This window comes from Salvelinus fontinalis, chromosome 12 (genome assembly GCF_029448725.1).
Source record: "Salvelinus fontinalis isolate EN_2023a chromosome 12, ASM2944872v1, whole genome shotgun sequence".
In the NCBI taxonomy this organism is placed as follows: Eukaryota; Metazoa; Chordata; class Actinopteri; order Salmoniformes; family Salmonidae; genus Salvelinus; species Salvelinus fontinalis.
This window is the reverse complement of record NC_074676.1, coordinates 11108525-11252703: the sequence shown is the minus strand read 5'-3', so window position 1 is coordinate 11252703 and position 144179 is coordinate 11108525. Positions and strand designations below refer to the sequence as shown.

The following is a 144179-nucleotide window of genomic DNA, read 5'->3' as shown; positions in this document are numbered from 1 at the left end:
GCGTGTGTGAGCAAAGAGGCCTACAAACCTGACTCAGTTACACCAGCTCTGCCAGGAGGAATGGGCCGAAATTCACCCAACTTATTGTGGGAAGCTTGTGGAAGGCTACCCAACACATTTGACCCAGGTTAAACAATTTAAAGGCAATGCTACCAAATACTAATTGAGTGTATGTAAACTTCTGACCCACTGGGAATGAGATGAAAGAAATAAAAGCTGAAATAAATCATTCTCTACTACTATTATTTTGACATTTCACATTCTTAAAATAAACTGGTGATCCTAACTGACCTAAGACAGGGCATTTTTACTAGGATTAAATGTCAGGAATTGTGAAGAGTTTAAATGTATTTGGTGTATGTAACTGTGTATTACCGCTTTAGCATTTTTCTTCCACTTTGACATTACAGAGCATTTAAATCCATTTTAACGCCACAATAAAATGTAAAGAAATCCAAGGGGGAATACTTATGATACACACTGTACATACTACATACAGTAAGTAGTACATCCCTCTTACCTCCTGGTTCTCCTGTCAGCCAGTAGATGGACTAACTCTGAAACTGCGATATAAGTCAACTGTATACCAATGTATTTACTCTATAGAACAACTATTTGCTGCAGCCTAAGCATTCAGTCCCTCTAGGGCATTATGCTTCACAGAGAAATGTAAATGAAAGCAGACATGTCACAGCAGGCTTTTGTATTGTAGTAATGGGAAGATGTCCCCTTGAAAGCAACTAGTGCTGAAATCCATCTATAGACTTTTTGTTCTAGACAGTTCCTTTGCATTGCAGAGAGAAAAGGCCTTTGTATCTGAGTTCGGCCAAAGGGTATTTTACTGAATGATTTAAAAAAACTTTTGGAACAGATGCTTTACCTTGAATGACTTGAGAAAACTACAAGGTGTACTGAAAACGAATTTACTTACATGGCAAACATGTTTAAGGGCACTTCACACAATGGTCAGCTCCACATTAGCTATGATAGATCTTATTATGATCATATCAATATATCTGTAAAACTGACCTAGTCACCTCTTTAGTCACTTCTTACACGCCTCATGCCAAACTGACTTCTTCGTTCTATGATCTGCTTTCATCCCCCTTCTGTGGCTTACAGCATACCTTCCTCCTTAGCGTGTCACTGTCAGTCCATCCACTGCCTGTGAGTCAGAGTAGAGACAAAGCTGGCTATGAGCTAGCCTCCACCCTGTAATGCAGCACTGCCCTTTGTCAAACAAAGACATACCAGGGGTATGTACTGAGTAGGCAGAACAAGACAACCTCAGCTCACAGAGTTTCAAACTCTGGATCCCAATCATTCTATAAAGTACAAAGGAAATATCTAGTAGAAGCATTGAGACCAAAAATAAACCCCAACCATCTGAGAGAAAAGAAAAGCAGATCAGAGGGGCTTTTATGGAAAAGTTATTTCTTAGTCTCTTTTTTTCCCCCGCAGACACTTGCTCCCTGCTCCCTCTCAGTAATGCTCCCTCTCAAGTAACATCTCTGTGGGAAATGACTCGTCGATGCTAACACGACTCCTTCGAGTGAAGGACTTGACACGGAGTCAACTTGAGCAATGGGTACTGCAATTTAGAATTTATTGATTGGCCACTCTGACAACATGACAAAAAGAAGTGCGATATCTCTTTCCCTGAAAACATCTGTTGCCCATTTGATTTGGAATGAGATAATGGGACCTGGAAGGCACAAAGTCATTTATGTTCACTGTCATATGACTAGTGTCGCATGATGGGGGTTGCAACGATTCCTGCTTGTAGTACCTCAACTTATTGATGAACTCACACACCTTGCCGACAGTAGCATGCCCTGTACTCAGTTATCATTTCCATACTGCGAGAGCAATTGGCTGAGTGTGGGTTAAGTGCGACCTGTCATTCCATTCCTCAGTTGGAGAGGCAGGTGAACAGAGTAAATGAACACTGAAGTCCACCTCTTCCTGTCTGCTTTATGACTTTCCCTTACATAGACATAGATGTATCCATGGTCTTGGTTGCCTGATAGCACAAAGGACACATAGGAGCAATGCTCCAGCAGAGCTGTCTTTGACCAGTAAGGCATCTATTTGTCTATGAGCCAGGGGGTCTGTCGGACTCACTTGGGCCGACGATGTCTCATAGTGATTTTCTTGAAGGTCTAGGTCCCTAGAGTTGGTAAATGTGTGATCGCAGTGTAGCAATGGCAGCTTTCTCTGTGTTATCACTCTTTCTTTCATCTGCCATCCCATTCATTTTCCCCATAGGGATTTTACCCTATGACAAACTATGTCAGTTTAAAACAAGTTATTGGTCACGTATAGGCTTTAATCATACATCACTGGAAAGCTTAATTCACAGCTATCAGACACATTTTTGGAATGTTCAGGTAAAAATTAACCTTGACCTTTGACCTCTAGGGTACAAATATTTACCTGTATGAATTTCATAAAAAATATGAAACCTTGATACAGTTTAATCTTTGTTTGACAAGTGTTTTGGAAAGGTCATGAAATTACATTTTAAATGATATATAATATAACCAACTTTGAAAGCACCAACTACAACTATTGTTTAGATATAGCCCATGTCTGTGAATCTAAGCTTACAATGATACAGTGGCGTCGGAAACTATTCACAACCCTTGACTTTGTCCACATTTTGTTGTGCTACAACCTGAATTTAAAATGGATTAAATTGAGCCGTTTTGTCAATGGCCTATACACAATACCCCATAAGGCCAAAGTGTAATTATGTTTAGACATTTTTACCAATTAATTAAAAATGAAAAGCTGAAATGTCTTGAATCAATAAGTATTCAACCCCTTTGTTATGGCAAGCCTAAATATATTGACTAAAATTATGAACACGGGCCTCCTGTGTGGCATAGTGGCCTAAGATACTGCATCGCAGTGCTAGAGGTAACACTACAGACCCGGGTTCGTTCCCGGGCTGTGTTACAACCGGCTGTGATCGGGAGTTCCATAGGGCAGCGCACAATTGGCCCAGCTTCATCCAGGTTAGCAGATTGTTTGGCCAGGGGGGCTTTATTTGTCTCATCGTGCTCTAGCGCCTGCAGGATGACCTTGGTCGTCAGTTGAACGGTGTTTCCTCCGACACATTGGTGAGGTCGGCTTCCGGGTTAAGTGGGCTACATATATAGTACCAGTCAAACGTTTGGACACCTACTCATTCAAGGGTTTCTTTGTTTTTACTATTTTCAACATTGTAAAATAATAATTAAGACATCAAAACTATGAAATAACACATAATGAATCATGTAGTATCCAAAAACGTGTTAAACAAATCAAAATATCTTTTTGATTTTAGATTCTTCAAAGTAGCCACCATTTGCCCTGATGACAGCTTTGCACACTCTTGGCATTCTCTCAACCAGTTTCATGAGGTAGTCACCTGGAATGCATTTCAATTGACAGGTGTGCCTGTATGTGTTTGAGCCAATCAGTTGTGTTGTGACAAGGTAGGGGTGGTATACAGAAGATAGCCCTATTTGGTAAAAGACCAAGTCCATATTATGGCAGCAAGAACAGCTCAAATAAGCAAGGAGAAATGTGCAGTTCATCATTACTTTAAGACATGAAGGTCAGTCAATCCGGAAAATGTCAAGAACTTTGAAAGTGCAGTCGCAAAAACCATCAAGCGCTATGATGAAACTGGTTCTCATGAGGACCGCCACAGGAAAGGAAGACCCAGAGTTACCTTTGCTGCAGAGGATAAGTTCATTAGAGTTAACTGAACCTCAGATTGCAGCCCAAATAAATGCTTTAGAGTTCAAGTAACAGACACATCTCAACATCAACTGTTCAGAGGAGACTGCGGGATTCAGGCCTTCATGGTCAAATTGCTGCAAAGAAACCGCTACTAAAGGACACCAATAAGATGCAGAGACTTGCTTGAGCCAAGAAACACGATCAATGGACGTTAGACCGGTGGGAATCTGTCCTTTGGTCTGATGAGTCCAAATTTGAGATTATTGATTTCAATTGCCGTGTCTTTGTGAGGCACAGAGTAGGGGAAAGGATGATCTCTGCATGTGTGGTTCCCACCGTGAAGCAGGGATGTGGTGTGATGATGCTTTGCTTGCGACACTGTCAGTGATTTATTTAGAATTCAAGGCACACTTAAACAGCATGGCTACCACAGAATTCTGCAGCGATACATCATCCCATCTCATCTGGTTTGTGCTTAGTGGGACTATCGTTTTTCAACAGGACAATGATGCAACACACCTCCAGGCTGTGTAAGGGCTATTTAACCAAGAAGGAGAGTGATGGAGTGCTGCATCAGATGACCTGGCATCCACAATCACCCGACCTGAACCCAATTGAGAAGGTTTGGGATGAGTTGGACCGCAGAGTGAAGGAAAAGCAGCCAACAAGTGCTCAGCATATGTGGGAACTCCTTCAAGACTGTTGGAAAAGCATTCCGGGTGACTACCTCATGAAGCTGGTTGAAAGAATGCCAAGAGTGTGCAAAGCTGTCATCAAGGCAAAGGGTGGCTATTTTGAAGAATCGCAAATATAAAATGTTTTGATTTGTTTAACACTTTTTGGGTTACTACATTATTCCATATGTGCCATTTCATAGTTTTGATGTCTTCATTATTATTCTACAGTGTAGAAAATAGTACAAATAAATAAAAACCCTTGAATGAGAAGGTGTCCAAACTTGACTGGTAGTGTAGATTAGGGCATAATTAATTAATTTACACTAACTCAGTAAAATCGTTGACATTGTTGCATTTTGCGTTTATATTTTAGTTCAGAGGTAAAAATGTTTTTAACAAGTGACATAAGTTGCATGGACTCACTCTGTGTGCAATAGTTTTTAACATTATTTTTGAATGACTACCTCATCTCTGTACCACACATACAATTATCTGTACGGTCCCTCAGTCAAGCAGTGATTCTCAATCAGATTCAACCAAAGACCAGGGAGGTTTTCCGATGCCTCGCAATGGGCACCTACACAATATATACAACTGTATGTTGACACCCCTTCAAATGAGTGAATTTGGCTATGTCAGCCACATCTGTTGCTGACATGTGTATAAAATCGAACACAGCCATGCAATCTCCATAGACAAATATTGGCAGTAGAATGGCCTTACTGATAAGCTCAGTGACTTCCAACGTGGCATCGTCATAGGATGCCACCTTTCCAACAAGTCAGTTAGTCACATTTTTGCCCTGCTAAAGCTTCCCCGGTCAACAGTAAGTGCTGTTATTGTGAAGTGCAAACGTCTAGGAGTAACAACGGCTCAGCCGCGAAGTGGTAGGCCACACAAGCTCACAGAACGAAACTGCTGAATCGCATAGTGGTAAGAATCGTCTGTTGCAACACTCACTACCGAGTTCCAAACTGCCTCTGGAAGCAAAGTCAGCACAATAACTGTTCATCCGGAGCTTCATGAAATGGGTTTCCATGGCCGAACAGCCGCACACAAGCCTAAGATCAGCATGCGCAATGCCAAGCGTCTGCTGGAGTGGTGTATAGCTCGCCACCATTGGACTCTAGAGCAGTGGAAACGTGTTCTCTGGAGTGATGAATCACGCTTCGACATCTGGCAGTCCGACAGACAAATCTTGCTTTGGCGGATGCCAGGAGAACGCTACATGTCCGAATGCATAGTGCCAACTGTAAAGTTTGGTGGATGTGGAATAATGGTCTGGGGCTGTTTTTCATTGGTCAGACTAGGCCCCTTCGTTCTAGTGAAGGGAAATCTTAAAGCATTTAATGACATTCTAGACCATTCTGTGCTTCCAAGAGCCTTTCCTGTTTAGGCATGACAACCTCACTAGTGCTCTTGTGGCTGAATGGACGCAAGTCCCCACAGTAATGTTCCAACATCTAGTGGCACGCCTTCCCAGAAGAGCTGAGGTTGTTATAGCAGCAAAGGGGGGCCAACTCCATATTAATGCCAATGATTTTAGTATAAGATGTTTGACGAGCAGGTGTCCACATACTTTTGGTCATTTAGTGTATTTGTAGACAACAACAAAAAAGTAGATATTGAATACTCCTTTGAGCATGGTAAAGTTATTAATTACACTTTGGATAGTGTAGCAAAAGACCCAGGCACTACAAAGATACAGGCGTCCTTCCTAACTCAGTTGTCGGAGAGGAAGGAAACCGCTCAGGGATTTCTTTATGAGGCCAACGGTGACTTTACAACAGTTAGAGTTTAATGGCTTTGATTGAAGAAAACTGAGGATGGATCAACAACTTTGTAGTTATTCCACAATACTAACCGAATGACAGAGTGAAAAGAAGTAAGCTTGTTCTGAATAAAAAATATTCCAAACATGTATCCTGTTTGCAATAAGGCACTGAAGTCAAACTTACAAAATAGAAAAAGAAATGGACTTTGTCCTTAATACAAAGCGTTATGTTTGTTGAAAATCCAACACGTCACTGAGTACCACTTTTCGTATTTTCAAGCATGGTGGTGGCTGAATCATGTTATGGGTATGCTTGTCATTGGCAAGGACTAGGATGTTTTTGGGGGGATAGAAAGAAACAGAATAGAGCTAAGCCCAGGCAAAATCCTAGAGGAAAATCTGGTTCAATCTGCTTTCCAACAGACACTGGGAGACAAATTCACCTTCCAGCAGGACAATAACCTAAAACACAAGGCCAATTATACTGTACACTGGAGTTGCTTAGCAAGATGACATTGAATGTTCCTGAGTGGCCTAGTTAAAGTTTTTGGCTTCAATCGGCTTGAAAATCTGTGGCAAGACTTAAAAATGGCTGTCTAGCAATGTTAAAACTACCAACCTGACAGAGTTTTAAGACATTTTTAAAGAATGTGCAAATATTGTACAATCCAGTTGTGCAAAGCTCTCAGAAACTTACCCAGAAAGATTCACAGTAATCGCTGCCAAAGGTGATTCTGTGCCTCAACACAATCCTGTCTCAGAGCTCTACGTACAATTCCTTCGACCTCATGGCTTGGTTTTTGCTCTGACTTCCACTGTCAACTGGTGGAACCTTATATAGACAGGTGTGTTCCTTTACAAATTATGTCCAATCAATTGAATTTACCACAAGTGTACTCCAATCAAGTTGTAGAAACATCTCAAGGATGATCAATGGGAACAGGATGCACCTGAGCTCAATTTAGAGTTTCATAGCAAAGGGTCTGAATACTTATATAAATACGGTATCTTTTTTTTTTATATACATTTGCCAAATATTCTAAAAACCTGTTTTCACTTTGTCGTTATAGGGTATTGTGTGTAGATTGATGAGGAATATTTATTTATTTAATCAATTTCAGAATAAGGCTGTAATGTAACAAAATGTGGAAAAAGTGAAGGGGTCTGAATACTTTCCAAATGCACTGTAGATATTAACTATGAGATATCATTGGCCCAAGTGAGCCCACCGGCCCAAATTTGGGGGTCTGGCTCATGGACTAAATGGGCTGACAGTCCATAGCGTTCACTGTCTGATGAGTTGTTGAACGAAAGGCTATTTAGTGAACATCATTTAACATCATCAAATTAGGATAGCAGCTACTCGCCTGTGACATCCCACTGGGCACAGACATCAGTTCAATGTCTAGTTTTGATTTACATTTAATTCCATTTTCAATTAACATAAATTTAATGTGAAATCAGCAAAACATTTCACCATGTCATTGGATTTAGGTTAAAAGTTGGGTGAAAAAAATACAAAAATCCCTTAAGTTGATGACTTTTTGCAAATCCAATAATTTTTTCCACATTGATTCAACGTCATCACATACATTTTGTTGTTTGTTGTTGTTGAAATACTGTTGATTCAACCAGTTTAATGTGGGATGGCGTGCTAACCTTACTTCACGTTACTTATGCTATTCATAAACTCTTACCCAAGGTGAACTGTGTCTCAGTTGGGAAGCCTTTTGAACAGCACACCATCTACTGTGAGGACTTATTTGATGAAACTACTGTCTGTGTGGATCTGTATTGTTCATCCTAAATTTGAATCCCATTGTCTAAAATGCCCGAGGGTAGTTGGAGGCTTACAGACAGAATATAACAAGGAAAAGGACTATTTTGACTTTTTAAATTCTATTTTAGAAAATAATCCTCCCATTTAACATTACAAAATCAATCAACTGCCCTAATGTGTACAGAGGCATTGATGTATTAGTGATGCACTTTAGGAAAAATCCATACCGTTTTGCACAATGACAATTTTATCCTTAATCATTTGAACACTATTATATGTATGAAAATGAATGTAAATTCTACTAACCCCACTGCTTTTATAGAAAAGTAAGGGTTTCTCTAGACCTGGTCGATTGACATATTAAGTATTGTGTTTTTCCTTTCCTCAGTATTGTTACTGCATTTGTGGTCAAAAGTACTATAGCAACTAGCTGTGTCCAGGCTCTCAACATGTCAAATCCTGCATCCAATCTCACATCCATCAAGCATACTCTGGTTTTATAACACTGTTGCCATGGCTACACAGTATTTAAACCCCCTTGTAATAACCTGACCATCACAATTTTCTCCCAGAGGTAATTCCCACCATTTCGAGCTAAAATGATTCCACTACTGTTCTTGTTTTTCTAATTAATTAGCCGTATTAAAGGAAGTTGGCCGGTCAAAGTCAATCTATCATGGGAACTCTAGTGCTTAGTGAAGTATGGACAGACACAACTGAATGTGAGACTGAGAACAGGGTAGTAAATTCAAGCCAGAGCATAATCTGTTTGTTGTTTTTACACATGCGTTTTCTAAAAGGTTGATTTCTTGAATCAGACTGCGAAGGAGTTCCACTGTTAGTTTCCATTCATTGCATTCATCGTGCTGTCCAACATGGGCTGAGCATCGGATGTACGCAAACACGTAGAGGGATTTTGATGCAGTGCTCTTACAAGATATATTGAACAGGACTAGACTTGCATAGGGAGAGGCCTTGTTGTCACGACTTCGACCGAGGCAGGCTCTCCTTCCCGTTCGGGTGGCGTTCGGCGGTCGTCGTCACCGGCCTATTAGCTGCCACTGATCCTTTTCTCCCCCTCCCTATGTGGTTATTGGGTTCACCTGTTTTGTATGAGGGTGTAATTAGTGGGGCTTATTAGTCAGCCGGCCCGCACGTTTCTTTGTGCGGGATTGTTTGTTAGTAAGTAGTGGTGTTTGTTTCGTGCATTGTGTTTGCTGGACTGTGTTCGTTTCCCCCCCGTGTCTGGGGTTGTTTATGGAGTACACCCAGTGGGTTAGTAGGGTGGCCTAGTTTCTCCGTGTTCATTTAAGAACATTTGTTATTGCACCTGCTGTTTCCTGCGCTTGACTTCACACTCCGACACCCAGGCCTTACACTTGTCAGGTGTCCTTGTCTTTAACTAAAAGTAGTCCTTCTCATTCTGGAGATACAATCTAGAAGTCCTTGGAACAGTCATCCTCTTGGCTGGCCTGGAAAATCTATAGACAATCTTTTGTTAATCCCAATTTTGCTATCTGACTGTGTGCCTGTAGGCTCTTCAACCCCCTAAGGACAAATATGGTCCAACTTACTGAAATAAAAATAATTACATTTTCCATTTTTTGTTCAGCTAAGTCCCAGCAGCAGCCCTTCACTTGTGGAGATTTCAGTGCAACAGTTGAAAGCACAAGATAAGTGTCAAGCAGACCAGTGAAAATCCCATGATTAAATAAAGCTGGCCAGAGGAACATGAGTTGATGTTTGTACTCTGAGAGACTACATAATCATGGAGTGTGAATACAGAGCACTGCAAGGCCACTTACTCTTAATTAAAGAGTGGGGAAAGAGGCTCTGTTTTCCACAAGATTCACACAGGAGCAAATTAGGGGCGTATGACAGCCACACAGACACATCCAACTGCCTCATTTCCCCTTCCTGTTACAGTCTGCCCTATGGCCACCTTCTCTCCCATTAGATACGACTTCTTCTCTCATTAACGGGATGGAGTCACTCTCAGAGCTTCCAAATCCAAAATAATTAAATAGAATGCATTAACGACTGATTAAGGGAAAGAGGGATTGCTAGTATAATTTGTCTTTCTTTTGCAAAGTTCTATAGGAAGGAGGTGAAACACACAACAAACACACTCAAAACGGTTGGGTTTATAGTTTGTCTTATAGATTATCTTGTCTTATTCCGGTTTAGATGGATGGAAGCCATCCAAATGTAGATCTATTGTAGCATCTCATCCCCTTCTGACCACTAAGGAGCAACTCTGATTTAGTGTTCCATTACATCAATACATGACTGATAAGTCAAGGGTAACACTCCTGAGGGCTCCCGAGTGGCGCAGCGGTCTAAGACAATGCATCTCAGTGCTAGAGGTGTCACTACAGACACTGGTTTGATCCTGGGCTGTATCACAACCGGCCGTGATCGGGTGTCCCATAGTGCGGCGCACAATTCGCCCAGCGTCGTCCAGGTTAGGGGAGGGTTTGGCTGGGGTAGGACGTCGTTGTAAAATAAGAATTTGTTCTTAATTGACTTGTCTAGTTAAATAAATGTTTAAAAAAACACTTGGTGACTGAGACATCTCAGAATAATAACATTCATATAAATACAAGTTTATGATGAATTGATAGCAGTAAAATGTGACATGAAGAATACACACAGTGCCAGATGCCAGGGGTTGTCCGCTGTGGTTTAGTATCCTTCAAACTGCTTTATTAAATTTCACTCGGAAGAATAATTCTTCCGACATAGTCATTTCTCAGGCTCACTGGCACATTTAGATTTACTACGCCAGAGCCAGCTAGGCAGCCTGATATCATTTCTAACCAGGCAGACTGTAGAGAGGAACAGTATTTACAGCAAAGACTAATCAAACATCTAAAGCATTAGAACACCTTTTGGTGGACATGGTGACCTTTATCAAAAGGGAAATGTCATATATATATATTTTTTTTTACCCAATTGGAAGTTCGTCTTGTCTCATCACTGCGTCTCCCATACAGACTCGGGAGAGGCGAAGGTCGAGAGCCGTGCGTCCCCCAAAACTCAACCAAAGCCACACTGCTTCTTGACACAATGCCCACTTAACCCAGAAGCCAGCCACACCAATGTGTCAGAGGAAACACTGTACCTGTTGACCGTGTCAGCATGCACTGCACCCAGCCTACCACAGGAGTCGCTAGTGCACAATGGGACAACGACATCCCTGCCGGCCAAACCCTCCTAACCCGGACAATTGTGCGCCACCTCATGGGTCTGTAGGTTGCAGCCTGGACTCGAAACCAGAATCTCTAGTGGAACAGCAATGCAGTGTCTTAGACCACTGCGCCACTCAGAAGGCCGCAGTGTCATATATCTAACGCTAACATATTTGTATTTATTATGGCTCCCCATTAGCTACTGCCAAGGCAGCAGCTACTCTTCCTGGAGTCCGGCAAAATTAAGAAAGTTTTACAATTTTAAAAACATTACAATACATTCATTACAGAATTCACAACAGACAAGTGTGTGCCCTCAGGCCCATACTCCACTACCACATATCTACAACGCAAAATCCATGTGTACGTGTGTCTATAGTGTGTATGTCATCATGTGTTTGTATGCATGTGTCCTTGCCTGTTTGTGTTACTTCACATTCCCAGCTCTTCCATAAGGAGTATTTTTACCTGCTTTTTAAATCTGATTATACTGCTTGCATCAGTTGCCTGATGTGGAATAGATTTCCATGTAGTCATGGCTCTATGTAGTACTATGCGTCTCCCATTGTCTGTTCTGGACTTGGGGACTGAAGAGACCTCTGGTGACATGTCTTGTGGGGTATGCATGGGTGTTCGAGTATTTTTAAACAGAGGGCTCGGTACCTTCAGCTTGTTAACACCTCTTACAAAAACAAGTAATGAGGAACTCAATCTCTCTTCCACTTTGAGCCATGAGAGATTGTGGCTCAATCTGTGTACTCCGTGCTGCCCTGTTCTGAGCCAATTGTAATTTTCCCAAGTCCCTCTTTGTGGCACCTGACCACACGACTGAACAGTAGTGCAGGTGCGACAAAACCAGGGCCTGTAGGACCTGCCCCGTTGATAGTGTTGTTAAGAAGGCCGAGCAGCGCTTCATTATGGACAGACTTCTCCCCATTTTAGCTATCAATATGTTTTAACCATGACAGTTTACAGTCCAGGGTTACTCCAAGCAGTTTAGTCACCTCAGCTTGCTCAATTTACACATTATTCATTACGAGATGTAGTTGAGATTTAGGGTTTAGTGAATGATTTAGGGCTAACTTATTCCTTGCCACCCACTGTGAAACTAACTGCAACTCTTTGTTAAGTGTTTCAGTAATTTCAGTTGCTGTAGTAGGTGACGTGTATAGTGTTGAGTCATCCGCATACATAGACACACTGGCCTTACTCAAAGCCAGTGGCATGTTGTTAGTAAAGATTGAAAAAAGTAAGGGGCCTAAACAGCTACACTGGAGAATTCCTGATTCTATCTGGATTATGTTTGATAGGCTTCCATTAAAGAACACCCTCTGTGTTCTGTTAGACAAGTAACTCTTTATCCACATTATAGCAGGGGGTGTAAAGCCATAACATACGTTTTTCCAGCATCAGACTATGATCAATAATGTCAAAAGCTGCACTGAAGTCTAACAAGACAGCCCCCACCATCATTTTATCATAAATTTCTCTCAGTCATTTGTGTAAGTGCTGTGCTTGTTGAGTGTCCTTCCCTATATCCGTGCTGAAAGTCGGTTGTCAATTTGTTTACTGTGAAATAACATTGTATCTGGTCAAGCACCATATTTTCCAGAAGTTTACTAAGGGTTGGTAACAGACTGTTTGGTTGGCTATTTGGGTAGCAGAATGACTTTAGCTTCCCTCCAGGCCTGAGGGCAAACGCTATCTAGTAGGCTTAAATTGAAGATGTGGCAATACCGCCCGCTATTATCCTCAGTAATTTCCATCCAGATTGTCAGATCACGGTGGCTTGTCATTGTTGATAAACAACAATAATCTTTTCAACTCTTCCACACTGACTTTACGAAATTCAAAAGTACAATTCTTCTCTTTCCTAATTTAGTCAGATATACTTGGATGTGTAGTGTCAGCGTTTGATGCTGGCATGTCATCCCTAAATTAGTTTATCTTGCCAATGAAAAAGTCATTAAAGTAGTTTGCAATATCAGTGGGGTTTGTGATGAATGAGCCATCTGATTCAGTGAATGATGGAGCCGAGTTGACTTTTTTCCCAAATTGTCATTTAAGGTGCTCCAAAGCTTTTAACTATCATTCTTTATATCATTTATCTTTGTTTCATAGTATAGTTTCTTACCTTTTATTGAGCTTAGTCACATGATTTCTTAATTTGCAGTACGTTTGCCAATCAGTTGGGCTGCAGTACGTTTGCCTCATCCCTCTCTACCATACAATATTTCAATTCCTCATCAATCCAAGTGGATTTAATCATATTTACAGTCATATTCATGGATTGCTTTACATCAGCATATCACTTAACATGTTAACATATGTTTCCCATCCTGATTGCATGTGTCCATGCAATAATAAAATGTGTATGCTCACCTGTTTGCATATAGATTACAATTTGTATAAAACTATTTGGGGGTGTTCGAACTAGAGGGTTAAATATTAAATTTCCACCTCTTTTTACAACCAGGTATAGAATAGGAATAGGACTCCCAATGCCATTTCCTGGTCTCTGTAGAAATGATTCAGGTATGGGATCTCTTTGGTCTTGAAGTTGAAAGGATCTGATGGTGTGTTGTGATTGACATGTCATCTACCTCTCTGCCTTCTCTCATTATCCTTTGTTTCATGCTTTCCATGAGGGCTGGGGTTGATGAAAGACATGGAAATCTCCTAAAAAACTACAGTTACAGGGAGATATTTCCAGATTGATCTATGTGACAAAGAAGCCAATGTAACAGCACCAATGTATTCACAGTGGTGTAAAGTACTTAAGTTAAAAAAAGTACTACTTAAATTCGTTTTTGGGCACATCTGTACTTTACTACTTATATTTTTGACTACTTTTACTTTTACTTCACTACATTCCTAAAGAAAATTATGTACTTTTTGCTCCATACATTTTTCCTGACTCCCAAAAGTACTCATTGCATTTTGAATGCTTAGCAGAACAGAAAAATGGTCAGATTCACAGCCTTATCAAGAAAACATCTCTGGTCATCCCTACTGCCTCAGATCTGGCAGACTTACTAAACACATTTTTATTTATTTATTTATTTTACCGTTATTTTACCAGGTAAGTTGACTGAGAACACGTTCTCATTTGCAGCAACGACCTGGGGAATAGTTACAGGGGAGAGGAGGGGGATGAATGAGCCAATTGTAAACTGGGGATTATTAGGTGACCATGATGGTTTGAGGGCCAGATTGGGAATTTAGCCAGGACACCGGGGTTAACACCCCTACTCTTACGATAAGTGCCATGGGATCTTTAATGACCTCAGAGAGTCAGGACACCCGTTTAACGTCCCATCCGAAAGACGGCACCCTATACAGGACAGTGTCCCCAATCACTGCCCTGGGGCATTGGGATATTTTTTAGACCAGAGGAAAGAGTGCCTCCTACTGGCCCTCCAACACCACTTCCAGCAGCATCTGGTCTCCCATCCAGGGACTGACCAGGACCAACCCTGCTTAGCTTCAGAAGCAAACCAGCAGTGGTATGCAGGGTGGTATGCTGCTGGCGAAACATGCTTGGTTTGTATATGATATTTGAGTGTTGGAGTGTGGCCCTGGCTATCCGTAAAAAAAAAAAAAATGAACATTGTGCCATATGGTTGGCTTAATATAAGGCATTTGAAATAATTTTTTACTTTTACTCAAGTATTTTTATGTGTGACTTTCACTTTTACTTGAGTCATTTTCTATTAAGGTATCTTTACTTTTACTCAAGTATAACAATTGGGTACATTGCCCACCACTGTGTATTTAGGGAAACTTGAGATGCAAGAATATTTGGCATTTTATCCGAAAACATTTTACAGATTGCTCTGATTGTCCAATGGACAATGTCCATTGATGACCACATCAATGGACACGTGAATCTGGTTAAGGGAATTAAGGGGAACAGTAAAATATGTATGTATTGTGAATTAAAGGAATCCTTGTGTACCACTGTCAGACCTTAAACCCCAATAGAATAAACCCCATAGATTTCATTTAACAGAGTAAAGAACCACCTTGTGCTGACTGTAAGGGTTTGTGAGTGTTAAAGGATGTCCAATACCAAGGTGATAAAGGCTAAAGTTTTGATGTGGCATCATTACCTAGATTATATTACTCATATTATGGAGTTCAGAGAGCGTCAAGGGCAGTATTCTTCTGTCAAATTAGCATCGTAGTTCACTCTGTTCACCTGTCCTAATCCCTCTGTGGGCTTTGGATCACCTCCGTCTGCAGTCAGGGGATGTCTGAGAATTACCCACAAGACCTGTCAGGAGGTGATTGGTTGCCATATATGTTACGATCAGGAATAAAATGTGGCAGATTATTCAATAATCAGATAGGAAACGTGTGGATTTTGGCATTCAAGTGTGTTGTGTATTACCAGGGCTGTTTTGCCAGGGCCATTGCCAATGCCATTGTGGGTTTACTGAGGATTTATTTTGTTATCTGATTTCTGAATCTCCTCTGAAGATGAAACACAAAGAAAATACATGGCTTAGATAGCTAATTTTAGAAGAGCTGCCTCATCATTCACAACACCTGGCAATAATTGTGCTTCATTTGCAATCAACGTTGTTTCAATGTAATCTGTCAACGTATTGTGACGTGGAGTCAACGTGGAAAATACATTGGATTGAAAAATAAAGTAATCAACCAGAACTGTCTTCATTTCAACCAGCGTTGTAAACATTGAAATTAGGGTAAAACTACAACTTAAATACCGGTACACTGACTTAACCTTTCTAACAGGTTGTTACGTCAATCTAATTTCAACATAATCTTTAGAACTATGTATATGTTAAAATTGTTTTGAAAATTCCACATAGAATATAACAACTTTTTCATCATATATTCAATTGAGTGGTTGAAATTATTTTGAATTTCATATTTGATTAGAACTATTTTATGTTAATAGTAAAAAGGTATGTTTGAATCAACATAATTGTTTCAACGTCACGCTATCAACCTAAATGAAGAGGTAAACATTTTTGAAGCCACTGTCCAATGATTTCTGCCTTAACAGTGACTCCTACTGGTATATGAGGGGTAATTCACTTCAGTGAATCCAGATGCCTATCTCTAAAGTGCCTTCAGAAAGCGTTCACACCTCTTGACTTTTTTCACATTTTGTCGTGTTACAGCCTGAATTTAAAATGAATTAAATTGAGATTTTGTGTCACTGGTCTACACACAATACCATATAATGTCAAAGTGGAATTATGTTTTTAGAAATGTTTACAAATTAATATAACATTTAAAGCTGTCTTGAGTCAATAACTATTCAACCCCTCAGTTGACCAGTGAATTTCGAACAGATTCAACCATAAAGACCAGGGAGCTTTTCCAATGCAAGGTATTCTATAGTGTTTGTGGGTGGCCAAGGATCCACAGACTGCCATGGTAATTGGGGGAATAGTCTAAATATAATAAGCATGCCAGAAAGACATGGGTTAAAGGGCCCCTAGGTGATATGTGTGGCAGATGAAACAATAAGCAGAACTATCTGTAATGCCAATTAATTGCCTTCCAGAGGCAAAACTAAAACTGCATGTGTGTGCTCAGCCTCTCTCAATTTATATTTAACTAGGCAAGTCAGTTAAGAACAAATTCTTATTTACAATGACAGCCTAGGAACAGTTGGTTAACTGCCTTGGTCGGGGGCAGAACAACATATTTTTACCTTGTCAGCTCAGGGATTCAATCTAGCAACCTTTCTGTTACTGTCCCAATGCTTTAACCACTAGGCTACCTGCCACCCCGTATGTTTACATTGCCAAAGCAAGTGAACTGGTTTATCCAGCACTCTACACAGGTTCCTTTCTGTTTGCTTTATTCATCTGGAGTTCCATCCCATTGCCCTTTAATTACTACATTCAGCCCAACATTAATCCAGGAGTGAAGATGGACATTATTGCTCTCTGGATAGTTCCACACCGTCTGTGGGAGTGTTCATGACACCAGGAGAAGCACTGTGTTCATTAGATCAGTGACTCCCACTGTTGAATCATCTCCTGCAGGACCACAATGGTCTGCTAGACATCTGCTGGCCAGGAGCATCAAGCGGATCTGGGGGGGACCGAGAGGGACAGAGCTGGAGAGTCATTTTGTTTGTCTGTCTTTTTTCCTCGGGTATACTTCGTTCAGTAGATTCTAATCTCAAATTTGATGTCCTTTCCTCTTTTCATACTTTGACACTTACAGATTATCTGCCTGTAATTCAGACACATGCTCTCCCTATGTTCTCTCTCAAAGGAGGTTGTGCCTTTCTCTCACAGTTTGGCAAAAACTACACTTGTCGTCTTCAATAGGAAGTCATTGTTCCATACATTGTGTGTACGCCTACAATACTTGGGCAGCAAATCTGAGAGATAAAAGATGAATGCAATCAATGCCTTTGTCATATTTACTACTATAGGCTACAGTAACTGACTGCCAGTTACACTAATGTGCCATGAAGAAGAAGACAAGTGATGCTAATGCAACTGATTCGTGGGAATGGGGTCATGTCATAACAGTTCCATTACTCTCCCACGGCCGTTGACATGTTTGGAGTAAGATGAGTTGCGTTGAATTGCCAGCATCTTCATCTGTTATTTCTGCATGATGACCCTAACAGTGTGGTTAGTGCTTGATGAAAGTGTGACCTTATTGCACATGAAGCTTCCAACGGTCCCCTCTGATCCTGAGGGAATTACAAAGTGCTCATAGCTTCATCAGACCCCAGTCTGTAAACTCCTTCCCATTTCATACAACTTATGTTTGTATACAAGTTTCATATTTTCAAACTGATATGTATAGAATTATAAATCTGAATTTCCTTTTACAGGAGATGTCTGGACTGGTATGATGGTTTGGAACAGTTAGGTGTTGCTTTCTTCCTGTTGCCATTTAGAATAAAGCACATCAGGAACCGGTGATGACCTCATTAATATGGATAAGGTGTTGCGTTCACCTTTAACATAGCTCCCTCGGCAATCTGCAGACAGACACTTCTGGGAAAGGGAGATAGTGAGCCCTAATTTATGAGTGTGATGATGGACTGCTTTAACTTTTAAACGTTAGGTACCCTACTGAATAGTACATGTCATTTATCTTATTAAAATTTTATTGGACTATTTTAGTTGTTGGCAGGATGATTAGTACCTAAGTAAAGGTTAAAGCGGCCACTTAGTAATAACTGACAAGGAAGTTCATTTCATGGCCAAAATATCTGAACTAGTGTTTCCCAAGTGTAGGGTCACAGGACTTACTAGCTAGATTTTGGCTTGTTTACATAGTGGGTTACACAAGAAAACCCCAAAAATCTTTAGCTGGGTCACGCAGCCAAAAGCGTTTAGTGAACCGCTGCTCTATGCATCTGAAAGACACTCAGGTTTGGTATGCACAGTATGAAGCAAACTCTGTTCTGACTGGAGAATGGTGGTTCCGATTCTTGAAATTGCAGGGCAGACTTTGGTTGCCTGCTGAGATATGTGAAAAGCATACACGAATCACTGTAATATTTAGGCACAATGTTTGCTCTCTCATGTCATTTAAATTTATCTTTTTTTATTATTACTGAGAGACCTCTGGTGGTTCTACCCAATCTTTAATTAGACTCAGACTGCGTCACAAAAATATATTCATGAGTGCTCTGCTTCGCTCCCTCCCACAATTACTACACTTCTCCATCTAGTGCTTCATTGAGATTTGGATTCTAAAACTTGGATAGTTACTGGCAATCCCCAGCTAACAATTGTAGGGAGAGAACATTTTTGTAATGTTACCAGTAATGTTCTACTAATATTTGAATGTCCAGTTTTTGTTAGTTAGGGGAACACAATCTACTGTATGTTAGCAAAAACTTTATGTGAACCTTTTTAGAATGTTTTAGTGTTAAAGTTAGGAGAACATTCCCTTAATGCCAAGCAGAACCTATTGTATCTAGAACGTGGTTACGATGTTCTCAGAATATACAATATTAATGTTCTAGACACGGTTCACGGGACGTTGCAAGAACATTCAGTTTTCTGAGGGTTAAGAGAATATTCCATCATTGCCACACCAAACATTCACAGAACATGGTTGCCGTGTTCTTAGAATATACTATATTAATGCTCTAGACACGTTTCATGGGAACGTTGCACAAACATTTCTGTGTATCAATTTCTGTGTATTTGTCACGCCCTGTCACGCCCTTTGTTATCTTTGTTTTCTGTAATAGTTTGGTTAGGTCAGGGTGTGACAGGGGGGAAGTTTGTGTGTTTTTGTCTCGTCTTTGGTGGTTGTATGGAATAGGGGGTTTAGGTAGAGTAGATGGGTTTGAGTGTAGGTGTCTAGGTATGTCTATGGTTGCCTGAATGGTTCTCAATCAGAGACAGCTGTCATTCATTGTCTCTGATTGGGAGACATATTTAAGGCAGCCATAGGCAGTAGGCTTTTGTCGGTAGTTGTCTATGTTCTATGTTGCATGTGTGCACTTAGTTCGTTTTAGCTTCACGATCGGTTGTTTTTGTTCGTTTAATAAGTGTTTGTTTTTTCTTCATTAATAGTGTTTGTTTTTTCTTCATTAAAAGAAGATGTCTTTTTTCCACGCTGCGCCTTGGTCCACTCATTCGTCTCATAACGATCGTGACAGTATTAACAGGCACCGCTACGATTATATGCAACGCAGGACAAGCTAGATAAAGTAGTAATATCATCAACCGTGTGTAGTTAACTAGTGATTATGTTAAGATTGTATGTTTTTTATAAGATAAGTTTAATGCTAGCTAGCACCTTACCTTGGCTCCTTGCTGCACTCGCATAACAGGTAGTCAGCCTGTCAAGCAGTCTCCTCGTGGAGTGCGATGTAATCGGCCATAATCGGTGTCCAAAAATGCCGATTACTGATTGTTTTGAAAACTTGAAATCGGCCCTAATTAATCGTCCATTCCGATTAATTGGTCGACCTCTAGAATAAACCCTCCTCAAAGCTGCCCATGTCCCTTAATGTTGACGATGTGGTTGTTACTGACAAGGAGCACATGGCTGAGCTCTTTAATCACCACTTCATTAAGTCAGGATTTCTATTTGTCTCAGCCACGCTATCAGACCTCAGGATAAGACCCAAATGCAGACAGTTCGAAATAACACATGTTTATTTACAAAACAGGGGGCAGGCAAACGCCAGGTCAAGGGCAGGCAGAGGTCAGTAATCCAGGGCAGAGTCCGTAAGGTATAGAATGGCAGGCAGGCTCAGGGCAGGCAGAATGGTCAAAAACCGTGACAACTAGAAAACAGGAACTAACGAGAAACAGGAGTACAGGAAAAAACGCTGGTACGCTTGACGAGACATGACTAACTGGCAACAGACAAACAGAAAACACAGGTATTAATGCAAAGGGAAAAATGGGGGAAATGCACAAGACAGGTGAAACAGATCAGGGTGTGACGCATGCCTCCTTGCCTGTCCAACATCTCCCACCCCTTATAATGCGACTAGCCCCGATGATCCTCCCTCTTTTTCCCCTGCTGCGCTACAAAGTTTCTCCCTGCAGGCGGTCACTGAGTCTGAAGTTCTAAAGGAGCTCCTTAAACTTGACCCCAAAATAACATTTGGGTCAGATGGTTTAGACCCTTTCTTCTTTAAGGTTGCAGCCCCTATTAGCACCAAGCCTATCGCTGACCTTTTTAACCTGTCTCTCCTTTCTGGGGAGGTTCCCATTGCTTAGAAGGCAGCCACGGTATGTCCTTTATTTAAAGGGGGAGATCAAGCTGATCCCAACTGTTATAGGCCAATTTCTATTTTGCCCTGTTTATCAAAAATGTTGGAAAAACTTGTCAATAATCAATTGACTGGCTTTCTTGATGTCTTTCGTATTATCTCTGGTATGCAATCTGGTTTCTGCTCAGGTTATGGATGTGTCACTGCATAAGGGCGGCAGGTAGCCTAGTGGTTAGAGTGTTGGGCCAGTAACTGAAAGGTTGCTGGATTGAATCCCAGAGCTGACAAGGTAAAAATCTGTTGTTCTGCCCCTGAACAAGGCAGATAACCTACTGTTCCCCAGTAGGCCGTCATTGTAAATAACACTTTTAACTGACTTGCCTTGTTAAATAAACCTTAAAACTCCTAAATGATGTCACCATTGCCCTTGATTCTAAGCAATGTTGTGCTGCTATTTTTATTGACTTCTTGTGGGTTCTTCCGGCTAAGGAGTTTTGGTGTCTCTGATGGGTCTTTGGCCTGGTTTGCTAACTATCTCTCTCAATGTGCAGTGTATAAAGTCAGAACATCAGCAGAGTGAGAATAAAGTGAGTGAGAATAAATTTTGAGTGAGAATAAAGACGACTTTCGAGTAGTAAGACATGTATAAAAGCAACCGATAGATACTATTAATAAGAAGGGGCTAGAAGCGTCTTATAGGGTGAGCTACCGAGGCAAGCCCCATACTATTGTGGAGGACTTCATTCTTCCTGCTGCTGCGGATATGGCTGGGACAATGCTGGGGGAAAAGGCTAAAAAAACTATACAGTCAATGACTTCATCAATCAACACTGTTTCACAATGCATCAGTGACATGGCAGGAGATGTTATGAAACAATTACTGTTTCGCATACAAGCCAGTGATTTCTATGCGTTACAGCTGGATGAGTCAACAGACGTGGCGGGCCTGGCACAGCTCCTGGTATATGTCCATTACGTTTATGGGTGGTCAATTAAGGAAGACATCCTCTTACGCAAACCACTGGAAACCAGGACATCAGGAGAGGATATTTTTTAAGTACTGGACAGCTTTGTGACATCAAATGGACTTTGGTGACCAAGATGTGTTGGTATATGTACTGATGGTTCAAAAGCCATGACAGGGAGACATAGTGGAGTGGTAACGCGCGTGCAAGCAGTTGCTCCCGACGCCACTTGGGTACACTGCAGCATCCACCAAGAAGCTCTTGCTGCCAAAGGAATGCTTGACAGCTTGAAAGACATTTGGTGACTACAGTGAAAATGGTAGTGTCCAAAAATGCCCGTGAACTCTCGTGTATTTTCTGCATTATGCAATGATATGGGCAGCGATCATGTAACGCTATTACAACATACAGAAGGAAGTGTGCTGGTTATCAAGGGGAAAAGTATTTGCAAGTATTTTTAATTGAGAGACGAGCTTAGAGTTTTCTTTAATGACCATCATTTTCACTTGTCTGACTGCTTGCATGATGACGAGTTTCTCACACGACTGTTTTTTCTCGCCTGAATGATCTGAATCTAGGATTACAGGGACCCTCTGCAACTATATTCAATTTGCGGGACAAAATTGAGGCTATGATTAAGAAGTTGGGGCTCTTTTCTGTCTGCATTAACAAGGACTACACACAGGTCTCTCCATCATTGTATGACTTTTTTGTGTGCAAATGAATTCAAGCTTACAGTCAATGTTAAATGTGATATAGCGAAGCGCCTGAGTGAGCTGGGTGCACAATTACGCAAGTACTTTCCCGAAACGGACAACACAAACAACTGGATATGTTATCCCTTTCATGCCCTGCCTCCAGTCCACTTAACGATATCTGAACAAGAGAGCCTCATCGAAATTGCAACAAGAAGTTCTGTGAAAATTTAATTTAATCAGAAGCCACTGCCAGATTTCAGGATAGGGCTGCACTCAGAGTTTCTTGCCTTAGCAAATTGCGCTGTTAAAACACTGATGCCCTTTGCAACCATGTACCTATGTGAGAGTGGATTCTCAGCCCTCACTAGCATGAAAGCTAAATACAGGCACAGACTGTGTGTGGAAAATGATTTAAGACTGAGACTCTCCAATACAACCCAACATTGCAGAGTTATGTGCATCCTTTCAAGCACACCCTTCTCATTAACCTGTGGTGAGTTATTCACATTTTTTGATGAACAAATTAAGTTTTGTATGTATGATGGCTAAATAAAGAGAAAAATTATTGATTTTTATTATATTATTAGTTGTACCCTGGTCCTGTAAGAGCTCTTTGTCAATTCCCACAAGCCAGGTTGTGACAAAAACTCACACTCATTCTTATGTTTAATACAGGTGTTGTATAGTGTGTGTGTGGCAGGCTTACAATGATGGCAAAAAACAACATTTGACAGTGCGCTGACCCTGGTGCTAGAAGGGGTACGCAGCTGGAGGAGGAATGTTTGAAGGGGTACGGACTATAAAAAGTTTGGGAACCACTGCTCGTAAGTGATCGCTTTCTCCCGCTCAAACAATGAATGTTGTTGTTACAACTTCCATCTCAAAAAGTTATTTGAATAGCCTAAAAACATATGGTAGCCAAGAGGACTAATAATGAGGGAGAACAAACAATATCAACAGCTTATAGAAAAATCGAATGACAAGTTTAATCAAGTTTAAGCTTATTAAGAATGAAATGATCCATGCAGGCCGAAATGGCCAATAACCTATCCTCCTACTAGGCCTATCATAAAAGCTTTAAGACAAATTTAAAGTTAGAAACAGTAGCTTATTTCCCAAATATTCTAGCCTATGAAGGTGTTGTCCTAAAGTTGTGGCTTTCAAAAATAACAAGAATAAAAGTCTATAGTTTAAGCCTAAGCATAGACTATTCTCAATCATAGCTTTATGAGATGGAACAATATTATTTATTTTTCTATTATTTTATGAGGCAAATAAAGCAATTATTATCCGGTTCTGAAGACAGTAGACTGCTTCTATCCAGCCCATGATGTAGGCCTATAAACTAGCTTACTACGTTAAGATAGCCCGTTCTTCATCAGACAATTCATTCTCCATCATGTGCGCGCCACACAGACAGACACAGACACACACACCCACCTGCTTTGCTCCTCCACCAGAAAGGAATACTAGAATAGATTTGCCTTTGCCTGCACTTAGCCTTTGTGTGGCTTTTAACAGCATTATCTGTCATCATGATTCGTCCAGTTGCATTCGATTATTGGGGTGGCCAATAGGGCGATAGCATGGTATATCTGCCCTTAACCTTGTTCTGAACATCTCCAAAACAAAGGTCATGTGGTTTGGTAAGAAGAATGCCCTTCTCCCCACAGGTGTGATTACTACCTCGGATGGTTTAGGGCTTGGTGTAGTCACCTCATACAAGTACTTGGGAGTAGAGTTAGACAGTACACTGTCCTTCTCTCAGCACATATCAAAGCTGCAGGCGAAAGTTAAATCTAGACTTGTTTTCCTCTATCGTAATCGCTCCTCTTTCGCCCCAGATGCCAAACTAACCCTGAATCAGATGACCATCCTACCCATGCTAGATCACAGAGACGTAATTTATAGATCAGCACGTAAGGGTGCTCTCGAGCGGCTAGATGTTCTTTACCGTTCGGCCATCAGATTTGCCACAATGCTCCTTATAGGACACATCGATGCACTCTATACTCCTCTGTAAACTGGTCATCTTTGTATACCCGTCGCAAGACCCACTCGTTGATGCTTATTTATAAAACCCTCTTAGGCCTCACTCCCCCCTATCTGAGATACCTACTGCAGCCCTCATCCTCCACATACCACACCCGTTCTGCCAGTCACGTTCTGTTAAAGGTCCCCGAAGCACACACATCCCTGGGTCGCTCCTCTTTTCAGTTCGCTGCAGCTAGCTACTGGAACAAGCTGCAACAAACACTCAAACTGGGCAGTGTTATCTCCATCTCTTCATTCAAAGACTTGATCATGAACACTCTAGCTGACAGCTGTGGCTGCTTAGCGTGATGTATTGTTGTCTCTACCTTCTTGCCCTTTGTGCTGTGGTCTGTGCACAATAATGTTTGTACCATGTTTTGTGCTGCTACCATGTTGTGCTGCTGCCATGATGTGTTGCTAAAATGCTGTGTTGTCATGTGGTGCTGCAATGCTATGTTGTTGTCTTAGGTCTCTCTTTATGTAGTGTTGTGGTGTCTATATTGTTGTGATGTGTGTTTTGTCCTATATACAGTATATATATATAATTTATATATATATATATATATAATTTTTTTAAATCCCAGCCCCCATCCCCGCTGGAGGTCTTTTGCCTTTTGGTAGGCCATCATTGTAAATAATAATATGTTCTTAACTGACTTGCCTAGTTAAATAAAGGGGAAATAAAATAAAAAAGTCTGCCAACACAGAGTTCCATCTCCAAGTTTTAATGTGGAAAAATAGACAAATCGCAACAGAATAACTTGGGAGCAGTGTTGGGGGTAATATATTACATACAGGCAGGCTCCCAAGTGGCGCAGCAGTCTAAGGCACTGCATCTCAATGCTAGAGTCGTCACTACAGACCCTGGTTTAATTCCAGGCTGTATCACAACCAGCCGTGATTGGGAGTCCCATAGGGCGGTGCACAATTGGTCCAGCGTCGTCCGAGTTACAGTTTGGCCGGGGTTAGGCCGCCATTGTAAATAAGAATTTGTTCTTAACTGACTTGCCTAGTTAAATGAAATAATAACTTTTAGTAATATATAACTTGTATGAGTAATGGAGTAATATAACTTTACTGTTTGCAAATATTGAAATATTATTACAGTTACTTTTTCAGGTAATCTATATATTACTTTCAAAAGCATATTAATACCGGCGTGTTATAGATCTTTTTTACAGCCTTGTATCATGTAACGGAATTTATGCTGTAGGTTAACTCAATAGTATCACGCCCTGATGTCACGTTCCTGACCTGTTTTCTGTTATTTTTGTATGTGTTTAGTTGGTCAGGGCGTGAGTTGGGGTGGGCATTCTATGTTTTGTGTTTCTATGTTTAGATCATTGGTAATTAGCCTTATATGGTTCTCAATCAGAGACAGGTGTTTGACATTTCCTCTGATTGAGAATCATATATAGGTAGGCTGTTCACACTGTTTGTTTGTGGGTGGTTGTCTTCCGTGTCTGTGCACCACACGGGACTGTTTTGTTCGTTTGTGTCGTCTGTTCCAGTTCATGCGTTCTTCGTGTTATGTAAGTTCGTTTGTTCGGGTCTGTTTGACTTCGTTTATTATTTTGTATATTCTCAAGTATGTTTAGTTTTCGTCTTGTTTAATAAATATTCATGTCGTATCACAACGCTGCGTTTTGGTCAAATCCCTACTCCTCCTCTTCGTCTGTTTGGTCAGGGTGTGATGTGGGTGGGCATTCTATGTTGTATGTCTAGGTTGTCTATTTCTGTGTTTGGCCTAGTATGGTTCCCAATCAGAGGCAAGTGTCAGTCGTTGTCTCTGATTGGGAGCCATATTTAGGTATCCTGTTTTTCTTTGGGTTTTGTGGGTGATTGTATCCTGTGTTAGTGTTTTCACCATACGGGACTGTTTCGGGTTGTTTGTACTTTTGTTATTTTTGTTCAGTGTTCTGTTTGATTTATTAAATATATGTGGACAGATACGTGGACATATCATACGTGAACACATACGTGGACACTTACCACGCTGCGTATTGGTCCAATCCTTGCTACTCCTCGTCAGACGAAGAGGACGAAGCCCGTTACAAATAGGCTATCATAAAGTTGAAAATATAAGAAAGATGGCAGCTGTGTTACCCCGCTTAACCTTTTCCTTGTGGAAATGCTACTATTATTTTGAGTTAATCAAGAAGAAAGAGAACAACATTTTAGTCAACACATGAAACATGAAAAAGCATCTCGAAGCATAGTAGGGGTGCTGCAGACCCCCTGAAAAATCAGAATTTTAACAAATTAAAATTTGCAGACTTTTTCACAAAGTGCTTTTACTAGTCCTGTGTTAGTGGACCAATATATCCAGCCGTCTGTAACCCAGGCAACCCCACCCCCAAACATCTCCCCGTGGCTATGTCTGGAGGTCGTGCACAAGGCACAAAGGTAGCCATAGTTCCAGAAATGTGTGAAAGAGGAGAAATTTATACACATTATGATAATAAACAAAGATGCCTAAATAATTACATTTCCATATAAACAATCAATGTCTGAAATGCAATTCAAAACAGCAATAATGACATTAACATACACTACCGGTCAAAAGTTTTAGAACACCTACTCATTCAAGGGTTTTTATTTTTACTATTTTCTACATTGTAGAATAATAGTGAAGACATCAAAACTATGAAATAGCACATATGGAATCATGTAGTAACCAGAAAAGCCACCCTTTGCCTTTGACAGCTTTGCAAACTCTTGGCATTCATATGCTGAGCACTTGTTGGCTGCTTTTTCTTCATTCTGCGATCCGACTCATCCCAAACCATCTCAATTTGGTAGAGGTCGGGGGATTGTGGATGCCAGGTAATCTGATACAGCACTCCATCACTCTCCTTCTTGGTAAAATAGCCCTTACACAGCCTGGAGGTGTTGAGTCATTGTCCTGTTGAAAAATAAATTATAGTCCGACTAAGCCCAAACCAGATGGGATGGCGTATCGCTGCAGAATGCTGTGGTAGCCATGCTGTTTAAGTGTGCTAACCAGTGTCGTGATAAGGGATAGCTTTAGGGCATGTGCTTATTGGGCTAGTATAGTTAGGCCTTGTCTAGAATAAACCCCAAACCCTACACCCTTGACACTGAAACAACTTGATTGGTGTAAGCAATAGGGCGGCAGGTAGCCTAGTGGTTAGAGCGTTGGACCAGTAACTGAAAAATTGCTGGATTGAATCCCCAAGCTGACAAAGTAAAAATCTGTCATTCTGCCCCTGAGCAAGGCAGATAACCCACTGTTCCACGGGCGCCGAAGATGTCGATGAAGGCAGCCCCCCGCACCTCTCTGATTCAGAGAGGTTGGATTAAATGCGGAAGACACATTTCAGGTGAAGGCATTCAGTAATTGCACTTTGAAGTAAATCTCAGCTCTGTTAAAAGTACACTCAAGAAAATATTTTATTGATCATAATGATTCAGGAGTATACGCCCCACCAACCTTAGACAACAATACAGAAACCCCTTTAATTGCTGAAATAAGTCAATAAAGTCAATGATGAGAGAATAGTCTGATTATAATAATTACTGTATAAATGAATATGCACAATGTGATCATGTGTCAAATAGTGCCTTCAGAAAGTATTCAAACCGCTTGGCTTCTTACACAGCCTGAATTTAAAAACTTTTTTAAATTTTTTTATTGATTTTGTCACACACAATACCCCATAATGTCAAAGTGTAATTATGTAAAAAAATAAAATACAAATTATTAAACCATTGTAATCTAAGGCACTGCATAGCTGTAACGGCAGCCTTCCTCCTCTTCAAGAGAAGAGAAGGTGTAGCAGGGATCGGACCAACACGCAGCGTAGCCAGTGCTCAACATGTTTAATTAACAATAACGTGAACACTTACAATACAAAATAACAAAATGTGGCAAACCGATACAGCCCTATCTGGTGCAGAGAAAACACAAAGACAGGAAACAACCACCCACAAACCAACACAAAACAAGCCACCTATATATGATTCCCAATTAGAGACAACACAAAACACCTGCCTCTGATTGAGAACCATATTAGGCCAAACATAGAAACAGACAAACTAGACACACAACATAGAATGCTCACCCAGCTCACGTCCTGACCAACACTAAAACAAGCAAAACACACAAGAACAATGGTCAGAACGTGACAATAGCATTGCAGTGCTAGCTGTGCCACTAGCAATTCTGGATACCAAATGGATACCATGAAATTGGGGAGAAAAAGGGGCAAAAGTTAAGAATAAAAAAAGACAAAAAAAGACACAAAAAAAAGAAAAGTTGAAATGTCAATGTTCAACCACTTTGTTATGGCAAGCCTAAATACATTCAGGACTACAAATCTGCTTAACAAGTCACATCATAAGTTGCATGGACTCACTCTGTGTGTAATAAGTGTTTAACATTAATTTTTAATGACCACCTCATCTCTGTAACCCACAAACACAATTATCTGTAAGGTCCCTCAGCCAAGCAAGGTCCCACAAAGACCATGGAGGTTTTCCAATGCCTTGCAAAGAGGGGCACCTATTGGTAGATGGATAAAAAAAGCAGACATTGGCTTTGTTTCAAACTCATAAAAGACACACCCTCGTCCACTTACCCTCACCTTATGCCCTTGGGGGAATCCCTGTCACGTTCTTGGACGTCGGTCCAAACGATTAGCCAAACAAGCGAAGTTCGCAACATAAGTCCCCCAGCCCTAGTTTTTGATCGAGTTTGCGAGTGTACAATTATGTTCACTTCGGTGCCTGAAACGCCCCATAATTCAATTTGCGATGATTATACATCCGCTAAGAAGAGTCAGCCGAAACTTAAAACCTCATTGTCAATATGGATATGTCAACATACAAGTGTAAGTAAAATCTAATGTAAAAAGGTTAGAAATTGTGCTACTAATGCATATGACAGTACAAACATCTGGTAAAAGTAATAATGTTTTTGTTTGGTTAGCTTTTGGAAATTGTAGAAATAAAAAAAAATCCTCCCTCAAGTTCCAGCTAGGCAGGCTAACGTTTGTTAGCTAATTCATTTGCTAGCTATCATACGGTAGGCGTATATTAATAATTATATAGTTAATATAAGTAGACATGCAATCATAATTGACTGTAGTGCATATAAAGCACCCACAAGCTACCGGTGGCTGAAATCACAATCATCGCGAGATGAATGAGTGATGAATTTCCAGGCAAAGGCGGTCCATTTAAAAATAATTCCTTCCTCCCTCGCCCTGCAAGTGTATACTCGCCAGACATCATGATACGTCATCAGAAGTATCCACTTAATTTGAGGGCTGAGGGGATAGGGTGTGTCTTTTAAGTGTTTGGAATGCAGCCCTTGAATATCCCTTCGAGCATGGTGACGTTATTAATTACACTTTGGATGGTGTATCAATACACCCAGTCACTACAAAGATGCAGGCGTTGCTGGAGAGGAAGGAAACCGCTCAAGGATTTCACCATGAGACCAATGGTGACTTTAAAATAGTTACAGAGTTTAATCGCTGTGATAGGAGAAAACTGAGGATGGATCAACAACCTTGTAGTTACTCCACAATGCTAACCTAATTTGCAGAGTGTCATGTCTTCTTCCACTCCTCCCCTCCGGTGTTCGACATGGCCGATTTACTAACCACCGGTCCTGGCAACCATCATTACGCGCTCCTGGCATCAATCATTACGTGCACCTGCCCCTCATGATTAGGCTCATCTGGACTCAATTTCCTCTCTCATTACCTCCCCTATATCTGGTACTCCCTTAGGTGTATTCCCCTGGCAGTATTGACTATGTGGTTCATGTCTGTATGCTACTCATTCAGTCTGCTTTCCACCAGACACTGGGAGATAAATTCACCTTTCACCAGGACAATAACCTTAAACACAAGGCCAAATCTACACTGGAGTTGCTTACCAAGAAGACAGTGAATGTTCCTGGGTGGCCGATTTACAGTTTTGACTTAAATCTACTTGACAATCTATATCTAGACCTGAAAATGGTTGTTTAGCAATGATCAACAACCAATTTGACAGAGCTTGACGAATGTTGAAAAGAATAATGGGCAAATGTTGCACAAATCAGGTGTGGAAAGCTCTTAGAGACTTACCCAGAGGACTAATCACTGCCTAAGGTATTTCTACAAAGTATTGACTTAGGGATGTGAATACTTACAGTACCAATCAAAAGTTTGGACACACCTACCCATTCAAGGGTTTTACCTTATGTTTTACTATTTTCTACATTGTAGAATAATAGTGAAGACATTAAAACTATGAAATTACACATGGAATCATGTAGAAATCAAAGTAGCCACCTTTTGCCTTGATGACAGCTTTCCACACGCTTGGCATTCTCTCAAACAGCTTCACCTGGAATGCTTTTACAACAGTCTCGAAGGAGTTCCCACATATGCTGAGCACTTGTTGGCTGCTTTTCCTTTACTCTGTGGTTCAACTAATCCCAAACCGTGTCAATTTGGTTGAGATCAGGTGATCTGATGCGTCACTCTATCACTCTCCATCTTGGTCAAATAGCCCTTACACAGCCAGGAGGTGTGTTGGGTCATTGTTCTGTTGAAAAATAAATGATAGTCCCATTAAGCGCAAACCAGATGGGATGGCGTATTGCTGCAGAATACTGTGGTAGCCATGCTCGTTAAGTGTTCCTTGAATTCTAAAGAAATCACAGACAGTGTCACCAGCAAAGCACCATCACACCTCCTCCTCCATGCTTCACGGGGGGAACCACACATGCGAAGATCATCTGTTCACCTACTCTCCATTTACCAAAAATCTCAAATTTTGACTCATCAGACTAAATGACAGATTTCCACCAGTCTAATGTCCATTGCTTGTGTTTCTCTGGCCAAGCAAGTCTCTTATTTTTATTGGTGTCCTTTAGTGGTGGTTTCTTTGCAGTAATTCAACCATGAAGGCCTAATTCATGCAGTCTCCTCTGAACAGTTGATGTTGAGATGTGTCTGATACTTGAACTCTGAAGCTTTTATTTGGGCTGTAATTTCTGAGGCTGGTAACTCTAATGAACTTATCCTCTGCAGCAGAGGTAACTCTGGGTCTTCCATTCCTGTGGCGGTACTCATGAGAGACAGTTTCATCATAGCACTTGGTGGTTTTTGCAACTGCACTTGAAGAAACTTGCAAAGTTCTTGAAAAATTCTGGATTGATTGACCTTCATGTGTTAAAAGTAATGATGGACTGTTGTTTCTCTTTGCTTATTTGAGCTGTTCTTGCCATAATATGGACTTGGTCTTTTAGCAAATAGGGCTATCTTCTGTATACCACCCCTACCTTGTCACAACACAACTGATTGGCTCGAACTGATTTGCTCAAACGCATTAAGAAGGAAAGAAATTCCACAAATTAACTTTTAAAAATGCACACCTGTTAATTGAAATGTATTCCAGGTGACTACCTTATGAAGCTGGTTGAGAGAATGCCAAGAGTGTGCAAATCTGTCATCAAGGCAAAGGGTGGCTACTTTGAAGAATCTCAAATATAAACTGTTTTGATTTCTTTGACACTTTTTTGGTTACTACATGATTCCAAATGTGTTATTTCGTAGTTTGGATGTTTTCACTATTATTCTACAATGTAGAAAAAAGTAAAAAATAAATAAAAATCCTTGAATGAGTGTGTGTGTCCAAACTTTTGACTGGTACTATATGTAAATTAAATACTTCTTTATTTCATTTTCAAAAAGATTTGTAAAATTTCTAATAACATGTTTTCATTTTGTCATTATGGGGTATTATGTGTAGATGGGTGAGAGCATTTCATTAGATCCATTTTGAATTCACGCTTTAACACAAAATGTGGAATAAGTTAAGGGGTATGAATACTTTCTGAAGGCATTGTATGTAGGTTGAAATCACTGTATGTTAAAAGCACTATGTGTGGGAGTATCCCTAACCTTGCCAACAGACATAGAGCTATGAATGGATTAGTGGTTTACCAAATAGGGCCTTGGTGGGCTCGGCAACATTACTGTGATGTGTAATTAATTTTTTGGGGACACGTAAATGTTCTTGCAACGTTCCAATGAATGTGTCTAGAAAATTAACATCTTATGTTCCCGCCAACCATGTTCTGTGTTTTTTTGGTAGGATGTTGATGGAATATTCTCCTAAACCGCAGATAACTCGGCACATTAATGTATTTTGTGGTTGTGATGGTCAAACCCTAACTTTTAAAAGCATTTTATATGCCCGTCACAGGCATGATGGAAGAGGGGGACTATAAATCTGAGGAGTCGCCTGCTGTTAAATTACACCGGGGTCGCTTTGGGACATTCAGGCTCAATAAGGGAGGATGTGCTGGTAATTGTGAAATGTCCTTGTCCCCTTTAGGAAAGCAGTGCCAAATTCAGAGCAGACTGCAGCACAATGTGTCGTTTTCCTCAGATGACAATTTAATCAGACATTTCAGACAAGCGTGAAAACCGGACTCTGCTATAAATGGATTCTGGGGAAATAAGTCACTCTCAATCTTATTTTAAAAACTGGAGGAAACACTGAGCAAACACTGGTTGAATCAACGTTGTTTCCATGTCATTTCAACGAAATGACACTGAACCAGCGTGGAATAGACATTGAATTGACATCTGTGCCCAATGTCTGGAAACATGCAAAATTCAGATGCCTTGATCTTCTCCTTCTCAGGGAGTGTGGGTTGATGTAAAGAAGAAGTAAGTCTTTACCTTCTGCAATGAATATTATTACAATAATGATTTAATGTGTTCAAAGGATGTCACTCACTCAGCTGTTTGGCAGAGAGACAGCAGTCAGCTTTCATTTCATTAGGTTTTGTAATTTCAATTGATTATTGCAAAGGCACAGTGCAATTTGATTATTGCAAAGGCACAGTGCAATTTGACTGACATTTTGGGGGACTTTTTTGAAAGATTTGCAATTTTACAAAGTTTGACTTTGTGTGATAAGGTTGGTTTGTCATTCCATGGGACATCATAGATTCATTTTAAAGTGCAGAAATAGAAAATGACAGAGATTGTAGTGGAACCAAATTTATCGCAGCTCAGTAAATCTTTCTACTGTATATATCATAATGTAACCACAATGTTTCAATAGAGACATTTCATTTAAAAAGAGTGAGAATGTTAAGGAGAGAACATTTGCAATTGAGTTGTGAATATTGGGGTGTGAGCTTCATGAGCTCTCTGACAACCAACATTTTTTATTTAAACAAGCAATACATTTAATGATGCTTTCACAGTATATATGTCCCCTTACTTGAGTTCGAAGGTCATTGGAAGATCTTTAGATATACTTGAAACTGACAGTGAAACACAAATATTTAGTACTTTTCCTGGTTACTCCACTGTGTTAACGGTAGCATAGCTGGGACATCCCAGATGTCAACAGCAGCCCATTCAAGTTATGGCAGTTTCATTTCATTCCCTGATGTTATGAGTGGCAATGCATTGAGGGAGCCTTTTGCTTGACTCATCCCTGACCAGCAGTCTGTCGGTGTCATCAATTCTCGTTGATTATGTGATAAGATTTCTGAGCAGGACCAGGCTGATGCGCCACTCTGAGTAAACACTTATCAAGACAGAAGGCTTTCAATTGATTCACCCGGCGCTTGATTTAATGAAGGCCTCGCAACAGCAGAGCATGACCTAACATAATAATCTGATATTGTCTGATGGCGGTTAAACCTCTGCAGTTTGGAGATATTCAATCCATTTGGGTGAAATGAGACAACCTTGTGTCTCCAGAGATTATTTTAAATTACAGGGCTTTGTTGGTTCCACCTAAATCATCATATGACAGAGGGTAACGGCTGACACAGTGATAGAGAGGACACAGCTATTGCTCCTCTGGCTGTTGTCAAGGGTGAAGCAAGCTACACCTCAGACAGGGGTGTACATCTAGCCAGTTACTATTCATGATATGATATGTACACTAAAACATAATCAGATATGATATTATAGATCACATCAGGTTCAAGTGTAAGTTCCTTCAATGATGCTGTCGTGTGACTTGTTGTTTGGTTAAATCATCTCTTTCTGCCAAGAGAGAAACAATTGACTTTGTATTGCATTACACATAGTGTTGCCTCTTCAAAAGAGATTAGAATGTTCCGTCATTTCAACATCTGTAATATTTGCTTGAGAAGTTGATCAATGAGATGTCAACCTTTATTCACTTGTTCAAAAATATAGCCAGAAGTTTGTTGAATTCTCAATGTGTTATCACTATACTTTTAACCATTTAAAGGGCACCACCAAATTCCAATGGAAAAACAATGTCTGACGTTTGGTTTAGTTGTCTTCTAAATGTGTTATCACTGAGCTTTCAATCATTTAAAATCACAACAAGGTTAAAATGGGACAATGTCACATATTCTGTATATACAACAATTTAAAGAGATTCTCCGGTACTGTTTTATACTTTTTAGCCAGTAGTTCTAAAGGTAGTACACTGAAAATTGCAGTACTATGTCAGATACTTTATGTGCAGGTATGTGCACCACATCATTGCTCTCTCTCTCACTCTGCTGTGTGTGCATCTGGCTAGCTGTCACACAAATGGCAAGGGGCTGAAGCTCATTGGCTAGAACTTGAATTGCTAGGGGCCAGCCCAGGTGGGGGAAAATGTAAGGAAAATGGCGCAGCACAGCTTTCAGAAAAACTGTTGCTTTCAAACTAGGGATTTCGTGGCTAGTTGAGGTAATACAGTAATTCTGCTCATGAACTCAGCAAAAAAAGAAACGTCCTCTCACTGTCAACTGCGTTTATTTTCAGCAAACTTAACATGTGTTAATATTTGTATGAACATAAGGTTCAACAACTCAGACATAAACTGAACAGGTTCCAAAGACATGTGACTAACAGAAATGGAATAATGTGTCCCTAAACAAAGAGGGGGGGGGGTCAAAATCAAAAGTAACAGTCAGTCAGTATCTGGTGTGGCCACCAGCTGCATTAAATACTGCAGTCCATCTTCTCATGGACTGCACCAGATTTGCCAGTTCTTGCTGTGAGATGTTACCCCACTCTTCCACCAAGGCACCTGCAAGTTCCCGGACATTTCTGGGGGGAATGGCCCTCGCCCTCCGATCCAACAGTTCCCAGACGTGCTCAATGGGATTGAGATCCGGGCTCTTCGCTGGCCATGGCAGAACAATGACATTCCTGTTTTGCAGGAAATCACGCACAGAACGAGCAGTATGGCTGGTGGCATTGTCATTGGGAGGGTCATGTCAGGATGAGCCTGCAGGAAGGGTACCACATGAGGGAGGAGGATGTCTTCCCTGTAGAAACGCACAGCATTGAGATTGCCTGCAATGACAACATGATGCTGTGACACATCGCCCCAGAGCATGACGGACCCTCCACCTCCAAATCGATCCCGCTACAGGCCACGGTGTAACGGTCATTCCTTTGACGATAAACGCAAATCCGACCATCACCCCTGGTGAGACAAAACCGCAACTCATCAGTAAAGAGCACTTTTTGCCAGTCCTGTCTGGTCCAGCGACGGTGGGTTTGTGCCCATAGATGACGTTGTTGCCGGTGATGTCTGGTGAGGACCTGCCTTACAACAGGCCTACAAGCCCTCAGTCCAGCCTCTCTCAGCCTATTGTGGACAGTCTGAGCACTGATGGAGGGATTGTGCGTTCCTGGTGTAACTCGGGCAGTTGTTGTTGCCATCCTGTACCTGTCCCGCAGGTGTGATTTTTGGATGTACCGATCCTGTGCAGGTGTTGTTACACGTGGTCTGCCACTGCGAGGACGATCAGCTGTCTGTCCTGTCTCCCTGTAGTCTTAGGCGTCTCACAGTACGGCCATTGCAATTTATTGCCCTGGCCACATCTGCAGTCCTCATGCCTCCTTGCAGCATGCCTAAGGCACGTTCACGCAGATGAGCAGGGCATCTTTCTTTTGGTGAAGTTATTTGGATTTTTAGGAATTATCTTTGAAAAACAGGGTCCTGAAAATGGATGTTTCTTTTTTTGCTGGGTTTAGATTATGCATATATGAACTACACATTCAGCTCAAAGCAGGAGGTTTAAAAAAGACTAGTTGTCGCCAAAGTTCTGGAACATTTAAAAAAAAAAGTGTTATTACTGTGCCTCAACTAATAGCACAACCAAATGACCTGAGTGGTATACTACGAAGCAAGCTAGATATTTTAAAAGATATGCCGGCTTCAGTTAGCTGGTTCCAGATCAGACTTCATCTGTACTATTACGGTGGATATTGCTCGTCCGCCTGCCACTAACTTTAGCAGGATTGTAACAGTGTGTGCATGCCGTACATGGCTAGTTTAACACCAAACTCTTCATTCAGACAATGCTGAAACATCAATCCATGGGCAAGTCAGTGCCACATTTTCCTTTATGCTGAAATCAAAATGAAAGAAAAGTTGTCTTCTAAATTCAACAGGCTATGGCGTGAAATCGGCTTTTAGAAGTACCGTCTTTATTTAATTAGGCTACTTATCATTTAAGCTGTCTTTTGGTGTGCTTTGTGAAAATACACAAGCAGCTTTTCCCCCACTCCTATCACTCCTTCTTCTATCTGTGGAACAGCTGCATTGTAGCCATAGACATATAATCCATAGAAGGGTTTTGAAACCCGAGCAATTTGACTGTTCAACTCATGGGGACACTAACAATGGCTGCCAGTCTTGACTAAAGTGTAAACTGCCATCTGTCAATTACCCTTTTGCAAATTTCAAAATACAATCGCGCAAAAAACGTACGGTTTGGAAAGGAAATACTTCATTACTAAATGTGTAACGTGATAGGTATTTTAACATTTTAAAACAATTACACAAAGAAAAACATTTGACTACTAAAATATTTAATTCAGTCCTCTTCCTCAAATGAAGGGGATGATGACACAATCTTTGCAAGAGGGAGGGGAAACTGATTTCATTGGTCCTCAACTCGTGGCTCAGACACTTAATTCAGTATAAATGGAGTTAGCAATGAGTTAGCCTGCCCCTGAGCAGGTTAGTTTTGAAGGATTCATTGCCTTAGAAATTGATCTGGCTAAAAGGTGAGCCACTTTCATGGTACCGGTTATCCTGATTTGAACTCAGAGTTAACCAAAGTTACCTCGCTAACTCCTCAAACCTGATTAGTAGTCTAGGGCTCAGGATTGCAGTTGAGATTATATTAAAAGTACATACAGTGCAAGTGATCAATGCTGTTCGAGATTCTGCACAGATTATTATAGCAATTGTGAAGATCTCCACAGACCCAGGGCCGGATAAGGAAATCATAGACTTTGGCTTTTTTAATAAGTCACATTGCCAGGGTAAGAGCTTACAAAACCCTTCTATGAATTATGTCTATGGCCACAATGCAGCAAGCTGTAGCCAATATTTGTCACGCATGCTGCCAAAACTGCGGCCTTCCTGTAGGCATACCGGTAACTGCAAAAACAAAGGAAACACTTGAGTAAACAAGGGATACAAATTACATTTTATGTTGTGGGGTGCATTTTCCTGGCATGGTTTAGGTCCACTTGTAGAATCTATGACAAGGCACATTGAAATTGTTCTGTCAGCTTGTGGTGGTGCAACGTCCTTTTAAGACACTTTATGTTTGTGTTTCCTTAATTTAGGCAGATGTGCTTGTGATAAAACTTAACCCACAGTTATTTTTTATTAACTATTTATCCTCTGTGGCTAAATTATGCTCTCTGATGTATTTTGAACATTGAGAGCGGGCTCCTGTGGTTGGATAAAAGTTTTTTTTTTTTTTTTTTGCCTATTGTGCCCAGCCCCTGACTCACACAATTGACCAGTCACATTTATTTATTTTTATTTTTGATTAATCACTTACCCAATCAAGGCAGGGCCCCCCAGTTAACCATGTGGGCCCCCTACCTCATCTCATCTGATGATTAGCAGAGCAGCAGCAGGCAGTCCACACTCATTGAGCGCGAGCTCCTGAGTCTTGCTGTGGTTGGCGGTTGCAGTGAAAACATATAAAATAATCATATTTTAATAAAAATATTCATTTATTGCTGCCTCTTGAGCCCCCCACGGGCCTGGGGCTTTAGCACCGGTAAGCCCCTGCATTAATCCGCTGTTGCGCCTTCTTCGCCACGCTGTCTGGGTGGACCATTTCAGTTTGTCCATGATGTGTACGCCGAGGAACTTAATTTTCCACCTTCTCCACTACTGTCCTGTCGATGTGGATAGGGGGGTGCTCCCTCTGTTGTTTCCTGAAGTCCACGATCATCTCCTTTGTTTTGTTGACGTTGAGTGTGAGGTTATTTTCCTGACACCACACTCCGAGGGCCCTCAACTCCTCCGTGTAGGCCGTCTTATTGTTGTTGGTAATCAAGCCTACCACTGTAGTGTTGTCTGCAAACTTGATGATTGATGATGATCGCAGTCATGGGTGAACTGGGACTACAGGAGAGGGCTGAGAACGCACCCTTTTGAGGCCTCAGTGTTGAGGATCAGCGGGGTGGAGATGTTGTTTCCTACCCTCACCACCAGGACCCAGTTGCACAGGGCGGGGTCGAGACCCAGGGTCTCGAGCTTAATGATGAGTTTGGAGGGTACTATGGTGTTAAATTCTGAGCTGTAATCGATGAACAGCATTCTTACATAGGTATTCCTCTTGTCCAGATGTGTTAGGGCAGTGTGCAGTGTGATTGCGATTGCTTCGTCTGTGGACCTATTGGGGAGGTAAGCAAATTGGAGTCTAGGGTGTCAGGTAGGGTGGAGGTGATATGATCCTTGACTAGTCTCTCAAAGCATTTCATGATGATAGAAGTGAGTGCTACGGGGCGATAGTTGTTTAGCTCAGTTACCTTAGCTTTCTTGGGAACAGGAACAATGGTGGCCCTCTTGAAGCATGTGGGAACAATACATAATATATTTAGAGTTACAGTAACCTCAAAACGTGGCCATGGAACTGTTACTAATTTTAAGGTTGAATAAATACTATTACATTAGTTTCTAAAATAACCTTAACTTTATGTTAGTAGTGGTATTACAAAAGTAATATTTATTGTGTTTGCTTGACAATGCAACCAAATATCAACATTACAGGAGATGTATCTAATGCTTGGATAGTTTCATCTGAGCCACTGGCTTAATCCCATACTTAAAATTCTATTTTTGGTTTAGTTGGAGACTAAACATAATTTGTTAACAAGTTTATAGGCTATTTACTGTATTGCAAAAGTGATTTTGAATTGTATTTGGTTGTCAACACAACCAAATATCAACATTTGAAGGAAATGTATCTTTTGTGCCACTGACTTAGTCTGACAACTCCAGTTTGTCTAGAAACTAATAACTGATATGTTGGATTCACGTCTCCATATCAACTAAAGTTAAAGAATAGGATTAAATCTATTCAAACATTATTTAAAGTGCATTTCACGTTTGATTTGATTTAGGATTGTCTGTTAAAAATGTGTCATCATGATGACATAATCCTTTTTAGTTTTGAGGGGTTAATGGCTTATTGCAAATCCAATGTATTTCCCACATAGATTCCATGTCACAATACGTTGACAAATGACTTGGAAACAAATTGATAGGTCTTCAGTAGACTTAGCCAACTGCTCCTTTAACACTATTATCACAAGGTATTTCCTTTAAACCTTGAAATAAAATACAAAATATAATTGGCAGTATCTTTGCTGTTTCGTACAAAGACATGCTATTCCAATGGTAACTCCTTCCTACTTTTGCAGCATGAGAAAGTCATGTGAAAGTTTCAATTGGATTAATTTAATATTTCAGTGCTCATATGCATATTTCATCCATCAGCTCTGTCCTTCCAGGCGCTCATCTTGGTGAATGAGGTTTATGGTGAGGCTGTAAAGGTGAAGAAGTAATTTAGTGAACCATCGCATGAAAGACAAAGATCAAAGCTGCTGCCTCAAGGCACTATCTGCGGAATCCATCTGTTGGTGCTCTGATGTTATGTTAGCGCTCCAGCTCTCTGTGTCAGGGAGATGGGGAGGCTCCTGTCACTTCTGTCTCTCATTGGCCATCATAGAAATGATTTGAACCGCTCCTCTCTCACCTGTCTCTGCTGTTGGCAAATGGTCTCAGCTAGCTGTATAGTGGTGGTAGGCTATTCGGAACAAGCCTGCATTATTCAAAATAATGTATGATCCTATGGATGTATTTTACAATTATTGTTATAGAAATCATTTCAATATACATTTTAAATGTGTAACTTTACATAGGATTTGAAAGTCTCAATAATCGGTGAAGTCTTAAACAATATGTGATGTTGGATCATGAATAACTGCTTGGGTAGCCTAACAATAATGTCTATGAAAGGAGGCCCCCTGTGGGCTCATTGAGTACTGCATCATAATTTTCCATTTTACCGATAAGGAGACACAGTAGATCCGGTTTCCTGATACCGATGGTATTTAGGCTTACTAGTGTTGTAAGAAAGATGCATCGTTAAAACTGCCAAATATGTAACGTTCATTTCTCAAAACACTGCGTACAGAACGTTCGTTAAGCTCGTCGTTGAGGCCGATAGGATCGAATAGAAGGCAGCGCTGCTCTCGGCTCAGCTTTCTCCATTCAAATCTTACCATAACATTCAAATTATTCCACAATACTGACCACGGATCAGCTCCTAGGGAGATTATCACCTATGGCTGCAAATATTGAGGTATTTTATTCTAATGCTTAACCTGTAACAATGCACTAAATCAAGATTAGGCACATCTGTCTCAACCTGATCTGTTTCACCTGTCTTTGTGTTTGTCTCCACCCCCCTCCAGGTGTCCCCAAACTTCCCCATTATCCCCTGTGTATTTATATGTGTGTTTTCTGTTTATCTGTTGCCAGATAAATGTTGTTTCATCAGGCCTACCAGCGTTTTCCCCTCTGCTCCTGTCTCTCGATTTGTTCCTGTTTCCTAGTTTTCCCGGTATTGACCATTCTGCCTGCCCTGAGCCTGCCTGCCATCCTGTACCATTGCCTCTACTCTGGATTACCAACCTCTGCCTGACCTGACCCTGAGCCCGCCTGTTGTTCCGGTGCCTTACACCCTCTCTGGATTATTGACCCCTGTCTGCCTTGACCTGTTGTTTGCCTGCCCCATTTGTAATAAACATTGTTACTTAGACAGTCTGCATTTGGGTCTTACCTTAAACGTGATAGTACAAACTGGCCATGACTGACCCAGCAGACTTGGACCAGCTCCGCAACGCCATCTCCTCCCAAGGAGCCACCATTGGTAGGCACGAGGAGTTGCTTCGCAGCCTGATGGAAGGGTTCCAGGCTGTGGCTGAACGTCACGACCTAGCATTGAACACATTGCGGGAGCGATTGCATGGGTTGTCTACTAGGCAGCCTACCGTGACAGTAACCTCCCAGCCCCTCAGTAACCCGGGTGGTAGCAGTGCCGTCACCCCAGTTTCCCGGAAACCCTGCTTACCTCCCCCGGAGCGCTTCGATGGAGAGTCGGGCACCTGTCGGGTGCTTCTCGCTCAGTGTTCCCTGGTCATGGAGCTGCAGCTTTCCTCCTTCCCCTCAGACCGCTCTAAGATAGCGTACCTTATCACGCTGATGTCCGGGAGGGCCCTCGCCTGGGCTACAGACATTTGGGAACAACAGTTGGCCGTATGCTTCAGTCTGGAGGGATTCGTGGTGTAGGTGAAATAGGTTTGAGGCTCTGGTGTCCGGGAGAGGGGCAGCCTGGAAGTTACTCCAGCTGCGGCAGGACTCCCTCAGTGTGGCAGACTATGTAGTGGAATTCCGCACGCTAGCAGCGGAGGGTGCCTGGAGCCTGGAGAAGAGGTCTGATTGTGGTTCCAATCGCTCACTCAAGGATCCCACCTTGCATCTGATGAACTCTGGAAGTCCCCGGTGTCTACGTCCCTGAGGGAATCTGAGTTTACCCGAGTTCCTCCAAAAGCCTACGAAGACTGCCGATTCACCTCTTCCCGAGCCGATGCAGCTCGGTGGGGCTAGGCTGTCTCCAGCCAAACGCATACGCAGACCTGACACCCAGAGTTGTCTGTATTGCGGTACTGCCGGTCATTATGTGTCTACCTGTCCCTTCAAGAGACCTAGATCACTCATTGGAGTGAGTACTCTGGTGGGTCTTAATGATAATTTTTCTTCTCCCCTACTCGTCCTGCTGTAGGGCGACCAGTCCAAGTCTCTCCAGGTACTCATCAACTCAGGGGCCGTTGAGAGTCTTCTATGGATGTTACCCTGGCATCCGAGCTAGGCATCCCAACACAACCCTACTCTATTCCCATGGATGTTAGAGCGCTGGATGGGCGCTCTATAGGCCAGGCCAGGCCACCCACCATACCATCCCCATCAATCTATGAGTGTCAGGGAACCACAGCGAGACAATCCAATTCCTGCTAGTTGAGTCTCCACAGGTCCCCTTGGTATTGGGATTCAATTAACTGGGCTACTGGTGCCATTGTGGGCTGGAGCCCGTCCTGCCACACTCATTGCCTGAAGTCAGTTCTGCCTGCCCCGGAACGTCTTCCTGGGAGCTTGGCAATTGCCCCGGACCTCCGCCAGCCCCGCGGAGTACAAGGACCCCCGGGAGGGGTTCAGTAAGGCCCGGGCCACTTTGCTTCCACAGCACCGACCGGTATCCAAGAAGGTCAAGCCAGATGCGCTGGCACGCCGCTATAGCCACACGGCTACACCCAAGATCATTTGCCCCTCTGCTGTTTGTCCTCTGTTGCCCCGTACCCTCTGTATACTTCCTACCTTTCCTGTGTCTAGAATTAAAACCATGTCTCACAGCCCTTTGTCTCCTGTTTCCAGGAGTTACTTCGACTGTCTGCATGTGGGTCCTACCTTAAACGTGATAACATCATTGCTTACATGTTAAGCTACACATCATTAAATATATTGAGGGCAGAATTTTGACAGTAGCCAAATGGCAAAATAAAACTAAATTGAATGAACATTACATTTATTTGAATATCGTTTAAATATATAGGCCCATACTGTAGGTAGGCTATTTGAATGCAGTAATCTCGGTTTTCATTTGAAGCAAAGAATTTAGTAACTTTGTATTTGTAGTCAACTTTGTTGTGGAAGTTATTGGCGGTCACAGAGAGACTGATAAACACTGTGATTCTATGTTTAGCGGAGTTCTTCTGTGTATAAAGTGACGCGGGATGGGAAAAAGCATCTAACGACGCATTTAGCTGTTCTATGAGTGGTCTGAGGAAGGCGTTAGATTATTCGCGTTTTTAAGTGCAACGTTAATAACGATGGTTTTGGGAAACAGCTCGGAGATTTAATGATGCTCCTACGAAGGTTCTAACGATGAATTTAGCCCTATAGATGCTTTTGGGAAAAGGGGCTCTGGTGAGGAGAATGAGGTTAAGGTTAGCAAAATGGTCCCCTAACCAACGTCAAAATTCTGTCTCATTTGAAGAACGAGAGAATTGTGGAGAACACGCCTCCCATGCTACAATTGGATAGTGTAATGATTGGATATGCACTGTGCATTTCCGGAGGATTTCATTGGCCGCCAGCTCTATGATTACTTTGTAGCAGCGGATTTCAGTTGGTGCCCGGTACGGTATAGTATAGTGCATCTACGAATTTACGTTTCTGTGTTTGCGTTGCTGTCAATCTCAGCAGCTGGAAGGCTATACTCCTGGATTATCTGAAACTACGGTATTGTCATTTAGTTTTGTGAGCTTTTTATATTGCGTTTGTATACGCATTGGACCGTATGGAGGGATGTCGCGATGATGGTCTGCTCTAGGAGAACCAAAACTTTGGTGTCGACATGCGTAATTTTGAGTGGCATGACCAATATTGTCTGTCTTCTCTACGTCGGCTGGATCACTAATTATGTGGCCAATGTGAGCACCAAAGTCTCAGAGCCAGAACCGGAGAGAAAGTTTGAAGATGACAACAAGGGAGAAACTCTGAAGATTATAGAGCGACTGGACCGACTGGAAAATGTGGTCAACCAACACATTCAAGGTAGGCTACATGCTAATTTACCGTTCTAGGGACAATGCATAGGATATGTCCACAGTTCTGTTTTAGCAAGTACCGTTATATATTTAGAATATTATATTAATAAATGCCAAGTAAATTGGAAAATAATGTAGACCTAATATAAAATGTAACCAAAACTCTTCCATGAAATGTGCTTATCAATATCAACCACATTGTGTAGTCCAAGTACCGTAAAACGAACTAAGCAGTGGTTTAAACACCAAGCTGATAGAGGCTTAATATTTTTTCAATAATATGTTACAACAGGGGTAGGTAACTAGATTCAGCCGCAGGCAGATTTGTCAGGGGATGGTTGGGGCCGGAACATAATTAAAATAGTGTGTACACTGCAAATTGACAACAACGAAGCCTAAAAATAGTTTGTTATTTTCCAATACGATCATTTCATACCTTGTATTTGTTGGAATACTTGAACAGATTTCCTAAATCAAACTCATTTGAGATGAATTCTTTGTGGTTTTATTGTAAATATGTTGTATCAAAAACAAAAATCCTGGGGCAAAAAAAAATATCACTTGCGGGCATGTGTTTACAATATGATGGGCAAATAGGAAATATGAATTAGTGCTGTGCACTTCACGCTAGCGGTCAGAATGCAGAGTAGTGCCGATGCTGGGGTGAACTGATGAGTAAATTTAGCACTTGGAGCATGCATTTGGCCAAGTACTCAGTCTCACATAGATGCACTCCTGTAGCTGGTGCCATATTACATTACTGTGGATCTGTTTATGTTGTCAATGAGATCTGTTAGCATGGAGGGAGCTGAGGAGATCACTTGACAAACTGTCAGACCTCAAAAGACCTTTAACACCTAGCCTAATTCTCTCAAATGTCTGTCCAATTTAGCCCTTTTATGATGAAATGAGGGATCGCATGGAGTTTCACATCTTTGCAGTGGACCATAGGGTGTAAGATACTCCTGTGTGAGTGCTGCTTCTTCAAATATAGAATACATGGCAGCAGTTTGTGCTGCACGTGTACAGTAGAAGACATGTCAGGTCTTGTTTGCCATTAGTTACCACCCAGCCCTGCTAACATCAAATACAATTTTATGTGTCACATGCTTCGTAAATAACAGGTGTAGAATAACAGTGAAATTATTACTTACTGGCCTTTCCCAGAAATTCAGAGAAATGAGAACAAGGAATAAATACACAATGCGTAATGATAACTTGGCTATATACACGGGTCACAGAACAGAGTTGATGTGCAGGGGTATGAGAATGGAGGTAGATACGTCTGTGTGTATATACACTGCTCAAAAAAATAAAGGGAACACTTAAACAACACAATGTAACTCCAAGTCAATCACGCTTTTGTGAAATCAAATTGTCCACTTAGGAAGCAACACTGATTGACAATAAATTTCACATGCTGTTGTGCAAATGGAATAGACAAAAGGTGGAAATTATAGGCAATTAGCAAGACACCCCCAAAAAAGGAATGGTTCTGCAGGTGGTGACCACAGACCACTTCTCAGTTCCTATGCTTCCTGGCTGATGTTTTGGTCACTTTTGAATGCTGGCGGTGCTTTCACTCTAGTGGTAGCATGAGACGGAGTCTACAACCCACACAAGTGGCTCAGGTAGTGCAGTTCATCCAGGATGGCACATCAATGCGAGCTGTGGCAAAAAGGTTTGCTGTGTCTGTCAGCGTAGTGTTCAGAGCATGAAGGCCCTACCAGGAGACAGGCCAGTACATCAGGAGACATGGAGGAGGCCGTAGGAGGGCAACAACCCAGCAGCAGGACCGCTACCTCCGCCTTTGTGCAAGGAGGAGCACTGCCAGAGCCCTGCAAAATGACCTCCAGCAGGCCACAAATGTGCATGTGTCTGCTCAGACGGTCAGAAACAGACTCAATGAGGGTGGTATGAGGGCCCGACGTCCACAGGTGGGGGTTGTGCTTACAGCCCAACACCGTGCAGGATGTTTGGCATTTGCCAGAGAACACCAAGATTGGCAAATTCGCCACTGGCACCCTGTGCTCTTCACAGATGAAAGCAGGTTCACACTGAGCACGTGACAGTCTGGAGACGCCGTGGAGAACGTTCTGCTGCCTGCAACATCCTCCAGCATGACCGGTTTGGCGGTGGGTCAGTCGTGGTGTGGGGTGGCATTTCTTTGTGGGGCAGCACAGCCCTCCATGTGCTCGCCAGAGGTAGCCTGACTGCCATTAGGTACCGAGATGAGATCCTCAGACCCCTTGTGAGACCATATGCTGACACATGCACATTTGTGGCCTGCTGGAGGTCATTTTGCAGGGCTCTGGCAGTGCTCCTCCTTGCACAAAGGCGGAGGTAGCGGTCCTGCTGCTGGGTTGTTGCCCTCCTACGGCCTCCTCCACGTCTCCTGATGTACTGGCCTGTCTCCTGGTAGCGCCTCCATGCTCTGGACACTACGCTGACAGACACAGCAAACCTTCTTGCCACAGCTCGCATTGATGTGCCATCCTGGATGAACTGCACTACCTGAGCCAATTGTGTGGGTTGTAGACTCCGTCTCATGCTACCACTAGAGTGAAAGCACTGCCAGCATTCAAAAGTGACCAAAACATCAGCCAGGAAGCATAGGAACTGAGAAGTGGTCTGTGGTCACCACCTGCAGAACCATTCCTTTTTTGGGGGTGTCTTACTAATTGCCTATAATTTCCACCTTTTGTCTATTCCATTTGCACAACAGCATGTGAAATTTATTGTCAATCAGTGTTACTTCCTAAGTGGACAATTTGATTTCAGAGAAGTGTGATTGACTTGGAGTTACATTGTGTTGTTTAAGTCTTCCCTTTATTTTTTTGAGCAGTGTATATATATATACATATACAGACGTATGTGGACACCCCTTCAAATTAGTGGATTTGGCTATTTTAGCCACACCCGTTAACAGGTGTATAAAATTAAGCACACAGCAATGCAATCTCCATAGGGAAACATTGGCAGTGGAATGGCCTTACTGAAGATCTAAGTGACTTTCAAAGTGGCACCGTCATATGATGCCACCTTTCCAACAAATCAGTTCGTCAAATTTCTGCCCAGCTAGACCTGTCCCGGTCAACTGTAAGTGCTGTTATTTTGAAGTGCAAACGTCTAGGAGCAACAACGGCTCAGCCACAAGGTGGTATGCCACACAAGCTCACAGAACAGGAACGCTGAAGTGCATAACAAATGTCTGTCCTCAGTTGCAACACTCACTACCATATTCCAAACTGCCTCTGGAAGCAACATCAGCACAAGAACTGTTCATCGGGAGCTTTGGGAAATGGGTTTCCATGGCCAAGCACAATCCTAAGATCACCATGCGCAATGCCAAGTGTTGGCTGGGGTGGTGTAAAGCTTGCCGACATTGGACTCTGGAGCAGTGGAAACACATTCTCTGGAGTGATGAATCACGCTTCACCGTCTGACAGTCCGACAGACGAATCTTCGGGATAGGCCCTTCAGTTCCAGTGAAGGGAAATCTTAATACTATAGTGTACAATGACATTCTAGACTATTCTGTGCTTCCAACTTTGTGGCAACAGTTTGAGGAAGGCCGTTTCCTGTTTCAGCATGGCGATGCCCCCATGCACAAAGCGAGGTCCATACACAAATGGTTTGTCGAGATCGGCGTGGAAGAACTTGACTGGCCCACATAGAGCCCTGACCTTAACCCCATTGAACAACTTTGGAATGCCGATTGCGAGCCAGGCGTAATCACCCAACATCCGTGCCCGACCTCACTAATGCTCTTGTGGCTGAATGGAAGCAAATCCCTGCAGCAGTGTTCCAGCAACTAGTAGAAAGCCTTCCCAGAAGAGTGGAGGCTGTAATGGCAGCAAAGGTGGGACCAACTCCATATTAAACCGCATGATTTTGGAATGAGATGTTCGACGAGCACGTGTCCACATACTTTTGTTCATGTAGTGTATGTACATATAAGTAGGGACTAGGCAATAGGCTAGATAATAAACAGAAGCAGCAGCATGTGATGAGTCAAAGTTGCAAATAGAGTGAATGCAGATAGTCCAGGTAGATGTTTGGATAACTATTTAGTTGTCTGATGGCTTGGGGGTAGGAGCTGTTCAGGGTCCTGTTGGTTCCAGACTTGGTGCATCGCTACTGCTTGCTGTATGCGGTGGTAGCAGAGAGAACAGTCTATGACTTGGGTGACTGGAGTCTATAACCATTTTTAGGGCCTTCTGACACACCGTCTGCTATAGAGGTCCTGAATGGCAGGGATCTCGGCCCCATTGATATACTGGCCAATACGCACTACCCTCCATAGTGCCTTGTAGTTGGATGCCAAGCAGTTGCCATACCAAGTGGTGACGCAACCAGTCAAATTGCTCTCAATGGTGCAGCTGGAGAACTTTTTGAGGATCTGAAAGCCCATGCCAAATCTTTTCAGCCTCCTGAAGGGGAAGAGGCGTTGTCATGCCTTATTCACGACTATGTTGGTGTGTGTGGACCAGTGACAGTCAATGCTGTTTTAAGATGAGGGAGTACGATTATGTTTTTTATGAGCATGGCCTTATTTTTATTACAGCTTTGGATGACTCATTCATATTCTATTCAACCAGCTCAATGTAACATTGATAGGTTTAGGCTGCTACATGATACTCAATGTCCTTATACCCATCACAAGGTTACTAAAACCTAACCTATGAATGAAAGCTTACAACAGGTGCACAGGTCAATAATTCTTTTTTTTTACCATCTTGCACACTCTTGGCTGTACCTAGCTTATCTAGGGTGTAATCATTAGTCCAGCAGTTGCAAACCAGTTTCTATTGAACAAATTCAGGTATGTTTATCCCTGTTCCGTTTGCTTCCGTTTTAAGAAACGTTTTTCAAAAGAATCGGAGGAATGAATACACAAACACAGTTCATTTTCATAGCAGCCACATACAAACAGCATGATCCATTTGATTGTTGTATAATTACTTATTACATCTATGCACTCTCCTCTCACCTTTTCCCATCGCTTGTGGACTTCAGTGCACAACACGTCAGCTTTCTGTGTCCTGGCAAAAAAATGTATTCCAAGCCAAACCGTCATTTCATGACCGCTAACCGCTACACACAGAGGAGGATGGAAACTAGCTGTCCTCCGGTTACACCATGGTGCTACCCTACAGAGTGCTGCTGAGGCTACTGTAGACATTCATTGCAAAACAGTTGTTTTTAATCAATTAATTGGAGACATGACTATTTAGTATCGTTTTATCTAAAAAGGATAACTTACATTTTTTTTTTGTCTGACTTTTTATTTATATGAAATTCTCTGAGGAGGATGTCCTCCCCTTCCTCTGAGGAGCCTCAACTGGTGTGGACCATGTTCATTCCTTAGTGATGTCGACACTAATGAACTTGAAGCTCTTGACCCGCTCCAATACAGCCCTGTGAAGGGGGGCGTGCTCGGCTTTCCATTTTCTGTAGTCCACGATCAGCGCCTTTGTCTTGCTGACGTTGAGGGAGAGGTTGTCCTGGCACCACACTGCCAGGGTACTGACCACCTCTCTATAGGTGGTCTCGTTGTCGGTGATCAGGCCTACCACCGTTGTCGTCAGCAAACTTAATGATGGTGTTGGAGTCGTGCGAGGCCACACATTCGTGGGTGAACCGGGGGTACAGGAGGGGACTAAGCACGCACCCTGAAGGGCCCCTGTGTTGAGGGTCAGTGTGGCGGATGTGTTGTTCTCACATAGGTGGTCCAGGTGAAAGAGGGCAGTGTGGAGTGCAATATAGATTGCGCCATCGGCCTCCCGGGTGGCGCAGTGGTCTAGGGCACTGCATCACAGTGCTAGCTGCGCCACCAGAGTCTCTGGGTTCACGCCCGGGCTCTGTTGCAGCCGGCCGCAACCGGGAGGTCCGTGGGGCGACGCACAATTGGCATAGCGTCGTCCGGGTTAGGGAGGGTTTGGCCGGTAGGGATATCCTTGTCTCAGTATGTAAAATGTAATAAAATGTATGCACTCTACTGTAAGTCGCTCTGGATAAGAGCGTCTGCTAAATGACTAAAATGTAATGTAAATGTATCTATGGTTCTGTTGGGGGCGGTATGTGAATTGGAGTGGGCCTGGGATAATGGCGTTGATGTGAGCCATGACCAGCCTTTCAAAGCATTTCATGGCTACAGATGTGAATGCTATAGTCATTTAGACTGGTTACCTTGGCGTTCTTGGGCACAGGGACTATGGTGGTCTGCTTGAAACATGAAGGTATTACAGACTGACAGGTAACACAAGCTGACACCCTCTCACACAATTAAAATGCAGAAGGGTGCTCTCTCAGCAGCTCGATCGGCGCTCGCTAGGCCTATAACGCTGAGCTAAAATTAAACATAAGAGGGACTGCCACACTGCAGTCGATCCAAAACCCTCCTCGGGAGGTTCATAATGGACTTAACCTCCATAGGGGACAGTCAGGAGCGGTTTGGAGCTATGACCCGTGCCACACCCACCTCCTCTAGAGCGGTGGAAGGGGAGGTAGTCATGCATAAAGTACACCTGTCTCACTATTACCTAAGCAGTGTCACCAAGTTTGTCAAATAAAATACACTGTGCGTGATGGGTTGCGCTGAGGATCCGTTGACATTTCACACATGATCTGTTTGACTTGGAATCCAATACTGGATGACTCTGTCACTGTCGTTCACTATCATTTGGGACTTTGTCACTACCCTTTTGGTGCTCCCCATAGCAGTGGAGGAAAGGCGTCTGTGCTCCTGCCCTGCGGCTATTTACTTGACTGACAGCCCTTTGGCAAGATAAGAAAAAATATTCTTCCCACTTTCTCTCAGGTCATCTAACCTGCCTCACAGTTAACATGCTTTCTATCATACAGACTACTCTGTAGAATATACAGCTGTGCAGAGTGTACATATTTTTTTCTGGTGTTAGAATCTAACCACTAGTTTTGACAAAATTGCTAGTGATCCGTTTTGGTGGAATATACACTGGCCAGTTTATTAGGTACACCACCCCATTCACAAAAAATGAAAAATGCTGATGTGTTTTGTGTGTCATCTGGAAGAATAGTGCTGCATTGAGCAGAAATAACATAAATTTTCATGCCATATCCTCACTCTGACTCCTAGAAGGGATCAGCAGGGTGTCGAAATAGTATAACAATTTTATCTGGGATTTTTACATTCACCACTTTCAAGTGCACAGCAGTGGCAGTAATTTATTTTGGGTCAGCTCATTATGTTTTTTGCTTGACAATGAATTGCTCCCTTTTTTGCCTGAGGAAGATTTGTGCTACTTTGCCCATGTTTTTGTATGGTTGCTGTATGATGACCCACAGCACCCTTTACATCATAAAGGAAATGTAATATGTCAAAATAGAAAGCTGTGGGACTTTTAATAGTCCCCAATTGACAATGTTATTTTCTTCAATCAGATGTTTTGAAAGGTCTTTATTGGCTGTACAGAAGGTACTTCTTAAAGTTTTGAAAAACGCTCCATATTTAGATCAATGCTGCAAAATCATCATTTTTCATCTGTCTAATCAAAACCCTTGTCTGACGTCTCGAGCTTCACACGTTTGATGATGTCTCTGACTCAATATATACCTGAATCACTATTGAGCTGCGACTCTGATTACCTCATTCACAGCTGTTGATGAGGACACCGGGTTGGTCAGAATGTAAGATTATACTCTATGATATAAAATAGATTATGATGTGAATGCATCCTTCCACAAGTTAGACCCACACGATCCCACTGAATCCAGTGATTACAAACAGCTAGGTGAAATGTTCAATCTAGTCTCAAACAATGTTTTTCTTTCATTACAAATATCAAATACCTTGGGATTTGATATTTCAAGGTTATACTGGGAATGTTCATTTCCTCCATTGATGTGTACATTACAGTACCTTTATCGTTGAGGTCAGTGCTCAAACTAGGATTTCTCGCGTCTGGATATCCTGCTAAATATGCAGAATCAAAGGATCTTAACACAAGTCTCCTTTTTGACCAGCTGGTTTTCACAGTAGAGTGGTGTGATCTGGCCATACGATGTAGATAAGCACAGCAGGGGGGCTTTGCTATAGATGCCCCCAGCCTGTCAACGGTGGAGTTGTTGCTTGAATGAAAGAACACCACACAGCTTTTGACAGTGAACGCCATTGAACCTTTTTGAGGTTCAGAAGCTGATTTCAGTTCTTAGTATATAATACAACTGTGGGGACTTATTTACGCTTACTGTAAATGGCAAATAGACCAGAATTAGGTTTTGATTGGGTGTTCTCTAGTTAAGCTTCTGCTGTAAGCTCTCACAATAATATTTTGAAGATAAATACACAATGGAGCGTTTGAAAGGATGAGAGTACTAAATATAGTACTAATGGTCAATAGTGAACTGTAAATAGGAGTTTGGTTTCAGTTCAACCGCTGTTTAGAATCTGTGGAATGTCACTCCTGAACTGAGCTACTTGTGCTACGTTCTGTACATTGAGTCTGGAGCAGGATACTTGTTATTTGGCCAGTTGTACTGCAAGGACTTCTGATTTGTCAACCCTGGGCTAGGGTGGGTTGGCATCCTGCCATCCTATAAATGGCATCCTGGTCCTTTGTTCAGTGGAGAAAAGCTGAGGACAGGGGAGACTGAACATCTACCTCCCAGCATAACCTCTTGATTTGTCCTTCTCAAATAAACCTATTTTTTTCTCCCCCTGATATGCTTTGGAGTTTGTTATTGAAGAATAACATCAATTGCTAACACTCTCTCTCTCTCTCTCTCTCTAGCTGCTGAGGCTTTTCTCTCTGCTGGGTAGTGGATAAATCTGCCCGTCCACCCATCTGTGCTGTAGTGTACTGATTATTGACCTTAATCTCCCTTGTAGAAAAGGAAAAACATTTCTGGGCCCCAGCCTTCACTTGATATTGATGCTTCACATCCAGAGACAGTAGGTGGTGGTTTGGTCCAAATATATGGAGTTTTCTGAGACATTCTGTAAGTCGTGAAGAATCCAAGTTTCCAGCTCAACAGACCATGTTTATAGCAGTCTTTCTCTCTGCTTAATGAAATAGTTTGTCATTTTCCATTGGCAACGAGGAAGCATTTGTCCATGCCCACAAACTACTGGTGACACCAGAGAGGAAGTATTCACTTGCTTTGCAAGGCAACACATACAATGCAAAGCTAAATTCTGTAACTTAGATTCTCTGACCCTTTTTTAAAGAATGCAGAGGATCGCTTATTTTCATACTGTACACAATACATATTCTACAATTTAACAAGAGAATTGTTTATACAGAAAGGTAATAGCAGGTAAGCATTTACTGTCTAGGACTGGTGACGAGGTTGTCTCATTATCTATTGCCCCATGACCGCTCCTTGACGATAACATTTCCCTGTTCTGAACCTCTCCTCCTGAGGTTCTGAACCGCTCCTCCTGAGGTTCTGAACCGCTCCTCCTGAGGTTCTGAACCGCTCCTCCTGAGGTTCTGAACCGCTCCTCCTGAGGTTCTGAACCGCTCCTCCTGAGGTTCTGAACCGCTCCTCCTGAGGTTCTGAACCGCTCCTCCTGAGGTTCTGAACCGCTCCTCCTGTGGTTCTGAACCGCTCCTCCTGTATGTGTTTTAGGTGTGAATATCCCTCTTTTAAATATGTACCTTTTTTATTGATCTTAGGTGGTCAGTTGTGCCTTCCATATGACACGAGCAATGTTGAATGGTGCTTGCCACTTATTTCTGTTTGTCAGGTCTCTACTGACCTCTGACAAACCAGCCTGTGACTATCAGGCTGTGACAGAGTGACCACACAGGAGGTGGAGAGATCTGTTTTGGCTCACTCAGCATCCCACCATAAGTGAAGTTGAGCGTGGTTGAAAAGAAAATGCGTATTTCATGTCTGTGTAAGAAAAGAAAAAGCCAATTATTCAGAGACCGCCAGATGAATCATCTGAGTCTCACGAACAGACAGTTCTCCTCCTGCTGTCATGAGTACTACCACAGACTGAGGGTGATACTGCTCCAGATGAAGCCCAAGCGGCACAGGGCAATAATAATTACCATCTTCTCTCCTGGATTATGGGATGAATGTTGTAATGAGAGGCAATGGGATGTAACTCCAGATGAATTAGGCAAACAGAGAACCTGCGTGGAGTGCTGGATAAACCAGAGCGAGCGAGTGTGTTCTCATCTCTAAAACTCATCAGAGATAAGTAGCAGCGTACAGACTGGGATAAAGTTAAGAGGATGAGAAACAAAGCAAACAACTACGCGCACGCTCTCGCTCACCCACACGCGGACTCTCTGTCTCTCTCAAACACTCGTACTCACACTCACACACTCTTGTAGGCCAAACGAAACGTGAGCGAGCATTGCTTCGCGTAGATGCGAGAAATGGACTTGCTTTCTAATTTGAAGTGCATGCCGCTTTTGACGGCATTGACGCTGGCGGCCCGTCTGTTTTCAGTCATTCACTACCGTGCATTCTAATTCCAGCGTGTACATGCTCTTTGCTCGTTTGCGATTTTGTTTCATTTGGCCGTGTGTGTTACACACACTCTCTCTCACACACAAGCCTACCAACTCTCTCCCACCATCTTGCTTTGTGACTCCCAAGCATTGCCTGCATACATAAACATGCTCACAGTGCATCATGTCCTACGCTATTTTACCAGGAAATGCATCACTATATGCTTGAACCCCCTTACAGTCTCTTTCCGCCATACTTATCTTTGTCCATGCCCACAATTACCATGGTAACCCATGATTGGTCAGCCGATTACATGACGCTGCCAGGACAGGAAGAAGACGCAGTTCAGTGCCACTCTTGCACATTTCCTTTTCAACCTCGAGTCATGCAGAAATTCCAGCTGCCTGTGTGTGGATAGTTCTTCTTTTATGAACTTAAATTCAATCAATATATTATGAGGCAGCTTTTGAAAGGTAACTGTTTTAGCATGTCGGCGAATTTTTCCGTAACAGATGGAAATGGAACCGGGTTAGTAGAGCAGTCAATCAATAGTCAGAGAGCTACTCTGTTCAACACAGGATATAGCACAGACAGAGAGATGTCCTTGGTCAAGCAGGATGACCTGTACTATAGGCTAGATAGCCTGAGAAGTATTCTTTTGCATTTGACCATTTCGATTTTCAGCAGTGCATCACAAGATTGTGCCGTTTGATTTGTGGAGTGTTGTGCTACAGAGAGAATCCCAAAGGGGAGAGATGTATAGAATAATGATAGCACTTCATAGAAGCAACATGCAGAATATTGTATTCTATACTGCTCCCATGAAAGCATACAGTGTATTGGAAATCATTTGAGCTCAAAATAATTAATTGGAGGTTAATTTAGTTTGTCTTACTCAAATTCAAATCGAATTCTGGAGATTCCTACAAGACACCCTAGTTGCCCAAATTTAAGAAATGATTTCCTTTTGACATGTTTTGAATTGCTGCAAAAGTGTAATTTTTCCCTGGAGTCGCTTGAGTCTGCCTTTTACCATGTCAAGGAAAAGATCCCTCTAACCACAAGAAAATGAATGCTATCTAATTAGCTTTACATTATGCATATGCGAAATATGCTGTAGCAACAGGAGGTGTATTGCAATTTGAGACTTTCGATTCAATGTGCATAAAAGCACCTGTGGCTTCTCTGTAAAGTGTTCAGTAGAAACATGTAGCACCTGCATCCCCCTCTGTCCTCCTCAGGGGTTTGTGAGCTGCCATCTGCCCAGCACAGGCTGCTCTCCGGTGGGCTTATTATAACTCCGGGGCCCCTCCACGGAGCCATGCGATGGAGGTTAATTGGGCAGCCGTTCTGCGAGCACACTTCTCATCGCCATCTGAATGTCGCTGCTTTTTTATCCTGTCTCACTAACGCCGTCGTGTGAACGAAGCAGTGGATTAATCAACGTTATGAATTGGCTGTTAAAGTGAGTACACTGTGCTTTGAAACAGCTGTTGTAGGCTAGAATGTAATATAAATCAACCACAGACAACACCGCCATATACACCCTCCTATGTAAACCACCAGGGTTGTGATTGATTATATTCCAGTAACCTACTGATGCAGGCATATGCACTAATCTGATGAATCACCCTAAACCCCACGTTGACCTACTGTTCCACCCACATACTGGCCTAGATGTGCCAACTGACCTGGGGCATGACTGCAATGGGCTTCGAAGCAGCGGTGGGCATCTGAATGTGTCTGTTTTTCTGAGAGGGTCTGTAGAGTTGGAGTGCCCTTGCCAGTTTTGCCAGATGACTCTCGCTGTCTGCTGGGTTTAGTGAGCTAATAGTTGCGATTTGGCGAGAGAGACCATACATCTTTGTCTCCAACAGATGATTGATGGAATGGGAGCTTTTGGGGATCTTACGCCTCTTATTTTTCGGGTTGTCACTGAGAGGAGTGGAGCACGCTCACAAGTGTGAAGTTCAGATGCATATCCAATCGTCTTTGAAGTGTGGGCGCGTTGCATTTTGATTTCATCAGTGACTTGGTGACACCCGCACATCAGATCTTCCTGGGTTTCAGGCACCTCTTGAATATTCTAGTTAATGGATCTCAAACAGCCTACAAAACAGTAGGGAGGACTAAAGGTCAAGAAGTCCGCTGCACAGTAGGCTCCTCTGCTCTGACCTTCACATAATGTCTATCTATAACCCTCACCTCACACAATGACTTACCTGCATTATTTATTGGCTTTTTTCTTGTGTAGGGGAAAGGTTCAAAATGAAATGGTATTTTGTTCCGAACACTTAAAGTTAAAGCGGGCCCGAAACAGTAGGTAATGGTGCAAGAGATTGCCTCTGTCAGCTGTCCCGACTCTCTTTAAATGAGGTGCCTGATAATGGTGGCTGGGATGTGTTCTTGCCCGCTGCTGTGGGTGGCGCCACCCGGAGGTCAGGGACGTCAGGCAGATACTTAACACCTCTGACTGAGCTGATTTGGATGTGGCTTTCTCTACTCTGTCAGATTTAAGAATCAAGCCACACTGATACTGAAGGCTGTGCATACACTCCAGGGTGACACGCAACTGTGACAGGGATGAGGATGACACTCTGGGTGTATTAGCACATAAAGACTTTAATAGTAGACTCGCGATGACATAGATGCTCGAAGTAAACAACAATAGTGGGTCAATTTCCTCAACCTTTTTAAATAGGTTGTTTTTAAAAGCAGTTAATTGCGTTTTGCTGTGAGTTTTTGAAGTCCTGGGCTCCATTTACATAAATGCATTGTAAACATTGGTTATTGTAGTGCTTAGAGGGCACAAAGAATTAAAACTGCCCACCCATCCCACAGATGTGGGCACTCTGTCACACCTCCCCTGGCTGGTCAGGCAGATGGTCAGCAAGAATCCCATTCAGCCCTACGTCTGAATGGCCCGCGCATAGTCGTCCCCCCCGCCCAGCATACCACAGCCCCGCCCTGCCCAACCCATCCCAGCGTCTCAGTGAAGGGCCCTTTCCCATGTAAAAGCTTCAGTAAATTTGTGTCTGCAAGAAATTAATAAATTTATATTTCCCAGAATATGTGAGTGGGCTGTCTGTTCCTTTTTGCCTCTCTGGCGGGGAGGTGGCAGGGCGAATACGTGCAAATGTTGTATTTAGTCTGTCAGGTCAGGTTTTCCTCAATGGCCTCGGCAGAATAGAAGTTGCCGCCGGCTGCACTCCTTCCGTTTGGCATATTATTGAATGATTTAATATCATTGCAGTTGTCTTGACCTTAGTGTCATTACATTGCAAGGGTAACCGTTGTCCCGAACTGTGCCGCACGTTCAAAACTCAACATGGAGCTTGGGTAGCCCTTGATTTCACTCACATTAGCTCTTACTATTCCCTCAGTCAAGCTCTGTCCCTGATGTGACGGGTAGGACTTGAGAGCGAGGCCTTTTTCTTCTTTCAAACCTTTTCCCTTCAGGCCCACGGGGCCTCGAGACCCTGTCTGTTTTAGTTTGAGGGAGCACACTTAGCATTTTGATTCATTTCATTCACACTTTCTTCGATGTGGACCTGCAGAGGGGAAATTATACGAACTCTACATCAACACACAAACACTTTGTTTGGGAAATGGGATGGGAAATTATTCAAAGCATGCTAAATGTAATGCATGTATTATATAGTAATAATTACTTGCATTGCAAAGTAGCCATTCAAAATGACTGTTACGTTGAAAATAAGCTAAAACAGTAATGGGGACAATTGGGTCTTATTGAGCTGTTTCTTATGATAAGCAGTCTCATTGGCATTTGCTAAGACACTCCACCGCCAGCAACAACAAATGAATTCAGATCACATATTAGGCCTTGTCTATTATCGCAGTTCACTATCTGCTTTGTGCTTGTTGGAATAGTGCCATACTCCGTACAGCACTGGTGCCTCATCACTCGCAGCTAAAAGTACAAATCAGTTTCGCCAGTGTCCGTACAAATCCAGGAGGCAAGACTGCCACTGTTGGAAAAACTATTGGTTCCTCACATTTACAAGGCCATTTGCAAGCTCAGTGTGGCGGAGGGAAATCCGAGTTGCAGTTGTGAACTTTTATCACGTTAATTAGTGGGCTTTGAAAGCTATAATGAAGGAAAAGCTACAGGCTTAGCTATGGTTAGTTTGATCTTTTGAAAATCTGGAGGCTGTAATTTAAGTCTAATGAAAAACATCTTCATTTAGGCATTCTGGTTGTGTTATGCAATGAATATTAATTTCATTTGAGTGAAAGAAATGTAGACTACCTCGCTTTCAAACCAAGCCAAACTAAGTCCATGATTTTTATTATAGTAGATCTTTTTTTGTGATTGGTTTCTAGCTCATTTGACTGTGTTAAATGCAGTGGTGGTAATTGTACAGTAGGAGATGCGATCAGGTGCAGATTTGACTGGGAGTGGTTTGAATAAAGGCATCAGCATTGGCCTCCAGCTGTGGAGTAATTGGTCTTTTGAAGACTTAGTTTTCCTCTCACTCGGGGGCCGTATGCTTCCTAAACTCGGGCCCTGTTTTCCTGATTGGGAGCATAAGTCTATATTGTGGGCAGGCTGAAACTGCCTTGTTCTCAGGAAAACATTTGAAATCTCTATCACTGAATATTTCAACTCCACAACAGTAAGATGAAGGATATAGGTTGGTCCTGACAAGTGAATACCATTTCCATAGACCCTGCATTTCTATCAGAATGACTGTAATGAAAGGTCACGTGACGACGTGCATTAGTCCTATCGTTTTATAAAACCTCTCAACTTGATTGTCTCTCGATCTATTACAGCAGTTTAATCTGTGCAGTCTGGTCTGTATCATCGAGATAATTTTGAATCGTTTTTGTCTTTTTGAAGGATGTTTTTTTTCTGAACTTGTCACTATTCTCCATGCTCCCGTCTGGCAGGCGGTACCAGTGCATCAATGCTCAGACCAACATTCTCCTAAACAGCTTCTATCCCCTGGCCATAAGACTGTTAAATGGCTAACAGCTACTGCTCTCCCTCAGACTGTCCTCGGTCACGCTTACTCACGCGCGCACACACACTCACCACACCCTCAGTCACATACTCATTACTGATGCCACACACTTACACCCCCTCACACCTACGCTGCTGCTAAAATGATTATTGATTAGATTCATTACTACCACTACGCTGCTGTTCATTAAATATTGATTTCCATTGCCATTTAGTATCTATCTATTTATCCTGCTTCTGGTCACTTACTCCTGTTTACATGTATAAATGACCATTAGTATGTTACCATTTTATTGGTAACCATTTTAAGTATTTATATATTCCTGCTACCAGTCAATTTTCAGCCCTGTTTACATGTTTAGTGCCTTCAGAAAGTATTCACACACCTTGACTTTTTCACATTTTGTTGTTAGAGCCTGAATTTAAATTGTATTAAATATAGATTTGTCACTGGCCTACACACAATACCCCATAATGTAAAATGGGAATTGAAATTTGTCCAAGTGTAAAATATATAAGAATGTTTGTGGTTCAGTTGGTAGAGCATGGCGCTTGCAACGCCAGGGTTGTGGGTTCAATTCCCACGGGGGGACCAGGGTTCAATTCCCACGGGGGGACCAGGATGAATATGTATGAACTTTCCAATTTGTAAGTCGCTCTGGATAAGAGCGTCTGCTAAATGACTTAAATGTTTAGTAAATAAGTATTCAACCCCTTTTGTTATGGCAAGCTTAAAAACATTCAGGAATAAAAGTGTGCCACATGGACAATGGACACACTCTGTGCAATAATAGTTTGAATCACTACCTCACCTCTGTACCCAATACATACAATTATCTGTAAGGTCTCTCAGTCAAGCAGTGAATTTCAAACAGATTCAAGTATTCAGACCCTTTGATATGAGACTCGAAATTGAGCTCAGGTGCATCCTGTTTCCATTGATCATCCTTGATGTTTCTACAACTTGATTGGAGTCCACCTGTGGTAAATTCAATTGATTGGACATGATTTGAAAAGGTACACACCTGTCTGTATAAGGTCCCACAGTAGACAGTGCATGTCAGAGCAAAAACCAAGCCGTGAGGTCAAAGGAATTGTCCTTAGATCTCAGCGACAGGATTGTGTCGAGGCACAGATCTGGGGAAAGGTACCAAAATATTCTGCAGCATTCAAGGTCCCAAAGAACACATTGGCCTTCATCATTCTTAAATGGAAGAAGTTTGGAACCACCAAGACTCTTCCTAGAGCTGGCCGCCTGGCCCAACTTAGCAATCGGGGGAGAAGGGCCTTGGTCAGGTAGGTGACCAAGAACCCGATGGTCACTCTGACAGAGCTCCAGAGTTCCTCTGTTGAGATGGGAGAACCTCCCAGGAGTACAACCATCTCTGCAGCACCACCAATCAGGCCTTTGTGGTAGAGTGGCCAGATGGAAGCCACTCCTCCAGTAAAAGGCACATGACCGCCCGCTTGGAGTTTGCCAAAAGGCTCCTAAGAATCTCAGACCATGAGGAACAAGATTGAACTCTTTGGCCTGAATGCCAAGCGTCACGTCTGGAGGGAACCTGGCACTATCCTTACGGTAAAGCATTGTGGTGGCAGCATCATGCAGTGGGGATGTTTTTCAGTGGCAAGGACTGGGAGACTAGTCAGAATTGAGGGAAAGATGAATGGAGCGAAGTACAGAGATCCGTGATGAAAACCTGCTCCAGAACACTCAGGACCTCAGACTGGGGCGACGGTTCACCTTCCAACAGGACAACGACCCTAAGCACACCGCAAAGGTAATGCAGGAAAGTGAATGTCATGGAGTGCCCCAGCAAGAGCCCAGACTTGAACCCAATCGAACATCTCTGGAGAGGACTGAAAATAGCTGTGCAGCGACGCTCCCCATCCAACCTGACAGAGCTTGAGAGGTGCTGCAGAGAAGAATGGTAGAAACTCCCCAAATACAGGTGCACCAAGCTTGTAGCGTCATACCCAAGAAGACTCGAGGCTGTAATCGCTGCCAAAGATGCTTCAACAAATTACTGAGTAATGGGTCTGAAATATGAATTTAAATGTAATACCTGTTTTATATTTTTATACATTTGTGACTCACCATCTGGATTCGGTCTTGTGTAGCAAAATGTCAAATGGTGTTTTTTTTACATTGGATAAAAGTAGAGACTCAGATCTACCAAATGGTCTATCATACAACTGCATTTGAGGAACAATGGGAAAGTAATTCTGCTTTGACAGTTGAGAAAATGGCCTTTTTGAATGTTTTGGTATCTAGTGAGAGAGCTCTTCTTTGTCTACACCCATTCAGCATCGTTCATACCCTCTTAAGCTTTAGCCCCACCCATCTCGTTTCGCGCTCGGAGCACATACTATACCCTCTGGCCGATGATTTGTTTACCTCTGGATAACATGAAAACAGACTAACCAGCTCTGCTAGCAACCATTTTATTATGCTTTTTTGCAGACACCGGCCATATTCAACAGGTGTTGTACACACATCATGTAATGAGCCAGCCAGCTAACGTTAGCTAGTTAAACAACAATGAACAAAGTGTCAACAATTCCACATTGCTGGGAGATAACCAACCAGGCTCTATTTAGAAAATGAAATGGCTTTGGGAAACAATAACGTTAGCTAGCTAGCTAACAGTACAATTGCGCTTGAAATGAAACCACTTTCTGTCAATTAGAAACATGTAATATCTAAAAATGTAGCTAGTTAATGTTACTCTCTGAGCAATTACATTCTCCTGATATCTTGTGTAGGATAAATTAAATCCTAAGTTACAATGCTGTAACTTGAAACTATTTATTTTGAAGTTTTTGTTATACATTTGAATATTTGTAGCTACTTTTTAAGGTAACACCTGCAGTCAACTTGTACAATATGTTAGGAGATAAAGAAGAGATCGTTCTTCATTTCACTTGTCACATAAATGACAACAGACCGGAGCCTTGTGAGCAATGCCACTGAGCAAATTTCAGGACTGCTGAGCTCAAACTTGAATGTTGTGAAAATTCTGTGCAACTTCCCACATGCGTTTACTGTGAACACTGAGGCTGTACCCGCTTTAAGTTATCGTTTTAACAATGGCCAAGTAGGCTACTGTGGTTATTTGATCATAATGTAGGCCTACCGTAGTGGACTATCAAAAACAATGGAGAAAATGTGTCCCTTAACATTGGCAGAACAGCTATTCCCTTCAGCCTACTGTAGCAGCCCGTGTGTGGTGATCAATGTAGGCCTACATTCCATGAGATGTTTGAAAAAAAACATGCAGGGCTTGACATTAACCTATTTATCCACTTGTCCTTCAGACAAGGAGGTGACTGAAAATGTTGTGGTGTTTGATGCAAGGAACCACTTTACACGTTTTTTAAAATGCATTATTATTCCCATACCATTATTACAGAGTATCAAACAAAATGATGGTACCCTCGACATATTGGCTACTTAGCTTATTCAAGCCGGTCTCAAAATACAACACTGCCCCTTTTTTAAGACAAAAAAAAGCTCTTTACCTGACTTTTCAAAGATGTCTAGAAATGTACATGTCTAGTATTAGGTTATCACTCCCATATTAAGTGCAAAGTATCTATAACTGGGCTAATAACTCACTAACTAGCAAAGGATATTAACAAAATGTGCACCTGTGGCTACATGCAGCTCTTGCTTTGATCTCAAACCAAGTGCATCTACTCATGGCCACTCGTGCTGTAAAAAGTCCAGTTCAAAATAAATGGCACATCCATATATGGCAATGTTTTATTTGCATATAGGCCTACTGCAGCTCTGATTGGTTATGCCGCACCGGTCTGTGTAGAGTACTGGCTGAGTAGTGCTATTCCTACCGATGTTTTCTACCTACAACAAAATCTCTTGCTTAGTTAGTTTTGCGTACTAAGTTATGCATAGTTCGTTTTGTTTCGGTATGTTGCATTGAAAGTGGCTAATATTGCATTGATTCGATCACAAATGCCACACTAAAAATGAAACAGTTAACCCTATCAAACAGGGAAAACTCTAGAATGTTGAGTGAAGTTCAATCTCGTGCTTCTCGCAGTGGGCTGATACTGTATTTCTTCTGCACGGCAGTCTCGGGGCTACTGCGTGACGATTAGAGGGACAATGGCTTGTGAGTCACTCACTGTTGTACAGCACACGACAGGTCATCTAGTTACAAGTATGGAATTCACAACTTCATGTTTGCCAGCTTGTAACATTTTATAACCTATTAAGTCAACAGTCTAAAATGTGCTAAATGCTCTGCGGTTGTAGTTAGCTAAGTGGTTAGCTTCTTGCAAAATCGAGCTTCGCTTGGTAACATCAGAGTCCCCTCCTGGATCAAGAGCGTTGCGGTTTTAATATTTTGTTTTGTGTGTGTGTGAGTGTAACCGATGTGAAATGGCTAGCTAGTTAGCGGTGGTCCGCGCTAATAGTGCTTCTATCGGTGACGTCACTCGCTCTGAGACCTTGATGTAGTTGTTTTCCTTGCTCTGCAAGGGCCACGGCTTTTGTGGAGCAATGGTTAACGATGCTTCGAGGGTGGCTGTTGTGTGCAGAGTGTCCTTAGTTCGAGCCCAGTTAGGGGAGAGGAACGGAAGCTATACAGTTACATGTGCAGCAAACTGTGATTAGAATTTTTTTTTTTTTTTAACTACTATAACTTTTGAGTTGATGTCTGTCCTGCAAATGCTTTAGGTCAGACTGTATAAAATGTTCAATGAGCTTGTTGGCATTTTAGTTAAATTCTCTATGGGACTTTGCATGTACTTGTTAACATTGCTAACCTTGGATTTACAAAGGCTCAGTGGAGTTTAAAAATGGCACCCCTTGTGTTCAGTTCCGGTATTACAGAATATTCCATTATGGCACGATGTCATACCTTCGTCTCGACCATCTGGATACCGCCCAAGCCTAGTGTCCGCACGTGCAAGCGACGCGTGTGTGCATGTAAGAGTCTCCCGACAGGCCTTGTGGGTAATCCTCAGACATGATGGATACTGATAGTGCCCTGACTGCGGAGGGAGGTGATCCAAATCCCACAGAGAGGGATTTAGGACAGATGAACAGAGTGAAATACGATGCCCATTTGGACAGATTCAGTAGGCCGTCACACTATGTAAGCACATCAGGATGTGCTACAAATGGTGACTGATAGTTGAAAAGAACAGTTTGGCAAACAAAACTAAAGCTCTTGAAAGAGATGCATTGCAAATGGCTGATCATTATTCACGGTTGAGGAAATAGGTGGGAAGACCATCTGTTTAAATTATGATGAAATTAATCATTTCAGAGCCGAGGCACAGCGCTGCAGGCCCAGCAGCACTTCAGCACCACTGGTCCACAAGCCTTAGTGTAAAAGAGGGAACTTTCTCTGTGTGATTTATTCAAGTTCTGTAAACAAACAGATAAAACAAAGGCTTTGGCGAGAGAGAATTTCAATAGCTTTGAGAGCAAATGAGATTCTCTTTTTAAAAACCAAATTCCATTATTTTAGGGGGAGTGTGTTTGCTTTAGAAGTGCAAAGCCTGCTGGGATACGCTCTACGAGGCCTTAAAGCGACAATCAGCAGTTAAAACAATAACAAAGCGTTTTCCCCGCCACTTTCGCTAAGAAGCTGAGGGATGGCTTTGTACATTTTTTTTTGTTGTAAATTCATAGATGGAGCTATGGATCCAAGGACTGACCATCCATGATATCAAAATTATACACTGCTCAAAAAAATAAAGGGAACACTTAAACAACACCAATGTAACTCCAAGTCAATCACATTTCTGTGAAATCAAACTGTCCACTTAGGAAGCAACACTGACAGTAAATTTCACATGCTGTTGTGCAAATGGAATAGACGAAAGGTGGAAATTATAGGCAATTAGCAAGACACCCCCAATAAAGGAGTGGCCTGTCTTGGTGTTTCAAAACTTCTTCCATTTTAAGAATGATGGAGGCCACTGTGTTCTTTGGGACCTTCAATGCTGCAGGAATGTTTTTGTACTCTTTCCCCAGATTTTGTGCCTCGACACAATCCTGTCTCGGAGCTCTACAGAGAATTCCTTCAACCTCATGGCTTGGGTTTTTGCTCTGACATGCACTGTCAACTGTGGGACCTTTTTTATAGACAGGTGTGTGCCTTTCCAAATCATGCCCAATCAATTGAATTTACCACAGGTGGACTCCAATCAAGTTGTAGAAACATCTCAAGGATGATCAATGGAAACAGGATGCACCTGAGCTCAAATCCGAGTCTCATAGCAAAGGGTCTGAATACTTATGTAAATAATTATTTTGTTTTATACATTTGCAAAAAATTCTAAACCTGTTTTCGCTTTATCATTATGGGGTGTGTGTGATTCATTTTAGAATAAGGCCGTTACAAAATGTGGAAAAAGTCAAGGGGTTTAAATACTTTCCGAATGCACTGTAGATAATTGTAGGGTGCATTTCCATAGACAAGGTCCCATGAGCACCAACGTGTGAAGTTCATAGGCGCTTATCAAATTAAAGATACGATTCTATATTTTGGGGGGAAATGAAGGCATAGGTGAACCATTTTCATCTTAAAAATGAGGCATAAGTAAAGGTTTTGGTTTCTGGATAAACAGATGGAGAAGGAGTCTTATAAAACATCTACCAGAAAATGTCTTAAAAGGTATCAGAAATACATCAAAACAGTGTCGACAAAGACCCCTGCCAACTAATATCAACACTTACAGTACACACTGAGTGTACAAAACATTAGGAACACCAGCTCTTTCCATGACAGACTGACCAGGTAAACGCCATGGTCCCTTATTGATGCCACTTGTTAATGTCACTTGTTAAATCCACTTCAATCAGTGAAGATGTAGGGCAGGAGACCGGTTAATAAGGATTTTTAAGCCTTGAAACAATTGAGACATGGATTGTGTATGTGTGCCATTCAGAGGGTAAATGGGCAAGACAAAAGATTTGTCTTTGAGCGGGGCATGGTAGTAGGTGTCAGGCGCACTGGTTTCAGTGTGTCTCGAACAGCAACCCTGCTGGGTTTTGCACGCTCAACAGTGTCCCTTGTGTAGCAAGAATGGTCCACCAGGCAAAGAGAAGGGGGAGGGGAACGCAACTCAATATTAGGAAGGTGTTTTTAATGTTTTGTACACAGTGTATTTATTTACAGTACACTTATTGCTACAATAGGGAATCAAAATAGTCACCAACCACAGTTGGGTCACCTGCAGTCCTCCATTCCACTGGCATACTGTTATGTTAAGCTCATAACTGATTTCTTTCTCTTTTTGAGTTCTGGACAACCCCTGCCTCTCTTCCCCAGCTCTTACTGACACCTACCCACCCCTGTTCTTTCCATTTACTGTAACCAGAATCCTCACCCACTGAGCACCTGTGGAATTGCCCTAGGCCCATTGACTTGGAAACGTATAGTTATCCCACACAAAATGTGACCTTTTTTAAATCTTTATACTCAAATCTGACAATGTAAGCCTCCAATAAATGTTAACACAAAAGTTGTACTACAATCTGTGACTTTCATCAAATGCAGAAGTGATGTATTTCCTCTGATGTAATGCAGCATGAATTCAACTGTTTAATTCATAGGGGTCATGTTGATTCATACACACACACAAAGACAGACAGACATGCCCTCCAGACTGCTCTGTTGGTCTGTCAGCCAGTGTTGTGTTCTAATGAGAGTGACCTCTTAAAATGACCAACCTGGAACTCACCTCCTACATTTCTCTGGCAACTCAGTTGTCCAAGACCATCAGCATAATGTAGTTTTCTTGTGCTGGATCAAGATATTGGTTATGGTAACAAAATGATGGGAAAAATACTCCCCGCTTGCCATTACAAGCGGCACAAAATTTGATCTGATGATAATCTAAGTCCTTGTGACGTGCTGTGTTCTCATGAATAGATAAAAACATAAATGCTTTTACATTTTTCTGAGTTTCATGATGTTGTAGCTATAACTTCTACCTACACTGATAATATTCATGTTCATCCTCGCTGCTCTCTGTGGGAGGAAGCTCTACAGACTCTGTGTGTCTATATTGTGTTACTCCAGCTGCGCAAACCATTGAAAACAAGCCAGTGTTTTCTCAGCAAGGTCACTTCAGCCTGCTGTTTGCCATGATGACATCAGTGTGGCAGTAGCTCGTTGGGCTGTACCCCGGAGCTCACAAGCCCCCACCACCTCCCAACCCTAAACAAATGACACTATATATGAAAGACTCTAGCCTCTCAGTGATCTAAGGGGGTAAGGGTACTGTACAAGGTTCAGAGGGAGGATACCTACTAGAGCTCGACCGATTATGATTTCTCAGCACCGATACCGATTTATTGGAGGACGAAAAATAGCCGAAAGCGATTAATCGGCCAATAAAATAAATAAATATATATATATATATATATATATATATATATACTGCTCAAAAAAATAAAGGGAACACTTAAACAACACAATGTAACTCCAAGTCAATCACACTTCTGTGAAATCAAACTGTCCACTTAGGAAGCAACACTGATTGACAATAAATTTCACATGCTGTTGTGCAAATGGAATAGACAAAAGGTGGAAATTATAGGCAATTAGCAAGACACCCCCAAAACAGGAGTGATTCTGCAGGTGGTGACCACAGACCACTTCTCAGTTCCTATGCTTCCTGGCTGATGTTTTGGTCACTTTTGAATGCTGGCGGTGCTCTCACTCTAGTGGTAGCATGAGACAGAGTCTACAACCCACACAAGTGGCTCAGGTAGTGCAGTTCATCCAGGATGGCACATCAATGCGAGCTGTGGCAAAAAGGTTTGCTGTGTCTGTCAGCGTAGTGTCCAGAGCATGGAGGCGCTACCAGGAGACAGGCCAGTACATCAGGAGACGTGGAGGAGGCCGTAGGAGGGCAACAACCCAGCAGCAGGACCGCTACCTCCGCCTTTGTGCAAGGAGGTGCACTGCCAGCGCCCTGCAAAATGACCTCCAGCAGGCCACAAATGTGCATGTGTCTGCTCAAACGGTCAGAAACAGACTCCATGAGGGTGGTATGAGGGCCCGACGTCCACAGGTGGGGGTTGTGCTTACAGCCCAACACCGTGCAGGACGTTTTGCATTTGCCAGAGAACACCAAGATTGGCAAATTCGCCACTGGCGCCCTGTGCTCTTCACAGATGAAAGCAGGTTCACACTGAGCACATGAGCACATGTGACAGACGTGACATAGTCTGGAGACGCCGTGGAGAACGTTCTGCTGCCTGCAACATCCTCCAGCATGACCGGTTTGGCGATGGGTCAGTCATGGTGTGGGGTGGCATTTCTTTGTGGGGCCGCACAGCCCTCCATGTGCTCGCCAGAGGTAGCCTGACTGCCATTAGGTACCGAGATGAGATCCTCAGACCCCTTGTGAGACCATATGCTGACACATGCACATTTGTGGCCTGCTGGAGGTCATTTTGCAGGGCGCTGGCAGTGCACCTCCTTGCACAAAGGCGGAGGTAGCGGTCCTGCTGCTGGGTTGTTGCCTTCCTACGGCCTCCTCCACGTCTCCTGATGTACTGGCCTGTCTCCTGGTAGCGCCTGCATGCTCTGGACACTACGCTGACAGACACAGCAAACCTTTTTGCCACAGTTCGCATTGATGTGCCATCCTGGATGAACTGCACTACCTGAGCCACTTGTGTGGGTTGTAGACTCCGTCTCATGCTACCACTAGAGTGAGAGCACCGCCAGCATTCAAAAGTGACCAAAACATCAGCCAGGAAGCATAGGAACTGAGAAGTGGTCTGTGGTCACCACCTGTAGAATCACTCCTGTTTTGGGGGGTGTCTTGCTAATTGCCTATAATTTCCACCTTTTGTCTATTCCATTTGCACAACAGCATGTGAAATTTATTGTCAATCAGTGTTGCTTCCTAAGTGGACAGTTTGATTTCACAGAAGTGTGATTGACTTGGAGTTACATTGTGTTATTTAAGTGTTCCCTTTATTTTTTTGAGCAGTGTGTGTGTAATATATATATAATCTATTTGTAATAATGACAATTACAACAATACTGAAGGAACACTTATGTTTATCTTAATATAATACATCAATAAAAATCTATTTAGCCTCAAATAAATAATGAAACCTGTTCAATTTGGTTTAAATAATGCAAAAACAAAGTGTTGGAGAAGAAAGTAAAAGTGCAATATGTGCCATGTAAAAAAGCTAACGTTTAAGTTCCTTGCTCAGAACATGAGAGCATATGAAACTGGTGGTTCCTTTTAACATGAGTCTTCAATATTCCAAGGTAAGAGGTTTTAGGTTATAGTTAATATAGTTTTTATAGGACTATTTCTCTCTCGACCATTTGTATTCCATATACCTTTGACTATTTGATGTTCTTATAGGCACTTTAGTATTGCCAGTGTAACAGTATAGCTTCCGTCCCTCTCCTCGCTCTTACCTGGGCTCGAACGAGGAACACATCGACAACAGCCACCCTCGAAGCAGTGTTACCCATACAGAGCAAGGGAACAACTACTCCAAGTCTCAGCGCGAGTGACGTTTGAAACGCTATTAGCGCGCACCCCGCTAACTAGCTAGCCATTTCACATCGGTTACACCAGCCTAATCTCGGGAGTTGATAGGCTAGTCATAAACAGCGCAATGCTTGAAGCACAGTGAAGAGCTGCTGGCAAAACGCACAAAAGTGCTGTTTGAAAAAATGCTTACGAGCCTGCTGCTGCCTACCATTGCTCAATCAGATTGCTATATCAAATCATAGACTTAATTATAACATAATAACACACAGAATTTCGAGCCTATGGTCGAATCCGGAAACTATAATTTCGAAAACACAACGTTTATTATTATCGCATATACCCTGACTCTGCGTGCAATGAACGCAAGAGAAGGGACACATTTTCACCTGGTTAATATTGCCTGCTAACCTGGATTTCTTTTAGCTAAATATGCAGGTTTAAAAATATATACTTATGTTTATTGATTTTAAGAAAGGCATTGATGTTTATGGTTAGGTACACGTTGGAGCAACGACAGTCCTTTTTCCGCGAATGCGCACCGCATCGATTATATGCAACGCAGGACTTGCTAGATAAACTAGTAATATCACCAACCATGTGTAGTCAACTAGTGATTATGATTGATTGTTTTTTATAAGGTAATGTTTAATGCTAGCTAGCAACTTACCTTGGCTTCTTACTGCATTCGCGTAACAGGCAGGCTCCTCGTGGAATGCAATGAGAGGCAGGTGGTTAGAGCGTTGGACTAGTTAACTGTAAGGTTGCAAGATTGAATCCCCAAGCTGACAAGGTAAAAATCTGTCGTTCTGCCCCTGAACAAGGCAGTTAACCCACCGTTCCTAGGCCGTCATTGAAAATAAGAACGTGTTCTTAACTGACTTGCCTAGTAAAATAAAGGTGTAAAAAAAGAGCTCAGGGTAAACATTTACCCTGCTATTACAGATGCTAATGAATTTGAGGTGAAAAAGGGACACTGAACTGTGTTCTTTTCCCAAGTACACACTGAATACCATTACCAAAGTGGAGAGGCAGTTACTTTTCCTGAGCTTGACATTATTACACATCTTCTGGAAATAGGATTGTGTCAAATGATTTCATCTCGTAGATTGAGCAGATTGTGTAATTGAATACTGAAACTCATCATGCGGAATGCACACATCTCCTTTACCTTCATTGAGCATTGGAAAGCTACGGAATCTAGTCCATTTCCCATAGACGTACTGTTGTTGACAGTATGGAGAAAAAGACTTGAATGCATGCCATAGAAATATTCAGTTTTTTGATTTCTTGTGGTATTTGTGTTATACACAAGACTAGATGCACATCTTGCACTCACCATTTCACAAAACTACAATCATGTGTTGTGTTGTGGGCAAATATTGTTCGCTGTGCCGCAAGGACTTTACTACACTTATCAATTTTCTGTTTTCAAGAGTCCAGGGTAAACTGCTTATTGCACAAATGGATAATAGGAAATAATTACTATAAGTGTCTGAATATTTTATTTTACCTCAGTTTAAATGTCATGGTGCAATTTCCACAGCATGCTATCGGTAATAATGGTCTCAAATTGAGAAATGGGCTGAAAAATCTTATGTCCCAATCTTTTACTAACAATATTCAATCAAAAATATGGGGATTGGAAATGCAGACAATTACATTGATGGAAGCTACAATCCATCTGCAGTATTAAAGCTGATCTACCCCCTAAAAAAAATATATATATATATATATATATATATATATATTTATTGTACACTACTGTTCAAAAGTTTGGGGTCACTTAGAAATGTCCTTGTTTTTGGAGAGAGAGAAATAACACTTGTTTTTGTCCATTAAAATAACATCAAATTGATCAGAAATACAGTTTAGACATTGTTAATGTTGTAAATGACTATTGTAGCTGGAAATGGCAGAATTTTTTTTTATGGTATATCTAAAGTTGAATTTGGAAGTTTACATACACTTAGGTTGGAGTCAATAACTAACTATTTTTTTCAACCACGCCACAAATTTCTTGTTAACAAACTATAGTTTTGGCAAGTCGGTTAGGACATCTACTTTGTGCATGACAAGTAATTTTTCCGACAATTGTTTACAGACAGTGAATTATGAGTGAAATAATCTATCACAATTCCAGTGGGTCTGAAATTTACATACACTAAGTTGACTGTGCCTTTTAAACAGCTTGGAAAATTCCAGAAAATGATGTCATGGCTTTAGAAGCTTCTGATAGGCTAATTGACATCATTGGAGTCAATTGGAGGTGTAACTGTAAATGTATTTCAAGGCCGACCTTCAAACTCAGTGCCTCTTTGCTTGACATCATGGGAAAATCAAAATAAATCAGCCAAGACCTCAGAATTCTTTGGGGACTTCCACAAGTCTGGTTCATCCTTGGGAGCAATTTCCAAAAGCCTGAAGGTATCACGTTCATCTGTACAAACAATAGTACGCAAGTATAAACACCTTGGGACCACGCAGCAGTCATACCGCTCAGGAAGGAGACGCGTTCTGCCGCGTGGAGATGAATGTACTTTGGTGCGAAAAGTGCAAATCAATCCCAGAACAACAGCAAAGGACCTTGTGAAGATGCTGGAGGAAACGGGTACAAAAGTATCTAAGCCTTTCACTGTAAGGTCTTACACCTGTTGTATTCGGCGCACGTGACAAACTTTCATTGGATATCCACAGTAAAACGAGTCCTATATCGACATAACCCGAGAGGCCGCTCTGCAAGGAAGAAGCCACTGCTCCAAAACTGCCATTAACAAATCCAGACTACGGTTTGCAACTGCACATGGGGACAAAGATCGTACTTTTTGGAGAAATGTTCTCTGGTCTGATGAAACAAAAATAGAACTGTTTGGCCATAATGTCCATCGTTCTGTTTGGAGGAAAAAGGGGGACGCTTGCAAGCCGAAGAACACCATCCCAACCGTGAAGCACGGGGGTGGCAGCATCATGTTGTGGGGGTGCTTTGCTGCAGGATGGACTGGTGCACTTCACAAAATAGATGGCATCATGAGGGAGGAAAATTATGTGGAGATATTGAAGCAACATCTCAAGACATCAGTCGGGAAGTTAAAGTTTGGTCGCAAATGGGTCTTCCAAATGGACAATGACCCTAAGCATACTTACGAAGTTGTGGCAAAATGGCTTAAGGACAACAAGGTCAAGGTATTGGAGTGGCCATCACAAAGCCTTGACCTCAATCCTATAGAAAATTTGTGGGCAGAACTGAAAAAGCGTGTGTGAGCAAGGAGGCCTACAAACCTGACTCCATTACACCAGCTCTGTCATGAGGAATGGGCAAAATTCACCAAATTTATTGTGGGAGCTTGTGGAAGGCTACCAGAAACGTTTGACCCAAGTTAAGCAATTTAAAGGCAATGCTACCAAATACTAATTGCGTGTATGTAAACTTCTGACCCACTGGGAATGTGATGAAAGAAATTAAAGCTGAAATGAATCATTCTCTCTTATTATTCTGACATTTCACATTCTTAAAGTTAAGTGGTGATCATAACTGACCTAAGATAGGGATTTTTTTACCAGGATTAAATGTCAGGAATTGTGAAACCTGAGTTTAAATGTATTTGGCTAAGGTGTATGTAAACTTCTGACTTCAACTGTACAGAGTCCCATTATCAGCAACCATCACTTCTGTGCGCCAATGACATGTTGTTAGCCTTTTAAAATTATTAACTTGTATTAGCTAATTGATCATTTGAAAACCCTTTTGCAATTATGTTAGCACAGCTGAAAACTGTTGATTAGAGGCAATACAACTTGCCTTTAGTCTACTTGAGTATCTGGACCATCAGCATTTGTGGGTTCGATTACAGGATCAAAATGGCCAGAAACGAAGAACTTTCTTCTGAAACTCGTCATTCTATTCTTGTTCTGAGAAATGAAGGCTATTCCATGTGCGAAATTGCCAAGAAAATGTAGATCTCGTACAACTCTGTGCACTACTCCCTTCACAGAATGGCACAAACTGGCTCTAACCAGAATAGGATGAGTGGGAGGCCCCGGTGCACACCTAAGAAAAAGGACATTACATTAGAGTGTCTAGTTTGACAAACAGTCTCAACAGTGAAAAGGCGACTTCGAGATGCTGGCCTTTCTCTGTCCAGTGTCTGTGTTCTTTTGCCCATCTTTAATGCTTTCTTTTTATTGGCCAGTCTGAGAGCTTTTTCTTTGCAACTCTTGATTTTATGTTATCCATAAAGGCTCTATGTAAATTTTGATGATCTGACTCCTTTTAAATTAATTAACACTGTGTGCAAAAGATTGTTGATTCAGGCTCCAATTCTATCAGAGACATTGTTATTGGATATTAAGAAATATACATTTGATCAGGATCTGAGTGTTGGGGTGCTGTGAGGAGCCCCTGTGTAGCCGAGCCCTTCATGTCAACATCCTCCTCCTCAGATGAAGTTGTACCCTCAGAGTAGCAAATGCTGGGATCCCAGTTGTGGCTGAGATAGTTGGTGCTGAGAGAGAGTGCAATGCAGTGGTTATAATTAAATAACCTTGGCCAACAATTAGCATTCAGTAATTACCTGCACCGAGTCCTTCATCATTCGCTGTGGTTTGTGAGGACGTTTCCCGGCATCATAAATAACTTAGGAACGTTCCGTTGCGTTCTTTCTGCTCGCAATACTGGTGTTGAGTGAAGAAATGGTTCTCTTGTCCAGACATTGTAATCTAGTAGGACTAATCGGTTTTCGTTTTGCTGCTTTCAGTAGACCACAGGAAAAGTAGGAATATGCAAGACTGGTATCAGTAGTCCAAGGCTGCAGTAACACATTGCAGCGTTTTAGATGGATCAATTCAAATGCTAATGCATTCCAGGAAGTGTGCCTTCTACAGTATGTGATCGTGCTGAATACAGTGACTTTTTCCCCACTGGTATAAATCTTTTTCATGTAAGCTGCAGTATGCGGCATGAATGTAAACATTTATTATTTCTATAGCCCAGGCACACACCATTTCACCACTCTCATTTCTCTCACTCTCGCCTACAGAGGTGCCCCAGAAGGGTAGTGATGAAAAAGTAGGGGAGTCCCTCTCAGACTCCTCCCTGTTTGTCCGCTGGGGTCATGACCTTGGTCCTGAGAGTCGTCGTGTGGCGCTGCAGAAGTTCCAGTACTACGGCTACAACGGTTACCTCAGTGACCGCCTCTCTCTGGCCAGACCCATCCCAGACCTCAGACCTGATGGGTACGACCTTTGACTCTTTTGTTGGTTCCTTTTTAATTGTCCATAAAAAAACAAAAAACAAGTTTCTTGTTCATATCTTGTCTGTTTGCTGTTTCTTCTCAGGTGCAGAAACATGTCGTACCCCACCAATCTCCCACAAGTAAGTATCATATTTATCTTTGTGAATGAGGCCCTGTCGGTCATCCTGCGTTCCATCCACACAGCCATGAACAGGACTCCCTCCCACCTCCTCAAGGAGATCATCCTGGTCGACGACAACAGCAACAATGGTAACTCCTATATTTTTTATTTAACCTTTATTTAACTAGGCAGGTCAGGTAACTGGTAACTCCTATATTCCTACTAAATGTAGCCTACAAAGTATACACATTGCATTGTATACAGGAATCCATTCAGACTGCTTACCATCTTAAATTAAATAACTTCTAAATCCAGGAAGTAACACAAAATGTGGAAAAAGTCAAGGGGTGTGAATACTTTCTGAAAGCATTGTATATCAATTCATACTTGCACTGTCGGTCCTCAATGTCATCAGGAGTTTCTCTATCTTATTACTGGTAATAAACTCATGAAATGTATCTTACTCCATACACATTTACAATAGCTTTAAAAAATGCACTGGTGTTGCCTGCCAATTTAATGGATTACTTTCACATGGCTCCGAATTAAGTTATTTGTTAGCCTAGCTATTTCAGCAGGACAGACCTGCATGTTGATCAGCTATAGAGCCAGAGGGAAGTGAGATTTTAACCTAGACTGATCTTTTTTTTTTACCTAGATTGATCATTTCATATGAAGGTGTTTTTAGTTGCATACTTTACTGAACATATATGTTGAGATGACAAATGAGGGTCAAAAGAGTCCGGCAGAGATTAAAAAAGACTTTCTTTTGAATGTATATTTTTATTGAGGACTCCTATTTCAGGATGTAAATGTTGAATCATTACATTAGAGGGGCTTCTGTAATGTAAATTGTCTGAAAACGGAGCTGAATAGCTGAGATGCCGGGTATTGTCGAGAGTGGAAATTAAGCTGTAAAAGTTTCCTTTGTGGCCATTGGTATTCTAATGAATTCCTTGGCAGTTGGCTCACTTTGAACAATGTGACTCTTCCCATTCTGTACAGTTTCAGGAGTCTGACTAACGGCTCTCCATCCTGAGTGGGGTGTCTTACTTCCCATGACAATCCCAGTAACCAAATCGACCTTAGTCCTTTTATTTGTCCTTTTCATTTCTTAACAAGTTAAATGACTGTGGGCCTCCCGAGTGGCACAGTGGTCTAAGGTACTGCATCGCAGTGCTAGCTGTGCCTCTAGAGATTCTGGGTTCGAGTCCAGGCTCTGTCGCAGCCGGCCGTGACCGGGAGACCCATGGGGCGGCGCACAATTGGCCCAGCGTCGTCCGGGTTAGGGCAGGGTTCGGCTGGCAGGGATGTCCTTGTCACATCGCGCACTAGCGACTCCTGTGGCGTGCCGAGCACGGTGCACGCTGACGCGGTTGCGGTTGCGGCTGGCTCCTGGTTTAAGTGGGCATTGTGTCAAGAAGCAGTGTTGGTTGTGTTTTGGAGGACGCACGGCTCTCGACCTTCGCCTCTCCCAAGTCTCATCGCTGCTACTCCCATACGGACAAGACTGTAACTACCAATTGGATACCACAAAATTGGAGAGAAAAAGGTGTAAAAAAAAAAAAAGTTAAATCACTGTATTTTTACCACTATCACTGGATATTACTTAATATCCATGGTTGTATGATCAATATTGCTATCCAAAACATGTCTGAAAGCCATTTTCCCATGAACTCCAACACCACTGTAATGAAAACAGACATTGATGTCCGGTCCTCGCCCTTCATGTCCCAATCACTCCATCTGGTTGCCATGGTGAGACACTGCCGACACAACCACCTAGCAAATTAAACTAAACAGGTGGCAGATGGCGCTTGTGGGAAAGCAGAATTGACTTCCTTCAACCAGACAATGCTGATAGACATCAATAATCACAACCGCAATATTATTTGAAATCCCCTTTACACCGTGGAATAAATAGAATTTGGGACTGTAAAGCACTTTTCAATTGTGTGGTTAGAGTCAATAGTCCAAGGTACATGCCTTCAGCAGATTTCACAGGTGCAGGATATTATAAGACATTCTATTCTACTGTATCTTAGTCTGACTCTGACATTGCTTGTCCAAATATTTATATATTCTTAATTCCTTTACTTAGATTTGTGTGTATTGTTGTGAAATGGTTCGATATTACTGCACTGTTGGAGCTAGAAACACAAGCATTTCGCTACACTCGCAATAACATCTGCTAAACACGTGTATGTGACCAATTTGATTTGAAATAATGAGAAATACCTGCACGCTGTTTCAAGGCTTCCCAGTGTTGCATTCAACAATGTTTCAGCCACTGTGGTTCTTTGTTAATGTCAGACAGACAGACTCTGTAAAATGTCTCCCCTTTTTATCTTTCTGTACTGTCTTTGAATGTTTCTATAGCTGAGCTGAAGGAGAACCTGCAGAACTTTGTGAAGGAAACCAACTCCCAGCGGCCAGACTTCATCAAGGTGGTCCGCCACGACAAGCAGGAGGGGCTGATCCGCTCCAGAGTCAGTGGGTGGAGGGCCGCCAGCGCCCCTGTCGTTGCCCTGTTCGATGCCCACGTGGAGTTCAACATTGGATGGTAAGGGACTGGAATGCCACGTGTATGTTCCAATCTATCCAACAGCTTAAAACATTTCATGTCTAGTTATGATCTTTGCTGCATGTGTGGTATAATTGAAATGTGCTGTATTTTCTCAGTAATTACTTAATAGAGCTATTACATAACTGTGATTAGATGAGAGGGTTGTCAGAATAATATATGTGACGGCCCTCAGCGCTGGAGTGCTCAAAGGGTTGACGTACTGCTGACTGGAGTTGAGATGTGTTGTTCATGGCAATGTAGTGACACAGGGCTTTCTGTCGACTGACAGAGTTTATGTGCCTGTTAATCATTCTCTCCACAGCTTGACAGGTCGACCGACCCACACACACACATATATATATATATCTCTGAAGAGCCTGGGCTCAATCCCAAAAAACTCCTGAGGTGCTTTGGCACAGCTCTCAGAACAGACATTTCAGAGTCCTTCTCACTCTTCTGAGCTAACAGATTTTGTGTCTTCGGCTAATGAAATCATTTGGCTCAATGTGACGGCAGTGCTTGAAAAGGAGAGCGCATGAGGCTCACAGCCTGTCTTTTATGCACACAAACATGTTGGCTATTCATTTTAACATTGATCTGAGGCCTTTTATAGCGAACAAGTCTGATGCGATTTGTGCTGTTTGCTGTTGACCTCCATACGTTTTTGTGGAGCTCTAACGTTTTTATTTTGAAAAATGTATTGAAAAATGGCTGTCATTAAACAAGAGAGGGTGACTGACTGCTATATTTATTTATCACATCACTCTATTCTTACATTAAATTATCAGAAACTGTGCACATTTTGTCTAATACCAGTTAAGTGCCAGTCAGCAACAGATTTTCTGTCTAGTCTATAATGGAAAACTCAAAACACCCATGTAGGAGACTTCAATTTACTTTTTAGTGAGTAGAACGACACTGAAAAAAAATATAAACGCAACAGTTTCCAAGATTTTACTGAGTTACAGTTCATATAAGGAAATCAGTCAAAATAAATAAATAAATTAGGCTCGACACTATTGATTTCACATGACTGGGAATAGATATATGCATCTGTTGTTCACAGATTAAATTAGATTTTCAAACTAATAAACATTTTATAGAACATTTTACAAATGAATAAAAAAAAAATGAAATATGTATTGATTGCATATGTCTTCACATCCTAGACTCTCCAGAGTTAATAATTGGTGAAGCACCTTTGGCAGCCATGACCACAACTGTGAATCATTTTGAATACAATTTTACCAACTTTGCACAACTCTTATTAGGGTAACATATATCCATAGATTTTTATCAACATTGCTCAAGCTCAGTAAATTTGATTGGGAATCAGTGATTGGTTCCGTGTGGCTCAGTTGGTTGATATATAGTGCTTGCAACACCAGGGTTGTGGGTTTGATTCCCACAGGGGACCAGCACTATTTTAAAAAAAGTATGAAAATGTATGCACTCACTACTTTGTCACTCTGGATAAAAAGCATCTGTTAAAATGTATGGACAAGAAAATTCAAACCTTTGATTTTCAAGCAGGTTTAAGTCTGGACCATTCAGGAACACTCACCACCTCTTGGAAAGCCATTCTGGTTTGTCTTTGGCGTTAAAATGTGTGTAATTATTAAAACTATTCCAGTGTTAGGTTTTCAGAAGACAATGGTGGGTTTTGTGCGTAACTTTTTACCTTTGCTTCTTTCATATTTCTTTTGATCCTGACACTCCCCAGTCCCTCCCGGTGACAAGCATACCCATAACATGATGCTGCCACCACAATAGATTCCCAACCAAATTTACTGAGCTTGAGCAATTTTGCCAAAAACAATGGATAATACAGTATGTTGCCATAAGTGTTGTGCAAAGTTGGTATAATCTTGGTAGAATATACTGAACAAAAATATAAACTCAACGTAAAGTGTTGGTTTCATGAGCTAAAATAAAAGATCCCAGAAATCTTCTTAATGCACAAAAAGCTTATTTCTCTCAAATTTAGTTCACAAATATGTTTACATCTGTTAGTGAGCATTTCTCCTTTGCCAAGACAATCCATCCACCTGACAGTTGTGGAATATCAAGGAGCTGGTTTTAAACAGCATGATCATTACACAGGTGAACCTTGTGCTGGGGACAATGAAAGGCCACAGATGTCTCAAGTTGTCTTACAAAACTGCACATCTGTGGCATTGTGTTTTGAGGGAGCGTGCAATTGCCATGCTGACTGCAGGAATGTCCACCAGAGCTGTTCCTTTTTCTATCATAAGCCGGCTCCAATGTCGTTTTAGAGAATTTGGCAGTACGTCCAACCGGCCTCACACACAGACCATGTGTAACCATGCCAGCCCAGGACCTCCACTTCCGGCTTCTTTACGGGTGGGGTTGTCTGAAGCCAGCCACCCGGACAGCTGATGAAACTGAGGAATATTTCTGTCTTTAATAAAGGCTTTTGTGTAGAATAACTCATTCTGATTAGCTGGGCCTGGCTCCCCAGTGGCACCGCAGCTGTCCAGTCATGTGAAATCCATAGATTAGGACCTAATGAATTTATTTCAGTTGACTGATTTCCTTTTATATGAACTGTAACTCAGTAAAATCGTTGAAGTTGTTGCGTTTTATTTTTATTCAGTTTAAATTATTCACAGCTGTAATGGCTGCCAAAAGTGCCAAAATACATATGCAATCAGGACATGGGGGGGTGGGGTGTTGTACAATTTTCTTTCACTTTGAAAATATGGAGTAGGTTGTGTAGATCTGTAGGGAAAAAAATCTAATTTAATCACTTCTTTTTTTTCTTAAAAGCAGCCCAAACTTTAACTAGGCACTCAATGTTGTGATAAGTGTATTTCCTTAGCTGTGGCTTTTACTCATGTCTGGATTGTGATCTGACATCCAATACATGGCCATATTTATCCAACCTCATTTGTTTCCCTCGCCAAATCAACACATCTCAAACTCCGAATCGGCTTTATATTCTGTGTGTGGTCCGGGATACTGAAAGCTATAGCCATAGGCCAAGATTCCGTAATGAGCCATTAACAATTAGTGACCAGGATGAAAGACCCTCATTCCCACTGTTTCCCCATATCTCCTGTGATGTTAAGGAAGTGCTCATGTTCACCCTCATATTGTTTTCATTGAAAAAGACACCAAATGTATCTCACCGCAACACAATGTCCCACTATGCCTTGTCTTCCCGACAGGGCCGAGCCCATTCTTCTCAGGATCAAGGAAGACAGAACGCGCATCGTCTCGCCGTCGTTTGACAACATCAAATATGACACGTTTGAGATCGAGGAGTATCCACTGTCTGCTCAGGGCTTCGACTGGGAGCTGTGGTGTCGCTACCTGAACCCACCCAAAGCCTGGTGGGCCCAGTACAACCACACCGCCCCTATCAGGTCACTGTCAGCAAAGACTTAGGAATCAACAGTTGTCTTGTGCTATTTCACGGGCACTGTGTTGCATTGAGAAATCCACACAATGTGTCTGACTTATTTTGTTTTGATAACAGAAAAGCTCTTGTTTTCTTTCTCCTGGTTGTTTTTAGACAGCCGTTACTTAGTAACATGTGGGTAATCCTCATTCTTGACGACAAAAAAAAGAAATAGGCAAACAACCTTGCAGGTTTATTATTGAAAACATATCAAGAAATCAAATGTGGAAGATCTCCAGCTGAGCTCAGAGGTGTTACAAATACGCTAGAAAGTACTAGGAAGTAGTTCATAGAACCACAGTGCATAATTGACTGTTTCTCTCTTTTGAATTCTTTGTACCAGGAGCCCAGCTCTTATTGGCTGTTTTGTGGTGGACAGGAAGTACTTTGAGGAGATTGGCCTATTGGATGAGGGAATGGAGGTCTATGGTGGAGAGAATGTGGAGCTTGGCATCAGGGTGAGTGGAGTGCAAAATAATTATAATCAGCTCAGTAATATGCCAAATCCTAACTTGAGATCGGTCCCCCATTGACATCTATGCTAAGAGTCAATAACAGCAACCAAAACTTAACAGGAAGCAAACCAAAAAGTTGAGCAAAACAGAAACGGAAGAAAATATAAACTATTGTTTTTTTTAGAAATCAAAATAGAGCGAGCCAATTTTAAAGGTGTTAACCCTCTACATCTCTCAGCCAACTGGAGCCATGTGCCACCTGCTCGTAAATATCCCCTGTGCCAGCACAGGTGAAATGCCTTCTGACTAACGAGATGACAAGCCCGCACAGGTGTAACACATACTAATGAGGTGACGCCAATTGGTGCACCCAATGTCCAAATGTCCAACCTCGAAATATAAATGGAAAAACCAAAACCTGTAACAATAATTTACACAACCTGAGTTACGTACAAACCCATAGACTGTATCTTACAGTAGCTTTTCTGATTGGCTAACTTCATCCTGCCGGAGGGAGAAATGTGCTCTCTAGCAACTATATTGCATTAGGGACCTGGCTGAATGGGAAATACTTTTTGTGTGGAAATATGGCAAAAGTTTGAGGAATGTCTATATAATCCTATTGACTGAAATTATGGTATAGAAATCCATTGAATCGGTGGAGCATAAAGATCACAAGTATGCTGGAGTGACTGTTCAATTTTGTACGGCAAAAGTTCAAGGACCGACCCATTTTTAAGGTGAGTGTATGGCCAACTTGAAATTCTCTATGGAATGGCTTTTCTGCGCTCTCTTAACACGATCTATGCGTGCGAGCGCTTACGAAATCACCTCTAATGTTGCAGATAACAGACATCCAGTCATGGATCGTCAGTGTTGTTGTCAGTTATTATGTAAATGAGGCATTTTCTTGACAGAATCAGGAACTGCACATCTGTCCACTGGGCATTGCATCCCCCCTTAATGAAAAGTTGTATTTAGGCCTGCCAAAACAAGGGATGGGATTTTTCTGTTTTTCTACAGATTCTTCCTCCCTGGTACCCAATAACCACATGCTGTGCTTTAATAAATACTTTATTTATAGATCTATCTTCATTATGTTTGTGTTTTTATTTACTGCCATTTGATTATTTTAGCATTTTATCTCAGCAGGCAGACTTTTTGCAATTTTACAACACGTTTGTTAGTTAGGACCCACTCAACATCTCAATTAGCACATTTTTCCTTTGAGCTCCTGACCAGGTTGTGTGTTTAGTTTGACAATGAACGTCCGGGGGGAAACTATTCCGCACTCATAACTGATATATTTCTAGTCTCAGCCACTATTCGTCACACCTTCCACAGCCAGGTGTAATGTTGTCTGCAGATAGTCGTCTCCAGTCCAAAATAGTAGGCATGTGCCCCATTATAATCCCCATAAGAAGGATTTTCCTCTGCGAGAAGAAAAAGGAGAGTTCTTGAGGGCTCTACACAGCAAGAGTACAGTGGGTGGATGAAATAAACATACAAACACACAAAGGCTGATATTACACAGTATACATTGTATGCTAAAGAAAAGCTCCTCATAACTCTGTACAGTAAGTCGCTTTACAAAATATGGTGATTCGTAAAAGCCTTTTGGAGACGGTTGTTCACTTAAAAGCGTTCATACTATGAGTGTGGTAGCACTACAGTTGTCCGATTTGAGTGAGATGTGGCAGACAATCAATATGTCACAGGTAATTGTCTGACAATAGCTAGGTTTCATTCCAGTTGGTGACAGATTTTCAAGCGAATATCTAAAATCCGCATGAAAACAATATGCGTATTTTCCCACCAGACGTGTTTCCATTAAATGAACCTGTTGCGGATAAAAGGCTGTGCGTGTTGACATAGTGCACATAAAAATAACGTTTGCAGTTAAATTCCCATGTATCGAATAAAGAATAAAAGTTAAATGGGTTTCCATCACATTTTCAACTCTACTCAAAATAAATTGCCCACTCTGGTCTTGGCATGTGTGCTCCAGCCAACCGCTCACAGATGCAGTGTGGGTAGGATAGCCTACATGACGAGATTATTATGGACTATTTTTATTTGTAAACATTCTGCCAAGCAATCGATCATCGGGCCTCCAGAATAAGACTCTTGATATTTTTGGGAAAGGTGCACCAATCACCATGTGCACTTTCACCACCCTGTGAAGTTTATCATAACTTATTTCATCTGTAGCCAAATAAACTGCATTCTTTCCCGAGTCGTAGTGGGAGGACTACACAACGTATCATTGCGTGACTCCAAGTTTAGTTTGATATGATGGTTATTATATTAATATTTACATAATACATTTTAATGACACAAAGTTTACTGACAAATTTGCTGTTTCCATCAGGCCTGTCGTAACATATTTTTATCCGACATGTACTTTACTTTCATAAAAAGGATGAAATCTGGTTAGTGACTTCCTCCTTTTATCTAACCCTATGTGTACTACTGAGCTCTGAACACTTCCAGGACTAGAACTCAGCTTCCCACCTATTTTTTAAATATTTTATTTGGACCATTTTTGTGTGTAACGTCAGGTATGGCAGTGTGGAGGCAGTGTGGAGGTCCTGCCCTGTTCTCGGATAGCCCATATCGAGCGTGCTCACAAGCCCTACACTCAAGATCTGACTGCTCATGTGCGACGGAATGCGCTTAGGGTGGCTGAGGTGTGGATGGACGAGTACAAGAACCACGTTTACATGGCCTGGAACATTCCTCCACAGGTAAAGACCATAGCCACCTGAGTTATTCCTGAAAACGTGACCTGACCAGGAAAACTCCAGGCCCGAGTCATTTCAGTCTTAATGTGTATTCCATAAATGTTCTATGTAAAACATATTTTTTTTAAGTTGTCATGTGGTTATCCATGTGTCTCTTTCTAGGACTCAGGGATTGACATAGGGGACCTCACGGAGAGGAAGGCTTTGAGGAGCAGACTGCAGTGTAAATCTTTCAGCTGGTTCTTGGCGAACATCTACTCAGAGATGAGAACCTACAGTGACACTGTTGCTTATGGAGTGGTGAGTATGTTATCTGTGCTCAGCGTTGTGTTTCATTTATTAAAGTCCCTTTTCGTCTTGCGAAATCTCGAGGCATTTTTGTAATTAAAAAAAGTCACGTGAGGACTAGTTTATCACCATAAAACGTAATGCTATAGTGTGCATGTAGTGTGAGGCGTGCATATACTGTACATGCTGAAACAGTCTTTTGCAATATCTAAACGAGAACATAAAACATTACTATCCTAGGAGTCCATTTCAAGCAATACCTGGACAATACCACTGAAGCAAAGAAAGTTTGAAGATGCCTGAAAAAAGTAAATAGGTCTGTTTTTATTGAAACAACGTGCATCCAACCCGGAAGGCAGCCGCACCAATGTGTCAGAGGAAACACTGTACACCTAGCGACCTGGTCAGCGTGCACTGCGCCCGGCCCACCACAGGAGTCGCTAGTGCGCGATGAGACAAGGATATCCCTACCGGCCAAACCCTCCCTAACCTGGACGACGCTGTGCGTCGCCCCATGGACCTCCCGGTCGCGGCCGGCTGCGACAGAGCCTGTGCTCGAACCCAGAGTCTCTGGTGGCACAACTAGCACTGCCTTAGACCACTGCGCCACCCGGGAGGCCAATGTGTTTGAATGATTTGATGCCAAATCATGACACTACTGAGCATGTGTGGGAGTCAAGCAACATATTTGACAAGGATGTAATCACTAAATCTCACATGATTGTTTTCTGAAAACTGAATATGATAATCTGAAGTGCACTGTTGCGAATAATATAAACATAACAAGGACATTATTTCACAATCATTTATTGAAAAATGGCAGAATATAGATGAATAAATAAGGCGTAGTAGAAAAGTGCATTTGTTATTTCTTTTTGTAGCTGTAGCTCTAAACCCTGCTCCAAACTGCAAATTCCTCCTGACTCTCAATTTGTGGTCAAACAGATGCTGCAGGACTATTTCTGTCATAATTATTTAGTGGAAAAACGTATTTCTTCCCTTGTTGATGTGAGGATAATGGAAACCAATTGTTTATACTATTTGTGTTTTGTCTTTCGAGGCAAACAGTAATTAGCCTAAAGTGCTTCCATTTGTCAAACTGTTCGTCACACAAACCAGTTTTGTGCTGTATCATTCTATTGTTAAAGGACTAATTATCCTTTGTTTGCCAGATGAAAGAAGGCCGAGCTTAACGTCTTTTCAGAAACAGATTGTCCATTTAACGAGCTTCTGCGTTCTTAATCCGTCTCAGTCCCTCCTTCCTGCTTATTGCATTATTTTCCTCCTCTCTGTCTGTCTCTTCCAGTTAAAGAACATGCTGAGGAGTGACCTGTGTCTAGACCAGGGGCCTGACTCAGACAACATCCCCATCCTGTACCTCTGTCACGGGATGACACCACAGGTGAGTGCCCTCTAACCCCTCTATCTGTAAGGTCACTCCCAACTCTGTCCTGGTCCTAACACAAACACCACAGCAATTACTACTGGGTCTTTTCCCCACTTACAAAATAAGATCGTTGCTCTAACTCTGACTCAAGCTATATATCCTTGTTTCCTTGTCCGTTGAATGTAAAAGCTCTTGGAAAAGGGTTTGGTGTTTCTCAATGCCTTGTGCTTTTATACTACTTGTCCCTTTTTAAATCTTGGTAATGTGCTGGATTTTAACTCATCATAAACAATGAACGTCTGACCGTCTACATATTCATAATTGCAACAAGACAGTCTACTGCATCTTGAATTTTCTTGAGGACACTATGTTTCACTGTTGTCAGAGAAGTCAATATAATCGACTGGTCTCTGAAATGTTAAACCATAGATAGAAATCAATCTACACAGCTACTGTAGCTCTCCAAACTGCTGCACTTTCACTATTCTGTCTCACTGTCGTTATACATTTTCATTTTTCCCTGAGACGTACATTTGACTCATGATAGATAATTGAATTATTATGCATAACATTTTCACTTGATTTTTTTCTTCTGAAACCCAAGATATGAGATGATCAATTGCAAAGGTGCTGAAGTCCAAAATGCAGTTTAGTTCTATTACAGTAACTCTACAGGAATGACTAGAATACAAACAGAGATTATGTTTTACATTGGGTATTCAGGCTGAATCCTGCCTCTGTACTATGATGGAGTGTTAGGGGTTAGGATAAGATACCATTGCACTCCATCAGTGTGTAAGCCTATACAAACTCTATCAGAGCATTATCTGGGTATGGATGGAGGTGAAAGGTGCTGTTATAGCGTTGACTATCATTAAATGTGAAGACTGTTCAATTATCAAACCGATTCTCTTTGTAATTAAACAAATCACTGAATAGTAATTAACTAGGAAGGGAAAATGTTTTAGTCCAAATTTCCCGAAATATAACTCTTCAGATATTTTATCTTATCGGTTACAGTCTTCTATTAATGTATTATTACCTCATCATTCTCATTCCTGAATGTCGCAAACCCTTTATCTGCAATAACCCTAGCATCAAATCAGGAATCAGCGATATACAAATTGGCTTAGTTACTTATTTACAAGCTAACTAATCAATCGCAGAATTACATAAACACACAATAGGTCATACATTGGTTACTTTAGCCCAAACAACCTGGTTAACTAAAGGTGAAAAAACAACAACAACAAAAAAACTAACATGACACATTCAAGTCCCTAGTGGACGAAACCAATATGACGGCTTGGAAGAAAAAGGAAAGGGGTGGGGACAGCTCAAGAGCGGGAAACTCAGTGGACCCACTGTAATACAGTTGATAGCTACACTCATGAAATGCTAATACTTTTAACATGAACAGCCGCTCATTCAAAAAAATTGCAATTTACAAGTGTATGCCTTTGTTGTCCATCTCTGTGATCGCCAAGCTGTCTGCTGGATAGTCCGTCGACAGAAAACCTCTGGTTTGTCCACCAGAGATCAAAGTCTGTTGTAGGTTGTTATAATGCGTACTTCATAGTATCATTCGGAAATGTTCTTAAGACAGATGCGTTTACCAAAATAAGGTATTTTAACAGCTGAAGCCTGAATAATTGGTTTGTAGATTTCTTCACCATTTCAGCGTGGGAATGATCTCCACCTTTTCTGGTCCTGTCCTTTGGTAGAGTTGCCAACCGTTTCAACATGTAGCGACAGTTTCCATGTTTTCTGGTCTCCAGAGTAGTTTGAACCACTTCACACACCAGCGTCACCCGGCACAGTAGTTAGAGCGTTGGGCCAGTAACCGAAACGTTGCTGGATCGAATCCCCGATCTGACGAGGTAAAAATCTGTCGTTCTTCCCCTGAACAAGGCTGTTAACCCACTGTTCCCCAGTAGGCCATCATTGAAAGTAAGAATTTGTTCTTAACTGACTTGCGTAGTTAAATAAAGGTAAAAAAATGTATGTATGTGTCTCCAGAGTAGAAGCCATTTCAACGTTATCTTGACTAAATGTACATTTTGTCTCACGTCCTTTTATTCTGGAGTAGAAAAGGGGGCGTTCCATGACACCGACGTAAATGTCTGTGGTCACTGACTAGTACTTTATATGAAAACCCATACTCTCATTTAGAAGGCTAACATCACATTTCATCTTTTCAAAAGTATTCCTATACTCAATCATTTATTTTATACAACATCCAGATGCAAACCCCATAATTGAAGTGTATACAAACAAAGGAACAGTAGTGCGTCTCCTGTCCTTCATGAGGTCACCAAATGAAACAAACTCGACATGACTGTTCCTTAAGTGTCCACGGACTGCTCCAACTGCTTGGAATACAGAAATACTGTTCAATTATTCAACCTTTTGATGTCCAAGTGTCTCTCTGTGTTCCACAGTTACATTCCAATCTTCAATACTACTGAGCCCAGAGGCAGTGTGTTTTACGACCGCCATAAAGCGGGAGAGAGAGAGGGCACTGTAGAGCGGACCCACTGCAACCTGATCCTTCAGATCTTCACAGGAGAGTTATGACAGTGGTGAATGTCATTGACCATGAACCAGCAACCAATCAGAGTGATGGCTTGTCTACTATGGAGGAGGTAGAAGAGTATTTCCTTTGGGAACGGATGGACTGCTATGCCACCAGGAAATTCCTCGCCTCCAGTAGCGATGTGTGGGTAAAATCTCTGGGGAAGCCAAGCCAGAAAAAAAGCCATATTACAACCTGTGTTGTGAAAATTGCGTTGTTTGCTTTGTAACCTGTTAGACCTATATCACGGTGGCAAGGCATATGAACTAAGGCCCAGACAATAATACGACGCAGTGGCAGAATAAATTCAACCACACCTTTTTTGTTTCATCACAAAACCAGAAGGCAACCTATGTTCGGTGAAGTCCACAAAGCAATTAGCTTTTAACAAAGTTACTTGACCTTCTGCATGGTCAAGCAAGTTAATGTTACCCCCTAAAATACACCTTTTGATTTTGTTCATTTTAAGACCTATTGTTTGGAACAACGTACTCTACAAGTACATTACATTTCCAGAATGGGCTCTGTGCTAATTCTGAAGTTATGAAAAATGTTATTAGCACTACCAACACAGTGAATGGTAAATGTATTCAAAGGGAAGTCTCTCTGCTGGTGATTTGCTGACTGTGCAATCCTAAAGGAGGCTTGTGATTGGTTAATTACCTAGTATGTACATTTCTATGTATAAAATGGGTTACATCAATAAAAGTACCAGAGAGCTCTCCCAGGAAATGTGGTGTTTGAAGAGTATGTTCCAAATATAATTTCTTTAAGTAAGAAATATCAAAAAGGGTCGTTTTATGATATTCATATTTTTATTGAATAAATTAATGTGAACGTTTTTATTTCAGAATCTAGACAAACTCCATATTTGAGAACATTATAAGGAGTATAATGACACCAAGATGTTGTCTGTATAATGTACGGTTCACGGATCATAAGGTCTTATAGGAGGCATGTATATACAGGAGGTCTAAAAAAAAATACCTAAAATGGCCACTTAAAAAAATCTGATGTATGGTTTGTGATGCAAATGTAAAAAGCATGTCTAACATCCTTCCACCCAATTAAGTTTCTATGTGAGAATTGCTGAAACAACATTCTGAGATACCAAAAATATTTTTTTTGCTCCGGCTGGCATGGAGTCGCCCCATTAGAACTGGTGTTACCTAGGAGACCAGACCCTAGACTGTGTGGAGATATGGAGAAAATCCCAATTGGCACTGCACTGGGTGGGAGAAACCTTTTAGGGATCCATATTTCTTATCAATGAGCACTCTACAGATTACTGCAGAGTGAAGGGGAGACCTAACTGCAGAAAAAACACTGAAAGAAATGTGTAATTCTGTCTTGACTGGTTTGATCTATACTGTAGTACTACCTAAGGTGGTATCAAGGCACAAGGTGAGACCCAAATGCAGAAACAGGAGGCAGATGGTTGGAGTCTTACAATGTTTATTAATCCAAAGGGGTGGTTGTTTTCAGTCATCTGTTACACTTGTTGTAAGTTACTTTGGCATCTTTGCTAATTATTGCATTGATATGATATCTGTGTGAAATCAGTTTCATAATGAAGGATTGAGAGTTGGCTCGGATAATTGACAGCACCATCTCTTCCTTGCCTAGCATATGAACAGAAACGTGACTGTCAGGAGGAGAAAGAGATATATATATATATATATATATATATATATATATATATATATATTGCAATGAAGTCCTTGCTGAGTTAATTGAAGAGGGATTAGTACATGTTGGCTGTGTAATGTACAAATCCTGACAGTTACTGGAGTGCTACAAACACATGTTTTGTTCATCTGTCCTTCTAGGGACCTAAAATTGATTTCCATTCAAAATATTTTTTTCCTTTACCTGAACCATACTGTGGGGTTTTGGCAATTAGACCCTTTGATCTACTTTCCCAGAGTCAGATAAACTTGTGGATACAATTTTTATGTCTGTGTCCAGTAAGAAGGAAGTTAAAGATAGTACTTGCTGGCAAAACTAACTAGCGTTAGCATAATGACTTCCAGTCATTGCGCTTACATTAGTTAGCAATTGCGCTAGCAACTTCCTTCAAACTGCACGCAGAGACATAAAAGTGGTATCCACAAGTTCATCTGACTCTGAGGAAGTAGATTTCCAAAATCCCTTCAACCCAAACCCTAAACCTAACCATAAACCTAACCCCTAAGTTTAAAATAGCCTTTGTCCTTATTGGGATGTGGGAAATGTCCCCATGAGGGAGAATTTTACTTGTTTTACTATCTGTTTGGGGGATTTTCGGTCCCCACAAGGATTAAGGAACCGACACACACAATTTGACATTTAACCTAATGAAGCATCATATGTACAGTAGCTCAGTAATAGAAAGAAGGTGCTCCTGTGCCATCAACTTCATCCTGCTGAAAAACAAAGAGGAACATTAATAAAAAGCTCTCTGCTAACACAAGGGCCTTTTGTTCTAGCCCATCGCTCTGAATTACTTTCCGTCTGTCTGTTATTTCAGAATTGTTACATTTAACAGAAACGATCCATCGGGATTGAGGCTCTTCTCGCAATGAATACGCAATGAGATTTTTATATGTAAGGGATTGACACGCTCCCTTTCTATTCTTCGTACAGAGAGGCCTTTGTTCCACACAGCTCAGTATAAAAAAAATGTAGAAGTTATTTTCAATGAATCTTAGACTGAAATGCTGTGGTATCGGTAACAATATGAGTGTAGGCTAGAATAAGTGTATTGAAATCTTAAAGATAATGGATATCATATGCTTATGTAAATATGTCGTCTCCGTAATAGTGTGCAGTGCATTCGGAAAATGTATTCAGAGCCCTTCACTTTTTCCAAAAATGTTTACGTTACAGCCTTATTCTAAAATGGATTACATTTTTTTTTAAATCTTTATCAATCTACACACAATAGCCCATCATGACAAAGTGAAAAGGGAGAAAAAAATCTCTAATTTGGACTCATCAGACCAAAGGACAGATTTCCACCGGTCTAATGTCCATTGCTCGTGTTTCTTGGCACAAGCAAGTCTCTTCTTATTGGTGTCCTTTAGTAGTGTTTTCTTTGCAGCAATTCGACCATGAAGGCTTGATTCACACAGCCTCTGAACAGTTGATGTTGACATTTGTCTGTTAACTTCTCTGGGATATGTGGGACGGTAGCGTTCCACTTGGCCAAAAGCCAGAAAAAATGTAGCGCGCCAAATTCAAATATATTACTATAAAAATCCATCTTTCATGAAATCACACATGAAAGACACCAACTTAAAGCTACCCATGTTGTGAATCCAGCCAACATGTCTGATTTCAAAAAGGATTTACAGCAAAAGCACACCAAACGATTGTTAGCTCAGTACATAGCCACAGAAAAACACACCCATTTTCCCAACAAAAGATAGTAGTCACAAAAAGCAGAAATAGAGAGAAAATTAATCACTAACCTTTGATCTTCATCAGATGACACTCAGGACATCATGTTACACAATACATTTATGTTTTGTTTTCAATAATGTGCATATTTATATCCACAAATCTCGGTTTACATTGGCGCCATGTTCAGAAATGCCTCAAATGTCCGGAGAAATTGCAGAGAGCCACGTCAAATAACAGATACTCATCATAAACTTTGATGAAAGATACATGTTTTACATATAATTTAAGATACACTTGTTCTTAATGCAATCGCTGTGTCAGATTTCAAAAACTTTACGTAAAAAGCACACCATGCAATAATCTGAGACGGGGCTCAAACATAACATTTCTCCGCTATGTTGGAGTAAACAGAAATACGAAATTACATCATAAATATACTCTTACCTTTGATCATCTTCATCAGAAGCACTCCCAGGAATCCTAGTTCCACAAATCGTTGTTTTGTTCGATAATGTCCATTACTTATGTCTAAGTAGCTACTTTTGCTAGCATGTTTAGTGCACATGTCCAAAAGCTCGCGCAGATGCAGGCGAACTCCGACGAAAACTTCAAAAAGTTATATAACAGGTCGAATAAACTGGTCAAACTAAGTAGAGAATCAATCTTCAGGATGTTGTTATCATATATATCCAATAACGTTCCAACCGGAGCATTCCTTCATGTCTGTAGAAGTTATGGAACGCAAGGCGATATCATGAGGAAAGCGCTTGACCAGGAACTGGCAATCTGCCAGACCACTGACTCATTCCCCTCCCATCCGGCCCCACAACACAGCATAAGCTTCATTCCACTTTCTACAGACTGTTATCTAGTGGAAGGCGTAGGAAGTGCAAACAGATCCATATCTTACAGGGAATTGAATCGGCGATGGTCAATGTCCAACTCAGTCTCAGAATTCTCACTTCCTGTTTGGATTTCTTTCTCAGGTTTTTGCCTGCCATATGAGTTGTTATACTCACAGACATCATTCAAACAGTTTTAGAAACTTCAGAGTGTGTTATATCCAATAGTAATAATAATATGCATATATTACCATCTGGGACAGAGTAGGAGGCAGTTCACTATGGGCACGCAATTCATCCAAAAGTGAAAATGCTGCCCCCTATCATAAAGAAGTTAAGTGAACTCTCTGAAGCATTTATTTGGGCTGCAATTTCTGAGGCTGGTAACTCTAATGAACTTATCCTCTGCAGCAGAGGTAACTCAGTCTTCCTTTCCTGTGGCGGTCCTCATGAGAGCCAGTTATATCAAAGAGCTTGATGGTTTTTGCGACTGCACTTGAAGAAACTTTCAAAGTTCTTAATGTTCTCTATTGACAGACATTCATGCCTTAATTAAAGGAATGATGGACTGTCGTTTCTCTGCTTATTTGAGCTGTTCTTGCCATAATATGGACTTGGTCTTTTACCAAATAGCCCTATCTTCTGTATACCACTCCTACCTTGTCACAACACAACTGATTTGGCTCAAGCGCATTAAGAAGGAAAGAAATTCCACAAATTACCTTTTAACAAGGCACACCTGCTAATTGAAATGTATTCCAGGTGATGTATTCCTCATGAAGCTGGTTGAGAGAATGCCAAGAGTTGGCAAAGCTGTCATCAAGGCAAAGAATGGCTACTTTGAAGAATCTCAAATAAATATATTTAAAACATAACTTTTTGGTTACTACATGATTCCATGTGTTATTTCATAGTTTTGATGTCTTCACCAAAATTATACAATGTAGAAAATCGTAAAAATAAAGAAAAACCCTGGAATGAGTAGGTGTGTCCAAACCTTTGACTTGTACAGTAGGTCAACCATCTGATTGGAAAAACAGTCCGTCTTTGGAGACAGAGAAAATATTTAAGCAGCCCTTGTACTTTAGAAAAACCTCGCTTTTAAAGCACTGAAGACAATGATTTATGTTTTCGTCTGACTTTGGAATATAAATTATTAAAACAAAAATCGGAATTATTTTGCATATTAAAAAAATCGTTATTCTTCCAGAACAACTTCACACGTATTCGAAAAGCAAATAATTTATCACAACTGGGATCAAAATATGAACTTTCTTATTGAAAAATGTCACATTAATCCTAGCGCTCTTTTTTTCCAGAGGCAATAAATTGTATCCCCAAGCAATTTTCATTTAGTTTTCTGCTCAGAAGGAGATGGTGCATCATATCAGAATGTGTGAAAATAACTCCCTGTGGGCGAAATTAAGACATAAATGCTTGTCATTTCATTAAGTCAAGCTCATTTCAAAGACGACTCCATTGAGGCCCATTAAGACAGGGTGTAATCTTATCAACAACAGATTAACATAATCACATGGTCCCCTGAAGCTTGCATTGAGGTATGGAGTTCCTGTATTTCTCCCTAGAATAATCCATTGAAACTCGTGAATGTTTACAGCAAAAAGATCTTACAATCATGTGATGCAGCTGTACAAAATATTCCCATTATTGTGAAAAACGAGATGCAGAGCTTGATCCCTTTTATGCCGCACAGAGTTTAGTTGAAAAGAGAGAAAAATATTCACATCCAACTAAATGCACAGCAAGAGGACTTTTGATATCATTATACTGATCAAATAAATGCATTTTTTTATCACCCAGAGACTGACAAAGAGATATAAAAATCAAAGGCAAAATATCCTGCAACACCACAAATGTCATTTATTTGATCAAGTGTCCATGCAGATTGTCGTATGTGGGAAAGACGCGTAGAGCGCTTAAAACAATAATCACAGAACACAGGAGTTGCATTAGACATGATGATATCAAAAGTCCTCTTGCTCTGCATTTTTCCCAGGCAAAGCACAACTTGTCCTTTCTCCCCTATCTGGGCATTGAACATGTGAAAATGCCATGTGGGGGGGTATTGACAATTTCCTCCTTAGACAAGAGTCCTTTTGGATACATTTCCTCAACACTGTCTCCAAGAGGTCTAAATGAGGAACTAGACATAAAATATTTTCTATAAAATGTGTTCTGCTCATAGGGAGTGCTGTTTTCCCATTTTCTGTATATTGTATTGTATACAAAATGATTAACACATTTCTCTTTTACCTATCTATATTAGCCTACTTGACATGGATAAAAAAAAAAGTACATGTAATTGTTTTTCCATAATGTTTGTGTAATATTTATTGTGAGGTTAATGTATTATATGTATTCAAGTGACTGGATGTTCATGCATCTAGAGGTTATTTAGGTAGGTGTGTTTCACAGTGGTGTATGACCTGACGAAGATCCAACTCGGGTCGAAAGGGTGTCTTTATTGTGCATCTGATTAAATCACCATGGGAGCATACCAGAGTTGCAGACACAGAGTTTAGTTACCATATTATTTAAGGCATGTGTTACAAGATGGGTCACTGTGTGTGTGCCACAAACATATAAACGCAACATGTAAACACTTACTGAAAAAACAGGCTTCTGACAAACAGTTGTGGAAAACCTTAGCCAATTTTCCTCAAATTTGCGACAAGCTCATAGTTTCACATGCAAATTAGTTTTGTGGCAAACTGTTGCTGTAAATTTGCGGCAACTTGTGAACTTCTGGCAAACAATTCTGGGAAACTTGTGGCGAACATTCTGTTGTAAACTCAGTATGAATATGCAAATTAGATCACATTTTTGGTTACATTCCAATGTTGTTTAACACAGTATCTACAGTGCATTCAAAGTATTCAAACCACGTTACTTTTTCCACATTTTGTTACGTTACAGCCTTATTCTAAAATAGATTTTAAAAATCTACACACAATACCCCATAAAGTAAACGCAAAAACAGATTTTTTGAAATTCTTTAAAATGGATAGAAAATGCAAAACTTAAACCATATTTACAGAAGTTGTCAGACCCTTTACTCAGTAATTTGTTGAAGCATCTTTGGCGGAAACTACAGCCTCAAGTCTCCTTGGGTATTATGATGCTACAATCTTGGCACACCTGTATTTGGGGAGTTTCTCCCATTCTTCTCTGCAGCACCTCTCAAGCTCTGTCAGGTTGGATGGGGAGTGTCGCTGCACAGCTATTTTCAGGTCTCTCCAGAGATGTTCGATCTGGTTCAAGTCCGGGCTCTGGCCGGGCCACTCAAGGACATTCAGAGACTTGTCCCGAAGCCACTCCTGGTTTGTCTTGGTTGTGTGCTTAGGGTAATTGTCCTGTTGGAAGGTGAACCTTCATTCCAGTCTGAGGTCCTGAAGGCTCTGGAGCAGGTTTTCATCAAGGATCTCTCTCTACTTTGCTCTGTTAATTTTTCCCTCGATCCTGACTAGTCTAAACATCTCCACAGCATAATGCTGCCACCACCATGCTTCACTGTAGGAATGGTGCTAAGTTTCCTCCAGATGTGATGCTTGGAATTCAGGCCAGAGTTCAATCTTGGTGTCATCAGATCAGAGAATCATGTTTCTCATGGTCTGAGAGTCTTTAGGTGCCTTTTGGCAAACTCCAAGTGGGCTGTCTTGTGCCTTTTACTGAGGAGTGGCTTCTGTCTAGCCACTCTACAATAAAGGCCTGATTGGTGGAGTGCTGCAGAGATGGTTGTCGTTCTGGAAGGTCCTCCCATCTCCACAGAGGAACTCTGGACCAAGGCCCTTCTCCCCCGATTGCTCAGTTTGGCTGGGCGGCCAGCTCTAGGAAGAGTGTTGGTGGTTCCAAACTTCTTCTATTTAATTATGATGGAGGCCACTGTGTTCTTGGATCTTCAATGCTGCAGGAATGTTTTGGTACTCTTCCCCAGATTTGTATCTCGACACAGTCCTATCTCAGAGCTTTACGGACACTTCTTTCAACCTCATGGATTTTGCTCTGACATGCACTGTCAACTGTGGGACTTTATATAGACAGGTGTGTGCCTTTCCAAATCATGTCCAATCAATTGAATTTACCACAAGTGAGCTCCAATCAAATTGTAGAAACAGCTCAAGGATGATCAATGGAAACAGGATACACCTGAGCTCAACTTCGAGTCTCATAGGAAAGGGTCTGAATACTTCTGTAAGTAAGGTATGTAATTTTTAAATTGTCATTCTGGGATATTGTGTGTAGATTGAGGGGAAAATGTATTTAATCAATTTTAGAATAAGGCTGTAATGTAACAAAGTGGAAAAAGTAAAGAGGTCTGAATAATTTCTGAATGCACTGTACATAAACCAAATAATTACTTTATATGAACTTACTTCACAGAGAAAAAAACCAAGCATACATGTATTCAATGTCTCAAATAAATCCAATACAACTTGAAATCATCAGCATGGTAATGAAGAAAATAGCAAAGACTGAATATTTTTTTTACTTGGGAGAAATGTGAACAATATGGGGATGTTGACCTTAATCTGTTTTAAAGGGACAACTACATAACTATTTACATGAGCCAGGTGATAACTGAGCAATGGAAGTTTAAAAGATAATTAACAACATTTGAATAATTAAAACAACTAAATCAAACCCAGTTTAGAACTATTGCCTTTTGTGTGAACTCTGAAGATGGCTGCCCTATGGAAGTCCTTCGTCCAACGCTTGTTGAATGCATGCACTGAAACTATCAGAAAACAAAATTAGGATACCGAAAACAATTTATATGTTGGCATCTTAAAAGGTAGAAATTCAGTTATGCCTAATATGGCAATTCATATTTGACAACCCAGTGCTGGGTCAATATTGGGCTAACACAGCATTGGGTTAATTCAACCCAGTGGGTTTGAGTAGTGCTTCTAACCCAGTCCCTTGGGTTAAGCACTCAACCCAACATTTGGGTAAATTAGTCTATATTGCTTGGTTGTGACAAAACCAGCACATTGGGTTGGGGGGTTGACCCAGCAGCTGGGTAATTTATGTAATCCTAATTTCAATTTTGTTTGAATATTTTTGCCTACACTACCATCCCACCCCCTCACAATCAATATACAATGTTGAATTTCAAATAGTTTATTTATATTTCCTGCATTTCAGAACATGCATTGAAACAAAGCCCTATTGTCTATTTATTACTGAACAAAAATATAAACGCAACATGCAACAATTTCAAAGATTTTACTGAATTACAGTTCATATAAGGAAAACAGTGAATTGAAAAATTCATTAGGACTAAATCGATGGATTTCGCATGACTGGGAATACAGATATGCATCTGTTGGTCACAGATACCTTTTTTTTTTAAAAGGTAGGGGCGTGGATCGGAAAACCAGTCAGTATCTGGTGTGACCACCTCAGGATCTCATCACGGTACTGTATCTCTGTGCATTCAAATTGCCATTGATAAAATGCAATTGTGTTCATTGTCCGTAGCTTATGCCTGCCCATATCATAACCTCACCGCCACCATGGGACACTTTTCACAACATTGACATCAGCAAACTGCTCGTCCACACGACACCATTAACGCTGTCTGCCATTTGCCGGTACAGTTGAAACCGGAACTAATCTGTGAATAGCACACTTCTCCAGCATGCCAGTGGCCATAGAAGGTGAGCATTTGCCCGCTGAAGTCAGTTACGACACCGAACTGCAGTCAGGCCAAGACCCTGGTGAGGACGACAAGCACGCAGATGAGCTTCCATGAGATAGTTTCTAACAGTTTGTGCAGAAATTATTTGGTTGTGCAAACCCACAGTTTCATCAGCTGTCCAGGTGGGTGGCTGTTCTCAGACCATCCCGCAGTTGAAGAAGCCTGATGTGGAGGTCCTGGGCTGACGCGGTTACATGTGGTCTGCGGTTGGGAAGCCAGTTGGACATACTGCCAAATTTTCTAAAATGAAGATTGGAGGTGACTTATGGTAGAGAAATTAATATTCAATTCTCTGACAACAGCTCTGATGGAAATTCCTCCAGTCAGCATACCAATTGCACGTTCCCTCATCTTGAGACATCTGTGGCATTGTGTTATGGGACACAACTACACATTTTAGAGTAGTCTTTTATTGTCACCAGCACAAGGTGCACCTGTGTAATGATCATGCTGTTTAATTAGATTCTTAATATGCCACACCTGTCAGGTGGAATGATTATTTTGGCAAAGGAGAAATGCTTACTAACAGGGATGTAAACAAATTTGTTCACAAAATTTGAGACAAATAAGCTTTTTGTGCAAATGGAACATTTCTGGGATCTTTTATTTCAACTCATGAAACATGGGACCAATACTTTACATGTTGTGTTTCATATTTATGTTCAGTATATTTCACAAGATAATATTTCATAAGCTAGGAATGCTTATTAGAATTGATTCATATTCTTTAATGTCCAAACATCAGACTAACGCCTCAGTTGAACTTGGTGTGCATACTCCGATTGCAATCGGAGAAAAACAAAGCATGCGTGTGTGTGACATTGTCTGTCAGACAGTGCCAGAGCTAATCAATAGATAATCACATTCATTGGCACATCTTAGGTGACACACACCATGCTGTTTTGCCATACAATAATGGTCTACATTGGGATAGAGTTAAAACATTGTTACACAGAACAAGTGTAAAATATTACAATTTGAATGTCACTCTACCAAGGACATGGACTAATGACTCATTACATACTAAGTGTGTTTCATTCATAAAGCACTTTTCACAATCTCCTCCAAGATGTACCATTTGTATTAAAAGTAAATTGGTATGAAAGCATACCAGAATGCGCTTCAGTAATTGAACTGAAGGAAAACGAGCCACATACCGTACTATAGGCAAAAAGCAGGAACAAAGCCATAAAAAAAAGCGAACTATAAATCAAACACATAATAGGACACACCCAGTGCCCCAAGCAGTGTATCCTGCTCCAATGCCAGTCCACTAATGACTGTAAACACCTGTGAGCAGTTCCCAAGAGCCAACACAAATGGGTAGGGTCTGGTCACCTCCACCTTAGTGAAATTGTGATTTTAGAATATTAGGACTTGTGCAAACCATGGAGGCACACTGACAATGCCATCACACAAAATTAATTTTGTATATTTTATAGCCATTTACATCAACACCCAATCCCTGTTTGATGCCTACATCTTTCATTCATTTGAGGCTGGGGCTCGAAGGTTAATTTACACAACACTAACCACGTTTCCAGTCAACCATTTAATGCAGATGAGTTCTGACGCATGAAAAAAGTCACGACCGGGCTGATGGAAACATGAAATCCGGGTACAATTCTATAAATGGCTAAAGACAATTACTTATTTTTTTGACATGGTTGCATATTTTTGTGTAATTTTAAATGAATTGTGCGAGAAATGGCGGTGGAAACTCACGCGATGATATGTTGTGTGGTCCTCCCACTACGACTCGGGAAGCATGCAGTTTATTAGGCTACAGAATTAAGGCTCCCTTAATTGACAGCCACGTCTTTGGCACTCGGGCAGCAGTTGTTATTGTTGGGGGTTAACTGCCTTGCTCAAGGGCAGAATGGCAGATTTTGTCCACCTTGTATGGTCAAGAATTGGCAGGGAGTCATCCGTCAGCCAAAGGTTTACCAGCTACAATATCTCTGGATACTAACTACTGCCGTTGTGCCTTTTAAGCAAGGCTCTTTGTCCCTAAGTGCCCATGAGCTGCTCCCAGCCTGTGATATGTGTGTGTTATGTGTCAGGTTGGTCACTGTGACAGAATAGCTGTGAAATGACCAATAAAGCAAGTATGGTGAAATGAATGCCAGACAATCTATGGTAGCTGTGCATGTACTGTAACTAGCCCCAAAGTGGCTGCATGGTTGTAAGAGGCTCTGGTGAAGTTTACTATTTCATGTTTTCATTAAGGTTGTACTATTGGTTATCAATGACAATGTGGAAGATGTAGATGCTGTTTTTCCACAGGGTCAATGAAAATCAGTGTTTCATTTCTCAAAAAGAAATGTCTCACTTTTACTTACTTTGGAATCAGAGGCCAGGTTCCACTCATTCAGTGTATTTTTACATTGTTGTCCATTCATTGGCCTTGGCCTCTGCATTTAAGTACAGAAATATTAGAAACATAGCTAGCTAGCTAAACTAAAATTTAAGGTAAATTCTAACGTTAGCTAGCTAATAGAATATGCATCCATCTTCCTCAACTTCACAAGTTCGACTAATACTCCCACTGTCAGAAACCATTGAAAACCAGTACAGTAACACTAACGTAAACTCACTTAAACTCGTACATCGCCTTGGTCCATACAATTGCCCCTATTTTAGGCCCCAAAAACGTAATACTTCCAGATCAACTGTAATGTCAATACCATTGTAAAGCACAATTTCTCCCCTTTCCAACAGAATCAATTACATGACCTAAACGCTGCCCGTTTCTGCATAATTCAAGCAGGCAATGAGCCCCGTCGGATCTTTCTAAAAATGGCGGGTGGGGAAGTGAAACTAATGTGTGGGAAAATAGCTTTTTTTCACTCGATCTGTCCAACTTATCGCCTCTAAAATGTAAATAAAACACTATAAAGAGTTTATATAATGTGTCATTACACACCTATTTGAAGGTTTGTGTCGAATTTGAATCTGATTTTTAGGGCGGTGCTAAAGTGATCTTAGAAGTAAACAACGGCTTTGAGAATGATGATCGCATGCAATGATGACGCAAAAAATGACTAGGTATTCCCCCTTACCCCCGTCACTGTCCATTTCTTGTTTTTAAACGTTGAAAGAAATGCTACACCTGGTGGAGAGAGGTTGTAAGACAGAAATAGTTGCTTTATGCGTTCTGTACGTTGCGACATGATACGTCACGATGTAATGGAGGGTCCGTTTTTTTCAACTTTTCTACAATACTATAGACCCATTACCATGTCGATCAACGCTTGAATAGAAACCTAGTTCACACCCCTGATTTTGAAGTCAACACAGTCGCTACAGTACCATTAGTTTTCTTTGTAGCCTCGTTTGAATGTTGCGGTTGCGCACATTTGTACGGAATGGGGTGAGTTTACGTTAGTTACCTCAATCGATCACCATGCAAGCATGAGACAAGCCAGCTTGGTTAAATGAACCCAGATGGAGAACAAGTTAAATCTAACCATGTTAACTTAGCTAGCTAGCCAGCTAACATGTGAAACAATGTCCGAGACAGTCCAGAAGAAGTGTCAGCTATTAGCACAGAAAATGGCTAGCTAGGTAACGCTACCTACCTGATTTAATGATAGGACAACCTATAACCTGAATTACCATCAAATGTATAATTCGTAACATTTTGTTGCATACCGTTTTCATGGATTTCATTCAGCCAAAACACCCTTAGTCTGTCGAAATAACAATTGCCGGTTTCTACTCGTCAGTCACTGAATCGCATTAGAACTAGAATAGTTGCAAGTCCTCTGGTGGACTTCATGCGCTTGTGGCAGGAGAATTAACCCACTGGCTGGGTCAAATATCCATAGCCCAACCTTAATAACCCAGCACCAACAACCCAAACTTGATGTATTTACAGAAAACAACACAACTATTGACCCAATGCCTGCAACCCAGCAATTGGGTTATTCAAACAACCCAACTTACATCTCAAAGCCATGCATGCAAGAAGCCTTGACTTGTCTGGTGCACATATATTTCTCAGTCATCAGTTTGATTGAATGCCTCAATCTGTATTTTTGCCTTGTAACTGATTGCTTCTAGAAAGAGAGAAGGAACAACACACAATGAAGATAAGCTGGCTACTAGTTTAAAGGTCTCTGTGACCAACAGATGCATATCTGTGTTTCTGAGCCATGTTGATAACTATAGTGATGCCCCCTCTCTCTTCACTCCCCATCCCAGCTGCTAGAGTTAACCTCATTGCTCAGCACACACTGAGAAACCTCTTCATCACAAATGCAGACAACATGGCTATTTTATTCAGCACAGCTGTTGTCTCTGTCCTGCCACCACCTCTTCACTGTTAGGACAGGTGGGGCTGCCAAACACCAGCAATTAGGATGTCCCACTACAATTAAGCCTCTGTAAATAATCACTCCACTAGATTCCTCTTTCTTATCGGAAAGCGTTTTAATGTGGCTGGCTGTGTGAAAGATAGCTACTGTCATGGTCAGCGACGATTTTGAATGGTATTTGTCATTTCTGTGCATTAGATTGCACAGCAAACTATATTTAATTGTGGCTAAACCTCCTCTCACCCAGTATATCATAATTATGAATGTATTTGTCAATCCTTGAATGAGTGCATGCCACAAACTGTTGTACAGGAATAACAGGTTTGCTATGCACCAGCATGTACAGTACCTACATTGTAATTTCACTGTACCAATGTAACTACCATGTAATTGGATGATATTAGGGACACTTATTGTAAAGTGAAACCACTATTTGTATAGGAAAAAGGTCCATCAATGTATGCATTTCTATGAATTCATTTCTACTACTTGCTGTTTTGAATTACAATGTTTTTTGTAAAGTGTGTTATCACTTCAAGCTGTGGCTTTATTACAATAGACACCATTAGGACCTATCAAAGGACCTGGCAGGTAACGCAGGACAGAGTCCTCTCTTCACAGGGATTCAGACTAATGAGATTCTGTCACCAGCTCTGAATGGTGAGGAAACACCATTAAGCCTCCTGTTGGAATGGAATGTCAATCTATAGACCGACTCCTATTTAATAACCACTTATCACCGTATCCCACGTCAGCTATACGCTTCCAGGATACGAGATCACAGATTAAAGGCTCAAACGTTGCTTTACATTTGGATAATTGCTTCTCTAAATGTCTTGTTTGTGATAGACAAACATAATCCCTTGTTCCATTCTGTTTGCTTGACACTCATCTGCTACTTGTCCTTTTTTGTATTTTCCTTCTCCAGAACGTGTACTACACAAACTCACATCAGCTTCACCTGGGGGTCTTGAGCCCCACCATCGACGACGATGACAACAAGTGCCTGGTGGATGTGAACAACCGGCCGCGGCTCCTGGAGTGCAGCTACGCCACAGCCAAGCGCATGAAGCTCGCCTGGCTGTTTACTCAGGTAAAGGCTACTCCTGTCTTCTCCTACCATTCCTCTCCTAAATGGATTAAACGAATGGACAACAATACGTAGGCTTCTACTTCCAGTTTATACAGTGCCTTTGAAAGTATTCACAAGTATTTCCACATTTTTGTTACTTTACAGCCTTATTGTAAATTTTATGAAATAGTTTTTTTAGCCTCATCAATCTACACACAATACCCCATAATGACAAAGCAAAAACAGGTTAAGAAATTTTTGCCAATTGATTAAAATGGAAATATCACATTTACATAAGTATTCAGACCCTTTACTCAGTACTGTTGAAGCACCTATGGCAGCGATTACAGCATCAAGTCTTCTCGGGTATGACGCTACAAGCTTGGCACACCTGTATTTGGGAGTTTCTCCCATTCTTTTCTGCAGATCCTCTCAAGCTCTGTCCGGTTGGATGGGGAGTGTCACTGAGCAGCTTTTTTCAGGTCTCCAGAGATGTTCGATCGGGTTCAAGTCTGGGCTCTGGCTGGGCCGCTCAAGGACATTCAGAGACATGTCCCGAAGCCACTTCTGCGTTGTCTTGTCTGTGTGCTTAGGTTGTTGTCCTGTTGGAAGGTGAACCTTCATCCCCAGTCTGAGGTCCAGAGCGCTCTGGAGCAGGTTTTCATCACGGAGCTCTCTGTACTTAGCTTCGTTCATCTTTCCCTCGATTCTGACTAGTCTTCCAGTCCCTGCCGCTGAAAAACATCCCACAGTATGATGCTGCCACCACCATTCTTCACCGTAGGGATGGTGCTAGGTTTCCTCCAGACGTGATGCTTGGCATTCAGGCCAAAGAGTTCAATCTTGGTTTCATCAGACCAGAGAAACGTGTTTCTCATGGTCTGAGTCTTTTGGCAAACTCCAAGATGGCTGTCATGTGCCTTTTTTACTGAGGAGTGGCTTCTGTCTGGCCACTCTACCATAAGGGCCTGATTAGTGGAGTGCTGCAGAGATGGTTGTCCTTCTGGAAGGTTCTCCCATCTCCAGAGGAAGAGCTCGGCCCTTCTAGAGCTCGGCCCTTCTTCCCCGATTGCTCAGTTTGGCCGGGCGACCAGTTCTAGGAAAGATCTTGGTGGTTCCAAACTTCTTCCATTTTTGAAGAATGATGGAGGCCACTGTGTTCTTGGAGACCTTCAATGCTGCAGAAATGTTTTGGTACCCTTCCCCAGATCTGTGCCTCGACACAATCCTGTCTCGTCGCGCTACAGACAATTCCAAAGACCTCATGGCTTGGTTTTTGCTCTGACATGTACTGTCAAGTGTGGGACCTTATATAGACAGGTGCTTGCCTTTCCAAATAATGTCCAATCAATGGAATTTACCACAGGTGGACTCCAATCAAATTGTAAAAATATCTCAAGGATGATCAATAAGAAACTGACTGTTAGACCTGTTAAGGCTCCTTGGATTGATGAGGAGTTGAAAAGGATGGTACAAAAGGAGTGGCTAATAAGTCTGGCTGCACATCTGACTTACTTACTGCAAATTGAGAAATGATGTGACTAAACTCAACAAAAAGAGGAAGAAACTGTATTATGAAGCCAAGATCAATGATATAAAGAATGATGGAAAAAAGCTTGGGAGTACTTATGGGCAGAAAATGTTGAGCAGAAAGACATTCAACTCCATCTTTCATTGAATCAGATGGCTTACTCATCACAACCATTTGATGTTGGCAATTATATTTATGATTATTTCATTGGGAAAGTGTGCAAACTTTGTCAGGAAATGCCCACGACAAACAATGAGCAATTATGTTAATGTATAAAAAAAACAAATAATGAAAGAAAAGCAGTGCAAGTTTGAATTTTGTGAAGTTAGTGTGGGAGATGCAAAAATGATTGTTAACGATCAACAATGACAAACCTCCTGGCATTGACAACTTAGATGGAAAGCTACTGAGGATTGTAGCTGACTCTAGCCACTCCTATCTATCATATTTTAAATCTGAGCCTAGAGGCCTGGAGGGAAGCCAAAGTAATTCCGCTACCCAAGAGTGGTAAAGCAGCCTTTACTGGTTCTAACAGCAGACCTATAAGCTTGCTGCCAGCTCTTAGCAAACTGTTGGACAAAATTGTGTTTGACCAAATACAATGCTATGTCTCTGTAAACAAATTAACCACAGACTTTCAGCATGCTTATAGAGAAGGGCACTCAACATGTACTGCACTGATACAAATGACTGATGATTGGTTGAAAGAAATTGTTAATAAAAAGATTGTGGGAGCTGTACTATTAGATTTCAGTTCAGCCTTTGATATTATTGACCATAACCTGTTGAGAACATGTGTTATGGCTTTTCAACCTCTGCCATATCGTGGATTCAGAGCTATCTACAGTATCTAATAGAACTCAAAGGGTTTTTTAATGGAAGCTTCTCGAATGTAAAAAATGTAAATTGTAGTGTACGGCTCTCTAGGCCCTCTACTCTTTTCTATTTTTACCAATGACCTGCCACTGGCATTAAACAAAGCATGTGTGTCCATGTATGCTGATGATTCAACCATATATGCATCAGCAACCACAGCCAATGAAGTCACTGAAACCCTTAACAAAGTTGCAGTCTGTTTTGAATGGGTGGCCAGTAATAAACTGGTCCTGAACATCTCTAAAACTAAGAGCATTGTATTTGGTACAAATAATTTCTTAAGTGCTAAACCTCAGCTGAATCTGGTAATGAATGGTGTGGCTGTTGAACACGTTGAGGAGACTAAATTACTTGGCGTTACCTTAGATTGTGAACTGTCATGGTCAAGACATATAGATTCAGTGGTTGTAAAGATGGGGAGAGGTCTAGCCGTAATAAAGAGATGCTCTGCTTTTTTGACACCACACTCCAAAAAGCAATTTCTGCATGCTCTAGTAGTGTCTTATCTTGATTATTGTCCAGTCGTGTGGTCCAGTGCTGCAAGTAAAGACCTAGTTAGGCTGCAGCTGGCCCAGAACAGAGCGGCACATTTTCCTCTTAATTGTATCAGAGGGCTAATATCAATACTATGCATGCCAGTCTCTCTTGGCTAAGAGTTGACTGCATCACTTTTGAAAATCCGAAATTGTTTGCATAGTCAACTTACACACAGCTCTGACACACACACTTATGCCACCAGGGGTCTTTTCATAGTCCCCAAATCCAGAACAATAAAAACGTACAGTATTATATAGAGCCATTTATTGCATGGAACTTGTGTAACGGATGTGAAATGGCTAGCTAGTTAGCGGGTACGCGCTAGTAGCATTTCAATCAGTTACGTCACTTGCTCTGAGACTTTAAGTAGAGTTGCCCCTTGCTTTGCAAGGGCCGTGGCTTTTGTGGAGCGATGGGTAACGCTGCTTCGTGGGTGACTGTTGTCGATGTGTGCAGAGGGTCCCTGGTTCGCGCCCGTGTCCGGGCGAGGGGACGGTTTAAAGTTATACTGTTACATTGATTTTGTTGTTAAATGGGAAACAGCACGTTAGTTGTGCAGGGCTTAACAGTGTTGATGGCTGTCGATGAAAAAATCCCTTGCATCACATTTTCATACTGGCCGAACAAAATACAAAAATACAATACAAAATATAACATGTGTAAATACCTGTTGTTAAATGGGAAACAGCACGTTAGTTGTGCAGGGCTTAACAGTGTTGATGGCTGTCGATGACAAAATCTATTGCATGAAGACAACTGTGTTAGCCGTGGCTTATGTGACCATGACATCGGTGTATGCTAGCTAACACAATTATTTACAGCAATCATATGCCAAAGCACATCCCAGAAAGCCCCTCAATCCCTAACAGGTACCATATACCCACACATGTATAAAATCAGTAACGTACAGCAAACTTGTACACATTGTAAAATAGAAAATAGAAAACAGTATTCAGAACGTGACCTACCCCTTGCATCACATTTTCATACTGGGAAGACCTGACGTTCGCGATCTCCCCCTATCTGCAAGTGGGGCCAATCACAACACCCCTTATTGTTATCAGAGTTGAACTAACCAATAAGAATGCTTGAACATCAAATACACATTTCTTTAGAGGCAAGTGGAAACATAACCAACCCTGTTACATTTGCTTCCATCTCATATTTCTCAAATAAACAGCAAACCTGGTTTCAAGAAACAGATAAAGCAACACCTCGCGGCACAACGCCTCTATTTGACCTAGATAGTTTGTGTGTATGTATTGATATGTAGGCTGTGTGCCTTTATGAAGATGAATGTAGTTCTGTCCTTGTTGTTCTTGTCTAATGATGTTCTGCATTCTGTATTATGTTTCATGTTTGGTGTGGACCCCAGGAAGGTTAGCTGCTGCTTTTGCAACAGCTAATGGGGATCCTAATAAAATACCAAATACCAAATAAAAACAGAATGCACCTGAGCTCAATTTTGAGTCTCCTAGCAAAGGGCCTGAATACTTATGTAAATAAGGTATTTGTGTTTAGATTTTTTATACATTTGCAAAAATGACTAAACCTGTTTTCGATTTGTCATTATGGGGTATTGTGTGTAGATTTCTGAGATTTTTTTTCTTTTTTTAATCCATTTTAGAATAAGGCTGTAACGTAACAAAATGTCAAGGGATCAGATTACTTTCCGAAGGCACTGTACATGCTATATATATTTATCGGACACCGTATATTTTACCATAGTCATCTTTTTTAAAATTTGTTTTTAGTACCACCCAGCTACCGTCAACCCAGCACAAATATTTATTTGGATCAATAACTTTCATTAGATTAGGAAGGGAATGAAAACAAAGTAATGAAATGACTACATATCTTTGATCCGTAACTGTAATACTATTACTCAAATTGGAACAGTACTCTATTATAGAACTTATTAGAGCAAAAAGTAATACTACTGTAAAGCGTTACGTTGTAACGTGTTACCTCCAACACTCGTCACTAGCAGAGTTACAATTGTGGTAGATGAACCAGGCTAATAAGACCCTGCATTGGGCTGTTGAGCATTTCAAGAAGAGGAGCAGATGTGAAGAGATTGGCCTGTTAGTGGGTTAAAAGTGTGGTTCACCGGCCTGCATTCAAGTGGCCTTGATTCTCATTACGGAGTGTTGCCAAAAAGCGTCAGCGCCATATGAAAAGCCATAGTAGGTCATTGAAACCGGTCTCATTAAACACGTTAGGTGGCGAAAAATGAACATCGCCTAACGACTCTCCTTGTTCTCCACTGCAGACGCTGGCATTAAATCTCTGTAGTTAGTCCTAATGTCACCCTCGTGATCACACTGAAAATGTACTTCTTTGGCCTTTTGTAATGTTGAGAGCATCACCATTAGGTGTTCCTCAAGGTTCAAATAAGGGCCCCTCATTTTTAATAGTGAGAGGAAAGTTTAGATTCAAAGACAGTCAAATGAGTAACGCGTTATCGTGGTAGGAACATCTGGATTAATACAGTAGGAGGACTTAAATAAAAAAGTGTCATTAAACTTTATAGAAATATTTGAAGGTGCAATATTTGAAGGTGCAATACCTTCAAGTCCCGCAGCATAATCACAAAACTTTTAGTGGAGCAACCACTATTGCTACCACTGTATCACCAAAGGTATTCTAAGTGAGTTTCAGAGATCGTACAAATATGAATGTCATCTGTTACTAGCAAATGATTGATTTCATGAACATTGTTTCTTAACTACAGGATCGGCGTCCCCCCGACAGGACAGTTAAGCTAATGTGATTAGCATGAGGTTGTAAGTAACATGAACCTTTCCCAGGACATAGACATATCTGATATGGGCAGAAAGCTTAAATTCTTGTTAATCTAACTGCACTGTCCAATTGACAGTAGCTATTACAGTGAAAGAATGAGATGCTATTGTTTGAGGAAAGTGCACAATTATGAAATTAAATGTATTAATAAACCAATTAGGAACATTTTGGGTGGTCTTGATACAATATTTTATATTGGATCAGTCTAAAACTTTGCACATACACTACTGCTAACTAGCTAGTGGCCGAAATCTAAATTGCGCCTGGCCTGGAATAATGCATTATAGCCTTTCTCTTGCATTTCAAAGATGATGGTACAAAAAAAGCAGGCTTATCTTTTTAATCAAATCTAATGTGTTATATTCTCCTAAATTAATTTCACATTTCCACAGATGTACAAGTGTTTATTTTCAAATGCATATCCTTGCTTCAGGTCCTGAGCTACATGCAGTTAGATTTGGGTATGTCATTTTAGGCAATAATTTTAAAAAGGGGGCAGATCCTTAAGAGGTTTTAAACTACATATTTTAATGTGGGCTATTTTTAGCACTTTTCTGGGATGCTTGATTATTTCAATTTCTTTACTAGGAAGCTTAGAAGAAGTAGACATGCTCTTGTTATTTATGTTAGTGCAGGGTGAGCTGCACAAAGTGGACTTCCTACTAGGGCACACCACCTCAGTGCTAAGAGTATAACTCTTGCTCATATGCACATGATTACTGCATACAATAGCTGTAGGATCAGCAGAGACCTTCAGGGCAGTTAGAGGGACATAAACTAGGTTACTTACATTGTGTCTCCCAACGCCCCTGGGATAATGTACATTTTGTTGAAGCATCATGACAACTTGGGGACATAATGGTAGGGATTAACTGAGCTGGGCTTGGATCATTGATAAGTCATTGTCTCAACGCAGCCTTATAATGCTGTGAAAGGATCCAGGAACCCAAATAATGATCTACCAAGCTTTGTTTCCAGAAGGTAGGGATGTTAACTGAAGAACAGAGAGTGGTTAGTAAGTATTCAACCTACAATCCCATGAATAACTGTCACTGTGGAGCAGTGGACCACCATTCTACAGTAATGCTGCTGGTGGCTGTTTTGATCAAAAGTTGTGGGACTGCCTCTTGGGAGGGCACAAGGACTCCTGCTTTAACATCCAGTGGAAGGCTTAGTGTGTCTTTTTGAAGCCAGAGGTCCTTTATGACGAGAGAGAGGGAAAGAGATTTAATCTGAAACGGACAGTCAGGAGTTGAGAATTATTAATAAGGGATCTTTTCAGATATTGAACTGTGTTTGACCCTGAGGGAAGTGTTGCGTCGTAAATCTATGAGAACCCACATCGATTTTTATCAGCTTATTTTATTGGTCCATTTGATTTGCCCCTTTACAGACACCACTTCAAATCCGCAATAAAACGTGAATTACAGAAATGTTAAGCACAATAACCAAGGCATGATGCGCACTTGCTGTAAACACATGTTTAATTCAGTTGGGAGGGTGGAGTGAATATTACCGGGAAGATGCCCCTAGGGAGGTGGGACAGGCAACCCGGAGTGTGAGCTGTTCTGTCAGGTTAGAGTGCTTGTCCTTACTACAGCACACTGAGCCAGGCCTCACATGCCAGAGCTGCTTAGCTGGAGACAAGTCAGCAAGGATACTCAGCTATACATAATAATTTACTAGCACAGCTGCTCAAGCCTCCGTCTACCCTACACAGACGGTTCAAAAACAGATGTTTTTAGAAGAATGTTGAAATGATCAATCCTATCTAAAAGGTTTCCCACTTTGTTGTAATGTGAAATAAATCGCTATTTCATTAAAAACAGTGTGTGGACAATATTGATACTTGTGACTTTGGGAAAGTTTTGATTCTACTTTCAAACCAGCAGCAGGTAATGCATATTGTGAAAGCTCCCTGATGCACCTTTACAGAATCCGAGCACAGGTCACATAGGCCTCACAGCCAGCTCTCCCCTGGTACCAGGGAAAGAGCACACTCCTGAGCACACTGCACAAAGGCAAAAATATGTGTGCAGGGTAAACAGTCTGCAATAAATCATTCCTATTTGAGTGAAAAGATTAATTAACAAATTAAATTAATTATTTAATGGATTTAGGTTTAGGGCCCTATGGTATTGGAGTTCAATAGTTCCTGTCTGGGCACAATGGTTTGTAGCAACATAAATTACGAGATGCACTGCTGAGAGATGAAAATCTAATGTAATTTGTTTGAGACTTATAGCAATATGCAATCATTGGACTGTTTTGCATTTGATCAATTGTTAAAAGGGGCTAACCCAGTGTTTCCCAAACTCGGTCCTCGGGACCCCAAGGGGTGCTCAGATGAATCAACTAATCATCAAGATTGAATTATTTGAATCAGCTGTGTAGTGCTAGGGCAAAATACAAAATATGCACCCCTTGGGGTCCGAGGACCAAGTTTGGGAAACTGTGGGTTAACCGTTGTGAACTTGCCTTATGTTTTGCAGATGACAACTTGATCATCAATGGGTTATGTATAGAAACCCTTCCCATAACACATTGAAAAAAGACATAGAAACAGTATACTATAGTATTCTAGTAAGATGATCACAACAAAAATCTGTTTTATTTGGTATCTCATTAAGGAAACTTTAGCGGATCAATCTTTTCACATTCAAGTTGAAAACACTTAGCCAGCGTTAGCATCGCTACTAGTGGAAAAATGGGAGTGGTAGGGCCCATGGCAGGATGCTTCAATAATCAGGCCCAATGTCACTTCAAACCAAATGTTATAGCAACCAAAATACCATCATAAGTTGCACATACAAAAAATTGGAGGGTATTATACGAATTCTGGTATTTATATAACATTTTCCGTAGAATAACCATTTTTGGGAGAATACACACCAATACAATCTTTGACAAGCTATATCTCTGCAGAGGATCTGATAAACACAGCTCAAGAACAGTTTTAAAGTTTGTTCCAGGTCTGTGAAATCATCGATGTCATTATGTCAAAGATGATGTAATAGTAGGGACAACCAACTAACAAACTAGCCTGATTGCCTTGAACAGAAATGAAGCACAGGGAAGGATGGATGAAGCTAAGAGGGGTTACTTTGCTGAGAAAATAACTGAGAACAAAAATGACCCTAAAAAGCTTTGGAATCATTTAAGGAACAAGGCTGTGGTAGTACTACCAAAAACAAACTAAACAGTATTGGACTGAACATCAGGGGGGAGATGGCATATGAAAAGTAGAGGTTGCCAATGAATTCAACTCTTTTAAAAACATTTTTTTTTAAACTTCTGTTGCCTGCAAGCTGGTTAGCAAGCTGCCCACCAGTTCTGGTTTGTATGGAAGCAACCAATTCCAGAAGTATTATGTAGAGTTAGGGGTTCAGCCAAACTCTCTTTTGCAAAGGTAGCAACAGCCAAAACAGTCAGTATGCTGGCAGAGCTTAAATGCTCCAAAGCCACAGGCCTGGATAATAGTCCTGCAAGGTTTCTAATAGATTCTGCTGAGCAAATTGGCCCTTGTATTACGCATATCGTTAATCTCTCTCTTGAACAAGGCACCTTTCCCAGGGACATGAAACGAGCTAATGTTATACCTCTGTATAAGAAGGGGATAAAGTTTGACCCTGGGAATTATAGGCCTGTATCTATCCTCTGTGTAACATCAACGATCCTGGAGAGAGTTGTACATGAGCAAATGTATGAATATGTTAACAAACAGGGCCTAATGTATGATTTTTAGTCGGGTTTTAGAAAAACATACTCCACTGATTCATGTCTACTTTACTTGACTGACTTCATCAGGAAAGAGATTGATGAGGGAAATCTCTGTGGAATGGTACTGCTTGACCTACAGAAGGCCTTTGATACAGTTAACCACTGTCTCCTAATCTCCAAACTGGAGGCACTGGGGTTAAGCAGTATCCCTCTAGGCTGGGTAAAGTCCTATTTATCAGGAAGGGAGCAAGTAGTAGAGGTTAATGGTTCGCTGTCTCAGGCAAAACCAATGAGTTGTAGCGTTCCGCAGGGGAGGGTGCTTAGGCCTCTGCTGTTTTTATTGTATATTAATGATATGAAAGATGCTTGTTCTTGCCATCTTTTTCTTTATGCGGATGACTCTACACTTCTGGTGTCTCACAAAAGGTAAACTATGTTGGGGAGCATACTTAGCTTATTATCTCTAAGCCATTTGCTAATGTTAGTAAGCTCTGTGCTATCTCTCTCTCACTTAGGGAAAACTGAATCAATTCTTTTTGGATCCAGACCTAAATTGTGTAGGTTGTCTGAAATCAGTGTGGAGTTAAGGGGAGAGGTGCTGACTACTAAAACCTCTGTTAGGTACTTGGGATGTATCCTTGATGGAAGCTTGAGGTGTGAGCATGGCTAATAAAGTGCTAGGGAAGGTTAATGCCAGGATTAAGTTTTTGGCTAGAAAGTCCAAGCTGCTTGATAAGGACTCCATGAATGTGCTAGCTACTGCCCTCATTCAATGCCATTTTGCCTGCTAGTACTTCCTGGTTTGGGGGCTTATCTAAACTTATGAAGGGGAAGGTCCAGATGGCCCGGAATAAGCTGATCAGGGTAGTATTGAAGGCGAGTCCGCGTACTCACATTGGCGGGAGCTTGTTTCAGGAACTAAACTGTCTGCCTGTTGAGGCTTGGGTGTCCCAGATTAGACTGGGTTTGGTTTACAGGAATATTTATGGTCCTGCGCCCAGATACCTAACTGATTACTTTCCTCGTGTTAGGGATGCACACAATCATAGCACCAGATCAGGTGTTGCTGATGTGTGCTTATACAGGTTCAGGAGTAATGCTGGGAAAGGTACTTTCTTGTATACTGGAGCCTCAGAATGAAATGAGTTGCCTCTGCCTATAAAAACAATGTCATCTCTGGGCAGCTTTAACAATATGTTTGATGTCTTCTGTGCCATATGAATAACCCCTATGATGTAACTAGATTGATGATGTTTTTCTTCACTGCAATACTGTGTTGGATCTTGTCTAGCCATCTTGTCTCAAGAGGACCACAATGGAAATAATTCCCAGACTGTATTGTGTTATCCTCAATGATTTTACTCATGTGCATGTATGGCTTTTTCAAGTTTTATGTGTGCTTGTTTTTTTAAATGGTCGAATTAATAAACTAAACTAGAATAGCCACAGAATATGGGATATTATACAAATATCGATACCTCATACCTAGTGCCGGTTAATAATTGGAAACAAATCATTTGATCAATGCAATTTCCCCTCCTGCAAATAAAATGTTTTGTTTCTGTTAAGCTTTCACTTGGGGCTAATCAACATCTGAGGACTGTGGAAACTCAAAACCTTGCTAGATCAATAGGGGCTAGTTAGGTACCAAAAACATTTCTGCAGCATTGAAGGTTCCCAAGAACACAGTGGCCTCCATCATTCTTAAATGGAAGAAGTTTGGAACCACCAAGACTCTTCCTAGAGCTGGTCGCCCAGCCAACTGAGCAATCGGGAGAGAAGGGCCTTGTTCAGGAAGGTAACCAAGAGCCTGATGGTCACTCTGACAGAGCCCCAGAGTTCATCTGTGGAGATGGGAGAACCTTCCAGAAGGACATCCATCTCTGCAGCACTCCACCAATCATGCCTTGGTAGAGTTTTTCGGCCTGCTGGAGGTCATTTTGCAGGGCGCTGGCAGTGCACCTCCTTGCACAAAGGCAGAGGTAGCGGTCCTGCTGCTGGGTTGTTGCCTTCCTACGGCCTCCTCCATGTCTCCTGATGTACTGGCCTGTCTCCTGGTAGCGCCTGCATGCTCTGGACACTACGCTGACAGACACAGCAAACCTTTTTGCCACAGTTCGCATTGATGTGCCATCCTGGATGAACTGCACTACCTGAGCCACTTGTGTGGGTTGTAGACTCCGTCTCATGCTACCACTAGAGTGAGAGCACCGCCAGCATTCAAAAGTGACCAAAACATCAGCCAGGAAGCATAGGAACTGAGAAGTGGTCTGTGGTCACCACCTGCAGAATCACTCCTGTTTTGGGGGGTGTCTTGCTAATTGCCTATAATTTCCACCTTTTGTCTATTCCATTTGCACAACAGCATGTGAAATTTATTGTCAATCAGTGTTGCTTCCTAAGTGGACAGTTTGATTTCACAGAAGTGTGATTGACATGGAGTTACATTGTGTTGTTTAAGTGTTCCCTTTATTTTTTTGAGCAGTGTACTTTTTTGCTCCACTGTATGTACCCATAAAACATTGCTATAAATTTTTTTTATTTAGCTAGGTAAGTCAATTAAGAACAAATTCTTATTTACAATGACGGCCTACCAAAAGGCCAAAGGACTCCTGCGGGGGCTGGAATTAAAAATAAATAGAGCAAAACACACATCATAACAACATTACATAAAGAGATACCTAAGACGACAACATAGCATGGCAGCAACACATGACAACACAGCATGATAGCAACACAACATGAAAACAATATGGCAGCAGCACAACATGGTACAAACATTATTGGGCAAAGACAACAGCACAAAGGGCAAGAAGGTAGAGACAATAATACATGACGCAAAGCAGCCACAACTGACAGTAAGAGTGTCCATGATTGAGTCTTTGAATGAAGAGATGGAGATAAAACTGTCCAGTTTGAGTGTTTGTTGCAGCTCGTTCCAGTCGCTAGCTGCAGCGAACTGAAAAGAGGAGCGACCCAGCAATGTGTGTGCTCTGGTGACCTTTAACAGAATGTGACTGGTAGAACGGGTGTTGTATGTGGAGGATGAGGGTTGCAGTAGATGCACCCGATAGGGGAGAGTGAGGCCTAAGAGGGTTTTATAAATAAGCATCAACCAGTGGGTCTTGCCACGGGTATACAGAGATGAGCAGTTTACGGATTAGTATAGAGTGCAGCGATGTGTCCTATAAGGAGCATTGTGGCAAATCTATTCTAGTATTCCTTTCTGGTGGAGGAGCAAAGCAGGTTTGTGTGTGTCTGTGTCTGTCTGTGTGGCGCGCACATGATGGAGAATGAATTGTCTGATGAAGAACGGGCTATCTTAACGTAGTAAGCTAGTTTATAGGCCTACATCATGGGCCGGATAGAAGCAGTCTACTGTCTTCAGAACCGGATAATAATTGCTTTATTTGCCTCATAAAATAATAGAAAAATAAATAATATTGTTCCATCTCTCATAAAGCTATGATTGAGAATAGTCTATGCTTAGGCTTAAACTAAAGACTTTTATTCTTGTTATTTTTGAAAGCTATAACTTTAGGACAACACCTTCATAGGCTAGAATATTTGGGAAATAAGCTACTGTTTCTAACTTTAAATTTGTCTTAAAGCTTTTATGATAGGCCTAGTAGGAGGATAGGTTATTGGCCATTTCGGCCTGCATGGATCATTTCTTTCTTAATAAGCTTAAACTTGATTAAACTTGTCATTCGATTTTTCTATAAGCTGTTGATATTGTTTGTTCTCCCTCATTATTAGTCCTCTTGGCTACCATATGTTTTTAGGCTATTCAAATAACTTTTTGAGATGGAAGTCTGTTACATTCATTGTTTGAGCGGGAGAAAGCCATGCATAAAATGATGAAGCCTACCTTTCAGTCATGTATTCATAGCCTATCGAATGGAGAGAGAAGGGAATATAGGCTATAATATTGATTCATATGTATAGCTTTGTAAGACTATAAATGACCAACCACCCAACGTTGTAGTAGTTAGGTTTATTTCCCTATTTTGAGAGGAGCTGGCTACTGTACCTGTAGACTTCCAGCAATTGTGCTAAGCTAATTATATGCTAACTTCAATCATCTCCAAACTGCACGCAGAGACATAAAAATAGTATCCATGTGTTCGTCTGACAGGGTAAGTAGAAAAACGACCTATATCTCAATCTCGCCGTATCCCTTTAAGTTAATTGATGAACTGCTGAATTCATTAATGGACTGTTGAATGTGTGTTTTTTTCTCTTGCTGTGTTTGTTCCTTTCCATATTATGTCCATCTCTAAGAAGTACCCAGGAAAGGACTGAAAATAGTCCATATTAATATATGTAGCCTTAGAAATAAGGTTAATGAAATCAATAACTTGCTAACATTCATATATCAGCCATTTCTGAGACTCACTAAAATAATTAATTTCATGATACAGCAGTAGCAATGCCAGTATATAACATCTATAGAAGAGACAGAAATGGGGGAGGTGTTGCTGTATATATTCAGAGCCATATCCCTGTAATGCTTTGAAAATATCTTATGTCAAGTGTTATTGTGTTATGGTTGCATGTTCACTTGGCAGTTCTAAAGCCTTTTCTTTTGGGGTGTTGCTATAGGCCACCAAGTGCTAACAGTCAGTATCTAAATAATATGTGTGAAATGCTTTATAGTGTATGTGATGTAAACCAGAGAGGTCTACTTTCTTGGGCACCTGAATATTGAATGGTTTTCATCAAGCTGTCCGCTCAAGAAGAAGGTTCTTACTGTAACCAGTGCTTATGATCTGGTGCAGGTTATTGATCAACCTATCAGAGTGTTTACAAACACTACAGGAACAAGATAATCCATATGTATCGATCACATTTTTACTAATACTGTAGAACTTTGTTCTAAAGCTGTATCCGTCCCCATTGGATGCAGTGATCACAATATACACTAGTGGCTATATCCAGGAAAGCCAAAGTTCCAAAAGCTGGGCCTAAAATAGTGTATAAGAGATCATACAAAAGATTTTGCTGTGACTCTTATGTGGATGATGTAAAAAGTATTTGTTGGTGTGATGTGATTAATAAGGAGCATCCAGACGCTGAACTTGATAAATGTATGAAATTGCTTCTTCCAATTATTGATAAACATGCACATTTTAAGAAACTGACTTAGAACTGTTAAGGCTGCATGGATTGATGAGGAATTGAAAAACTGTATGGTTGAAAGAGATGGGGCAAAAAGAGTGGCTTATAAATTTGGCTGCACATCTGACTGGCTGATTTACTGAAAATTGAGAAATTATGTTAGTAACTCAACAAAAAGAAGAAGAAACGGTATTATGAAGCCAAGATCAATGATATAAAGAATGACAGAAAAAATACTTTGGAATACTTTAAATGAAATTATGGGCAGAAAGACATTCAACTCCATCTTTCATTGAAATCGATGGCTTATTCATCACAAAACCATTTCATGTTGGCAATTATTTTTATGATTATTTAATTGTCAAAGTGGGCAAACTTATGCAGGAAATGTCAACAATGAACAGTGAGCCATCGTACTCATGTATAAAAAAAAAACTAATAATGAAAGAAAAACATTGCCAATTTGAATTTTGTAAAGTTAGTATTGGAGAGGTGGAAAAATGGTTATTGGTCAATAAGGACAAACCTTCTGGCATTGACAACTTAGATGGAAAGCTACTGAGGATGGTAGCTGACTCTATAGCCACTCCTATCTGTCATATATTTAATCTGAGTTTAGAGGAAAGTCTTTGTCCTCAGGCCTGGAGAGAAGCCAAAGTCATTCTGCTAGCCAAGAGTGGTAAAGCGGCCTTTACTGGTTCTAACAGCAGACCAATCAGCTTGCTGCCAGCTCTTAGCAAACTGTTGGACAAAATTGTGTTTGACCAAATACAATGCTATTTCTCTGTAAATAAAATAAGACTTTCAGCATGCTTATAGAGAAGGGCACTCAACATGTACTCCACTGACAGAAATGACTGATGATTGGTTGAAAGAAATTGGTAATAAGAAGATTGTGGGAGATGTTCTATTAGATTTCAGTGCAGCCTTTGACATTATTGACCATAACCTGTTGTTGAGAAAACATGTGTTATGGCTTTTCAACCTCTGCCATATCGTGGATTCAGAGCTATCTACAGTATCTAATAGAACTCAAAGGGTTTTTTAATGGAAGCTTCTCAAATGTAAAAAATGTAAAGTGTAGTGTACGGCTCTCTAGGCCCTCTACTCTTTTCTATTTTTACCAATGACCTGCCACTGGCATTAAACAAAGCATGTGTGTCCATTTACGCTGCTGATTCAACCATATACAGTGGTTCCTCAATTAAAAGTTTTGAGAATATGCCGCGGGACTTTGAGGTAATTTGTGGTTTACTACGTTACCCTGCGCCACTGCTTCATTGCTCCAGACCACCACAAGGGGGAGTGTCTCGACCTGAATGAATGGGCGATATAAACCAAATAGAAACTGATAATTGTTCAAAATTGAATTTTAATAAATGGAATGATGAGGATGAAGGTGATTTGAATTTAGAACAATAGTGTAAGAATTGCTATTCCTCTGTCCTGCATGCACATCCGAAAAAAGACGCTTGTTTTTTTGTCTACTTGGTCAGAAGAAGCTGTAACTAGACTGTAGCATATTACTTACTATAACTGTTGTTACACTAAGGTTTTTATTCTAAGAGAAACAAAAAATGTCAATTATATTCCATGATATTCTTAAGATATATGTGTTGACTGAATATAATCAGCAAGTGATGTCTGCTAAAGAATCAAGTTGATGGTGCAGTCATATTTGTATTTTTGTATTTATTATGGATCCCCATTAGCTGCCAAGCAAAATGAAGGCAGTATATACAAATTTAAAAACATTACAATACATTCAGATTTCACAACACACTGTGTGCCCTCGGGCCCCTACTCAGGCCCCTACCCCTACCACATACAGTGGGGAGAACAAGTATTTGACACACTGCCGATTTTGCAGGTTTTCCTACTTACAAAGCATGTAGAGGTCTGCCATTTTTATTATAGGTACACTTCAACTGTGAGAGACAGAATCTAAAACAAAAATCCAGAAAATCACATTGTATGATTTTTAAGTAATTAATTTGCATTTTATTGCATGACATAAGTATTTGATACATCAGAAAAGCAGAACTCAATATTTGGTATAGAAACCTTTGTTTGCAATTACAGAGATCATACGTTTCCTGTAGCTCTTGACCAGGTTTGCACACACTGCAGCAGGGATTTTGTCCCATTCCTCCATACAGACCTTCTCCAGATCCTTCAGGTTTCGGGGTTGTCACTGGGCAATACGGACTTTCAGCTCCCTCCAAAGATTTTCTATTGGGTTCAGGTCTGGAGACTGGCTAGGCCACTCCAGGACCTTGAGATGCTTCTTACGGAGCGACTCCTTAGTTGCCCTGGCTGTGTGTTTCGGGTCGTTGTCATGCTGGAAGACCCAGCCACGACCCATCTTCAATGCTCTTACTGAGGGAAGGAGGTTGTTGGCCAAGATCTCGCGATACATGGCCCCATCCATCCTCCCCTCAATACGGTGCAGTCGTCCTGTCCCCTTTGCAGAAAAGCATCCCCAAAGAATGATGTTTCCACCTCCATGCTTCACGGTTGGGATGTTGTTCTTGGGGTTGTACTCATCCTTCTTCTTCCTCCAAACACGGCGAGTGGAGTTTAGACCAAAAAGCTCTATTTTTGTCTCATCAGACCACATGACCTTCTCCCATTCCTCCTCTGAATCATCCAGATGGTCATTGGCAAACTTCAGACGGGCCTGGACATGCGCTGGCTTGAGCAGGGGGACCTTGCGTGCGCTGCAGAATTTTAATCCATGACGGCGTAGTGTGTGACTAATGGTTTTCTTTGAGACTGTGGTCCCAGATCTCTTCAGGTCATTGACCAGGTCCTGACGTGTAGTTCTGGGCTGATCCCTCACCTTCCTCATGATCATTGATGCCCCACGAGGTGAGATCTTGCATGGAGCCCCAGCCCAAGGGTGATTGACCGTCATCTTGAACTTCTTCCATTTTCTAATAATTGCGCCAAAAGTTGTTGCCTTCTCACCAAGCTTCTTGCCTATTGTCCTGTAGCCCATCCCAGCCCTGTGCAGGTCTACAATTTTATCCCTAATGTCCTTACACAGCTCTCTGGTCTTGGCCATTGTGGAAAGGTTGGAGTCTGTTTGATTGAGTGTGTGGACAGGTATCTTTTATACAGGTAAAGAGTTCAAACAGGTGCAGTTAATACAGGTAATGAGTGGAGAACAGGAGGGCTTCTTAAAGAAAAACTAACAGGTCTGTGAGAGCCAGAATTCTTACTGGTTGGTAGGTGATCAAATACTTATGTCAAGCAATAAAATGCAAATAAATTACTTAAAAATCATACAATGTGATTTTCTGGATTTTTGTTTTAGATTCCGTCTCTCCCAGTTGAAGTGTACTTATGATACAGTTACAGACCTCTACATGCTTTGTAAGTTGGAAAACCTGCAAAATCGTCAGTGTATCAAATACTTGTTATCCCCACTGTATCTACAGTACCAAATCCGTGTGTGTGTTATCATGTGTGTATGCATATGTCTGTGCCTATGTTTGTGTTGCTTCACAGTCTCCGCGGTTCTATAAGGTGTTTTTTAAATCAAATTTTTCTGCTTGCATCAGTTACTTGATGTGGAATTGAGATCCCTGTAGTCATGGCTCTATGTTGCCTCGGCACCTACACATACAAACGTCAACTACATCACACCTGCCCAGACCCACCTGCTCACATCTCCAGCGCCCGCATCATTACTGCCGGTTTTAGATTTAAGTGATGTTATATATCTGCAGGCCTCAGCCACTACCCTGAGAGCACTTGATTCAGTGTATCATGCAGCCCTCAGGTCCATTTCAAATCAGAAACGTCTAACACATCATTGTGATCTCTACAGCGCTGTTGGCTGGTCGTCATTGACCTTGCGTAGGCTTAAACACTGGTATACACTGATTTATAAGGCCATATTGGGTAAAATGCCATTTTCTCTGTTATTTTTTTGTCAGGTCAGTAAATAAATATAAATTACGTCCCATTCTGATTTGCTTCTAACAGTACCAAAATTAGAACAGGTCATGGTAGAAATAGTTAGTTACTTATCTTCGTGGTTCTGTCTTGAACATTTTAAAATGTGATCTAGTTTCGTTGGTGGAGTTTAAACACTTGATCGATGTATATATCATAGAAGAGTGTAATTGTTTTTAGGCCAGCTGTTTTTAGTCAAGACGTTTGTGTTTTTAATGTACAATGTTTTTGTTGTACTGTATGTGTGTTTATAGTTTTGTTTAATGTTGTGTTAGTTTAGGTAAGTTGTTTTGTCTGAAACGTTGTTCCCTCTGCTGCTATTGGACCAGGTCTCTTTTGGAAAAGAGATTTTATCGCAATGAGAAAAAACCTGTATCAATCAAGGTAAAATAAAAATATAGACTCTCTGCCTCATTGCCTCAAATTGCAACATTTTGTTTCTCTCCGTCGTCCACACTTACTTCAAACATTTGGATAATAAAGCATTTAAAGGCTGACTGGTTGATTTTAATACTTCTGACAGCCAAAATTCAACCCATAACCTTTGGACTTTTTAACATTCCCAGAAGGCATGTATTATTATAACCTACTGCAGGCTTAAAACCTATGGGTTTAACCTTGTGAATTAATGATTATATTGAAGATAGGCTCTCGGAACTCATTAAGAGGCAGCTTCTATCTGTTATCCAACCATTTTTATTATTATTAAACTTGCATTATAATTATATAAAAGCCCCTTAGATATTAATTTAGAATCCTCCAATCCTCTAAATTGAATTAGATCTACAGGGACATTTTATTGATCTTCTATTATTTTCATTTAGAAGCCGCCTCCTTAATGATTTCCGAGAGCCGTGTCATACCAATTATTATTGGATTATTCAACATGGCAACCACTTGTTAGTACAAAATTGAAAATTATGTGCATTTTAATTTGATCGAATTTGAGAATATATTTGTACCACTGAAGATGCTGTTTTTATTTACAGTAGTTACGTACAGTGATAGTCAGTCTCTCCTCAACTCTTAGCTAAGAGAGACTGACATGCATAGTATTATTATTAGCCGTCTGATACAATGAAGAGCAACACGTGCTGCTCTGTTCTGAGCCAGCTGCAGCTTAACTAAGTATTTCTTTGCAGCACTGGACCACACGACTGGACAATAATCAAGATAAGACAAAACTAGAGCCTGCAGGACTTGCTTTTTGGAGTGTGGTGTCAAAAAATCAGAGCATCTCTTTATTATGGACAGACCTCTCATCTTTACAACCGTTGAATCTGTAGGTTTTGACCATGCCATTTTACAATCTAAGGTAACACCAAGTAATTTAGTCGCATCAACTAGTTCAACAGCCACACCATTCATTACCAGATTCAGCTGAGGTCTAGAACTTAGGGAATGATTTGTACCAAAGAAAATTATCTTAGTTTTAGAGATGTTCAGGACCAGTTTATTACTGGCCACCCATTCCAAAACAGACTGCAACTCTTTGAAGGGTTTCAGTGACTTCATTATCTGTGGTTGCTGATGGGTACAGTGGTTCTTCCTTTAAAGTTGTGTCGTATTGCAGCATAGGTTGCGGGCTGCCGCAAAATTCTATGGCATGTTATTTAAGTGTCAGCCATTGTTATCATTAATTGTAGTTAGTGTTAGCCACCAGAGGGTATCTTTGAGAAGCTAAGTTATTGAAATGACATGGAGCTGTAGTCCTAAGAGTCAAAGAGAGCCTTGATTAGAACAGAATATATGGGATTGATTTTTATGTAGCTTAATTAATGTAGCTTAATTAATTTGATGAATATTATGTTTTTTCTATTCCAAGAAAAAAACAAAAAAGCATTTCTTACTGTAGCTGTTTTAGGATAACTTACTTATTGGCATAAAGGCCTACTTCCATATACTTCCGATCACTCATACATTTTTGCACATCATCACACAGCACACAAGTCATACATGTATTTAAATACAGTCGATCATTTTAGTTATTAAACTAAATAACTAAAATGGAGGGAGCCTTGATTAATTTTGCAATCACGGCTAAAGCGATTTCATTCATTCAGAAAATGTTCTAATTTGTGCAAGACTGCGCAAATATCTGTGTACTTGATCTACGCAAACACCAGCTCAGTAAAACCTCAAACATAAATTGTCTGCAACGCTGAAATTGACTACTTCTATGTGAATTAATGAGGTGTCAGGTCCTGACCATAGTAAGCTGTTTTTACTCTGTGTTGGTTGGGGTGTGATGGTGACTTGGGTAGGTCATCTAGGTGATATTGTATTTCTATGGTGGCCCGATATGGTTCCCAATCAGAGGCAGCTGTTTATCGTTGTCTCTGATTGGGGATCATATTTAGGTAGCCATTTCCCCATTTGTGTTTGTGGGATCTTGTCTATGTATAGTTGCCTGTCAGCACATATTGTATAGCTTCACGTTTCGTTCGTTGATTTGGTTGTTTTTGCTCAGTGTTCATTTATTAAAAAGGAATATGTACGCCTACCACGCTGCACCTTGGTCTCATTCGAACGACGGACGTGACAGGAGGCGGAACACACCTCAATTCAAACTGTAGTTGGAAAATACAACGTGTTAGAAATGAATTTGAAATTGACAAGTTGAAACAGCCTATAGATAATTAGCAGGCTGTGCGTGTTAACTGTCCTGTTGCGTATTAATCACATTTTGGAACAGTGAGTGCATTCTGACATCACGCATAAAACAACTCACGCTGGGGCGATCGTTAGAGATATTTGGAACGCACGTATGAAAAGGTTGTCAGGACAGAACGGACCTTTTCAGGAACACTCAACACCTACTGGAAAGTCATTATGGTGTGTCTTTGGCATTCAAATGTGTGTAATTGTCCCACAAAAAAATGTACCTCTATCCCAGGGTTAGGCATTCAGAAGACTTAGGCAGGTTTTTACCTGGTCTTTGCTCTTTTCATATTTATTTTGGATCCTGACAAACTCCCCGGTCTCTGCAGGTGACCAGCGTACCATACAATTATGCTGCCACCACATTACCATACCTTTTAATTTGAAGGCAGCAAAATGTGACAATTGTGAAAGGGGTGTGTAGACTTTCACTAGGCACTGTATCTGTCTGAGTGGCATTCCGCTGCAGATCCTATTCAAGTACTATGCCCTGCTGTTAAAGTGGTTTCTTTCTCATCTGGCGGTTGCCATTTAACATCCTCGATTAACTTAATCGGAGATCTTCAGTTTTCCTGCAGACACAATCAAGACATTTTTTTTTTACATTGGACAAATCCTCCACTGGCACCTGCAGAAGTCTAACTTTGTTACAGTAATGTGTATATATATTTCTTTGTATTTATTTCCCCTTTATTTAACCAGGTCAAGCAAAGCCTTGCGAGACAAACAACAGAGTTGCACATAAACAAATGTACAGTCAATAACACAATGGAAAAATATATGTACAGTGTGTGCAAATGTAGAAGATTAGGGAGGTAAGGCAATAAATAGGCCATAGAGTCGATATCATTGCAATTTAGCATTGACACTGGCGTGATAGATGTGCAGATGATGATGTGCAAGTAGAGATACTGGGGTGCAAGAGAGGGAGAGGAAAAGCAGGACCTAACAGAGACATTAACCTGGGGTTGAAAGCTTTAAAATTGTTATCCTTAGTGATTGTAAGCTAGCCTCAGTTATATAGATTCTCGTTATTCCCCAGGTGACATTATCAAATGGCCTCCCTTATGGCTCAGTTGGTAGAGAAAGTCTACACACCCCTTTCACAATTGTCACATTTTGCTCCGTTCAAATTTCGATTTCAAGTAATGTGGTGGCAGCATCATTTTATGGGTATGCTTTTGTCACCTGCAGGAACTGAGGAGTTTGGCACATGCAAACGCCAGGGTTGTGAGTTCGATTCCCACGGAGGGCCAGTACGAAGAAGTATGAAAATACTCACTACTAAAATGTAAAAGATCGATCTGCATGAATTTTCTCTCTGTGATTACAGATGTACACATTAATATTATGTTGATTTGAAATGGCCTCATTGGCCTGCCATTACAAGTTGGAGCTCCTAATGGACAAAATGTATTTCATCACAGGGAAATGACTGGACACAATGCATTTCAGCACAGTGAAATGACTGGACACAATGTATATGAGCAAAGTGAAATGACTGCATGACTCAACATTTGGTATTTGCTCTGTGTCCTAAAGGGAGGCTCCATAGAAAACATGAATTCCAAACGTTGCCTGGAGCTGGTAGAGAACGGAGAAATGGAGTTTGGGTACCAGCTGGCCATACAGAAGTGCTCTGGTCAGAAATGGACAATCACCAACCTACTGTCAACCTACACTCTCCAATGAGGGGATCCTGAGTCCTGCAGGGGAAAGAGCTGCCCATGGTAAACACTGGACTTGTGACTGACAGACGTCGAAGCTTTGCTTCTTTAAAAATTGATTTATTGAGGCAATAATTGAATTATAAGTATGCTGACACTTTTAGTACCTTGATGTCTCTTAGACTCAAAGACATCATTTGATAAATGTAAACCATGTCCTTTGTTAATATATGGGATTGAACTGGCAGACCTTGGGTCTACAGTGAGACTTAAATGTTTCAATATATTTTGAGGAGATTGTCTTTTGTCACACTGAATTCAGGCTTGCGTTGGCTCTAATATACATTGTAATTTATGCTACTGTGTAGCATGTTTTTGAAAAACCTTTGTTATTCTTGTTTGGTTTGTTTCTCAGGTTTGTAGATTGAATGTTATTATGAAATCAAGTCGGTGGTTTCAAAGAACTGTTGCCAATATGTTGGGAGAATATACAAGCGTATACTGGATATTTATAAAAACCTACAGTAAAAATGCTGATGACAAATAATATTTTGTGTGGTGTTCCATCTCCTGAATCATTCCTCATACTTTATTTAAAGTCAATCAAGATTGTCCATCTCAGTTTTTTTGTTTGTGAAGACACCTTAATATAAAATCATACTGTAGGTGAAGTCAAATAGTTTATTTGATACCACATTTTTCACAACACAGAAATAGTGAGGCTTTTTTTGCAAGTAATGCAAATATTTCCCCCATACAGTGCATTCGGAAAGTATTCAGACCCCTTGACTTTTTGCTAATTTTGTTACGTTACAGCCTTATAAAATGGATTCAATTTTTTCCCCCCCCCCCCCCCCCCCCCCCCTCATCAATCTACACACAATAGCCCATCATGACAAAGCATAAACCTTTTTCTCCATTTTGGAAAATTTATGGGAAAAAAAATGAAATGTCATATTTACATAAGCATGCAGACCCTTTACTCATTACTTTGTTGAAGCACCTTTGGCAGCGATTTAAAGCCTTGAGTGTAGGGTATGACAGGCGGCAAGGAGCCTAGTGGTTAGAGCGTTGGGCCAGTAACCGAAAGGTTGCTGGATCAAATCCCTGAGCTGACAAGGTAAAAAAATATATATATAAACATCTGTTGTTCTGCCCCTGAACAAGGCAGTTAACCCACTGTTCACCGGTAGGCCCGTCATTGTAAATAAGAATTTGTTCTTAACTGACTTTCCTTGTTAAATAAAGGTAAAATAAATGATGCTACAAGGGGAACCTACAAGGGGAACCTTTGCCCAAGTCTGAGGTCCTGAGCGCTTTGGAGCAGGTTTTGTACTTTGCTCCGTTCATCTTTCCCTCGATCCTGACAAGTCTCCCAGTCCGTGCCGCTGAAAAACATCCCCACATCATGATGCGTGCTCCACCATAGGGATGGTGCCAGGTTTCCTCCAGACGTGACACTTGGCATTCAGGCCAAAGAGTTCAATCTTGGTTTCATCAGACCAGAGAATCTTGTTTCTCATGGTCTGAGAGTCCTTTAGGTGCTTTTTGGCAAACTCCAAGCAGGCTGTCATGTGCCTTTTACTGAGAAGTGCCTTCCTTCTGGCCACTACCATAAAGGCCTGATTGGTGGAGTGCTGCAGAGATGGTTGTTCTTCTGGATGGTCAGAGAGACCATCGGATTCTTGGTCATCACAAGGCCCTTCTCCGCCGATTGCTCAGTTTGTTTGGGAAGAGTCTTGGTGGTTCCAAACTTGTTCCATTTAAGAATGATGGAGGCCACTGTGTTATTGGGGGCCTTCAATGCTGCAGAAATGTGTTGGTACCCTTCCTCAGATCTTTGCCTTGACACAATCCTGTCTCGGAGCTCTACAGACAATTTTAATGACCTCATTGCTTGGTTCTTTGCTCTGATGTGCACTGTCAAATGAAAGCTGTGTGCCTTTCCAAATCATGTCCAATCAATTGAATTTACCACAGGTGGACTCCAATCAAGTTATAGAAACATCTCAAGGATGATCAATGGTAACAGGATGCACCTGAGCTCAATTTTGAGTCTTGTAGCAAAGGATCTGAATGCTTATGTAAATAAGGTATTTCTGTTTTTTATTTTTATAAATTTGCACAATTTTCTAAACTTGTTTTTGCTTTGTCATTATGGGGTATTGTGTGTAGATTGATCAGGATTTTTAAAATCCATTTTAGAATAAGGCTGTAACGTAACAAAATGTGGAAAAAGTCAAGGGGTCTGAACACTTTCCTAATGCACTGTATAAGCTGAGAGAAATAAATGACTTGTTTATAGCAGCAGCTGGGAAATGGAGCATGATTAAAAGGTCCAGTAATACTAGCCTCTGTATGATAGATTTTTTTTCATTCTATTGTGTTCTCACTGAAATATCCACTTTTGAGCTACTCTAATCAAATTGACTCCAATGCACTGATGTTTGAGCCTTCATGTCCTGAATATTTCAAGTGGAGAAGGGATGTTGTTGTTCTCAACCAGACACTTTCTGTGGAAGCCTCCTAGTTTTCATTTGCTGTTAATTCAACCACACCACCCAGCAAGCACATTTGGTTCCTTGTTTTTGGTTTCACATTGGTTGTGGGAACAAAGCCATAAGTTTCCTGACCGTTAAAACGTAACTTTTTTTTTTTCAAGTACTGAGAACAGAAGTGAAAATGTTGCCTGTTCTGGGAACGTAAATGTTTAGATTGCAGTGAGGTTCTGACAATTTTATTCTGGAACTCTAAAAGTATTTTTTTGTTTTTTAATAACTTCCGGAGCCCTTTACACTCGTACCTGTATACGGGTTGAAAATGGCAGATTTGGGCACTGATAAGCAGCTAAATTGGAATGCAGTGGCTGTACAGTAACATCCCAACGAGCACATAATGTTCTGAGAACCATATGTTTCTTAGAACTTGGTGAGTGTGGTTGTCCTATGGTTATTTTGCATACAACCTTTCCACAACTTTCTGGGAATGGTGCAGGGTAGTTACTTCACTTTGAAACATAGAGACACATACCAGCTCTAATAGTGGTACTGCTATTTTCACTGTGGTGTCCAAAACGTCTTTCAAGCTGGCAGCCATTCCATTGGCCGCAAGAGCTTCTCGGTGGATGCTGCAGTGTACCCAAGTTGCGTTGGGAGCAACTACTTGCACGCACCACTCCACTATGTCTCTCTGTCATGGCTTTTGAGCCATTAGTATAGATACCAACACATCTTGACCACCAAAGTCCATTTGATGTCACAAAGCTGTCCAGTAATATCCTCTCCTGTTGTCCTGGGTTCCAGTGGTTTGCAGAAGAGAATGTCTTCCTTAATTGACCCCCCATAAACGTAATGGACATATACCAGGAGCTGTGCCAGGCCTGTCAAGTCTGTTGACTCATCCAGCTGTAACGCATAGAATTCACTGGCTTGTATGCGAAGCAGTAATTGTTTAAAAACATCTCCTGCAATGTCACTGATGCATCGTTAAACAGTGTTATTTGATGAAGGCATTGTCTATATAGTTTGGTTGGCCTTTTCCCCGAACATTGTCCCAGCCATATCTGTGGCAGGAGGAAGAATTAAGTCCTCCACAATAGTATGAGGCTTGCCTGTCCTAGCCACTCGGTTGCTCACCATATAAGATGCTTCTAGCCCCTTCTTATTAATGGTATATGTTGCTTTTAAACATGTCTTACTACTCAAATGTCAAATTCACGTGGCTTATTTTTCTAATTGTTTTGTTTCTTTATGTCTGTGCAAGAGTGAAGGTTTCAACGAGTTTTGAGATAGTACTTTTGCACATATAACACACTGTGGCTCAGGAAAGGCACTACTTCCAATATAAGTCAAACCCAAATAAATGTAGTTCTCATCAAATTTGCGCCTCTTCAAAGGTCCAACGTCCCTGTCTGCTGTTCGGTGCTTTCCCGGGTAAGGGGCCAGTAGGTCTTTGGCTGCATCACATCACATCAGATTCACAACTGTGTCCATGCTAGCTGGGCTAACAACATGTAGAATTACTGATGCTAACGTTGGATGTGCTCGTGGAAGCAGAACAACTTGTGTCGTCGATGGTTAACTTTCTTAAAGCAAGGCTCCTGAACTCTTGTGTATTTTCTGCACTATGCAGTGATATGGGCAGCGACCATGTAACGCTTTTGCAACATACAGAAAGAAGTGCGCTGCTTAAAATGTTCTTTACTGTAACGGTTTCTCTCCTCCTCTTCGTCTGAAGAGGAGGAGTAGGGATCAGACCAAAATGCAGCGGGTTGTGAAGACATAATGAATATTTATTAACAGAACGACGAAACACGAAAACTCTTTAACACACTACAAAACAAATAAACGACGTAGACTGACCTAAAACATGAGAACTTACAAATACAAGAAGAACGCACGAACAGGTACAGACTACAAACAAATGCTACAGTCCCGTGTGGTACGAACATACATACAGACACGGAAGACAATCACCCACAAACAAACAGTGAAACCAGGAAATACTCCCTTGAAAGGCCAAAACCTAGGAAGATACCTAGAGAGGAACCAGGCTATGAGGGGTGGCCAGTCCTCTTCTGGCTGTGCCGGGTGGAGATTATAACAGAACTATGCCAAGATGTTCAAAAATGTTCATAAGTGACAAGCATGGTCAAATAATAATCATGAATAATTTTCAGTTGGCTTTTCATAGCCGATCATTAAGAGTTGAAAACAGCAGGTCTGGGACAGGTAGGGGTTCCGTAACCGCAGGCAGAACAGTTGAAACTGGAATAGCAGCAAGGCCAGGCGGACTGGGGACAGCAAGGAGTCATCATGCCCGGTAGTCCTGACGTATGGTCCTAGGGCTCAGGTCCTCCGAGAGAAAGAAAGAGAGAAGGAGAAAATTAGAGAGAGCCAAGATTTTCAAAATGTTCATAAATGACAAGCATGGTCAAATAATAATCAGGAATAAATGTCAGTTGGCTTTTCATAGCCGATCATTAAGAGTTTAAAACAGCAGGTCTGGGACAGGTAGGGGTTCCGTAACCGCAGGCAGAACAGTTGAAACTGGAATAGCAGCAAGGCCAGGCGGACTGGGGACAGCAAGGAGTCATCATGCCCGGTAGTCCTGACGTATGGTCCTAGGGCTCAGGTTCTCAGAGAGAGAGAAAGAAAGAGAGAACGAGAGAATTAGAGAGAGCATACTTAAATTCACACAGGACACTGGATAAGACAGGAGAAGTACTCCAGGTATAACCAACTGACCCTAGCCCCCCGACACATAAACTACTGCAGCATAAATACTGGAGGCTGAGCCAGGAGCGGTCAGGAGACACTGTGGCCCCATCCGATGATACCCCCGGACAGGGCCAAACAGGAAGGATATAACCCCACCCACTTTGCCAAAGCACAGCCCCCGCACCTCTAGAGGGATATTTTCAACCACCAACTTACAATCCTGAGATTGTCTTTCCATCATTGTAGGATTTTTTGTGTGCAAATGAACTCAAGTTTACAGACAATGTCAAATGTGATATAAAGAAGCACCTGAGTGAGTTGGGTGTGCAATTACGCAGGTACTTTCCTGAAACGGATGACACAAACAACTGGATTCGTTATCCCTTTCATGCCATGCCTCCAGTCCACTTACCAATATCTGAACAAGTGAGCCTCATCGAAATTGCAACAAGTGGTTCTGTGAAAATTTAATTTAATCAGAAGCCACTGCCAGATTTCTGGATTGGGCTGTGCTCAGAGTATCCTGCTTTGGCAAATCACGCTGTTAAAACACTGATGCCCTTTGCAACCACGTACTGTAGCTATGTGAGAGTGGCTTCTCAGCCCTCACTAGCATGAAAGCTAAATACAGGTACAGACTGTGTGGGAAATTATTTAAGACTGAGACTCTCTCCAATACAACCCAACAATGCAGAGCTATGTGCATCCTTTCAAGCACACCCTTCTCATTAACCTGTGGTGAGTTATTCACAATTTTTGATGAACGAATAAGGTTCTATATGTAAGATGGTTAAATAAAGAGCAAAATTATTGATTATTATTATATTATTATTTGTGCCCTGGTCCTATAAGAGCTCTTTGTCACTTCTCACGAGCCAGGTTGTGACAAAAGCTCACACTCATTCTTATGTTTAATAAATGTATTGTGTAGTGTGTGTGTGTGTGGCAGGCTTACAATGATTGCAAAAAACATTTCAGAGTGTGCTGACCCTGGTGCTAGAGGGGGTACGCAGGTGGAGGTTGAATGTTTGAAGGGGTACGGGACTATAAAAAGTTTGGGAACCACTGCTCTAACCAATGTGAAACCGTAAAACAGACGCTGCCACAACTTCCAAGGAAGCAAATGTGCTAGCGGGGATGTTATTGCAATCTGGTTCCCAACTGCACAGTTGATGACGTGGCACACAACCATTAGTAGATGTGTCCAATACGACCAATGACTACTGGATGAAAGGATGTCAGTTAAAATGATTGAAGCAAGAGAGAGGCTAAGTGGACTTGGAGAGAAAAAAAATGCACTTTTTTTTGTGGTGTGTGAACATACATTAAAAGAAACTTACTTTATAGACCCTTAATCTATCTATTTTGTGAGGGATATTGAATCATTTTGATAGCCTGCTAGCTGAGAGATGGATGATTTTCTCCAGTATCTGCACACAATGGACTCTAGGCTATGGTATGCACGTATTCACCAGAAGTAGGACATCAGACTCCACTGGGTAGCAGATTTTCCTTTACAGAGTCTAATCATAGAGGAGCCTCAGCCTCATCAAGTTATGTGTTCCTGCCTGAAGCAGACGCTTGTCCTCTTGTTTCTCAAGCTTCAAGTTCCTCTGCGTTCACATCACTGATGACCTGAAATGGTCCCTTCACACAGACGGTGTTGACGAACGTGCAACAGCGTGTCTTCAATCTCAGGAGACTAAAGAAATTTGGCTTGGCCCCTAAGACCCTCACAAACGTCTACAAATGCACCATTGAGAGGATGCTGTCTGGCTGTATCACCGCCTGGTACGGCAAGTGTACCGTCCACAAATGCATGGCTCTCCAGAGGATGGTGCGGTCTGCTCAACTCATCATCGGGGGCACACTGCCCGGTGTCACAGGAATGCCAAGTAGATCATCAAGGGCCTCAGCCACCCGAGATACGGGCTATGCACCCCGCTACCATCTAGGAGGATACAGTAAAGGGGCATCAAAGTAGCCACCCTTTGCCTTGACTGATACAAAGTTTCTAAGTTTGCCCAATACTCTGCCCTAAACCTTAGTCACTGTTACGAGCCGGCTACCAGCCGGTACTCTACCCTGTACCTTGCAGAATGCATTATCCTATGTACATGAAGTCATTGAACACTGGTCACTTTAAGAATGTTTACATATACTGTCCATACACACCATTATATACAGTACCAGTCAAAAGTTTGGACACACCTACTCATTCAAGGGTTTTTCTTTGTTTTACTATTTTCTACATTGTAGAATAATAGTGAAGACATCAAACCTATGAAATAACACATATGGAATCATATGAAATTGCTCGTTCTATTTCTTAATTTCTTTATTTTAACTTTTTGAAGTATGTGCATGTTGTTTTGTCAAATTAAAATTGCTAGGTATTATTACTGCACTGTTGGAGCTAGAAAAACAAGCATGTCGCTGCACCTGCGATAACATCTGCAAATCTGTGTACACGATAAACTCACACATGTTAAATCAATGTTGTTTTCACATCATTTCAATGAAATTACATTGAACCAACGTGGAATAGACATTGAATTGACGTCAGTGCCCAGTACATAGTGTAGTGGTTGGAAAAGTGACCTGGACACTCAAAGGTTTCAATCTAATTACACGGTTGAAGTTTAGAGCCTGGAGGCATTATTTTTATGTTAGCATTTTTTATGTATTTTATTTTACCTTTATTTTACCAGGTTAGTCTCATTGAGAATACAAATCTATTTTGTAAGAGAGATCTGGCCAAAAAAGCATCAGTCAAAGTTTCAAAAATGTACTACATAAAACACAAAGCACTACAGTTTAAAAAAATGTTTACACATTGATAAGGCACATTGAGTGTTTCAACTAGGGGTCAAAACGTTGACAGAACCCTAAATGATTTTCCACCATAGTTTTTACCCTAGATTTCAAATAATTGAGACGAGCTCCTATAGTTTTAAGTCATTGTGTAGGTAGTTCCAAGTAGAGGGGGCAGAGTACTGGAATGCTATTTTTACCTAGCTCTGTACAGGCCTAGGGTACCGTCAAAAAGATATAGTCCTGTTTGTGTAGGCGATAATTGTCATTAGTCTGTTGGACAATGTAGGTACACAGGTAATACTGTATGGGAGCAGTTTTAGTATGGCCCTTTTTGCTTAGTGGATGCTTCCACTAAAAACTCTATATAATATAATCAACTCTATGAAAATACATCACTTCCTTCTCCTGGGCTTTGTTAATTTACTAAAGAGATTGAGAAACGATCTCAGTGGAATATCTATCTGGCCTTTACTTTCTCTCTGTTTATTTAGTTTTTTTTTTAAATTTCACCTTTATTTAAACAGGTAGGCTAGTTGAGAACAAGTTCTCATCTACAACTGCGACCTGGCCAAGATAAAGCAAAGCAGTGCGACAGAAACAACAACACAGAGTTACACATTGGATAAACAAATGTACAGTGAATAACACAATAGAAAAATATATGTACACTGTGTGCAAATGTAGTAAGATTAGGGATGTAAGGCAATAAATAGGCCATGGAGGCGAAATAATTACAATTTAGCATTAACACTGGAGTGATAGATGTGCAGATGAGGATGTGCAAGTAGAGATAATGGGGTGCAAAAGAGCGAAAACATTTTTTTATAACAATATGGGGATGAGGTAGTTGGGTGTGCTATTTACAGATGGGCTGTGTACAGCTGATGCTTAAAGTTAGAGAGGGAGATATAAGTCTCCAGCTTCAGTGATTTTTGCAATTCGTTCCAGTCATTGGCAGCAGATAACTGGAAAGAAAGGCGGCCAAAGTAGGTGTTGGCTTTGGGGATGACCAGTGAAATATACCTGCTGGAGCGCGTGCTACTGGTGGGTGTTGCTATGGTGACCAGTGAGCTGAGATAAGGCAGGGATTTACCTAGCAAAGACTTATAGATGACCTGGAGCCAGTGGGTTTGGCGACAAATATGTAGCGAGGGCCACCCGACGAGAGCCTACAGGTCACAGTGGTGGGTATTATTTGGGGCTTTGGTGACATAACGGATGGCACTGTGGTAGACTACATCCAATTTGCTGAGTAAAGTGTTGGAGGCTATTTTGTAAATGACATCGCCGAAGTCAAGGATCGGTAGGATAGTCAGTTTTACGAAGGTTTGTTTGGCAGCATGAGTGAAGAAGGCTTGTTGTGAAATAGGAAGCCGATTCTAGATTTCATTTTGGATTGGAGATGCTTAATGTGAGTCTGGAAGGAGAGTTTACAGTCTAACCAGACACCTAGGTATTTGTAGTTGTCCACATATTCTAAGTCAGAACCGTCCAGAGTAGTGATGCTAGTCGGGCCGGTGGGTGCGGGCAGCAATCGGTTGAAGAGCATGCATTTAGTTTTACTAACATTTAAAAGCAGTTGGAGGCCACGGAAGGAGTGTTGTATGGCATTGAAGCTCGTTTGGAGGTTTGTTAACACACTGTCCAAAGAAGGGCCAGATGTATACAGAATGGTGTCGTCTGCGTAGAGGTGGATCAGAGAATCACCAGCGGCAAGAGTGACATCATTGATATATAAATAGAAAAGAGTCGGGCCGAGAATTGAACCCTGTGGCACCCCCATAGAGACTGCCAGAGGTCCGGACAACAGGCCCTCCGATTTGACACACTGAACTCTATCTGAGAAGTAGTTGGTTAACCAGGCGAGGCAGTCATTTAAGAAACCAAGGCTGTTGAGTCTGCCGATAACAATGTGGAGGTTGACAGACCTGAAAGCCTTGGCCAGGTCGATGAAGATGCCTGCACAGTACTGTCTTTTATCCATGGCGGTTATGATATCGTTTAGGACTTTGAGCGTGGCTGAGGTGCACGCATGACCAGCTCGGAAACCAGATTGCATAGTGGAGAAGGTACGGTGGGATTCTAAATGGTTAGTGATCTGTTTGTTAAGGCAGGGCAGGATGGCAGGTCAGGATGGATATAGGTCTATAACAGTTTGGGTCTAGAGTGTCTCCCCCTTTGAAGAAGGGGATGACCGTGGCAGATTTCCAATCTTTGGGGATCTCAGACGATACGAAAGAGAGGTTGAACAGGCTAGTAATAGGGGTTGCAACAATTTCGGCGGATCATTTTAGAAAGAGAGGGTCCAGATTGTCAAGCCCAGCTGATTTGTAGGGATCCAGATGTTGCAGCTCTTTCAGAACATCAGCTATCTGGATTTGGGTGAATGAGAAGCGGGGGGGACTTGGGCAAGTTTCTGCGGGGGGTGCAGAGCAGTTGGCCGGGGTAGGGGTAGCAAGGTGGAAAGCATAGAAAAATGCTTATTGAAATTATCGATTTTCATAGATTTATCGTGGTGACAGTGTTTCCTAGCCTCAGTGCAGTGGGCAGCTGGGAGGATGTGCTCTTATTCTCCATGGACTTTAAGGTGTCCCAAAACCTTTTGGAATTAGTGCTATAGGATGCAAATTTCTGTTTGAAAAAACTAGCCTTAGCTTTCTTAACGGACTGTGTATATTGGTTCCTGACTTCCCTGAAAAGTTGCATATCGCGGGGGCTATTCAATGCTAATTCAGTACGCCACAGGATGTTTTTGTGCTGGTCAAGGGCAGTCAAGTCTGGGGTGAACCAAGGGCTATATCTGTTCTTAGTTCTACATTTTTTGAATGGGGCATGCTTATTTAAGATGGTGCTTTTAAAAAGCAACCAGGCATCTTCTACTGACGGGATGAGGTCAATATCCTTCCAGGATACCCAGGCCAGGTCGATTAGAAAGGCCTTCTCGCTGAAGTGTTTTATGGAGCTTTTGACAGTGATGAGGGGTGGTCGTTTGACCATGGACCCATTACGGACGCAGGCAATGAGGCAGTGATCGCTGAGATCCTGTTTGAAGACAGCAGAGGTGTATTTAGAAGGCAAGTTGGTCAGGATGATATCTATGAGGATGCCCATGGTTACAGATTTAGGGTTGTACCTGGTAGGTTCCTTGATCATTTGTATGAGATTGAGGGTGTCTAGCTTAGATTGTAGGACGGCCGGGGTGTTAAGCATATCCCAGTTTAGGTCACCTAACAGTACAAACTCTGAAGATAGATCCGGGGCAATCAATTCACATATGGTGTCCAGGGCACAGCTGAGGCTGAGGGGGGTCTATAACAAGTGGCAATGGTGAGAGACTTATTTCTGGAAAGGTGGATTTTTAAAAGTAGAAGCTTGAATTGTTTGAATTGTTGTCCTCTCCACCCTCTCCGAGTTGGGCATCTCCGGCGCGGCCCACGCTTGGATTGCGTCCTACCTGACAGGTCGCTCCTACCAGGGGGCGTGGCGAGAATCTGTCTCCTCACCACGTGCTCTCACCACTGGTGTCCCCCAGGGCTCTGTTCTAGGCCCTCTCCTATTCTCGCTATACACCAAGTCACTTGGCTCTGTCATAACCTCACATGGTCTCTCCTATCATTGCTATGCAGACGACACACAATTAATCTTCTCCTTTCCCCCTTCCGATGACCAGGTGGCGAATCGCATCTCTGCATGTCTGGCAGACATATCAGTGTGGATGACGGATCACCACCTCAAGCTGAACCTCGGCAAGACGGAGCTGCTCTTCCTCCCGGGGAAGGACTGCCCGTTCCATGATCTCGCCATCACGGTTGACAACTCCATTATGTCCTCCTCCCAGAGCGCTAAGAACCTTGGCGTGATCCTGGACAACACCCTGTCGTTCTCAACTAACATCAAGGCGGTGGCCCGTTCCTGTAGGTTCATGCTCTACAACATCCGCAGAGTACGACCCTGCCTCACACAGGAAGCGGCGCAGGTCCTAATCCAGGCACTTGTCATCTCCCGTCTGGATTACTGCAACTCGCTGTTGGCTGGGCTCCCTGCCTGTGCCATTAAACCCCTACAACTCATCCAGAACGCCGCAGCCCGTCTGGTGTTCAACCTTCCCAAGTTCTCTCACGTCACCCCGCTCCTCCGCTCTCTCCACTGGCTTCCAGTTGAAGCTCGCATCCGCTACAAGACCATAGTGCTTGCCTACGGAGCTGTGAGGGGAACGGCACCTCAGTACCTTCAGGCTCTGATCAGGCCCTACACCCAAACAAGGGCACTGCGTTCATCCACCTCTGGCCTGCTCGCCTCCCTACCACTGAGGAAGTACAGTTCCCGCTCAGCCCAGTCAAAACTGTTCGCTGCTCTGGCACCCCAATGGTGGAACAAACTCCCTCACGACGCCAGGACAGCGGAGTCAATCACCACCTTCCGGAGACACCTGAAACCCCACCTCTTTAAGGAATACCTAGGATAGGATAAAGCAATCCTTCTTCCCCCCCCCCCCCCCCCTTAAAAGATTTAGATGCACTATTGTAAAGTGGCTGTTCCACTGGATGTCATAAGGTGAATGCACCAATTTGTAAGTCGCTCTGGATAAGAGCGTCTGCTAAATGACTTAAATGTAAATGTAATGTAAATGTTGTTTGGGCAGAGACCTGGATAGTATGACAGAACTCTGCAGTAGATTGCAACTCTGCCCCCTTTGGCAGTTCTATCTTGTCTGAAAATGTTGTAGTTGGGGATGGAAATTTCTGAATTTTTGGTGGCCTTCCTAAGCCAGGATTCAGACACGGCTAGGACATCAGGGTTGGCGGAGTGTGCTAAAGCAGTGAATAAAACAAACTTAGGGAGGAGGCTTCTGATGTTAGCATGCATGAAACCAAGGCTTTTACGGTTACAGAAGTCAACAAACGAGTGCCTGGGGCCTGGGAATAGGTGTGGTGCTGGGGGCTACAGGGCCTGGGCTAACCTCTACATCACCAGAGGAACAGAGTAAGATAAGGGTACGGCTAAAGGCTATAATAACTGGTCGTCTAGTGTGTTGGGAACAGAATAAAAGGAGCAGATTTCTGGGCGTGGTGGAATAGATTCAGGGCATAACGTACAGACAAGGGTATGGTAGGATGTGAGTACAGTGGAGGTAAATCTAGGCATTGAGTTACGATGAGAGCGGTAGTGTCTCTGGAGGCACCAGTTAAAGCCAGGTGAGGTCTCTGCATGTGTGGGGGGTGGGACAAAAGAGCTATCTAAGGCATGTAGGGCGGGGCTGGGGGCTCTACAGTGAAATAAAACAATAATAACTAACCTAAACAGCAGTAGACAAGGCACATTGACATTAGGCAGAGGCATGTGTAGCCGAGTGATCATAGGGTCCAATGAGCAGCAATAGGTGGGTCAGTAAGCCGTTCGGTGGTCGCTACTACGCTAGGCGAGCTGGAGACACGGCGATTCAGAAACCTAGCGGGCCGGGGCTAGCAGATGTGTCTACTGCGACGTTGCAACGGGAAAGCCTGTTGAAACCTCCTTGGACAATTACGTCGGCAGACCAGTGGGGATGGATAGGCGGGGCTCCGTGTCGGCAAAAAGGGTCCAGGCCAATTGGCAAAATAGGTATTGTAGCCCAAGAATTAGCTGGTAGACCTCATCTCTTCGAGATGTGCCTAGCTCGAGGCTAGCTCAAGGCTAACTGGTGCTTGCTTCGGGACAGAGGCGTCAGCCAGCAGTAGCCACTCAGGTTGCAGCTAGCTAGCTGCGATGATCCGGCGCACTGGTCCAGAGCTTGCAGTAGGAATCCGTTGATGTGATAGAGAAAAAGCAGTACAATATGCTCTGGGTTGATATTGAGCTGTGCAGACTGGCAGATATTGCCCCAGCTGAAGCTGGCTGGTGCCCTTGTTAACGGTGAAGACCGCTAGCAGTGGCTAACTGCCTACAAGCTAGTAGCTAGTTAGCTGGCTACCTCTGGTGGGGATTCCGGTTCTGAAGTATAAAAATAGCAGATCCGTGCCACATTGGGTGAGGCGGGTTGCAGGAAAGTATATTGAGGATGGAAAGAGTGAATAAAATATATATACGAAATATATACGGAAAAAGCGAGGAAAACTACTATTAACACGGGACAAGACAAAACACAAGTCCGACTGCTACGCCATCTTGGATATCATATGTGTAACTGTCACCAGCTGCATTTGAACAATAAAGCCTGTGATGATGTATTTATTTATTTGCATGAAACATTGTGTCTTCTTGGCTCATTTCCATATCATGTATAATGAGATATTGTGGGATATTAATCACACAATATAGTTGGGCAGTGTGATAAGTAAAATCCTTTGTGAGTTCGTGCTGCCATCTCGTGGTTAGTAAACATGGTGTTTACTTGACTCATTTCCGTATCATCTATAAAGAGATATTGTGGGATATTAATCACACAATATAGTTGGGCAGTGTGATAAGTAAAATCTTTCGTGAGTTCGTGCTGCCATCTCGTGGTTAGTAAAATACTTGTCAAACGTCAACGTCGTAATGTTCTATATTATCATGTATCAGAAGTGAATAATAATTCATATTGTTGACAATTTGACACTGTCTCTGAAAATGTTTATTTTATTTTTTTTTCACAATTTGCTGTTGAAAGTCTCAAATGGGCAGTTGTATTTATAGAGGGCGGAACAGATTAATCAAATACCGGGGTTACTGAGGACTGCATTTGTGGATGCACTACAGTAATACTACTACCTGTGTTCTTCCTACTTCGCTTGACCTGTTGGTCATTTCGTTCACAACATCACTAAAAGGCTCATCTACGGGCTACTCCAGTCATGTTTCAGAATGCTTTAAGAAGATTATCTAATGAAACTCTACGTTTTCAAACGTCTGTCAAATATGTGTTTTTTTTACGGGGCGTAAAACCGCTGCCTGTATCGGCAAGGCATTTGACAGATGTGAAGGACGCACTACCGTTTGACACTTCCTTGCTCGAATTTCTGGTCTGTCCACTATCCAAAAAGCAATTAAGGTGAGTTATTATACAAAGCCAATTCAATACTAATGTACTTCATCCAACGACAATATTGTTTTGCCATGGCTTAGCTGAGACAGAAACAACACATTTTTTTTCAGCCAGAGTTAGCTACGCATCAGCTAGATAGCCAGCCAGCCAACAAGCTAGCTAATTGTTGTACTCTTCACTCACTCAGGTACGAGGAAAAGACCAATGAACTCATCAACGAGGAGCTTGGAATCGCATACCCAATCATTGATGGAATTCCAAACATGATCCCCACAGATGCTAGATTGATTAAAAACGATCCTGAAACACCAGTGGAACCAGCACAAAGGCATGAAACACCAAAGACTTAAGATATTGACCCTGCACAGTGTATAAAATAACTTGTAAGCCAAAAGTCGAGATGTTTTCTCTGTCTACCCTACAGTACTGGTTCCCATAGTCTCCCTATTTTGACTTTTCTGTTCTGTGACAGTAGATGAGAATTTTCGACAGGCAGCAGAATGATGTGAATATTAAATAAAGGTTTTAGATTATTGGTACTAAAGTGGATATAATGGATGTTTTGGAATGTTGTGTTGCATATTATTGCTACCAAAACCAGCAGATGATTCTGTAAGTAATAAATGGAATGACATTCAATGACAAATTAATCAACTTTATTTGATGAGTGACATGCAAATTATTCCATAAAATTCAATACATTTGAATGTTTTTAATGGAACTTAACCTTTGGAGAGGAAACCTATGAGCAAGAACATCTATCAACAAACGAATGTGTTCTTTTGGATTACGATCACTAATAAAATGTGATTGTTTTTTACATTTTAGTTGAACCTTTGGGTCCCCTCTAAAGGAAAGTGTGGGTGTGAAGAACTTATTACTTTTTTGTTTTCTTCCCACTGTTGGACTGTTGGCTTCATCAAAGGAGAATGTGGTCTTGGAGACTGCCCCTCGCCCTTCATCTTAAAGGATTCATACAGTCTCAACCTGGCTCTTGCACCACCAGAATGGGTCATTCTTCTTACTGGATGTTGTGTCTGTTGACTTCTGGCCAAGTGGGAGGCTGGTTTCCTTGCCATTAACCTTTCTAGGTGAGGATGGGCAATGTAGGCCAATCTTTGCTCTCATCCTTTTAGCCAGACAGGTCGGTAGGTTGCTCTGAGCACTCGGCAGCTCCACACGACTGGTGAAAGCTGAGGAATGTGGAAATCTCTGAGATAAAGAAGTACTCTCTTTGAGTGGCTGCCTCATTTGTAGACTTCCAGAACAGTGGCTCCTCTGGCTGTAGAGGTGACTTGGTATGTCTGGGCACTGTTGTGTCGATAGCTTCACCACTGCCGGAGTGATCTGAAGATGGTACTACTCTAAATTTCTTCTGAGTTATGAACAGATCCTCACTGTTGGCATCGTCAGCAGTCATTTGAGAGTTTTTTTGTCCCTCTCCATACTCTGTCCCTTTTATTGTCCCTCTCCCACTGATACGTCCCAGGAAAGTATATCTCATTGTCACCCTAAGGGCTTTCCCAGGTAAATTTCCTTCTTGTGCTTACCTTTGGACTTTTTGGTTTTAAAAAAAGTATTCAATCCCAGGCGCCATTATATTTTGATGTAAAAATGGCACGATGATCATTTTCTGAAGACATTAATTCTCTTTTCCAGAGGGAGATGGCTGAAA

At 41.5% G+C, this 144179-nt stretch overlaps 1 protein-coding gene across 3 annotated transcripts; it reads left to right on the top strand.

Moving 5' to 3' along the window:
* The first annotated feature begins 44032 nt into the window (after window positions 1-44032).
* LOC129866785 (polypeptide N-acetylgalactosaminyltransferase 18-like) lies at window positions 44033-128079 on the top strand. Of its 3 annotated transcripts, XM_055939671.1 has the most exons (12): window positions 44033-44510; window positions 75491-75686; window positions 75789-75955; window positions 78186-78369; window positions 81564-81761; window positions 82140-82254; window positions 84813-84998; window positions 85158-85295; window positions 86590-86685; window positions 104441-104605; window positions 126993-127064; window positions 127341-128079. In XM_055939671.1, exons 1-12 carry the CDS (start codon window positions 44270-44272, stop codon window positions 127488-127490), a joined length of 1908 nt encoding a protein of 635 aa, XP_055795646.1. In that variant the 5' UTR covers window positions 44033-44269; the 3' UTR covers window positions 127491-128079. The 3 variants fall into 3 exon arrangements, with proteins under 3 accessions (XP_055795646.1, XP_055795648.1, XP_055795647.1); XM_055939672.1 differs by lacking the exon at window positions 126993-127064 and having other exon boundaries at window positions 44034-44510; XM_055939673.1 differs by lacking the exons at window positions 104441-104605; window positions 126993-127064; window positions 127341-128079 and adding an exon at window positions 89112-90897.
* The last annotated feature ends 16100 nt before the right edge of the window (window positions 128080-144179 follow it).

Excerpts from the sequence above, each read along its gene's own strand:
- LOC129866785 (XM_055939671.1), top strand. The coding sequence starts at position 44,270 with ATGATGGTCTGCTCTAGGAGAACCAAAACTTTGGTGTCGACATGCGTA. Across the intron at positions 44,511-75,490 it reads GGTCAACCAACACATTCAAG|AGGTGCCCCAGAAGGGTAGT; the intron begins GTAGGCTACATG and ends TCTCGCCTACAG. Across the intron at positions 127,065-127,340 it reads CGGAGGGCCAGTACGAAGAA|GGAGGCTCCATAGAAAACAT; the intron begins GTATGAAAATAC and ends TGTGTCCTAAAG.